Here is a 128,465-nt window from a genome sequence, read left to right as displayed (position 1 = left end):
CAATGAAACAAAACAAACAATGCAATGTTCAAGCAAATGTAGTGCCCAGACAGAGGTAATGTCCAAGTAAGTGTCAGCCCCCGTCCTACATGGCAAGGAAAAACACCTTGGGAGAAAAGAGAAACCTTGGGGAGAACCACAGAAGGAGAGATCCACTCCAATGGACGGACAGGCGAGACCCAGGGCTGATGGGAGTCCCTCTGCAGACAGGACCAAGAGCGTGGAAGACTGTCCAGTCCTCGTTGGTGCTTCAGTTGTTGTTGGATAGGGCTGAAGACTGTGATACTAATGTCCGGTCGTCTGATACAGAGGGAGAGGGACAAAGGGACACCATGTAGTGACAAACATAGACTACAGATAAAGGAAATATTGTATCATAATTAGAAGACAAAGTATATGAAGTAAGAAGAGCTAGAGGATACGGCTCAGTGCTCCTCCCACAGCAGTGTTCCTCCTATTTCAGCTTTACTTCAGTCTGTGGTTTAAAGCTTTACCTAACTGACATGATCATAAGCTATGTCAAAGAGGTACGTTTTGAGCCTAGTCTTAAATGTAGAGACTGTGTCTGCTTCTTAAACATATGCTAGGAGTTTATTCCATCAAACCAAAGCTCGGTAGCTAAAGGCTCTCCCTCCTACAGTGATATTGAAGAATCGAGAAATCACTTGTAACCCTTTGTTTTGAGAGAGGGGAGAGCTCTGGTTGGCCGATATCGTACAATAGCGTCTTGGAGATAGATCAGAGCCAAACCCTTTATGGCTTTAAACGTGAGGAGCAGGATTTTAAATGTAATTCTAGACTCAATAGGAAGGCAGTGGAGAGACTTTAGCACAGGAGTAATATGTTCTCTTCTCTTAGTCCGCCTAAACAATCCTGCAGCTGTATTTTGAACTAGTTGAACATTTTTCAAAGAACTTTGCGGACACGCTGCTTGCAGGCAGTTGTTCAACCTTGATGAAACAAGTGCATGAATATTTTTTCCAGTGTCACTCTTAGGTAAGAGGTTTTGTTTTTTGGCATTAATACACAAGTGAAATGGTTTATTAGTGCTTTAAAGAGAGGTCTTGGTTGAACAGAACTACAAGGTCCTCTTCCTCGCTCATGGTCTCGTCAAGTGAAGTGCATAGTGTGTTGGTTATGTTACTTATGTTGGTTTAAGAAATGAAAAGCAAAGGGATGTACAAGATCTGAGCTCACTGTTATGAGCCCATGTTCGATAATCCAACTTTATAACACATTCGATGATCAAGAGTTTACTGTGGGGCAAATAAAGGCATCTTATAAAATACATCAAAGATAATATTACACAAGAACAAGTAAAAGTGTGATAATAAGTGTGGTTACTTGCTCAATCTAAATATTGATATATCGATTAAAAATAAGACCCAAGTAAAAAAAAAAAGAAGGAAAAGTAAGACGTGATGCATACAACTTGTCACATCATAATTAAACTAACATTCTAACATTAAAACTAGATGTTATGTAAGCTGACAGTGAAAGCTACTTGTCCTCCATGAATCAGCTGTGGCCGTTGGGTGCCGTCATGCAATTTTGAAATCAATATATGCAGTGTTGTTTTGTCACAGCAGTTTTCAGAAAACTGGGGTGATTATTAGCCGAGTCCTCTGTGTAAATAATAAGGCAACACGCTGAAGACACAGACAGTTCACTCCTTTGCGTGAGTCATCAACAAATGACAAAGAAAAAAAAAAGATGTAACAGTACAATAAAGAGGCAAGTTTTCTTGACATTATATTGTGTCTGCCAGTGGTTTGATCCCAGCTCCGTGGGCGAGGCTCTTCATGCATGGCTTATTAATGCAAAATCCATCAACATTCCTATTGAAAAAATGAATCGAAATAATCTGTATTTGGATTATGATGAAAACTGTGATTACGAACAGTCATTATTGTGAAATCACCCTAGTAATCTGCTACAAATATAATCTGATGTCGTATTACAGGACTGCTAAATTAGTCCATAAACAATGAAACTCGAACATAATTGAGTTCTCTCCAAACACTTCTGTAGCGGGCATCGTTGGCCATGTCCTCAGCCAATTAGAAGGCTTATTACAATGAAAGGAACAATAAATCATCTTTAATTATGAAACGAGACTTGCAATTGTTTGACCTAAATAAATGTTTATCGTATTAACTGAGAAGATATAGGATACAAGTGCAAAATTAAGCAAAAGAAAATTCAGCGTCTTCAAGCTATAGAGAGACATTCATATAGGAACGCTCCAGTTTTGTGGGGAAAGTAATTGGATTAAGCCCTGATCATATGAGCACATGGAGACTCCCTTGTGGAATTGTTTACGGCCTGTTTTCCCTTTATAGAGAAAACCCTTTCACTTAATTCCACTAGTTTAGAGTTAATCACAAATCCATTTAATTTGATGTTATTGAAGTCCATGTAGCCAAGAAAACGTCCTCTCAAGGGTAACGATTGAATACAGAAATAATTAAAAAAAAAAAAAAAACAGACACAATCAGTGCTGCGCTGTGGGCTTATTGTTAAGCTAAATTATGTTCAGGCATTCAATTCAACCAAATCAATTGAGCCAGTCAGACTACTGCTGTTTTACATGGGGTTGGCGCCTATGCATTATTATTATTACCTTCATATTGAATGTGTTGTGGCGCATTTTAAACGTTGGAAGAACGCATGCTGGCTATGTGCAGGTGATTACTGTGAGAGAAAATAAGGTAACAGAGTATTGTAGATGTCCAGTCGGATATGCCAATCCATTTAATATAGGCAAAAAAATGAAAAGAACTTACAGTTTGGGTAATTTGATTAACACACAGCACACGCACGTTCAAAACCATTGGCCTCCATTACACCACACCTGGTGCTGGATTGGCGCACCCTTTAACCTTTTTGGGGTTAGAGCCTCCCAGAGCGCCCTCTACCTGAATTGGCTCCACCATACCGGCCCCTAATTATCTATGGCCTTGGCATAACAATTAAATAAAGTGGAGCCAAATTACATTACATTACATTACATTACATGGTAATAACAAAAAATACATATCCGACCAAGAATTTAAAGTTTTTTTTATATATATATATATATATATATAATTTCAATGACAATATTTTTCGTTGCTTTACTTTCTTCATGCAACATTTGCCCTTTTTACTTATATTTAAAAGGGAACAATAGAAATTATGGGTCATTCTCCAGCAACATGCATAGCTTTGTTACTGGTCTTTTGATGATACTTGCTTTTGTTTTGATTTCAACTGATCGAACCACTCCATACTTGTCTGGAAACACATTTATTATTTTTCCAATCATCCAAGAATTACGTGGAGCTGTAGAGTCTGCAATGACGACAATGTCTCCGACTTTTAGATTTCTTTTCAACCGATTCCATTTTTGTCTTTCTTGTAAGTTTGATAGATATTCTTTTGACCATCTCTTCCAAAAGAGATCTGAGATATATTGCGATTGTTTCCATCTTCGACGAGCATATACGTCTTGCTGGTCAAAGACACCGGGAGGAAGCGTTGGTTTGCGTTTTAGAGTGAGCAGATGATTAGGTGTCAATGGTTCCAGGTCATGAAGATCATCAGATACCTTCGTTATAGGTCTGTCGTTAAGAATGACTTCTGCTTCACATAACACCGTGAGTAAAGCCTCATCCGTGAGTGTTTGCTGATGTAAAACAGAACATAGCACTTTCCGAATCAGTCTGATCATACTCTCCCAAGCACCTCCATGGTGTGAAGCGTAAGGTGGATTAAATGTCCATTTAATGTCATCATACAAAAGTGTTTTTTCAATTTTGTCGTGGTTCACATCTGCAATCATTTTCTTTAGTTCCTTTTCAGCTGACGTGAAATTTGTGCCATTGTCTGAGCGAAAATGTGAGACCGGTCCTCTTCTGCACATGAAACGTCGTATTGCACTGATACATGAGTCTGTGTCCAACGAATGTGCCACCTCGATGTGGACTGCTCGGCTGACCATTAGGGTGCACCAAACCCCCCATGATTTTCAAAATTTTATCTGATCAACTCGACGACCTTTTTTTTGGTGGTGAGGTTCATTGAAAACAACACTTCTGTGAAATTTGGGCCTGATTACACACATTTTAGGTCTCCCACATGACATGTGCATATTGCGAAAATTCGTGTTATAATTTTAGAGGGTAGGGGAACTAGAAATCATTCAGAACTGAAAAAAACAATCCTTTCTTTTCATAATGAGTTAGCATGGTTTTCAAAAGCTTGAATGTATGAAAAAAAGAGCATAGTTGCTTGAAAATTGTGAAATATATAATATTTTAAGTCCTCAAGTCAGTGAATGCTGCATTTTTAGCGCATCCATCCATCTTTTTTTGCTTTTACGTTGTCGGGTTGCTTGCCTGGCCTGTCAAACTACCTGCTTTTTCATAGATATTTCAAAGACATTTAGTCCGGGAGTAAACATGATCTCAACGATTTCCCGGTGGGCGTGATTGACAGACGGCATCAACCAATCAGAGCAACGCTAGATACGTCGCAGCAACAAGCGGCAGGAAGCCTTTCTAAAAACGTCCTTATTTACGAGGAACGCTTCGAACGCTGTTTCTTGCTCCAGTTTCAGGGATTTTAATTTTTTTCAAAGGATTTAAAACTGACGAAAGAGCAGAAGAAAACAGTGTATGAGTCGGCGTGCCGCCATCTTTATTGTTTTGGAAGAGTGCGTGGTGGTGACAGGTGACGGCTTCCGTCTCTCGGTGCATGATTGGACCGATGTAGGTCAAATCGTGAAATGATTGGCTGCGAGCAGCTGCCCAGATGGTTCTTCTTTTGAACAGAACGGAGGAGTGTCTGGCAGGCCAGGCAAAGTCCAAGCTGCCCATATCACACTGCACCAGTCCCTTGTGGCGGCTCCTGCAGGTGGTGGGTCCACAGGAGGACGGCCCCATGGCGCTCGTTCATCTCTAGGTGACGTAACAGTCCTTGATGGGCTCTCATCATAAGGAGCTTCTGAACTGCATAATGCCCTCGACAACCAGACGCTTATTCTTCAGCATAGCCATGTCTTCAGGCCTAGTAGCCATCATGTTTGCCTTCACATTCTCAGGCACCGATGGACAGAAAAGGCTCAGTGGCACCGAGTCTTCTGTTCAGTACCACATATGATTTGCTAAGCTCTTCAGAGCAACTTGTACCGATGCTAGATCTCTCTTATAAGAAAGCAGAGAGTTGACAAGGAGAAGATCATTTCTTGGGGTGCTTGAAGGAATAGAGGAGGTAAGACACCATGGTGCATAGCAATAAAGAACAAACTGCATAAAGCGATGAAGCAGAGTACACTGATTTCCTCTAAACACAGAGTCCTTTTCTATCTTACTGCCAAGCAAGTCAATCTTCATTGAATACAGTAGTTTGGCCATTCAACGAGCTCGATGTAGAGCACAAGGTTGATGGAAGCTGTGATGGACTTGATCATCTGAATTGAGGTACAACTGGGTCAGAGAAACTAGTTCCCTGTAGTCTCCTCTGTCAAACCGTATGTTGGTGAAATCCTTACAGATTGCAATGATTTACCCTTGCTACTCTGTAATTCTGGTGGACACTGGAATGTCCAGGTCTGCCTTGTCACTGTATGTGAGAGCAGGAAACTTCTCCCTGAACCTGAGAAATAATTAAATCTCTGGACTGTGTGACACCTCAATCCTGAGGGCATTCCAGACATGCATCTGCAGTACTTCACCAACATGGTGGCGACAAGCAAACCATAACGCTAGCTTGCCAGCTAAACTCATTTGAGACCTACAAATTTCTACTTCTGAGAGTCTGAAGAGGCACCAATAGTCCCGACACACTTGGAGGCGTCACAAGAGGAGCTACAGAAAACAAAAAAGGGACAAACGAGGAGATGGTGAAAGACTGCTGTGGAACAGAGGTAGCTGCAGGAGGAAGAGGAAGGAGGTGAGCTGACCAGTGCAGGACACCATGCTCTGGGACAAACCCAGGAGGTGCTGCACCATTTCAGAATAAAGCTTACTTATTTATTTACAAAAGTGTTTGTATAAATATGCCAAAAATAAAAATAAAATATGATTATCTCTCATAACGCAATAGATTCTTGAGTTTTAAGCTTATTTTAGCACTAAAATGTCAATAACTTTTACATTTTTTGAGCAAATGAAATGACATTTTGCATACAATGTCTTGAAAGCATACAGTAACAAACTATATAACTTTTAAACAAAACAAAACCATACTTTTTATATTCTGAATTTTTTTCTCAACCTACCCCATTAAAATGCTGATAAACACATTTTGGTGTCAATGTGGGACCCTTAGATGAACTCTGATTGGCTTCAAATTTTGCAGAGCTGCTATTTAGCATGAACCTCACCCCAAAAAAAAGGTAGGTGGAATTGAAAGACCTAAGGGGATTTGATGCACCCTACTGACCATGCATGAGAATATTACTCCATATCGCTTTACATGAGAACGCCCATGCTTAACTTCAATGGGTCCAAAGTAATCGACTCCAACATTTGTAAATGGAGGCAAGTCCGGAGTTATTCTTTCTGTGGGAAGATCGGCCATTTTTTGTTGACACAGTTTTCCTTTAAACTTTTTGCAGAAAACACATTTGGACAAGATCTTTCTTGTTGTTGCATTTGCATGAGTTATCCAGAACTTCTCTCTCAATTTGGAGAGGACGTGATTTCTTCCTGTGCGTTTTAATTGTTCGTGAATATCTTTGATGATTAAACTTGAAACACGTTGATCTTTTGCCAAAATGATCGGGTGTTTACTTTCTTCAGGCATTGCTGTTTTTGACAATCGTCCGCCAACTCTTAGCAAACCATCCTGTAGAACTGGGTTCAGCTTGTAAATGTGACTGTTTCCTTTGATGCCTTTTCCGTTAAACAATGCATTTTTTTCATTTGGAAACCTTTGGTTTTGTGAAAAACTTAAAATTGCACTTTCTGCTTTGTTCAAGTCTTCAGTAGAGATCTTTGCAGTTTTCTTGCAACCTTTGACTTTTCGTAGTTCTTGTTCAACATACGCTGGAGTGTTGTTTTGTGAGAGGGTTTTTCTCATTTTACTCAGTTCACGCAGAGTTTCTTTAATCTTCAATATCCAAGCAACAGCCGTTTTCAGCCTGTTCCAATCTGAGAAGTGAGTGACGAGTTTGTCGATTGGATTATTATCCATTTGAGTTGTGAAAATTTCAGCTTTAATTTCAGGGTCATCCATTTCTAAATCTTCAAAGTTTATTTGATTCTTCTGCCAAGTTTGTTGCACATTCCACAAGAACTCGGGTCCAGTTAACCACGTCTTTGTATTCAATAGTTTGTGGATTGAAACACCTCAAGAAGTGATGTCGGCGGGGTTCTCCTTAGTTGGAATGTAGTGCCACTGGTCTGGGCTCGATGCTTTCCGGATGATCGAGATTCTATTTGCCACAAACGTTCGAAATCTTTTATTTTCATTATTAATGTATTTGAGAACAGTGCAACTGTCAGACCAAAAGGAGGACTCTTTACATGGAAGTTGCAACTCAACCTTGATCAGTTTGTCCACTTGTGTTGCTAGGACAGCCGCAGTCAGTTCTAGACAAGGAATTGTGACTGGTTTTAGTGGTGACACTCTGGCTTTACTAAGCAGGAAAGACACGTGTACTTGTCCTGTTTGATTTTCCAGTCGCAAATAGCTTACTGTGCCATAGCCATTGTTGCTGGCGTCTGCAAAATGGTGAATTTGAGCTTTGACAGGAAGGCCAAAATCAGGAGGTTTAATGCATCTGTCTGCTTCAAATGCGGATAGGTTTTCCAACTCTGATAGCCAGTTGATCCATTGTTGCTTTAACTGTTGTGGAATCTCTTCATCCCAGCCATGATTTCTACGACAGAGCTCTTGCAGAAGCAGTTTAGCTTGAAGTGTAGCTGGAGCCAAATAGCCGAGAGGATCATAGACCGAAGCAATCACAGAGAGCATTCCACGACGGGTAAGTTGTTTTATTTTCTCATCCATTGAGAAGATGAAGCGATCTTTTTCCAAGCACCACTGTAGCCCCAAGGCTCTTTCAGTTGGGAGTTTGTCTTTGTCCAAATCAAGCACTGTAACATGTTTTGAATGATCTTGCTCTGGTATTGCTTGAAGTAGTTTGATTATTGCTGATCCACTGTGTGAGATGGAATCCGCCTTTGTGACACAAATCACTGAGATCATGAGCGACTTGTATTGCTTCGCCAACTGAGGGCAAACTTTTCAAGCAGTCGTCAACATAGAAGTTTTTATTGACTGTTTGAACGACTTCACTTGCAAACTCCTCACAATGATCTTCTGCCGTTCTTCTCAAAGCATAACAGGAGCAACTCGGCGATGAAACTGCTCCAAACAGGTGCACAGTCATCCTGTATTCGGCAGGTTCCTTGTTCAAGTCTCCATCAGGCCGCCATAGAAATCTGAGGAAGTCCTTGTGTTCGTCAGCAACTTTGACCTGATAGAACATTGATTTGATGTCCGACATGAATGCAAGTGGTTCTTGTCTGAATCTTATTAACACTCCAATCAATGTACTTGTAAGATTTGGACCTTGAAGAAGCTCGTCGTTCAAAGAAGTTCCTTTAAACTTTGCTCCGCAATCAAAAACACCACGTAGTTTTCCTTTACGTGGGTGATACACACCATGATGAGGAATATAGTAGATATTGTTCTGAGATGGTTTTAGTTCACTTTCAGGGACTAGTTCTGCAAAACCATTGTGCAATACTTCTTCCATGAATGCTGTGTATTCCTTGTGAAATGATTCATTTCTTTCCATTTTTCTTTTTAGACCATTAAGGCGCTGTTGAGCAACACACCTGTTGTTCGGGAGCTCAATGCTTGGATTTTTAAATGGCAACTTTAGACTGTAGTGCCCATTTTCAAACTTCACAGATTCCTCCATAATCTGCAGAAACTTTTTGTCATCTTGAGAAAACTCATTATCATCTTTGTTGAAATCTTTGAAATCATGTTCATACCGTTTTTCCAAGAGACTTTCCAGAGTGAGTACTGAAGTGCGATTTACAGTAGAACAATGACTGTGTACATCAGACTTGTCACCACAGCTTTCACTAGAGCCACTTACAACCCATCCCAACAGGGTCCTCGTGGCGTAAGGTCCTTCACCTTGGCTATTCACAACCTCCCAGGGTTCGTGAAACTTCGAGGCATCTGTGCCTATCAGCAGATCCACTTCAGCATCGATCTCAGGTAAGTCAACTTGACACAGGTAAGTCCATTGCTTTATGTCTTCTTTTGTAATGACGTTGGCTGTGTTCACAGGCATTTGCTTTTGTGTGTAAACAGGTAAGTCATAAAACTCAGTTCCATCAAGACTTGTGATTTCCAAATCATTTAGAATGTATGTAGAAGTTGTTGTGGTTGGACTCATTGTTAGTAGACTGATCTTGGATTTCTTTCCCGTAAGATTCAGCTTTTTCATTAAACTCTCAGTGCAAAAGGTAGAAGTTGAACCGTTGTCCAAAAACGCATAAGTTTGAACAAGTTTGTTTCCCTTTTTAGACTTGACTGTAACAGGGAGTATTGAAAGTTTACCACAAATACCGGCCCCGGTATGGCTCACACATGACTGAGACGACACTGTGGTATTTGCAGTTGTACATGGCTGAATAACATTCGTGCTTACTGCTTTATCAACCTTTGTTACACTGTGTAGAGCAGTAGGATGGCTCAGCTTACATTTGTTGCAAGACATGGGTTTATGGCATTGTTTGACGAAATGACCCAGTCTCAGACATTTAAAACAAGCTCCCTTTTCTTTCAGAAAACTTATTTTGTCACGATGTTGCTTTTCATTGAACTGTTGACAGCTGTTGAGCATATGAGTTTGTGAACAAAACAAACATTTGAATGTATTTGCATTACTTTCTTTGCTTCTTTCACTTTTATCCTTGAATTGTGGGTTACTAGTTTGACACACATTGACTGCAAAGTTGTCATGTCTTGGCTTTGGTTTGAACAGTTCTGTTGTTTTAACAGGCTTAGTACGGTCCACATTTTGCGTTTGTATGTCTCCAAAAATTGGATCCGAAATTATCCTTAGTTGTCGTTCAACAAAGTTCACAATGTCATTAAAGTTTGGTCTGCGGTGGTAGGCTTCTTGAATATCACATGCCACGTTCCGGAATTGTTCTTTCATTTTATATGGGAGTTTTGAAATGACAGTTTTCATGTTTGACGACATGTTCAGTTCATTAAGGTTTGTGAGATCAGACATCGCATTGTTGCACCCACGAAGAAATAATACATAGTCTTGTAAGAGAGACACGTTTTCAACTTTGATGACTGGCCAGGTAAGTACTTTGTGCATGTATGCATTTGTGAGTCTTGTTTCATTCCCAAAATGTTCATTTAATAATATCTTTGCCTTTTCAAAGCCAACTTCAGGAGCCATGTGTAAACAAGACTGAATCAATTCCTTAGGACGCCCCCTTGTGTACCTTTCCAAAAAGTACAGACAGTCACCTTTGTTTGCACATTTATCTTCCACACAATGTTTAAACGCTTGGATGAATACTGTGAACTTGAGTGGATCTCCGTCAAAAATCGGGATGTCTCTGGCTGGAAGCTGTGCAGCATTTTGTTGCTGTATTAGCAGATCTGAAATGTCATTTTGCTTTTGGAAAAATTGAACCAGCAAACTATTATCTTGTTCTGGTGAGTTTGCAGGTACGTTTTGAGTCCCTTGAATGTTTGGCTGGACAGTAGGAGCAAAAGTTTTTGTTTGCAGACTTTTTGGTTTGGTTGCAGGAGTTATTTCAACTTGAACAGGTTTCGTTTCAGTGGTAGGAGTGGTGATGCTTTTCCTTGTTTTTGAAAGGTAGGAGTTCATGCCATCGCTGTATTTCTCCAGGACTGCAAGTTCGGCATCAGCAGCTTTAATTTCAGCCTCCAATTCCACCGTTTCAATTTTCTTCCTTATTTCCTCCTGTTGTGCTTCCCACTCCTGTTTTTCTTTTATTTCTTTAGCTTCACGCTCTTGTTTTTGCTGTATTGACATTTGTTGAAGTTTGTGTATTTCTTGTAATGCAGTTTCTTTGGCAATTAAGGCTGCCCTTTTTGCCTCTGCTTGGACCCTTAAAGTTAAGGGTCTGGTGGAGCGATTTGATTTTGAGGATTTGAAGCTCACATTAGATGCACTGTCCCCCGGTTTTATATCATCTGCACGTTTAAGTTCATGCTCAATTTGGCTGTATTCAGTATTCGTTGTACCCTTCAAATACTCTGTCACAGACTCAACACAGTCAGTAACACTTAGAAGTTTTGCTTTAAACCACACTTCATTTTTGTCTTTGTCAGAAGCAGGTAAAAACTCCAATAAACCTTCATGTGCATCTTTGGCATCATTAACAAGAATTTCATATTGAGAAAAGATACCTTTGACTTCATCACATGACCCATTATCAGACATCAACTTACATATTTGTTCTTTAACATTAGCAGCTTTATTCAGAGATTTCCTTCTTTTTTCCAGTTCAATTTTTGCAAGAAGTGCTTTTTTTGTTAATTTAATCACTCTTTTGCTTTCAACAACCCCAGTTTTTTCACATACGTCATTGCCACCGTCTAACAAAAGTGGCAACCCAATGTCACTCATTTTGCAATCAAAATTGAGTTACTTTATACAGTTCAAAACAAAAATGCAGGTATAGCTTTATAAACAAAATAGACCGACCCTTTAAATGTATACCTTTATAAATCAGTCTTTAATTTATTCTTCTTTGTTTTTAGTACAGTTCAGTCGTCTTCACCAATGCGCATTGGAATTACGTAAGCTTTTTTAATTTAGGCTTATTTAATTCATTGGTTTAGTTCGTGTGTACACATTTTATTCAATGGCCATTTATTTTATAACCGTAGCGCCTTTTGTACCTCAAATTTGAAGATATTCGCATAGGCTACTGCAGGCGGCAGGCCAGACGCGCCCGCAGAATCTCCTTAGCAAGAACGATTTGCCGACTTGGTTCGGCTCTCCACACGTCTACTTCTTAGCCGCCCTAGGCACGACCTTGCCGACTTGGTTCGGCACCGACCGTCCCTACCTCCGGCCCCGTTCACCGAGCTCCGTGGCCCACGAGATAGATGCGACCCCGTGGCTCCGCGATCCGTCTCCAGCGAAACCCAGCGCATCCGTGGCTCCGTTTCGCTCTCCGTCTCCAGCGAGATGGCTCCTCTTCACGCACCAGGTAGACCCAGTCTGTCCCGGCGGCTCCGCCGCTGCGCCAAGCCCACCTTGGTCAACACGCTCCGTGGCTCCGGTAAGACCCAGTCCCCCAGCGTTTCACCACGAGCTTCTGACACGCCACGCCCGGTAGTTTCCGGGTCGCGTAGGCTCTTTGCACCCAGTGCTTAGTCTGCCAGGTGGTCTTCAGCGTAGGCAGCGATAGGCGAGTGCCGTTTACTTCTCCAACATCACGATGAGAGTTGGTTTTGACATAATGTTGTGGCGCATTTTAAACGTTGGAAGAACGCGTGCTGGCTATGTGCAGGTGATTACTGTGAGAGAAAATAAGGTAACAGAGTATTGTAGATGTCCAGTCGGATATGCCAATCCATTTAATATAGGCAAAAAAATGAAAAGAACTTACAGTTTGGGTAATTTGATTAACACACAGCACACGCACGTTCAAAACCATTGGCCTCCATTACACCACACCTGGTGCTGGATTGGCGCACCCTTTAACCTTTTTGGGGTTAGAGCCTCCCAGAGCGCCCTCTACCTGAATTGGCTCCACCAGAATGTGTCTCAAACTTTTAACAATTAACATTGGCTTTGCATTTTAGAAAGGTGCTCGATTTGTTTGTCACTGAACTGTTGTTCAGATACAAAATCTAAAAAAAGGGAAACTAACTTCCTTGATATCGAGATTTGTTGATTTATTTTGATTGATGAAGAGGATCTTCTCACAAGGACACAAAAAATAAGCTTGTTTTTCTGTTACTCACCTCTCAGTGTCAGGTTTGGCTTTGATCACGACTAACCAAATCCAGAATGATAAAATGAATAAGAAATAATGGGTTAGGGTGAGTTGAGGTTGAATATTTTGAAAAGCTCAGGTGACACATTATGGATTTATTTCTGAACACCATCAAGGACACTCAAAAGTACATCCTACAAAGTAAACGTAAATGTGTGGGTGCCTTGAACACAGCTTTGTCAATGTGAGGTGGTTCATCCTTGACATTTATGACTCATGCAGCCTCAGCACTATAGGGGTTCTTTCAATATGTTTACTGACTTCTATCCCGATTCAGACTGTTATGTAGATTGTCACAGCGCGGGTCAAACTATCTGGAGGAGAGGATCTACATTAACAAACAAACATTACAAGAAGGATTGGAGCATAAATGCACGTGATTTGAGGGGGAAAAATATCTTTATGAGTTTAGATAATGATGCAATTAAGATTTGACTTGCCACGTACAAATATCTGCCATTGGAATTAGATTGAATTCTTATTTAAAGTGAAATGGGATTTGGTATTGGGCTTTTTGTAAGAACAAAAAGATGAATGTTGTTGTACTTTTTCCCCCTTTCATTATTTTTATGTTTTTTGCAGTGTGTTGGCCAGTCTATTACTTATGTTCTAAAAAGAGTAAGCCAAAGTAATTAGGATACATTTACCTGTGACCTGATGGGCCGAGAAATTACATTTGCCTCTTTGATTATAATATAAAGGTATAATAAGTTAGATTTAAGTGTTTCAAATAAGTCTATGTAACCTGTATGCAGTGAGAACCAGATGTTTACATACATTTCATAAAAAGACACATTTTTGCTTTTTTTTTTCTCACTGTCAGACATGAAACCAGAATTAACTTTTTTTTGGTTTATTTTTTTATAGGTCAAATAGAATTTAAAAAAAATATTTCTATTTGGTAAATGTCAGAAGAAATGTTTTTGTTACTTTTTACAAGGTCAGAAGTTTACATACACTAAGATCACTACGTTTAAACAATTTGAGAAAGCCCAGATGTCATGTCCTTGGAAGTACAAGTCTGGTTCATCCTTGGGTGTAGTTTCATGTGCAGGCAAGGTGTAAATTAGCAAATAGAAATATTTTCTAAAATTCTAACAGACCGAGAAAAAAAGTAAATCTTAATTCTGTTTTCATGTCAGACAATGAGAAAAAAAAAACAAAAACGTATATTTTATGTCTGCAAACATCTGGTTCTCACTGTATGTAGCCTTTGCACCTTGTAAAAGCGGATCCCATCAAGACCTCATTCAATCCAACTTTACTTTTGGTTTGGGTTATAGCTGGTGCGGATAAAAAGACCAACTTCATGGGGACTATAAGAAAACAATTCAGTGGGAATTGATCACATTAAAGAATAACGCACTGTTACGCCTATGAAATCATATTGGGATTTAAATTCTTCATTTTCATGCACGAATTTCACAAATAGAAAGGAGACAGTGCACCCCGATGAATTCGGTGACGCCATCACAAGTTAAATATTCCTAACTGTGTGGACGAGACTCTCTACTGCCATCTTCTGTACAAAATCAAACAAGGCTATGTTGTTTATTTGTGATAAAAAGTTGTATTAATAACAATAATAATAATAAAGTGTGGGGGGTTGGGCCATACTATAGTGATAACATCAACATGCCATAAATACATAAATGCCCGATTCTGAACTCATCAATGTGAGGGTCTGAACGTATTCTGTTGCATAAAATAAGATGTTAGCCAGATAGTTAACAAAGTATTCGTTCAGTATGAATAAATACATAAATAAATGAAACCCTGCTCTTCTTTTCACGAGCATGTAGGCCTAAAAAGAAGAAGCGAATTAAAGTCCTTTTGATTTGGGCGATGTCAGCCTCCCCTAATGTTCAGATAGTGAACTGCAGGCAACAAAGCAAAAGTACAAAACAAAACATGAAAACACATTTTATTTTCTATATATACATATTTATATAATTACAAAAATACACAACAAGTCAGGTTATATTTCTGTGTTCTATTTACAGCTGTACAGAAACGTCCGTGGACTGGCCATGATATTTTATCACTTGAGTTTCATTTGAAAGATTTCTTGGTCATTGGGCACATTGAGCGGTCTCCTGTTGCAGTACACAAACAAAGCCGGACAAAAACACACGCACACCAACAAACAAACAAACCCATTTCTTATCGCATCACCTCCCAGGTTATTGGCAGCTGGGCAAATATGGATAATTAACTTCTTTATATAAAAAAAGAAAATACAGACGTCAACAAGAGAACAGATGTTTTATCATGACAGAAATTGGTACAAAACAAACTTTTTAATTTCCTGTTGTTGTTTTTTTACCCTCTTACCCTCCTCCTTAATCGAGCGCATTTTCTCCAGTTCAGTTTTACCCAAATCTAAAGGCTTGGTCTTTTTCCTCGCATTGTTGCCACATTGTCGTCACTTTTTGGCTATTCTTTCATTGCTTTTTGTTGCGTTTTTGTCACATTTTTCGTCACTTTCCTATCACTTTTTGTTGGATTTTCATCCTCGGTTTTGTCTTTTTTTTGTTGGTATTCTGACACTTTTTTTTCAAGAAGCTTTTAGACTTGGGTAAAGCTAAACTCGGTTCAGGTGGTTAATGAAGCCATTTCTCACTATCATCATCAGTCTTGTCTCCCGTCAGCAGACAGACAGAGGCTGCAGCTGTGTCTCTCGTCTCTGGATCTTCTTTAACAGCTGAATGCGGTTGTGGCAGTAGAACTTGACCGCCCTCCAGTCGCGGTGGTTGTCGACGAGCAGCGGGCTGTTCTGCAGGCAGCGCTCACAGTCGGCTTTGGCAGGAACTCGAAGCTCAGTGATGTTTTGGTTCAGATGCTCCTCCACCGCCGCGCGCTCTGCTTCAGACCAGGGACGCTTCAGGACACCACGCTTCCCTGTGGCAGCAGAACATGCTTTGAGAAAATGAATTACAACTATTGTGCTAATTGTGCTCCACTACCATCATTTATAATGGCTCTACACGCCTGTCTGCGTGGTTTGAACTTGTCAGTCAAAACTAAACCTGAACTGAATAGGTTGGTGAGCATGGCACAAAATGTTACAGTAGAAAAGACCATCCATCATTATTTACAGCAGATATTTAACCCTTGTGCCATCCTCAAATTTTGCATTATTCGTGACTCTTGTGTACAAAAATGTACACTCCTAAAAAAGGTAATAAATCCCTGTACATTTTCTCCCTCTTTTTGCATAAATCTCCTAAACTACATCATGTCTTTTCCAAAATGCCAAATTCAGTAATTATAACCCTTTAAATGCCAGTTTTATTATGTAAACTTTTTTTTTTTAATGTCTTAACCAAAACACATTTGGTCGTGAGGATTTGTTTGCCTGTGTGTGTTTTATGAAATATACGTTCAGTATATTCTAAGAATCAGCAAGTGATTTATCAACAATGTTTTTTGTGAAGATTTTTACAGTCTAGATCAGTGGGGAACATCATAATGAGTCATTAATACTGATGGAGAAAATTCACTATTTTGATAATTAGACAGATGCTTGCAAACCAAAGGGGAACACGGAAGTAAATGTGTATTGAGCTGATTTTCAGCTGTAAATTACTATTGCACAAAAGTACACATCCAATAGTGTCCTTCATTTGGTCAAGGATCCTTTGCCTCAGAGCTGGTAACTTTTTTGTTCCACAACCCTGAGGATCAATTAAGACATTCCAAATGATTGTCTTATTGCATCTCACCTTGATGGGAGCTTATGCAGCTCAACAATCCGACCACGTTGAAATTATTATTGTTATTAGATTTGGTCTTTTAAAGGCATGTGGTCTTAAATTTTTGATCAGCTGCAACACAGCCCATTTCAGTTTAATGTTTGTTTTCAATAAAACACTTGCTCAACATTGTTTGTTGTTTCACTCCCTTTTCTTATTGTTGCTTATTGAAGTTCTACTTGGAACCTGGTTAAGATCCAATAATGCAAAATAAAGTAAATTTTTTGGCCATTTTTCAAGTGGTCTTAAAATTTTGATTGTGAGTGTTCATATACTTAAATCTTTGAAGGAATGTCAGGCCAATATAGTTAATTAAACCCATAATGGACATTTAAAGGGCATGATTCATAAAGTCTTCCAGCACCAGATGCCAAAGATTGCCTTTGGAATTAGGTAAACCTTGTTTGCATTTGTCCCTTCTCTGCATTTTCAAAATGTATTTTGTTACTCAATAAAAAATATCAAGACATTTAGTCATAGTTTTACTCAATAAATACAGACAAAACTAATTATGGACAACAAAATTCACACTGCTCTGAAATGGATAGAGGATTTAATTGACAAACTTCATATTGATGAACTGCACGTATAATAGCTGTACACATACCTGTGCCCCTTCGACTGGTAGGTGAAGGAAGGATTAGCAAAGGATCTGAAGGAACTTGTGTAATTTTGGGCTTTTTGCTGCGTTTGTTATTCTTGATCTTGACATTTGACAGAGCAGGAGCCGGGGTCTGTGAAAGGGTTGACTCTGAAGGCTCTGCTTTCTCTTTCACAGTTTCTCCATCGGACTCTCTCTCTGAATACGCGTCGCCCGAGTTCTCTGACATCACTGCGAAGAAGACATACAGGAAGGTTTCTATGTCAACACAGTGCTACCCAAGACACTTGTACATTTCTATTTCTGCCAGTAACTCTCTCAATAACCACTTTGATTTGGTGAGATCAATCATACCATCATATGATTTTATAAGACACACCTGTTTTTATAATGCACCTCCAGGATTTGCAACTGTTGGGTGAGTAATAATCCCTGTTGATAAATAGTTTTGAAAAGTTTTTGCATCATGATTGAGTGCTCGAATTAACAAAACTCTTTGAAAATACAGTAACGTTTGGTCTCGAATTTACTATAACAGGGACAATCTGCAAAGAGTCAACGAGGCTTGCAGCTTGACATGACAGGCGGGGGGTCCTGAAGCCGTACCAGTTGAAAACTACTGATCTATACATAATACCAGCGTTTTATTATATATATATATATATAAAAAAGGTAACATTTGAAAAAGTGGTCAGAGAACAAAATCTAAAGCCCTGAACTGAGCAGCCACTCCTAACTCACCATCCAGCTCCAGACAGATGTGGTTGAGACTCATGCCTCTGAAGAGTACCCCATCCCGCTCTCCGCACAGCACCACCCGGCCCACTCTGCCCATCAGTCCCGGGTCTTGGCCAATGTCGGTGCAGTTTTGAATCACATGGTACTCTCTCTCCAGAAAGCGCTCCAGCCTTTCCACAGCGATGGACTTGGGCTGCCCAGGCTCCTCCCCCTCTCCCAGGAGGAGGAGCTGGGAGAGGATTCCCACCTGCCTCCGCACTTTTGCCTGAGTCAGAGTGCGGGGGTTACGGATACCACTGGAGCGGGCCAAGCTACGGAGCAGTTCAATGCCTCGGAGCGGGGTGGCTGGGGAGTGGTATGGCCGCGCGAACATATAGGGATTAATGGGTTCCACACCGACGCCTTCGCGAGTCTGTAAGAGGAGCTCCAGACATGGCTCACAGTTAGGAGGGAGAATAAGCGGCTGAATCCGTCCACGTTTACCCTGAACACCCACTCTGGGCAGGTGGGTCAGTACCAGGCGCTCAAATGGGGAGAGAGAGGCCTCCAGGGGGGTAAGAGCGGGCGGGGCACCAGGTGGGACGGGGACAGGACACTGAGGAATGACGCGAGTGCGGTACTCGGAGATCAAGAGTTTGGAGACCTCACATTCACGGCGTCTGTTGTACAGTATGAGAAGTGACAGGCTGGAGTGGCACAAAAGTCTCCAGGCCTCGGCTGACTGCAGCTGCCGGGACAGAGACAGGAAGGCCGAGTGCTGCAGTCGTCGCAGGTAAAGAACTAGCGACGACAAGGAGGAGAGGAGAGGCAGCATGTGGGGACGTCCCGGAGAGCTGCAAGAGGAGACACAGACGGTTGAAATAAGAACATACAAGAATCCTCATGGGACTGCGGATGGAAATTGGCCTTGAGCTAAATCCGGCATATTTACAGCACTAGTTGTCTGTTCATTAATATGCACTGTCCCATTCAAATAAATTAATAAATGAAATGAATACAGGATTTACCGCTGAACACTATCAAAGCCCCATTCAGTGTGCAAATATCTAAAGTCATCTGTTCATGCAACTAACATACCTTTTCTCTATTTTTAAGTTGCTTCATAATTCAAGTACATTATTGATAGAACTGTCAGACGTGTGCGGTTTGGAAATTGTAAATGTATCAACTTTTATAATGCTTTTCCACCTACATCGGCACTCAAAGCCCTTTACAGCATGAAACCACTCACCCATTCACGCTCTCTCATTCATCCACCAGTGTATGCTGACACTGGAGAAGTGTCTTGCCCAAGGACACAACAGTTAGGAGGCGCATTGAGTTGCCTTGTGTACGAAATGCGCGGAATAAATAAAGTTGCCTTGCCTTGCCTTAGGAGGGAGAACAAGCGGCCCGCTCTACAAACTGTGCCACTGTTGCCCCGACAACAACACAGCGGATTCATCTCATGGTGGTCACATCTAATTTGACATTTGCTACTCTTTTTTTTTGCATTTTGGAAGAAACATGTACATTTTGGTAACCAGACAGTGCAAATACTTAGAGTTAGACTTAAAGGAATAGGCCACCGTTTTTAAATACTGAGATATGTTCTTACCTTAGCTTAGACGAGTTGAGCATAGCTGTCTGGTCTTTACGAGTGCGCTCAGTCACGTAAACAGAGCACAGAAGGTGTTAGCATGTAGCCTCTCTTCTCATCTATGGATCCAAAACGGAGGTGAAGCTAGAAGCGACCAAGTTCTTCCACGTTTTCCCTATTCAAATATGGTTATATGAGCCTGTACACAATCCAAGTATAGTCACACAAAATTAAACATGTCGATTTTCTAAGCAGATTAGCAGATACTACGCCTTGCAATATAGTAGTAGTATAGTTCCCCGTTTAATTCGCTTAGAAAATCGACTATACTTGGATCGTGTACAGGCTCATGTAGCTGTATTAAAATAGGGAAAATGTGGAAGAGCTTGGTCGCTTCTAACTTCACCTCTGTTTGGATCCATAGATGCGAAGAGGAGAGACTAAATGCTAACGTTGTCTGTGCTCTGTTTACGTGACTGAGCGCACGCATAAAGACCAGACAGCTACGCATCAACTCGTCTAAGCAAAGGTAAGAACATATCTCAGCATTTAAAAAACGGTCCCCAATTCCTTTAAAGGCCCTTTTGTTTACACTGAGAGCAAGTAAATTCAATTGTCTGTTGTGGTCCAAAGTAATTCCTAAACATGTCTAACATCTCAATTCTTAACAGTAATGAGTTTATAATGGTTTTATATAAGCACATTTTACAACTGGCACGGTCACTTTTCAAGGTCACTGACACAGAAATGCTATGGCCTCCAAGTTTATGATACAAACGCTTTATAATTAAATGCACAGTATTTTTTTCCACAATTATCTCCTTTTATAATAATTTGAAGAAGGACAAAATTAACTTTGTTCCACTAGTTGAATAAAATCTGGTATAGGGCCTTTAATTAACAACAGCAAAAAGACTTCAGTACCTTAATGGCGTTTCTGTTTCTTCAGTCCCACTGTCATACTCAGCATCATATTCTATGTCATCTGCCTCCATTTTAGTGGATGGACTCTGAGCAGAAGCAGTCTCCCCTTTTGTTCCTTTCGGTCCGGAATCCGCTCCCTCCTCGTCCTCCATGTCTGTCTTTGACCTCTTCTTCCCCCCTTTCCTCGGAGGGGTCCGAGCTGCAGAAGTTGGGCTTCTCTTCATGACCGGACCGGCCATCGCGCTTAGTGTTGAAGGAGTGGTGAGTGGACACATGGCGGGCGAAGGATGAGCTTCTGTTACCGTGGGTGGATTTGGTGACTGGTCCTGAGCATCTGCCTCCCCTGACGGCTTTGCTTGCAGTGGGAAATGGGAGCGTGTAACATCAGAAAGGGTGCTCTGGGCCTGTAAGTGAGGCATCTTTGTGTATCTCTCCACCAGGGCTGAGCACACCTCTGGCTGATGGGCGTGATGCTTGTCCAAGTGACGGCCCAGGGAACGGAAATGGCGCCCGCAAAACTCACAGGTCTGGGTCCGGTGAGGACCTTTAAACTTTGCTGAAGATGAGGAGGAGGGTGAAGAAAGCAGCGGCAGTGGAAGAGATTCCGACATAGGACTGTTTTGGTCGTGAGGAACATGGCTGACTGTGGTCTGCTGAGCACGGCCGGGCGATGTCCGATGGGGGGTCCTTTTCTTTGAGAGAGTGCTTCTGTGCTTCTTCCGGCGCTGGGGTGTTCGTCCTTGTGGACTGGTGTCTTCTTCCTCCCGCTCTGAGCCACTGCCATCAGACATCAGAGAGGCTGACGGAGAAAGGGGCCATGAGGATGTAACCGGCTCTTGGTGTGGGACAGTCAGCGGGAGAGGCTCGTCCTCCTGCAAGAACAATGCCACGTGCAATAATGAATGGAAAAACTAAATTAAAGTTAATAACACTTTTAATTGTTGGTTGTTATCGCTAAAACGTTTACCTTTTTGACTTTGCCGTTTTCTGCTTCAAAGTTAGATTCCATTTGTGTTGGGGACAAACTTCCTCGGAATCCCTATATGAAAAAGAGAGGACAAATTAAATTAAAACATTCAAAAATAAGTTTTGATTCTGAATAGCAATAGCAAAACCATATTTATCCATATTGTTGTGATTCTCCTTTTAATGAGTGGGAAAAGGATGAAACCTATAATCATGGTTACTGTTGCTACTCTGCCATATGTACAAAATGAACTATAGTGCTAAGCCATTGCCATAGTAACTCCACTGTAGAATGTATACCTTGCGAATAGGGATTGTGTTGTCATACTGAATTAATAACTCAGTTTGTGTAATTAAAAACAAATCAAAATTTAGCATTCCCTTTAAAGCATTTTGACACTATTCACGAGTAGTTAACTGTTCCACCACCCTTTCCTGAACTTTTATGGTTTGGTTGGTATAAATCTATGGACGATGCGAGTGTAATAATGACATAACACTGACCAGGCTTTCTCCCCACTCAATCAGACTATAGTCCACGGTGATCTCCTCTCCTTTTGCGATGTCTTGGATGGCGATAACCACAAGACGAACTTGATTTCCACAGTGGACCTCCCGGATGCGACAGTTGGGTGCAGGAGGAGAACTAAAGGTGTGTCCTGGGACAGAGGGGGTGGCCTGTGGGGGTGATGCAGAGCTGACAGGAGGAGGAGTCTGAGCAGAGATTGCTGCTGTAGGGAGTGGAGAAGAGGCAGGTGTAGCTGGTGTGGAGAAAGAACTGCTCTTGAAACCAAAGGGGACTTTAGGACTGAAAGAAATGAACAGTAAACACCTGTCAATGTCAATTATTTTAATATGTGCATGTTTACATTTGTTTCTGAGGTTTCTGCAGTTATGTTTAGTGTTACAAAGTTTGATCAAAGTAGCTGGTGCTGTTGGCTTCATCAAATCAGGACCTACACCGTCTACTAGGGCAATTTTCTGCAGTGAAGTGACAGGGATGAATATCAGCACCCCCAAATCCGAGGCTATGGTTTTCCACTGGCCGGAAAATGGTGGCTTTCCGTCTCCAGTTCAGTGGGGAGTCCTTGCCTCAAGTGGAGGACTTCATGTATCTCAAGGACTTGTTCTCCATCCCATTCCAAGAAGGAGCTAAGATGAGACAGGGGCAAAGCTCTCGATTTGTGTTGGTTGATCTGCGTTCCTACCCTCACCTATGCTCATGAGATCTGGGTAATGACCGAAACGACAAGATTGCCGATACAAGCGGTCAAAATGAGTTGCCTTTGCAGGGTGGCTGGGAGCTGCCTTAGAGATACAGTGAGGAGCTCAGTCATCCGGGAGGAGCTCCTGGTCGCCTTCCTGGGGAGCCGTTCCAGGCCTCTCCCAGTTTGAGGAGGCCCTGGAAAGACCCAGGACAAACTGGAGGGACCATGTCTCTGAGCTGGCCTGGGATCACCTCGGGACCAGAAGAGCAGGAGAGTCAGGGCATCTCTGCCTCTCTCTTACAGCTATAATGTAATTGCAAATCTAAATGCCTTCCTTTTTTATGTATGGTGATGATAAAGCACACCAGACACATTTTATGCTCCAGGTGGCATAAAATATAATTCACCCACTTTAAATGCTTTGAGTATTTACCATAAAAAATGGGGCAAGAAAGACAGATTCTCATAAATTATAAAACTACCAAAATGACAACATAACATTGACACAGGATTAGCACTGGATAATTGTTTTTGAAATTATATTTCTAGATAACAGAAACTTACAGTTTGTGAGGAGACACGGTCTTATTTTTATTCACTGCAGCTCCTTTACCTACAGAACAACAGGAAAAGTCACTATATTGAAGATTTGGTAATAAACAACATCCAAACTTGTAAACAACATTGATCCACTTAAACAACTTTTAGGTTCAAAGAAGACTCGCACATTATAACAGGCCATGGATCCTTCAGGCTGGGGTCAAAAACTGATTTTTAAACACACCACACACCTTGTACAGCGCCTTCTCTGGAGTCACGCACAAACACTTTGACAGGGGTCCCCTTTCGTTTCCTCCCACATCCACGCCTGAACAGACACAAGTTGGTGGATTAGTTGTGAATTATTAGTTAGTTGGTTAGTTAGTTAGCACAATATACTTTCGTCATCGATCACATCACTCATTATTCTATTTCACTTGAGTCATGAAACTAAAACATGCATAGTTTACCCGCTAGGTCCTAACTGAGGTGCCGACTGAAGATCTGCTCACCTTTTATGACAGGTGAATTATTACTTATTTGATTTATGCTTTAGCTTGGTGTCTTTTTTTGGTGAACACCCTGTTATAATATAGGTGTATTTCAGACCCGGTTTAGTCCTGATTTGTTTAGGCCCGCTGGTACTCGGTGTGAGAGGTTTGAGAACCACTGCCCTGAGGTCATGATTGAAGGATGCGTCAAATGAAAAGGACAACATTTCTCTGTGGGGACAGTGAAGTCTACCAATACAAATGCAGTACAAAGACTATTTTTAGCAGCTTTTTTATGTTAGAAAGTAATACGTAAAATGGGGATATCAAAACATGTACAGCAAAATAAATGGAAAAGAGCTTAGATGCTGGCTATAGTATATTGATCTACCTAGCTAGATATGGTCTGCATTGCTTCTTAGATGTAACAACAACTAACAACAACATTTTTCCTAATCAAGTGTTTGTGTGTGTGTGTGTGTGTGTGTGTGTGTGTGTGTGTGTGTGTGTGTGTGTGTGTGTGTGTGTGTGTGTGTGTGTGTGTGTGTGTGTGTGTGTGTGTGTGTGTGTGTGTGTGTGTGTGTGTGTGTGTGTGTGTAAAATGTGAGCTAAACTGGACCTGGACCTACAAACATTACCTGACTGTTTTCCTGGAAAAACGTCTACACTGTTTTTGCATGTGCCCGCTCCTGATACTAGAGTGTTTCGGGATCTTTGACACCAGCCAAATACCGCCTTCTACACCACAGCCTTTACAACCATCTCTGCTGACTCTCTTGTTTCTCCTCTTTCTGTACCTTCTTCACTTGTACTAATGCAGCCACTGAACACACACAAAAACACACAAACAAACGCACACTCTGCACAGTCCACATGTGCATGCACACACAGCCCCGACACCCTCCCCCCTCTCTGGCCCAGACACACACAGAAGGCACGCAAACAGGCTCTCAGTCACACACCCCTCCCCATCAGTCAGACACACTCACACACTCACACACACACACACACACACACACACACACATGCAAACACACACACACACACACTCACACACACACACACACACGCCCACACCCACACACACACACACACACTGCGCACAAATATCTTCTCCCTCTCTCCTCCCTCACCCAGCTCACACACTCCCTCCCCCTATTAACACTGTACACACACACGCACGCACGCACACACACACACACACACACACACACACACACACACACACACACACACACACACACACACACACACACACACACACACACACACACATGCATGCACACACACTTCTCTCAAATATCCAAGCCACAATATCACGTTCCAGCTTGGAAACACACACTTTTCTCCACAAAGAAAAGCATTCTCACACTTGCTAAACAGTAACAACACATCAGAGCGCATTCTATACAGAGACCCAAGTGCGCACGCAGAGGACACACATGACATACAAGGCAGCCAGCCATTGTCACGCAACATTGTCACTCCCATATATGTTTGGATTAGATTCAGATGCACTTACACAGGAGGGGAGATTACGGAGATTCTGTGATATTGGTCATGGAGTCCTACAATGGCTGTATGAATCTGACAAACAGTATTTGAAAATGTCAGGTCTTTGGAGTGAAGGGTGAGAACAAGAGTTCAGGGCAGCTATAGATGCTAAGGGACAGTTCCTCAGACAATTACTGTAAGTTGACCTGGTGCACTGCAGTCAAAAAGTATGTGCATTTTTATATATTTAGGAATTCAATCAGTTCAATGGCTGCCCAAAGTGTGGAAAGCAACCATAACTTTACAAGTATGTGCAACAGAAGAAGTTGAACTGAATTGACTTGTCAGATTTTTAGTCTATACCATACAGTATAATTCAAAAGTCACTTTTTTTAAATGGACAAGTGCCAAATAAAGATAGCTTTCATTTGATGTTGTGGTGCCAGTTCTTACACATTATTTAAAATGAAATTGTGCAAAAACTGTACTTTTAAAATTTGGGGCTAAAATTGAAAACACAAAGGTCTATTTGGGATTAGTGTGTCCACTTTTCTCATGCACACAAATGTCCCACCTGCTTTTCTGCACACAGGAAAAGAACATGCACTAACCGAACCACCAGCTTCACATGCACACACAATCACACACCAAGAAGCCTCACAACTAAACCCGATAGGCCAACACACGCCCTCCACATACATAGAGGCCAGTCCACCATACCACCCTCTTGCTATATTGCACATGCCCACGCACACACATTGCCTGTACACACACAAAAAAGTCCTTCCCTCTTTCATAAACAAAGTAGATGCATAAACACACACAGCAGTAGCACACACTGCGCTTGTCTGGGATCTACACACACCTCCCTTCCTGACTGACTGCAGAAAACACACACTGCCACTGCACAAACACACAAACTGCACACACACACGCACACGCACACACACACGCTCACACGCACACACACACACACACACACGCACACACACACACACACACACACACACACACACACACACACACACACACACACACACACACACACACACACACACACACACACAGCATATGCACCAGCTACCAAGCCTTATTTTTCTGTTTCCAAGCCACTCTCTCTCACACACACTCCCCCCTCCCTCTCTGCTCCTGTGCTGACACACACACTCGTATGGACCCACACACACACACATACACACACACACACACACACACATACACACACACACACACACACACACACACACGTGCAAGCGCGCACACACACACACACGGCCACTGTCACATCCCCTCCCTTCTCCACTCTCCGACTCACTCTATGCACAACACACACCTCCTCATGCTGCACGCAACAGCTCATCTCTCTCTCTCTCTCTCTCTCTCTCTCTCTGTCTCTCTAAGCCACACACACACACACACACACACACACGCACACACACACACACACACCGACCAACATGTCTGCTTTCCTTAAAGATAGAGACACACAGTTTCCTTTGGCACCTCATAGTTTACAAATTAGCCCAAATATATAAGAACAGCAACCCAATAACCCACATGTGTCTATTGGCAACTAAATGACCCAGTATACATCTCTAAAGTAGCTAAAGTTGAAGCACTAAAGCAATAGTCTTCCCTCTGCTGAATGTTTCCCAAATGTGGATTGGGGTGATTTGTGAATAGCAACTTTTAAAAATCAGGCTAAAAACAGACTTTGATTGTAGGACTTGACCAGTCATGAGCCGGGACAGGGACACGGGGACACAGGGACACACACACGCACGCACGCACACACACGCACGCACGCACACACACGCACGCACGCACGCACGCACACACGCACGCACACACGCACACACACACACACACACACACACGCGCACGCACGCACACACGCACGCACGCACGCACGCACACACGCACGCACGCACGCACGCACGTACGCACGCACACACGCACGCACGCACGCACGCACACACGCACACACGTACGCACGCACACGCACACACACACACACACACACACACACGCACGCACACACGCACGCACGCACGCACACACGTACGCACGCACACGCACACACACACACACACACACACACACACACACACACACACACACACACACACACACACACACACACACACACACACAACATGATTCCCTCCCCCACTCTCTTCACGCACACATAGGCTACACTCACACACACGCCCTTCATAGCCTCTCCATCTTCTCTCTGTGCACAGTAAACAGACCTCTACACACCAGCCAGTCGTGACAGATGTATGTGGATGCATGTTTAGATAGTATTTTCATTCATTTCATTTGACAGCCAACTTCCACATCAGTATTAGCAGTTCCCAAGGGATTACCTGTCATGTAACAACAACAGGACATGCTAATAGGCTCTGTAGATAGAAACCACCAGTTTGAAAGAGGCTGATGGACTGAGTGCTGCAGTTGCTCATTCCTCCATCTACGTCTATATCATACAGACAGACAGTACAAGCTTTAAGGCAGCACTTCCTGGGTCTTCTGGTGACCTGTAGAGCATTGAAAAACAGTATAGGCTGACCATTTGAAATCAGTGAAAACAAGAACATGCTGTAAAACAGTTTCACACTAATACTACCTTCTCAGCATGCACTGGCTTACTGCGCACTCTTTTAGCCACAACACACACATGCACACACACACACACACACACACACACACACACACACACACACACACACACACACACACACGCACGGCTCCACCTCCCATTGCACTCTCACACACATTACTCCTGCCACTGCTGTAACACTGCACAGATGCACGTACACACACGTGAACCCCCGCCCTCTCTCTCTCTCTCTCTCTCTCTCTCTCTCTCTCTCTCTCTCTCTCTCTCTCTCTCTCTCTCTCTCTCTCTCTTTCCTCCTCCACACACACTTCCACACTGTCTCTGTCACGCACACACTCCGCTCCCCCCCTTCCATGCATCTCTCACTCACACACAACACAACACACCGCTGCTCCTTTCTCTCCCACGCCCCCCTCCCATGTGCGCGCGCGTCTTTCTCTAATACACACACACACACACACACACACACACACACACACACACACACACACACACACACACACACACACACACACACACACACACACACACACACACACACACACACACTGCATACAAGGCTCACACAGTATCCATGGAGTGTGTGACTAAGCTTTGATAATTCGCAATTGTAAGGATCTGCATCCTTGATGACTTTCAACAGGTGAAAACTCAATATTAATAAATAAAAAGGCTTAAATCTTGAGCGTCAAAATGTGCGAACTAAAAAAAGACAAACACAGGTCATTGTGATGCTGTTGTGTAACTGTAATTTTATATAGCCTAATTAATGGCCGTCGAATCACCCCTAAAAATACAAGCTACATTCAGGGAAGTCAGTGTGAAACGTGCGCGCACTTGGGCAGGCGCAGACTGTGGCACGCGCGTACACACCTCTCCGCTGCTTTGTGAGGGAGGGATCAACCTGAGAGTAAAACCGTATTAAGAGTCAAAGTCTGTCTGTTATTATTGTAAAACTGTGCTAAAAGTGACCACAATGCGAATCCTTATGAAACAACTCAAAAAGAATAGCTAGAAAGAAACAGCATGCGATGCGCGCACCCCTACCAAGTCACCCGGTAGTGTGTCAGTGCGTTTCGATGAATAAGTTTGACTGAAGCACTCACCCTCGCAACGACAGAGTTGTTTTAAGCCCGTCTCCTTCACCTTGTACCCGGTGTTCAAATAGCGAGTGCACAGTCTCGTCCATCTCCACAGCTCCGCTGCACCGAGCTGCTCACTCCACATGAGCCGCTCAACTCGCTCAAACCTCGGTTGTCCCGGCCAGTACCACTGCGCAAGAGCGAGGGGAGAGCGCAACTGAACAATTGAACTAAGCAGCCTGTTTACAGTGTGGAAGCATTCGCATCAGTCTTAATCTGTGAAATAGTGGCACGTTTATAAAGATATGTTACATAAAAGTCACAAAAGCTATTACTGCTTTACAAACAGCCTATTATTAAAAAAAAATAAAAATAAAATAGTTGGCCAAATAGGACATGGGCGCAGTCACCCAGCCGAGGGAAAAACAAACGGTCTGCACGATTGCCTAGTCCTACTGTATCGTTAGTTATAGTTGTATAATTAGCAAACATGCATTAACATTAGGCTGTATGACCCTGACATACCTACAGTAATGTTGTTCATTAATAGCAAATAGCCTATTAAGAAAATTATCAATAAAACTCCCACAGCCTGTTTAGAGCATTTTTAAAAGAATCGTTCCCATAACAACTAAACTGAGCTCATTTAATTTATGCTTTGGTATTTTAACCCTTCTTGGAAACACTTTACATTACGGGCCGGTAAATCCGTGGTACTTACAGTGATAATTACTAGTAATGACAGTGGTACTTTTTGTGGTACTAAAAGTGTTAATTACCAATAATTAGGGTTAGGATTAGGGTCAGGGAGACACAGAGTTACCACTGCATCTCTAACTCTTAGTAATGAAGGTTGTACTTCTAATTACTTTGGTACTTTAATTGATAGTTTCTAGTACTTACAGTGGTACTTATTGGTAATTCAAGGATACTACAGCATCAATTCATAGGTAGTAAATGTGGATTGTGTGACTATAAAACAATATAAAGCAGCATTAGGGAAAACAAGAAGTACAACCTTCATTACTAAGAGTTACCACTGTATCTAGAAGTATCGCAGTACATACCTTTTAAGTACCACAATAAGTACCTAGAATTACCATTGCAAGTACCACTGTAAGTACAACTGTAATTACCACTGTAAGTACCACTGTAAGTACCACTGCGATTACCATTGTAAGTACCATTGTAATTACCATTGTAAGTACCACTGTAAGTACAACTGTAATTACCACTGTAAGTACCACTGTAAGTACCACTGCGATTACCATTGTAAGTACCATTGTAATTACCATTGTAAGTACCACTGTAAGTACAACTGTAATTACCACTGTAAGTACCACTGTAAGTACAACTGTAAGTACCACTGTAAGTACAACTGTAATTACCACTGTAAGTACAACTGTAATTACCACTGTAATTACCATTGTAATTACCACTGTAAGTACCACTGTAAGTACCACTGTAAGTACAACTGTAAGTACCACTGTAAGTACCACTGTAATTACCACTGTAAGTACAACTGTAATTACCACTGTAATTACCATTGTAATTACCACTGTAAGTACCACTGTAAGTACAACTGTAAGTACCACTGTAAGTACAACTGTAATTACCACTGTAAGTACAACTGTAATTACCACTGTAATTACCATTGTAATTACCACTGTAAGTACCACTGTAATTACCACTGTAAGTACAACTGTAATTACCACTGTAATTACCATTGTAATTACCACTGTAAGTACCACTGTAAGTACCACTGTAAGTACAACTGTAAGTACCACTGTAAGTACCACTGTAATTACCACTGTAAGTACAACTGTAATTACCACTGTAATTACCATTGTAATTACCACTGTAAGTACCACTGTAAGTACCACTGTAAGTACAACTGTAATTACCACTGTAATTACCATTGTAATTACCACTGTAAGTACCACTGTAAGTACAACTGTAAGTACCACTGTAAGTACCACTGTAATTACCACTGTAAGTACCACTGTAAGTACCACTGTAAGTACCATGCACTTACCGGCCCGTAATGTAAAGTTTTTTTATTGTACCTGATTTGACATATGTGGTACTTCAAAGATCCAATAGTTTACGAGGTGGAGGCTGTTTGTGAAAAGAATGGGAACCAGCAGATTTCTTTCTGTACCAGTGACAACATAGATTATAAAGTCACATTTTGTGTGTTGTTTCATTGTTTTTGTTATAATGGCTGAAGACAGTTTCTTAATAAAATGTTTACGATCACTGCATTTGAGTATTATATACAGTAGATCATAACCTACTTACAAGGGACACAATAAAAGAGAGAGAGAGAGAAGATATTGTGTTTTTCCAGATGAAAGCAATTATTTGACGGAAGATAAGATAGAACTTTATTGACCTCACAATGGAGAAATTCACTTGTTATCAGCTCTAAAAGATAGATACGTAGATTATTGATCCGGAAAGAAATTGTGCAAAGGGGCTGCAAATAGTCAGGAAAAGGTGCAATCACAGAACAGGATAATGAGCAAATAAGTAAACAGGTGTATCTTATGTACAGAGGTGGGTGTTCAGTTACATCTTTTTTGAAGAAACTATTATTAGAGTAGTTATATCATTCAGTACTTAATTCTACTTTAGTAGTATTGTAATAACCCCTAACCCTGTTGTAAAGTATCTTTAGTCTTACTTTAGGTGGAAAAAAACGTACGTGTGACACTGCGAGTACATTTTAAAGTTAAAGTTAAAGTTTCATGCCCCTGTTCTTCAGAAATACATGTTTTTCATACTCCTTTTTTGCATTTTCTTTGGAAATATTATAATTGTCACATTACATGTATTGTTTCTCATAATGTATGTTACAACATAAATCTGAATTTTACCCTCAAACAGTTACTCAGTACTCACAGTACTCAAGCTGATCATTTTCTCCAAGTACTTTATATCATACCGCCTATGCTCTGCCCAATCCCGTCAGACCTTGGAAGCTAAGCAGGGAAGGGCCTGGTCGGTACTTGGATGGGAGACCGTTTGGTAACACCAGGAAGCCTAGCGAATGTAATGCGTGAGTGAGTGGTGGTGGTCGGAGGGGCCGATGGCGCAGACTGGTTGCCTCGCTTCCGTCAGTCTACCCCAGGGCAGCTGTGGCTACAATAGTAGCTTACCACCACCGAGTATGGCGTGAATGAATAATGCAATGTAAAGCGTCTTTGAGTGTCCAGAAAAGCGCTATATAAAACCAATGCATTATTATCTATTTATTTATTTATGTTGCTTTTACTTGAGTTTTAATTTTGGTCACAATTTTTTTACTTGTACTTGATTAAAATTATATCAAAGAACCGTTACTATTACTGGAGTGAATATTTTTGCTACTATCCTCCTTTGCCTATATATGTACAATGAATAATAAAAACTTGCTGCTCAGCTCCTCTACAGTCCCGTGCAGTGTTGGACATTTATCTTGACACTACATTTGCCTGAATCGATGACGGTAGATGTTAGCGTTCTCTACTCCGATGTTGGACCAGCAAACTGCAGCAAACCAGCTGGAGCTCAGCACAGAGTGGAGGTGAGTGAGGATGCACCACTCCATGGTCTTCATGAGGTGAGAGGCTTAGGCACAGGAGGGCCTCCTTAAAAGGTGAAAAGGTGAAAAGGTCAGGCCTCTTTACCAATATGAGATGAAAATATTGTCGGCATAGTAACGCAGCGGTTAGTGCTCGTGCTTCACAGCTAGAAAGTCCCGGGTTCGATTCCCACCTGGATGGGGCCTTTCTGTGTGGAGTTTGCATGTTCTCCTCGTGTCTGCCTTGGTTTCCTCTGGATACTCCAGTTTCCCCTACCACTTAAAACATGTGCAATAGGTGAATCCTTCAGCCAGGTGACTCTGACCATCAGCCTGGCTCAAATTCTGGAGATGAGTCCCTAGGTGCACCACTGCAGGTCGTCCCAGCGGCGTCAAAGAATGGTTCAAATGCTCACTCACTCACTCACTCACGCTACTATCAAATAGGCAAAGCAGGTGACAGTCTGCACCTAAGAGCCAAATGTTTCTTGTAAGATTAGTTTGGTGGATCTCAAGGGGTGGACTTTAATTCTAATTCGGTTGTTTGTGTGAGTGCACCGTATATTCCAGCTCCATGGTATAGTTATATTTAAAACAGAACACAAACTCATTGCTCTTAGAATAAACAACACTACAGTGTACACACATACAGCCCTCACACTCTAGTGCTTATAGACAGACTCTAGCACACAGAGGACACATGCACACACACACGCACACACACGCACACACACACACACACACACACACACACACACACACACACACACACATAGACAGACAGACACACACGCACACACACACACACACACATAGACAGACACACACACGCACACACACACCGCATTCATTTCCCTTTCATTCAGCAGTGCACATATTGTACTGCAGCAACACACACCCTTCCCCCTAGATCTCTGTCAGACTCACACACAACTACACACACACATTCCCTCCTACGCAGCACACACTCTCACACACTCTCACACACTCTCACACACACTCCAGCACCCCTCCCCACTCTATCCATGTCTTTCTATCTTTGCAAGGACACTACATTGACATTATGCATTCCTCATCCTGTGTTACCTATAACCCCAATAATTCCGCCGTAGTAGTGTGTGCTTTACCCAACTGCCGCCCCGAGAGTGATTCTAATTATGAAGTTCAGTGAACATTGGAGGACCAGTGAATCAGTACAAGAGATAAACTGTGGAGTAAAACAAACGTTGCCTAAAGTAATTATATGTGGTATAGGCTATAGTAAATGCAAGATGATTTGAAAACATTGACGCTGCAACACAACGTTGAGGCTCCACACTGCTCCCTCCTCTGTCTCTCCCCTGCCTGTCTCACTGTCTCTCACAAGCACTCACTCCTCCTGCCCCTTTTCCCCTTCTTTTTTTCATCTCTCTCTCCTTCTCTCTGTCTCTCTCTCTCTCTCACACACACACACACACGCACACACACACACACACACACACACACACACACACACACACACACACACACACACACACACACACACACACACACACACACACACACACACACACACACACACACACACACACACACACACACACACACACACACACACACACACACACACACACACACACACACACACACACACGCCATCATCTCCTCTTCCACTACACCCTAACAACCACAGGCTGTGTGTCTCTGTAAATAAGGAAGCAAGCCGTAGCAATCTGCAAAATAGCAAATGACTTTGTGGTCCAGTGGCATCTATATCCTATATAACATATAGGATGTTGATCCTATATAAGCATACATGATTGCATAGGCTATTAATTGAAATCCATTAATTGACCAAATTAATTGCAATTAGGTGGCCGATATCCATCTTCAACAATCAAACAAACAAACATGGCCTTTTAGTTGATGGAGTAGCCTAATGTGAAAGTGTTCAACCAGTTCAATGTTGACAATTCTGTGACACACCAAAACAAATAGACCATAGGCTATATACATTCAATATTATAGCCTATACTTTTTTTTGTTATGACCAAGAAGAAGAAGAAGAAGGAGACGAAAACAGGGAGAGAAAGTGTTTTAATCTTGCTCGAATACGGTATGTAGTTTATAAGAATCATCATCACCAGAAGAGGTCGCCAAAGAAGCACGAACAGAGGCACGGAGTAACAGAGCGCCTTGGACAGAGTAAGGGTTTGTTGCCAGTAGGGGGCAGTGTCAGCGAAAATCCATCGGAAAGAACCGGAAGAAGAGACTTTGGCAGTAATCAGGAACATCTTTCATCGGGCCGGTAATTTACAATTGCATTATTGTAAATCACAGAGACATACCCAAGATGTCCAAACGACATCGCCTCGATTTGGGGGATGAGTATTTCTCCAACAAGAAGCGGTCCGAAGGGTAAGTCTCTTCTCTTTAGTGATTGTGTCTGCCATGACGTTAGAGGCTAATGCTAGCCGACTGTGTTAGCTTGTGCTGGTTTACTTGGCTAACAACCACCACAGACAAACTGCTTCTAGCTACAAGAATATCATCTATGCGCACAGTTACAACATTGCTAAAATATCTATCTGCGGGACCACCTGCTGTGATTGTATGTATCACGAATTATGCAAGTGTGTCTAAAGGCGGCATTAGCAAAATAGCGTAGCTAGCGTCAGCGTATCCTCAGCGTTGTGGCACGTGTGGGTGCTATAGGCTGTGCATTGTGCAGTGCTGAAACTCACAGCTTTATGCACTCAAACGTTTGAAACTATTGCAGATATATTGGACAAAGTGGTACCAAACAATGTCTTAAATGTTACGGCACCTTTTGTCTGTCTCATGTGCTGTTCACGGGATTGTGTCGGCAAAACCACAACGATTTCTGGTTTACTTGTCCATTTCAAAATATAATAACATAATAATAATAACTAATGTAGATTTTAAAATGTAAAATCTGGAGTTATTGTTCACATAGAGGCATTTTGACATGTGTATGAGGGGTTGATGCACAGGTATTTTCTATGCATTTAATTTTTCAATTGCTATTTAGCTTTGTGTGTTTTCTATGGAGAATATTGCTTACTGTCTTACATGGCATCTTTCTATGGTGACGTTCAATTTTTAACACAAATGCCAAACTTACAAATGTATTTATATGTAATTGATATGAAAATTCAAAAACTTGTGTTAATCCCCCCCCCTCCCTGTCCACAGCAGAGACCGGGACCGTGATCGGGACCGTGAAGATCGCTCTAGGGACAGGGACCGGGACAGAGACCGAGATAGGGAGCGAGATCGGGACAGAGACTCTAAGCCCCCCAGTGTCTCTCCCAACATCACAGGCTCCAGTCTTCCCGTCCTCAAACAAATGGCTGTGAATCAGCAGATCAACCCTTTCACCAACCTGCCTCACACACCGCGCTACTACGAAATCCTGAAGAAGAGGCTACAGCTGCCCGTGTGGGAATACAAAGAGAGCTTCAATGACATCATCACACGGCATCAGAGTTTTGTCCTCGTGGGAGAAACTGGATCAGGAAAAACAACACAGGTTATCATGAATCGATCAAAAACAGTCCTTTCTCTTAACCAAATATATAGAATATATTGCACATTATATTATATATATATATTATTAACTATTGTATGAATATGTAGATTCCTCAGTGGTGTGTGGATATGGTTAGAGGACAGGCTGGTCCTAAGAGAGCAGTTGCTTGTACCCAGCCCAGAAGAGTGGCAGCCATGAGTGTGGCTCAAAGGGTGGCTGACGAAATGGATGTGATGCTTGGACAGGAAGTTGGCTATTCTATTAGATTTGAAGATTGCAGCTCGGCTAAAACTATTTTGAAGTAAGCATTTTCCCCCATTGCATTGGAATGCATTTTACTTATGAGAATTCCCATTTTCTAGATTTGACATTTTGCATTATTTTTCCTCAGGTACATGACCGATGGTATGCTGCTTAGGGAAGCTATGAATGATCCTCTATTGGAGCGTTATGGAGTTATAATTTTGGACGAGGCTCATGAGCGAACACTTGCAACAGACATTCTGATGGGCGTCCTCAAGGAGGTGGTGCGTCAGAGGCAAGATCTAAAGGTATATTTCAACTGAATGATAATGTTTGCTATAAAACATGTGTTAGATGATCTTTTCATAAAGAAATGTTCTCCCGTTGTGTAGGTTATTGTCATGAGTGCCACACTAGATGCCGGCAAGTTCCAGGTCTACTTTGACAACTGTCCTCTGCTGACTATTCCTGGACGTACACATCCTGTAGAGATCTTCTACACACCCGAGCCAGAGAGAGACTACCTCGAGGCAGCTATACGCACTGTCATCCAGATTCATATGTGTGAGGAAGATGAGGGAGATTGTCTTCTGTTTCTCACTGGTCAAGAGGTAAAGTAATTATTTGCAACTGCACTAATATCTGCTTTTTTTCCATGTAATTTACCATCTACTGTTTGTTTTACAGGAAATAGATGAGGCATGCAAACGGATCAAGCGTGAGGTCGATGATCTAGGACCTGAAGTTGGAGACATTAAAATCATTCCTCTGTATTCCACTTTACCACCACAGCAGCAACAACGGATCTTTGAGCCACCTCCACCAAGAAAACCTAATGGCGCAATTGGAAGAAAAGTAGGTCAATAACACATATAATATAAAAAGTAAAAAATAAATTGGATATATTTGTATTGCATGTTTCTTTTCCTTTACAGGTTGTGGTATCGACTAACATTGCAGAAACATCTCTGACAATTGATGGTGTTGTATTTGTGATAGACCCAGGTTTTGCCAAACAAAAGGTAGATGGCAATTCATACTAGGATTGATTTATTTTTAATATATTTTTTACATTCTAAATATTCGTTTGGTCCATGCAGGTGTACAATCCTCGCATCAGAGTGGAATCTTTGTTGGTCACAGCCATCAGTAAAGCCTCTGCACAGCAGAGGGCAGGAAGAGCCGGTAGAACCCGGCCAGGGAAATGTTTCCGACTCTATACTGAAAAAGCCTACAAAACCGAGATGCAGGTATGGCACGATTTGATAACTGGGCCTGTATAAACAACAAATAGATTGTCATGCCATGTAACCTCATACCTCAGGACAACACATACCCTGAGATTCTTCGCTCCAACCTGGGTTCAGTTGTGCTGCAGCTGAAAAAGTTGGGTATTGATGATCTGGTTCACTTCGACTTCATGGATCCACCAGGTGAGTATTTTGTTTTATGGATGTTTGTAAATATCATTGTAATTTTAAATCATCTGTTCTTCAGCCCCTGAGACACTGATGAGGGCTCTCGAACTGCTGAATTATCTTGCTGCTCTTAATGATGATGGTGACCTGACGGAGCTGGGATCCATGATGGCAGAGTTTCCATTAGACCCTCAACTGGCAAAGATGGTCATTGCAAGCTGCGAGTTCAACTGCTCCAATGAGATTCTGTCCATCACTGCTATGCTGTCAGGTAATGCCCGCGGCTGGGCTGACAATCTCTTGGCTACACTAGGCCACATCCATTCCCAGCACAGGAAGAAGAATTGGAAATATATTAGAAATATGAAATTTAAATTTTGTAGCATTTTGTTCTTTAAAACTAAACCTTTAGCTTATGCTTTCATTAAGCTGATATTTAATGATTCAATCAGAGTTCACATCTAATATTTTCCTTTTTTTTTTGCCAATTACTAAAGAAAAGGGGGAAAAAACTTAAATTGGACTGCACAGGTTTATACATGGTTAATTGAGCCCATGTACAAAATATCTGTAGCAGGTGATTGCCCTTGAGAAAATTAAACATTGCCTTTGCTAGAGCCCTGTCCCAACAGTGTGCCCAGTGCCCTAGCATTATAGGCTTTTCTGTGTTTTTATATGAATGTTTGACTCATCACTATGGGCGGCTTTGTTGGGGCCCATACCAACCTTGTTTAGTCCCACAGTGTTTTGTGCGCCCCACGGAGGCTAAGAAGGCTGCAGATGAGTCCAAGATGAGGTTTGCTCACATCGATGGAGACCACCTGACTCTGCTCAACGTTTATCACGCCTTCAAACAAAGTAAGCATACGCTCTATAGTGTGATTACTGTAATGTTCGGACTATTCAGAGCACTTGAATATAAACCACACAAACTAAAAAAATATATATATATATACAATTATTTTTACATATATAGGCTGCACCTGTCTATAAGCCGCAAGGTGTCCATGTTGTAACATGAGACATTTGCATATACAGATGGAACAGCAGTAAAATGGTAGTAACACACTTGGTTGAAGAGAAAAAAAAACACTTCCAGGAAAGTCATTGAGTTTGTGGGCATGATGCACAAAAAGACTGTTCGAAACACAATCAAATTAGAGTCTTCCATCATCTCTTCCACCTGTCTGTCTTACTCTTGTGCTTCCTGCTAGAGCACCACTAGAGGGCGTTATGCCCGTAAAAATGTATAAAATGACTGTGGACACTGGTCTATTATAGGTCTACTGTATTATTTTTAATGTATTTATTGCGCATGTTGATTGTGTTGTATGTCTATGGATGTATTGTTTTTTTATTGGGCCCGTACTGGCACCTCTGCAAGTGAAATGGATAAATAAAGTGATTTTGAATTTGAATTTTTAAATAAATAAGCAGAATCGTTCAGGGTTCAAAACGTGTTAAAAAAGAAGTGGCCTGTAGTCCGGAAATTACGGTATATGTTTGTGACTTTTGTACCATGTTTGGATAAATGCATTGGTTGTTTTCTTTAGATCATGAGGCTAACCAGTGGTGCTATGACAACTTTGTAAATTACCGGTCGCTGATGTCGGCGGACAATGTAAGGCAGCAGCTCTCCCGGATTATGGACAGATTTAACCTGCCCCGTCGAAGCACAGAGTTTACAAGCAGAGATTATTACATCAATATCCGCCGAGCTCTGTGCACTGGATTCTTCATGCAGGTCAGCGCACACAGTCTGATCTTCTCACATTATAAAACCAGAGTTTATTCACATCAAATCTTTTTTACAGGTTGCTCATTTGGAGCGTACTGGCCATTACCTCACTGTTAAAGACAACCAAGTGGTTCAGCTGCACCCCTCAACAGTTCTGGACCACAAGCCTGAGTGGGTGCTCTATAACGAGTTTGTCCTGACCACCAAGAACTACATCCGCACTTGCACAGATATTAAACCAGAATGGTACGTTTGTTCAGCTTTATTCTTCTGGAAATATTCCTGCTATAATAATAATGACAATAGCAATAATAATGTAGTTGTGATTTATTTGAGTAACTAATAAGTATTCATAACTTTATCTCTGCAGGTTGGTTAAAATTGCCCCACAGTACTATGAAATGGGTAACTTTCCTCAGTGTGAAGCTAAACGACAGCTGGAGAGAATCATTGCCAAACTTGAGTGCAAAGAGTATTCTCAGTACTGAATAGACATGATGTTCTGGAAAAATGGCATACCATAGTTTTAGACCTTTTGTCTCATTGTATCATTGTATTGTTCATGTCCTCTTTTTGATATTTTATTTTTTCTGTATCCCATAAACAATAGCTCTGTAATTGTAAATAATACCGGATCAAACTAAACGGCAATGGCCCGAATGGATATGAAAAAAGAATTGTGATAATGAGGAATATCAAAACCATAAAAATGTGTTTCCTTTTTAGACAATGCGCTCAGTCATTGTTTTGTGCTTGTTTCTTTAATAAAGGAGCTTTGGCAAAGCGTGAAATGCGCTTTATTTGATAAAATAGCTGCCTTGCACTGTATATTGCCTGATCAAACCATTATTGCGGTTGACTTTAAAGTTTTGGATATGTAAAAATATCTGGGAAAGTGACTGAATTTCACTAATAAAGTACATAAAATGGCAATGCGCCTCCATTTAATTTCTTACATTTAAATAATTACCTAGAGCAAAGTTTGTTGAGAAATATTTGCAGGGTTTTTTTTGGATGGGGAGGACAACTGAACAAGAAAATTTCAGCAGTTTAAAGAGAAAATGATTCAGTAGGGAAGATTTCCTTTTAATGCTCAGAATCAAGAGTATGCAATAAAGTACATACGTCAAAATTGACCAATCTTTAAACTTGAAAGAAAAACAAATAGCAAGTTATTGTGCGCGCAGACATTTGTGAAAGAAAATAAATGTACATGCTACCAGTGCTTTTCGATGTCCTCTATGGTCTCTGGGAGGAACCTGTTGCGTGTCTCAGAAAGTGTTCGTGCTACAATTGCTCCCAGGGCTGCCATACAGCACAGGACAACCTGAGGCAACTCCTGCCACACGTCGTCCAATAACAACACCAATGGAGCCAGGGCCACTCCTAACCGAGCCATGAAGGAGTTGTAGCCCATGCCATTCTGCCTAATAAACACAATTGAGCCATGAATTAGCACTGTTGATACTGTATGACTAGGGCAAGGGTACCGTGAGACGATACCAAAATGGTATTGAAAAAAATACCAGTAGGTTTAGGTACAACTGGTATCGAAAAAATAAAAGTATCGAAAGCAGGTACAGAGCCCACAACAAGTTTATGTTTTCTTACCTTAGCACAGTTGGATAAAGCTCAGAGCTGTACAACACCAATGTGCCAAAAGCAGCAGAAGAACATCCCTTTCCAATGATGGCGACAACTGTTCTGATTACAGCCATATCTGAAAAAATATTTGTACTCAAGTCTTTATCAACAATGCAATTAGTTTCAAACAATTGAAAGATACCTCTTGGGATAAAAATGTTGACAGCAAGACACAATGCAACAAAAAATTGTGCAAAAACTTGAACTGGGCGCCTCCCAATCCTGTCCCACAGGAAGTATGCACACAGTTTAGCTGGGAATTCAATCGTTGCATAAGTCATTTGTGTCAGATATATGTTGAGGCCAAATCCTGTGATGTTAAAACTGATCCCATAAAATGCAATTGCCACACAAAACCTGAAAATAGCATTGATTAGTAAACAGTATAAGAAACCATGAAAAAGCAAGACATAGGCAGTACCCACCATAGTAAACCTGTGCGACATGCCAAGTTCCTCAGCTTGGGTATTTGTATGAGATCTAAGTAGGAGTATGTACGATCCCTTTTCTTCGTCTCAACTATACATGTTAGTGCCTAAAACCAAACAAATTGTAACATTGTGCAATATGCTGAATAATGACAGAATTACCCACCTCTGGCTTGACCATGTGTATCGATTCTTTCCGGTTGTTCATTTGGGCACATTTTTTCAAATACTTCTGGGCTCTTTTTAACTTCCCATTAGCGATAAGCCATCTTGCGGATTCTGGCATCCACCTAAATTCAAGGACATTTTGTAGGCACACTGGCTGGGAGTCTGGGACAGTTACGAATCACGATACAATAGGCATCAATATCGTATTGGGATTTCAGTATAATGCCATAGTTAATATCGCAATACTTTACAGTGAATACAATGAAAAAGAAAGTGCAAGCCGAGTTTAGAAAAAAAAACCTTAAAGTTGAATCTGCAATAACGTGAGAGCGCTCTCGTTTATAGTGTTGATATTAATAGAAGTATTGCAGTTGGAACTGGTTGTGACAAAACATCACAAACAATGTCTTGTCCCAGTCCTTGTATTTAAGTGTAAAATACATTTTTAAGATGAATCATTTAGACCGAATTTTGGGAATGGGACAATGGTACAGGGTATTTAAAAAGTTGAATAAAACTATAATGAGGTTAACACTAGGCAAAAGACTTACCTCCACGTGATGATACCCAGGACCACAGGTAACGTCACACTTATTGTCAACCATCTCCAATCAGTTACAAAGTAAGCAATTAGTGCAAAGCATGAATTCCCAAATGACCACGAGAGGCTGTCAATCACTCCAACCAATTTCCTGTGCTCAATGTCGACCCACTCCACACCTGGATGCATATAGTCTATGTTTTTAAGTATGTAAAAAACAAGCAAACAAACATGTGAACATAAGTATTGAGTAAGTACTAAGGACAGCTGAAACAATGACTATCCCAGTGATGCAAAATCCGGTGAAGAATCGGAGCACTGCAAACATGATGTAGGTTGTGGAAAAGGCACTGGCGACAGCAAATAGCATCCCAGACACATAGGACAGCAGCAGCGTGATCCGACGACCAAACCTGAAACATGCATCACATAATCATTAGCTGTTTTCCTGCAGACCTCAACTTCAGTCATAGCACGTTATACCTGTCACTTAAAAGGCCAAAAGTAATTGCACCAAACATCACCCCAACAAAGAAGATTGTAGCTGTTGCCTTATTCTTTCCTCTTTTGTCACACACAAGGTCCCACTAAAAGACAAGTAAAATGTTATTTGAGTTAAGTGCAACCCGTCAAACCACAACATGCTGTATATTAAACATTTTGCTTAATGGTTTACCTAGTTTTTCTCTGGAGTTATTTTGTTATCATGTTTTTGGTTTGTTTTTTCTTGGGCACAGGAGGAGGCATAAGTTCCATGACTGTTTCCATGCCACCATACTGTATCAATGGGCCATGGACGTCAAAGTTTATTGGAAATGTCCCTATTCCATCGTTCTAAAATTAACTTTTCAACTCTCTTCATGACACTTCACTGATGTAAAGCTGTGTTAAAAACTTTCCACATGTATTATCCCATTTAACTAAATAATTACTAACAATATGAAAACCTGTCATATGCACTGTAACTTTGAAACCTAATATCTTACATTGTAATTGCAACAATGAACAATGATATCACATAATGAATGAAAATGGTACGATCTTTACCTGTGAAGTCAGAGTAGACTTAAAGGTAGTGTTGTCATAAATCCATCCTTTTGGGCACGGCACAGTGGAGATACCAGAGTAACTAATATTTGTATTCAGCAGCAGATGATACTGGGGCTCTTCAAACATGTTACAAGAACTTGGATTTCCATCTTTGTCCATTGGAATGCTAACAACTACTTTCTCTGCAGGAGTTAAATTGTTAAAGCGGTCATTGTCGTCCAAAACGCTGTAGTCGCAGTGGTGAGCAGGGACGGCTGCAATGAAGTTATTCAGCATGAAGTGGCAGGGCATAGTGAAGCGACCAATGAAGCTAATAATAATAATCATAACCTGGAATTTCCCAAAGCCATTTATGTCAGCGAGAAGGTCCTCAAACTTCACCATGATGCCCTAGTGCTCAATCCCTTCTCCAAAATAATTATACAGTTGTCAAACTAAGAGCGCAAGTATTACGGTTAAAATGGTCTTGTCCTACCTGTTAATAAGTAACATTGGTTGTGAAAGGGTGAAATTGTAAATTTGTTATGTATTGATGACTCTGGAGGCATGGCAGGTGTCTTGGGCCAAGGACAAACTAGCAGGATGTGGTTGTGCTGGGATCAAACGGTCAGGTTTCTGTTAATGGGTGTATATGCATTACCACTGAGCCACAGCTTCTGTCAAATGTTAATGAATCTGAAGTTGTGCACATACATAAATCACAAACCTATCCGACACTACAATACTATTGCAATCAAAATTAGTTAATTTTTTTCCCCCGAAACAAAACCTTGTAAGACAGGACCATCATGTGATGCTTTTGCCTCACAGGAACAAATGGAACCATGTAACACTGGTTAAAAGAAAAGGAAAACACTCCAGACTCATATGAACACACTCTGCCAAAAATTGTACTTAATACTTTTTTTCACAGGGTGAATTAAACAACACAATATCAATGTTCAAGTAATATTCAATTTATTCCTTGAATAGGGCCCACCCCTTCTCTCCTATTAGTTTACATAGGACTGGAGAAGTCAAGAAAAAAATAATAATCAGTTACTACACAGATATATGTAGTAACTGATTACTACCCGCTCCCCACAGAGCGGCGGCTGGGGCTGAATAGGTAATCATCTATCTGTGTGACTGACACTTACACATGGTTTAATCCTGTCTAACCACGTGTTAATGATGGCTTTTTATTAGTAGTTAGTTTTGCATACCTTTTCCACATCCAAGAGGCACTGCAGCTTACTGACAATTTTGATTACAGACTGTCCAGAGACTCGGAAAACAGTAAGACAAGAAAGACACTCAAGATAAGTAATTAATGTATAAGATTCCATTTTATTGATATATATTCTCAAATGTTGTTTATCTTAATACAAAGATTTTAATATGAGTCAGTCTTGGCCATAGTACAAAAAAGAAAAGTAAAAAAACTTCATGTGGATAAATTGCCATCTGAAGTGCAAATTGACCTTTTCCTAGAATCAGAAAAGATGTACATTAGCAGCTTTTAAATACTCTATTGAGGGTGTTTTCACATGTTCGTTTCATTCTATATAGAACATTCGACATTGCAAATCGACCAAACAAAGCATAACAATGCAGACTTGTTTTTGCTGTTGCTGTAATAAAACATTATCTGCCACGCCTACTAATTTGTATATATCACACGCATACATAACATTAACCTCTTAGAGAAAATGTGCTTGGTTAAAGTGGGGGTTAACAATACCTGGTTTGTTCCACATCTTCAATAGTTTCTGGTAGGCGTGCATTTCTGGTCTCTGGAAGAAAAGCAGCCAAAGTCCCTGCAACAAAAGCTAGGACGCAGAAGACAGTGCTGGGCAAATGGACCCAGAACTCCTCCACCAGTAGGATCATAGGTGCCACAGATACACCAGTACGGGCCAGGAAGGAACAGTAGCCCAGTCCGTTCTGCCTGTGACACAAGAACAAATGCACGAAAATGAAATTCTTAAGCCTAAATGATGAAATATGATGGATGATTAAGAAGAAATCCAATTACAATGAAAAATATCACTTACCTTAGTACAGTGGGGTAAAGTTCTGTTGTGAACAAAAACACACAGGTGAATGCCCCTTCAGAGAACATCTTTCCTAGAGCCCCCAGAGCAGTGCGCGCTACTCCTTTATCTGAAATAATTTGTTAATTTACTTTCTGCATTTATGACTTTAGTCCTAACACAGAATAAGCAGTTTACCTTTGGGTATGAGCATGCTGATGAATAAACACAGTCCTGTTAAACTAAGCGCTCCTGATTGACAGAACCTTCGGCCCACTCTTTCCACAGCGACCAAGACCATCAGTTTAGACGGGATTTCTATCACACCGTAGATAAATTGGGTGAGATGAATGTTTACGCCAAACCCTCCAATATTGAGGCTGATTCCATAGTAGCTACAAGCCAGTCCAAACCTAAAAACAAGACAGATTTAGAAAACTGCTTTCAAAGATTTTACAACTTCTTTAAATGTATGTACACACCAAACAATGCCAGTAAACAGTGTCAGTCTCCTGAGTTTGGGCGTCCTGACAAGGTCCACATAGGAGTATTTTCTGTCTGCATCTTCCACAAGGACAACTTTGGTCAGAACCTTGAAACAAAAGCAAATAGATATAAATTACTTATTTTACTACTTATTTTTCCACAAACAAAGACGTAACATGTTACCTCTGGTTTTATGTCAGCCATAACTTCCTCTCTGTGGTTCACTTTTGCGCATATACTCAAATAATAGTGAGCACTGTGCACCTTCCCATTGCTGATGAGCCACCGAGCTGATTCAGGAACCCACCTAAGACCACGTGTCCACTTTATGACATTGCATTCACAGACAGACAGACGCTGATGGGCAGTTTTAGAGCAATGGCTTCTCTTGCCAGTAATAGTGATAGTGATGGTGAATTGTTTATTGTTAATAAGGATGTTTGCTGAGTCTTACCACCAACAGATCATTGCCACAAACAGAGGGCTTGTTGTTGCAGCAATGAGGCCCCTCCAGTCGGTCACAAAGTGTCCAATAAGTGGTAATATAATCATACCAAAACTCCAGTCGAAACTCATCAAAACGCTCATCAAAGTTCGATGTTTAATGTCCACCCATTCAACACCTGGAAAAGGTATTAGTGCACAAATGTCATTGTATAAGCATTGTTTTTTTTATGTTTAATAACAGATGACAAAGAACTCACAGAGAACTATGCTGATAATGCTGATTCCTGCCAGTCCACATCCAGTGAAGAATCTCATGACAGCAAATGCCGCAAAATGGTTGGAGTAGGCGCTTGCAAATCCAAAGATGGTAGTAACCATGTAAGATAATAGAAGCATTTTCTTCCTCCCAAGCCTATAATTCAGATGACACATTTTACAAGACGACATCCTATACTGAAATCACAAAAGGTTTCATAAAGGTAAAAGTCTGATTCATAAAGGTAAAAGTCTGATTCATAAAGGTAAAAGTCTGATTCTCAAAATTATCTTTATATTTTTAGAGCCCGTACCTTTCTCATCAGGGCCACATAATTCAATTTATCACAGACCTTGTTTCTATATGCCTTTCTTCCCACTAAGTCTTTTAAAGTGTCAATAAATGTTTTTGTGTGTTTTATTTTTTGTAGGCTTATTACCAAATATGATTTTAGACTTAAACAGCAAAATACAGCTTTTTCTCAATTAATAAGAACAACTGATTGACCTCATTTGTCAAAAACAAGTCTGTTTACAGAAGACTGGACACAATTTTGTTCATTTGTACATACCTTCTCACTCACATGATTCAGAAAGTGTGCACTATGAACAGAATTAGGACACTACTTCAACAAATGAATTTATGAAGCCACTTCTCAAGACATGAATCTTAAAATGCATCAAATAAACTGAAATACATGAACTTTTTGAATGTTATATGTATTGTAATTGATAAAATACAATAAGTCCACAAATGAGTCCACTCTTTTCAGTACTCATTGATCCAGGCCTATCCATGTTTTTACTGTCCACATATTTATTACCTAAAAGTACAGTGCTTCTAGAATTGAGTCCTATAAAGAAAAGATTGTGCAATGTTTAGGGAAATATATGTTTCAGAAAGTGTCGTATCAAATGAGTAAAAACCCACAGAACCAGAATTGACTTGTATCACATGTTCTATACCTGTCACTGAGATATCCAAACACTACTGAGCCAGTCATCGCTCCAATGAAGAAGATAGTGACGATGGCTTTGTTAAGTCTGATGTCGTCACAAACAAGATCCCACTGTTTATATAAAACACACATAAGCATTCACTGAATAGTAATCATATTAGGTCTGTCTCAAATACCGTTACCTCAGTGGCCAGAGTTGACTGAAAAGTGGACTTGTCATACACCCATCCATTGGGACACGGCACCGTGGCTGAATTACTCACGTTTGTAAAGTTCAACAGAAAATTGTATTGGACCTCTGCAAACATTTCACATGAGCTCGGATGTCCATCTTCACGGGCAGGAATAGTGGCCTTGAGTTTCTGAGCAACAGATAAATTTGTAAAAGCTGCATTCCTGTCATCCAAGGCGCTGATATCACAGTGGTGTTCTGGGATGGCCGCAATGAAATTATTCAACAGGAAATGAAAAGGCAAAGTCACTCGAGCGATCACCAGCAGGAACAAAGTCCTGATCTGAAATCTGCCAAATCCATTCACCTCGGCCAGAATATTCTCAAACTTCATGTTTAAAAGACACCGTGGGCGGCATAGACTACAGTAAAAGGATGTTGTGACAAGTGCCTGAAGTGACTGAGGGACAGTTGTCCTGTTGCATGTTCATTACTCTCATTTACAGGTTACAGCAGCCTGTAACACATTTCAGAGACAAAATAAATGATTTGTTTTTGGATGTATGCAGTTTGAACTGGAAACTGTTAACTCAGTTAAGGGGAGACACTACAAACCTAAATTTTTTCAGGTTTTGGGTCATATTAGTCTCTGAACATATAAGCTTTCACCTGGAAACATATAACAAAATATACCTAATCATCACAGTAACATGTTTAAGTATTGCACTGATTCAATGTTTCTCCATGGATATACAGTATATGGGAAATTGTCATTTCAAGGGCCATTTTCTCACAATGCATTTTTCTCACATTGCGGGCGACATTATCTCCACGTCAGTAGCTCCTTTTCCAGTACGGCTTTACACAAATCTAAGATTCTTGACTGAAGTTACAGTTCAGAGTAGGGCCAACAAAACTGATCTAAATGGGTCTTTATCCTCGAGCTGTTGCCGTGTTGTTTTCACTTTTGAGGTTTTTTTATCGCTTTTTTGGTCACTTTTTTGATGCTCTTTTGTTGAGTTTTTATCAGATTTTTGCCTTTTTTTTTTTGCATTTTGTGCCTTTTTTTTTGGTTCAGTTTCCATTGCTGTTTTGCCCCTTTTTTGTTGCTCTTTTGTTGTTTTTATTGTCACTTTGTCAAGCTGTTTTTTTTTCCCAAGACACTTTTATATTTGAGTATACATTTGAATCTGGCTCAATCCATTTTTCAGATTTTGTCGCCAAAAAGATGAGGAAATTTTGGGCATTTTTTAGGCATAAAACACCTCAGCATAAAACGTGCAATGCATTTTTTTGGTCATATTTATGCCATTAATCTACAGCAAAAAGTTTCTAATTGATATCTCTGAACTTGAAAAAAATCCCTATTCACCTGCAGTGTTTCGCCTTAACAGGAAATGATGAAGTCACTCAGATTTGAGAAAAATAGTCAAGGGCGTCTTTTTTTTATTATTTTATTACGCCTTATAAGGTTGTCAGACCCCTTTTGTATCATATCATAACATTGAATACCCAACAATGGTACCATACTAATTATTTTAAACCTTTTTAAAATAAAGATGGACAACTCCTGTATGACTGAGAATACACAGACTTTTTGAAATAAGAAAACATGTTTTCATAGCTGCAGACCAATTTGTTTGCGCTCCACAAGTGCAGAAAGGTACAGCTTCTTCTATAATAATAATAATAATAATAATAATAATAATAATAATAATAATAATAATAATAATAATAACAATAACAATAACAATAATAATAATTTGAGCATTTGCAGAATGAAACTACAATATAACAACACAAATAGTGAACCCATTGTACATTACAGCATTCCAAAAAAAAGAAAAACACACACACATTTTGATCCCTTATTTTATTGCTGGTTGAGCCTTTGCACTCGCTCTTCAGTTTTTCGTGGATTTACTTCTCTTCTGTGGACTGCTCCCTGGAAAGTGTAGTTTAATTTAAAACCAATGTTTAAAAAAAAGCTAAGAGTGGCTAATTGTTTACAGCCTGTCTTTTTTTTTTTTTTTTTACCTTGGTTTATCAATGTCTTCAATAAACTCAGGCAGCCTGCGGTTTAATGTTTCAGGCAGCAGGAAGGCCATTAAACCAGAGCTGACCGCCACTGCACAGTATATGACTGATGGGAGGAGATGCCACACATCCTCCAATAGGACGATGAGAGGAGAGATGGACACGCCCAGCCGAGCCATGAAGGCTGTGTAGCCTAAACCATTCTGCCTGAAAATGCAAGACGGTTGGTCTCTATTAAGCAAATCACTAAGTTCACAGTTTTACTAAAATGTGCAACTCAGTCCTAAGAGTGCATTGCTTTATGTGTGTTTAGGGAAATGTGTGCTGTGTGTCAAGAACAGCGTGGTAACAATAGAGAAACCCTGTAATCAAACTTGTGGTAAGGAAAGCAGACAGGTGGAAAAGTCCACCTACACAACTGTTGCATTACATACTCACCTGACGACTGTGGGATAGAGCTCAGTAGTATAAAGAAAGGCAATAGTGAATGACGCTTCAGACATGGCCTTCCCAAGTACTGCCACAACAGTCCGAGCAAGCCATTTATCTGAAAAGGGACCAGGCTTAAAAATCACAAATGCGCTAAGCAATAAAAATCTGTCACTATACCTTGTGGGACGAATATGTTAATAAAGAGACAGAGCCCAGTTGTGAGCAGCGTTGCTATCTCTCCAGGTTTACGACCAATTTTCTCCAAGAAGAAATAAACACCGACCTTCATGGGCAACTCGATTGAAGCAAAGATAAACTGAGTGAGGTAGGGATTTAGTCCAAATCCAGTAATATTCAGACTTATCCCATAGTATGTAAAAGCAAGTCCAAACCTGGGACATTTACAGACATTTTATACAGTAATATGGTTTGATTCAGAGATCACTGTGTTAAAACAAACATACCACATTATTCCAGAAGAAATGGCAAGTTTTCTAATGTCTGGGGTTTTGAAAAGGTCGATGATGGTATACTTCTTGTCTCTGGGTTCGTTATCTGTAACCTCTAGTAGTGTCTGCCAAACATTCATAAAATCACACAGAATTGAATATGCTTTTTGGCTGGAAATGGCACAAAACTATTCTCTACCGTTGGTGTAATTGTAGACAAACACTTGGCTCTGTTGTTCATCTCAGCGCATTTTTTGATATAATGATGTGCCTCGTCAGTCTTCCCATTGGCCATCAGCCATCTAGCAGACTCAGGAAGCCACCTGAGATCAAAACGACTTTTAACATCTGTTAGAAACCGACTGACTTAACCTGTGACAGAATTACCTCCATGCAAATATCGCCAGAACAAGAGGTGAAGTGACCACCAAAATCAGCATCCTCCACTCGTTGATGAGGTAGGCCAGCAATGCCAGGAACCAGTTTCCAATGGTCCAATCCAGGCTTATGATGATACCTGAAAATGTCCTGTGTTCAATACTGAACCACTCCACGTCTGAAATAAAGAGATGGACCCCACTCTATTAGCATACCCATAACAAAACATCACCATCTACCCAAATCCAACTCACTGAGAACAATAGAAATGATACTGATTCCAGCCAGGGACATTCCAGTAAAGAACCTCATGACGGAAAACATTACATAGGACGAGGAGAAGGCACTTAGAATTGCAAATGTCAGTGAGCACAGGTAGGACACGAGTAGAAGTCGGCGTCGACCAAATCTGTACACAAAAAAAGAGTAAAATAATCCACTCAGTCTTTGTGATTTGTCAATAAAATAAAATAGAATCACGACGTAAATGGCCATACCTGTCACTCAGATATCCAAATATAGGCGCTCCGAACATGACTCCAATGAAGAAGATTGTAGCTGTTGATTTGTTCATTCCCTTCCTGCTGCACACCAGGTCCCACTACAAGAAAAGCACTGTCACCTTCACTCAATGGTAGGTCTATATCAGGAGTCAGGACTGCACTATCGGCCAAATGGCAAATTATTGTATCTCATCAATATCACACGAAGGAACTAAATCCCAAAACCATTAATATATAAAAAGAGTTACACATTTTCTCCTAACTCATTCTCAGACCCCTGGTTACTAAAACATGTTCAAAAGTTTTATTTATGATTTTTCTAATTCTTTTACATTTTAGCCTTACTTAGTTCCAATTTTATTATTTTTAAGTCCTGTTTTGATACAATTTGAAGAAAAATTTGGTCCAAATTTAATGCGACTACTGTGTTGAAGTGGTGGAAGACTCTTACCTCTGTGGCTATAGTAGATTTAAAGGTGCTGTTGTCAAAGACCCATCCGTTCAGACATTCAACAGCAGATGTTTTATTGGTGCCGTTGAATCCGGACAAATACTGATACTGAGGTTTTGAATACATCATGCAGGAGCTGGGAGACCCACCAGAGGTGAGGGGAACGCTGACAGTGAGTTGTTGATCCAAAGTAAGGTTCCTGAAGAGGTCTCCATCGTCCAGAGCGCTTATGTTGCAATGATGAGACGGTACCGCCGCCATAAAATTATTCAGCAGGAAGTGACATGGCACTGTGATTCGAGAAAGGACCTGAAGCAAAACTAATTTAATTTGAAATTTCCCAAAGCCATTTATGTCTGAAAGTATATTGTCAAATTTCATCTTGTTGCTTTTCCAGAAGACAGGAGGCAAACTGATTTCGTTCCATAAGATGAAAGATGACTGTGTTTTGATCACACATTTACAGAGATGTTAATAGTTTATCTACAAAACGAACACTGGAAAATACAGTTTTTCAGAATGTACTCATTAAAATGCCTGTGCTGCTGTCTACTGTCTGCTCGCTCCCCCCTGAGCAGAGAAGTCTATAGCAGGACATGGAGATGATTGATTTGTAAGTAAGTAAGTAAGTTTATTTATAAAGAGCTTTTCTTAACCCTCATAAAAATGACGTAGATGGAAGACAACATTTAGTGGCTTAGCTGTCAGTGCTTAAAGCTGGGGTACCTGACTTTTTGTTGTTGAGTAAATTTATTTTTGCCACCTGTTGTCAAGGCGAGACACTGCAGGCGAATAGGGAAAAAAATTTATATTTACAGATATCAATTTGAAACTTGTGCTGTAGATCACTGGCATAAATGTGAGAAAAAAATACATTGCAAATGTTCTGTCATTTTATCTTTTCATATAAGAATAAAGTGTTTTATGCCTAAAAATGATCAAAATTTCCCATCTTTTTGGCTACGAAATCTGAATAATGAATAGAGCTACACTCAAATGTATGGTTTCATTTTATTGATGAATGAGTTGCCAAGACTTTTTTAGAGGGGATTTAGGATTTCTTGTTTAGTTTTAAAATAAGCTGTTTTTTAGTGTAAAAATGTGTAAAAATGTATTTTTCGCCTTATTTTTTGACATTCAAAACTCAATAAATGGGGCCAGGGATTAGATAATAAAAAATCCCTCTGAAAAAATCTTCCAAATATTGTTCAGTCCAAGGCTGGAAAATGTGAAGTCTTTAGGTCCGACTGACGTGGACAGTGTCGCCACAATGACAGAAAAATGTGTTTTGAGAAAAAGGCCCTTGAAATTGCATTCTCCCATATAAGTCTATGGGGGAACATTGAATCAGCGCAATATTTAAACATGTTATTGTGAAGATTAGGCATATTTTCTGTTTCCGGGTGAAAGCTGATATGTTCAGAGACCAATATGGCCCAAAACCTGAAAACTGAAAAAATGGAGTTTTGCCTGTAGTGTCTCCCCTTAAAACAGCACAAAAACGAAAAAAAAAAAAAAAACAGAACGAGTTGCATTGCATCTAAATTAGTGCTGCAGCTTTAAGTGATGTCTAGGACCAAAGAGAGTCTTTCTCCCATTGTTCTGTCAAGCATGATGTGACCATGGGGGTTGGATCAGTAGCACCGCTCTCATCTTCAATACCAGATACTAGTAGCTCCATCACACCGCCCACTGTTCATACCAACAAGCTTTTCTGGATTCTGTGGTAAACCTTCTTCTGAGAATAAATGTGACATTCAGTTCATTGCAACTCTGTCTCCAAAGGTAAGATTTTTTTTTAAATTTAATTTGCACAATATGCTGTAGGCTACTTGGTGCTGTAATATCATCAATGTGCCATGTAGCGTCACTCGTCACTGTGGACAAGATCTTAAAAGAAAAAGATATAGAAAATTCATAATCACTAATAAAAATAAATGTTTATTTTTATACAATGTATCACTTTATATATAATACACATTTGTAGCAGCAACAAATTTTAGATCAGATATTTACAGTTTAACCCCTTAACCCCCGCCTTAACCAAGTGCATTTTCTCCAGTTCGGCTTTACCCAAATCTAAAAGCTTCTCAACTGGAGAGCAACAGTGTAACGCCTCATTTGAAAGCTAAGACCTAAAAAACTGATCCAAACGTTTCTGTCATGTTGTCGCCGCATTTGTGTTACATTTGTGATGCGTTTTTGTCGCTTTTTTTTCAAATGTTTTTTTTTTTGTCATGGTTTCGCTGCGTTTTTGGAACCTGTTTGTCACTCTTTTGTTGTATCATTCTTGCTTTTCTGGCACATTTTTGTTGCGTTTTCATTCTCCTCTTCGTGGCTTTTTTGACACTTTTTTCAAGACGCTTTAAGATTTGGGTAAAGCCGAGCTAGAGAAAATGTGCTCGGTTCAGGTGGGGGTTAAGAGGATAAGACACATACATATAAAAAGTGCTGTATTGTACCTTTACCTTTGTATGTGTTTTTTACTAAACATTGTGTGTTTGTTTGTGTGCAATAACTGTGCACTTTGGGTTAGACCTGGATGATCTAAGAGCTGGTCTAATGATGTCATGGCAAAAGTCCTCACAGGGGTTGCCCCGAGAGGTGGAGGTCACTCATCTGTCAAAGCAGATCTGTTTCCATAGAAACACAGCAAAAGCAGGTGCTTTTAGCCTTACATGGAAACAAAACTGTCCTGAGACCAAAGTTAGGCCTGACAGTGACCACTGTGCACAATGAAGCGGAACCAAGTGTCCAAGTTCCACTGGTGCTTCTCTAAAAAATGCTAATGTCTGAACTTAATGAACTGTATATTACACGTTTATATTACTCAACTTTATGGATCGAACATCTTCACAAAGGTGAAGCAGGCCTAGACTTGGTCAGACTCCTTATAGGTATTAGTTCCGTGTAAAGATCCTGCCAAAGGAAAACACAGTTAGCTACACCTTTTATTTAGTTAAATAGTATATTTGATTAATCAAACTGGAATTACGCTCAAAGCATGTAGGGGAGACCAGGTATGGTTGTAACATGGGGAGAGTTGTAACACCACCAATTCCACCACTCAGGGATAAGATGAGTCAAATGAACTTATCAGTGTTTACCCACTCCCTCCCTGATCCCACATGGTGGTTGTCAGGGTTGTGAACAGGTGCATGCAGATTCTATACAGAAACGATTTTTGAGGTAAGAAAGTAATTTTTTAAATTGTAGTTTCAAAATGGCAGCATGTGATGCACATTTCCCCTGCTAATTTCAAACCATTATGCTAATACAGCTCGCCAAACAATGGGACAGGGGTTCGGTGGGTTGTAACACAACCATCCCCACAGCTAATGACACTTTCTTGATTTTAATACCTTTACAGAAAGCCTAGGCAGTGGAAAAGAAAGACTGACAGAGGTGTGCCTTCAAATGTTTTAAAAAAAAGCATCTGATGAGGTCACAAAGAAGGGCTAGTCAGTCAGATCAGTGGCAAAGGCACATGAGATCTGCCATATATAACACTGAGCAGATACTGCAACACACAGCAGAAGCTGAGAGAACAGGGGTCCAGTGATCTTCCCAGTGTAGGTTATTGGAGCATAACCAAATCATCAAGTTTTCTCTGAGGTGCAGGAGGAAGTGTTGGCCGACTATTTGACTCAGGCAGCAGACCTGTATTATGGACCGACTCCACCTGAGGTGAGCATATGACAGGTTAGAGAGAGAGAGAGACATTGTTCTACATTGTTCTTATATTTCAATAAGCCTCTTTCCGAATGCCGTGGCTCCTGTTTTTGCTTCTTTTAAGTGTTACAACTTACCCCATCATGTAACATGTTGTAACAAAGGACCACCATGTATTTGACATCAACTCACGAGGTCTGTGATATTCTTGCAGAGGTTTGGTGCCATCTGTGGTAAACAAATGTAGGTACTTTGTATGAAAGTTTGAAAATTCTAGCTAAAAAATTCTGTGAGTTACAGGTGCTGAAGCAAAAAGTGTTACAACCATACCCGGTCTCCCCTACAGGCACTAAAGCATCACAATAGGTTAACACACAAGCAAAAACAAGCAAACAAAAAGGTTTGTATCATCATACGGTTGAACTCCTATTACATCACTTGGCAGCGACATCTACTGGATGCATTTTCACAATAACAACATAAGCTATAGTCATAAACCAGGGGCCAAACCTTTTTTCATCTTTGAAGAGTATAGTTTGCGTGGAGGGCCAATTCTACTGGATTATTTTGATAGATGTTTATTTAGACTTGGAACATAAATGCCAGCTCTGTTTCATGCTAAAATGTCAGTCATTGAGCAAAAGTATGATGCACTTTATTATCACTTTTGAATAAATTGTTATCTCGTAAATTTTGACTTAGTGTTAATTTATTTTACATTCTTTTGCTATTGAGTGTAATGAAAAGGCAAGTGGGAACAAGAGCTTGCCAGAAAACTGTCACCCAATTGTTTTGCTTATGCTCTCTGAAGAGAACGCTGTTTCCCCATGACATACCATTCCATTTACAGTATTGGCAGCTCTGAGAAAAATGCCAACGTCAATCTATTCTTCCTATTGAGGAAAAGGTCTCCTTAATGAACACAGTTGTATGCTCATTCTTACAGTCATAATTATCAAATAACCTAAATAACCTTGTTTACATTGTGAAACTCTCACTTCAGGTCTCTGAGAGCAAGGACTTTGTAAAACATCACTTCAGATGGATCCACATTCAGAAAACCAGGGCAACACTGAGAACAGGGACACATGTTCCGAGTTCGACAGTTCTCATGATGTTAGTGCTTCTGATTGGAACCCAAAATCAAGGAAAACAGATGAAGGTGCTGAAGATTTCCCTGTGGACTCACATCCTGCTGGCATCTCCAAGTCTGACATTGAATGCACAGCATGCTGGGAAACTGAGTCTGAGGAGCACTTGAGTGAAGAGGATGTTTCCTATAGGGAGCAAGAAGATGACAGAATTACATTAAATGAGGCACACAGGCCAACATCATTGTCGCCTATGACCCACCCACATTCTCTGCCTCTTTCCCGCGGCCCGTCGCCTAGTTCTGCCCCTGACGTGACCCCGGCCTTGACCATTCACCCGGGGGAAAGGGAACCGCGGGGAACAGCCAGCAATAGGCCGAGCGGCGGGACAGAAAGCCCAAGGGTGGAATCCTCAGAAGAAGGAGGGAGCAGTGACGCACCTCCTGCCTGCGTCTCCTTCAGAATCTCAGAAGAGGGTGCTGAGCAGGCACAGAGGTGGGACTCGGGGTCTGACACAGATCTGTGCAGACCGAACTGGCTCAGGGCAAGGCACACACGTAAGTACCTGTCTAACTCTTACATATGTGTCACAGAGCATATATGAAGTTAGGGAGCACTGCGGTCAACATTTTTTTATTTACAAAATGTAATGTATATATATATGTTTTTGCATTATTTATTATTGAGTATGATATTCTGCTACATAATATTTAAAGCAAGTGTAGGCATGCATTGTAGGCACAGAAAATTAATTACTCTTATTAGAAAAATAAACACTCTAGGGCTGCATGTTATTTTCATGCTGCAATACATGTTCTATTTAGGGTGGGCTATGAGGAAGAATTCCCACTGCTGTAATAGTCAGAGCAGGACCAGAATAAAATATGACCATATGATGAGGGTGGCAGAAACTATTTTGACAGACACCAGCATGTGTCCCTCTTGGCCTGTCACTTGATCCCTTTTCCAATCATAAGAGACCCATGGAAAAGTGAGCTCCTCACCTAAGTTAGCTGTGAGCAAATACGATGCTTTTATTAGTGAACTTGCATGAGAAGGAAAACCTTTTGCTTGTTTTTAAATAAAGACATTTGTAGGCATTCGCAAAATAGCAAAACAAAGTAATGCAATTTCCTATACAGTAAGATAAAATACCTTCCAACTTAGGCATGTGTTGTACAACCATAAATCATTTAAAAATAACCAGCGTAGCCCCTGATTCACTTCATCACCTCTGACTTCCTCTCTGCTTCTTGTCTTGTTTTGTCTCCCAGGTCTCAGCCAATCGGAGAGACATGTCAAGGAAACCAAGTCCAAATGTAAGCGCATTGCTCGCCTTCTAACCAATGCACCCAACCCTCACAATAAAGGAGCCTTGCTGTTCAAGAAACGCCGCCAACGGGTGGAGAACTACACCTTCATCAGCTACGGAACCAGCGAGAACGCTGACAGTGGAGACCAAATAGAGGAAGAAGCTGAAGATCTGTCTGAGTGCAACTTTGTGGAAGCTAGTGATTCCGAGTCAGAAGGAGAGTATTCTGTCTACCGCCAGCATTGTCAACATAGTCTGAATTGGAGAAGTCTACACAAAATGGAAGTTCTGCCAGCAAATCAAGGAAAGGGTGCTTTGATGTTTGCTCAACGTCGAAAACGCATGGATGAAATTGTGTCAGAGCATGAAGAACTGAGGAGTAAAGGTTTACCAGTTGAAGGCGTACCAGAACCAGAAACTGCAGCACCTACAGATCATTTAGACAGCAACGAAACGTATGTGTACAGCGAACAGGCCAACTACACAGATGTCAAACACCAAGTCGACAACCAGGAGAGCACATCCAATGCTCCAAAGCCCCTGGTGCCCAACAGAACAGCAAAGCCATTCCTAGGGTTTGAGGTGAACATACTCCCGTCTGCCCAGCACAGTGTGGTCAAGCCAGTTACGCCTGTGAAGAAGAAGCCCGAAGCTAAATTCAAAGTTCCTGTGCCAGTACCACGCATTACAAGCCCTCATGTCTGGTCCCCAACCTCAGACATCATCGCTTCAAGAGATGAAAGAATTTCTGTGCCTGCTATCAAGACCGGCATACTACCTGAGGCAAAAAGAAAAGGTTCTAGCAAGCAGTCTCCTCCAGAGCAAAAAGCAAGTCTTCAAAACAAAGGTGATCGGAGATCTTTTATTGAGTGTGAGGAAGACTGCTTTAGTCTGGGTGCTGAGGCATGTAACTTTATGCAACCTAAAACCATCAAACTCAAGAATCCACCTCCAGTGGCACCGAAGCCTTCCATCAATCCAGCGTGCCCACCTTGGATGGTAAGCGGTGTTCTGGATGATCCCAATGCTTCTCTGAGAAGTCCCCAACCTTCTTCTGCTGCCAAACCCCATCAGATGTCCAATCACTGGGCACAAGATCAAGCGTCGGCTACACTTAAAACACTCACCAACATGTCTTCTCAGCTTCATCCCCAGCCAACTGCAAATAGCTGGAGTCTTCAACAGTCCCGATCTCCCGTGAGTATGCAGGCGCACAGTCCTACCTACAGCCCACAGCCCCCACCCTCTGCATCCAGGAATACGATAGCCAGAGTCCCAAATTCTGTTGTATCTTGCCCCCATCAGACCGAGACGACTTGCAGAGGTCAAGCGGGCACCATGGCTGGAAAAGGTGCCACGATGTTTTCCAAAAGACAGTCCCGAATGGAGAAGTTTGTAGTTGATGCCGAATCGAAGCAAGTTAGCAAACCTAGAGCTCAATCTCCCACCTCTTCTCTCCCAAATTCATGGAGGTATTCATCTAATATTCGAGCCCCACCACCTTTGGCATACAATCCCCTTCTTGCACCTTTCTATCCTCCGGCTGCAGCAAAGCAACCCCCTTCGACAAGCCCTAAAATTAAACCTAAGCAGACCAAACAGAAACCCAAGACAGCCGCAAAGCACCTTAATGCCTTAGATATTATGAAACATCAACCTTATCAATTGGACTCATCCCTTTTCAAATATGAAGCAGTCACTGAGACCAAAACACCGAGCCCCAAACCCCAACCCAAATCTCCCACCCCCACTAAGTCTGTGCCAAAAAGATTCAAACATAAGCCAGCACCTCCACGATCTCCCCGAAATGTCTCTGATAGTGAAAACGCTAAATCTTCTGCACTGGTAAGTTCTCCAGTCCCTGCTGCTCACAAAAGCACAGCTGAAGCTCTTACAGTCAACAAGCATCTGGATGAGAACCTGGCTGTATCACCTATTTTGAACAACATAAACGACAAACAAGTGGCCAGTTACCGCCCCGCCAGCACGACCTCCCAGCACTCATCTCTCTCCTCTATCAGTGACAGTATAACTGCCTTCTCCCCTGCGTCTCTCATTGCTCGAGGCGTGCGTCAAATGGCTCCTCGGCCAAGGTTTTCGGCCAAGAAGCCGGTAGCAGCAGGCAAACAGTGGAAGCCTGTTGCTATGCAGTAGTAGTCTGGCTGCTGTATATGGTCATGTTTGGGATTCAGTCAGGAATAGGATGATTGGTTTGTGGTGCAGCCATTCTATTTAATTATAAAATAGCTCTGCTTAAAATCCAGTCTGACTAGATTTACTGTACTCTATTTAAATAAACACTGAGACATTAAAAGTGTACCTAGCTAGCAAACAAAAAGATAGTGTCAGCTGGGTTAATCCAGAAAGGTGAATTAGAGCCTCAAATTGAAATGTAGGATTTATGGTTAATGATGCTCAGGAAAATGATGTGCAATAATGTCTGATGTGAATGTGTAGAGCTAGTCTTTACTTTGGTGTCTCTGTGATGGAATACAATTATATGCATAACATAACATTTATAGATGCAAAGCAGTCAGCTCTTTAGCCCCAATCAACAAGTGTATCGTCATTTATTTTAAATATGTTCTATGTAATCTATCATATAAAATTGTATAGATTTAGCAACTGTAAATGCACTTCTTCTAAAATGCATGCAATTTGCATTTGCTTCAGTCTCATTCCAGTTCACAAAAGCTCGAAGAAATCACAGCAGCTGTGATTTAGAACCCTAGTGACTAAATGTGTGTGCCAAATTTTGGTCAATAAGGACATTTTCTGCTATTATTGCTAAAAAGCATCTCAAGTAATGTGAATTTCTCTTAATGTTTCTGTCCATTGCACTTCTTGTTCTCAGCAATATTAAAGCACCATTAAATTTCCGCTCCGGTCTTTTCTCTACCTTTATGCTGTCCTTTACACTTTTGCATGAAGTAGACTGTCACTACACACATTCATGCATGTTTCCTTTCTTCTGCAGCACCACAACATTTTATTATGTTTTTTATTATGATTATGATTGTTAGTATGATTATGATGATTATTGTGTTATCATCATCATCATCATCATCATCATCATCCTTATTATTATTGTTATTATTTATTATTATTATTATTATTATTATTATTATTATTATTATTATTATTATTATTATTATTATTATTATTATTATTATTATTATTAGCTTCAGTCATTTTCTCCATTGCACAATTATGCCCGTATAGGTCATTATGTTATAAGGCTTCAGTGAGATAACAGGTCTTTAGTAAAAGTATTGCTAAATTGAAAGGCAAGGCTGAAAACAAACAGCTCATCATGATTATGTCTAGGTTATCATTTGAGACCACTAGATGGCGATCATAACTTTAGCTGCATCATTTTTGATGCTAGATTTAACTATACATAGTCTACATGTGTCAGCCTAAAGCAACATACTATAGATAGCATTATACTAAACAGTGAATAGACCAAAAGATGAAAAAAAAAGAAAGGTCAGCAGCTAATCAAACAAGGGGAGTCCATATAGGCACCAGTGTTAATTTTGACAACATATTTTAATTTAGTTTTAGTCTTAGTCTTTTGACTAAAATGTAATGTAATTTTAGTCGAGATTTAGTCAAAAAAATCTTTTCAATTTTAGTCTAGTTTTAGTCGACTAAAATTGCATGTCAATTTAGTCGACTAAATTTAAGACTAATTTAGTCGATTTTGCATTTATAATATTCATTATAATCATAATAAATCTTGTTCCTCTGCTTCATGGAGCTGCTCATGAATAAAGCACAGAGCTGCTCCTCTGGCAGTGAATTCAAATGATCTGAGGCTCTTTCAGATTGTCAATAGAAGTTTGGTTTTAGTCTCTCCTTTTCATTTTTATTTAGTCTTATTTCAGTCGACTAAAATATCTGGACATTTTAGTCATAGTTTTAGTCTCATGAAAAATTTTTTATTTAGTTTTAGTCCAATTTTAGTCGTCAAAAATATCACTTTGACTAAAATTAAGACTAAATATTTTAGTCGACGAAATTTACACTGATAGGCACGCAACAGACATTAAGACTTGACAATATCTTAGGCTATGAATATAAATGTTTAAATGTGCAGGTTAACATTTCATAAAATTAAACATTAAAGGCCCTATACCTGATTTTTTTTTAAATGTATTATTATTATTACAAATATTGAAAGAGGAAGCTACTAAATTTTGTTTGTTGGGCCCAAACTTATTCCTAACTACAAATTTGTAGCATCCCAGTTCCTCTCAGGGACGAGTTTGAGACACATTCCACAACTTGCTAGGTCACTTTCACATAAATGCGAGAAAACTATCCTGCAAGTTCGTGAAATTGATACAAATGTTTTATAATTCGATGCACAAAGTTTTCCCCACAAATGTTTACAAGAAGAAAAAAATCTGGTATAGTGCCTTTAATAGACCTAATCATATGGGGCATCCAACCTTATTTTTGTTTTCATTTCCGACACAAGGATAGAAGGAAATATCTGCTAACACTGTCTTGTTTTTAGGTGTTTGGTCGGAGTCGCTCCATGAGTTTGCCCTGGCAGCTGAGTGCCATGTCCTCTACCGGTCCCCCGTTTCCAACGAGCGGCCCGGGGCCCTCAGCCGTACCACGGAGGCAGATGTCCGTCCAGGAAAAGCACTTCAAACCTCCAACGCCGTGGGAGGCCGCGTCCAGAAGCCCCATTGGCTCGGTGGATGAAGCGTTTATGTTTCCGAGCGGCCCGTCATCCATTGTGTCCTGTGTGAAAGCTGCTGGGCACCGCAAGTCTCTGCCAGAACCCCCGGAAGAATGGAAGCGCAGGGTCTCTCTTGATCCCGCACCTGTCACTAGGAGTCATTATCAAGTCGCTCCAGCTTTCCCGGCACCATCCGTAAGCAGGGCATTTCTGCCTGAGAAAAGGGCTTTCTGTGTGCCTCACTTCAGACCCGCTCAGCCTCCCAGAGATAACATCTTTTCATACTCTGCCCTTTATGGTCTAATAAACAGAAAACAATACTGCTAGGGCTAAGATTTAAAGGCACTATACCTGATTCGTATAGTAGTGGAACATTTTTTCCCTCCAACAATATTGTAAACTCGGATAATTGTAGAAAATGACGCATCTTACTATAAAGCATTTGTATACATTTTACGAGCGTGCAGGCTAGTTTTCTATATTATTTCTGTGATATGACCCTGAAAAGTGACCCTGCAAGTTGTGAAATGTGCCCATAAACTCATCCCTGTAAAACATGTGGATGTTAGAAATGTGTTGGAAAAGTTAGGGTTGAATTTGAATCAAAACTGAACATTTAAATTACTTGCTTCCGCTTTTATTGTTTGTAAACAATGAAACAATCAGGTATAGGTCCTTTAAGTGAGAAGTTCACCAGTCAGGCTTAACTACTAGTTCACTGGTTGCTTGTTGACACCCAGTATAGGTCTAGTTATTATTTCACTAATATCACTAGGCTTTTAGTGAGCTATTAATATTATACAGGCCTACTATGACATACAGTAATTCAGCTGTGATGTATTTTGTTGATTTGTTGTGGTGTCCGAAAACAAGAATTTGCAGCACCAAATACACGTTATGAAAGGTCATCTTCTCTCACCATTTAACAAGTGTGTAACTAGTGCGAGTAGTCTTTTTTTTTCTTTTATGTCTGGTGTTTTGATTCAATACTTATAAAATGCAATGTTTGGACCGTACACGCTAGTACAGTGGTTCCCAAAGTGGGGTCCGGATAGGGGGAAATAAGGAGGGTCTGCTCTGCAATGTCCCAGACTTTAGGAATGGCTGAGCTAATATATATAAAACCGATTTTTTATTTCAGTGTCCAACCCAAGACTGAAATAAATACAGTGTGCATTAAAGCCAGAGATTAAGCTGTCAGGCAACGTGTATTAGGATACCTTCATAAAAATATTTTGGTGACGAATTATTTTTGAGTCAAAGCCATGCATTGTTTATCAGTCCTTGTACCCTGTGCATGTGTTAGCAAATAAAGGTCTAGACCTCACATGTTGCTGTGTCTTTGAGATCATAAAGAGAGCTTCTATTTCACATTTTGTACCACGTAACTGGCCACATCTCCCGAGGGGTGATCCTTATCCCAAAGACATCCCTGACCATTTGCAACATGCCATCATCCCGCCTGCCTCCCCTCCTCTGTCTCCCCTTGGCCCATGGTGTTCGAGAGTGCTTTTGAGTGTTTGGCAGGTTAAATTTAGCCTATTGATGTAAGCTACATTCCATTCACAACAGACAGAGAGAAACACTGTCACTGAGTTTGGCTTTAGTGTGCAGGAGTGTGAAGATCAGGGAAGATCAGAGGAGCGGCTGAAGGTTTGACCCCTGAACCTGCTTCTACTGCCCCACCAGGAGACAGGTAGCACCGGGACGGCAGCACAGGTAAGGGCGCACCTCAAGGCTCAGCAAATAGGAGACTTTCCAAGGGAGTTCTACGGTAAAACGACAACCGCCTCTTGCCTAAAGCTATTCACTTTTCTGATTCAACTTTGATCACTTTCACACACAAAACGTATTCTCCCATTTACAGAGATTATTCCACACAATTAACTTGTATACGCAGTATCAGTTGTGGATTGTATTGTAGTTGAAGTACAGGTTACTTTCCATTTTGCTGGACAATTGCCAAGAGGGTGAACAATTTTATGTATGGTTTGGAGTGAAATAGCTTTTAGTGGTTATGCAATTTGCTATGTAGACCATTCATTGTAACCACCCGAGATATCATTACAACCCAGGCGAACAGTGGGTTATGTAACCTGGGACTGGGACTATAGTATTCAGTTAGAAAATGGACGTGAATTCATTTGCTGTGTTCCAACTGTTCAACATTTTCAACCAGTGCCATCACTGAACACATTGACCTTATATGTTTTTGATTTGCCAAATCCATCTTTCTTTTTGTGACTTGTGAAAACCCCTGTTTTGCATTTTCAGACCTAACAATGTCACAATTCTGCACGATGTCAACCGGTGAGAGGAAAAAGCGGGCTGCTGCCATTTGCCGAGAGGTCCATGGATCCAATGGTACGATCCACACAATATTCATTCTGATGTGGGGTTCAAAATGTCGTGGCTACACTCCAGCTCCAGCCATAAATAAGCTAATGGGGTGATTTGCTACCTCTGCTGGCTAATCCTTTGTGCCTGTGCCTTTTCCAAAGTCTATTTCAGTGTGGGTCGGAGGGTGAGGGAGGGAGGTGCGGGAGGTACCACAAAGCCAACTGTTTGGACAAGGTGAAGGCCCGTGACAGCTGGGGTACATTCGTCTGTTGGTAAAAACGAGGGAGCATTGGGCTCAAACTCTGGAGGACAATATTTTTAACAAATGGGTGAATCAGTGTGTAGCACATGTTGTTTTCGGGCAGTGTATCACTTACGGAACCTATGTGATCTTTGTGGAGTCTGTGTCCAGTATGACGAGTTTTCATAACTGTTAAGTGATTTATTTTTTAATTTTATTTCCTCCAAATGTTTTTTCCTATGCTTCCATTTGCCAAAGATGTAATTGGGTTATTTGGTCAACTGAACGCTGGTTATAGTTTTTACGAAAGGCAAAGTAGTGGCACAGGTAGTAGAGTTTCTCTGTGTCATAATCATATAGTTTTAAGTTCAAATCTTGCTCTCCCATTGGCAGAATCCCATTTATCTGTGCCATAGTGTTTAGTAGGATGTTTATTAAGATGATTGTGAGAGTCTAGTAAAGCCCTGTATACAGAAATAATGTGTCATTAGAGCCATGAAGCTATCACAGACAAAATGGTCAAGCTCCCCGTTTATTTTTAAAACATAAAACCCACAGATCCCACAAGGATCTCAGTGCGAAAATAACTGTGATCACGACACCCAAATGAACATGTAAGCACTATGTGCACTGTGTGATTGCTTACAAACTACTTTTCTTTTCAAGAACCATGGCATATGTTCTTCTGCTGTTGCAGGAGACACAATAGACTTGGGAAAGAAGCTCAGCACGCCCAAAGACATCATGCTGGAGGAATTGTCTTTGCTCACCAACAGAGGCTCGCGGCTTTTTAAAATGCGACAGAGAAGATCTGATAAATACACATTTGAAAGTATCCAGAATGAAGCAAATTCACTCCTCAGTGTAAGTCTTCTTTCAACTCGACGATATGGCAGCTTGTGTTGTCTGTGTGATGAGGAGCTGTGTCCACTCACTGAGCATATGTTGCAGAAATATGCTGTTGGATAAAGTGTACCAACACACTAGTGATAAGAGAGACATGTGCCTCGTGCTGTGCGCATCCTCCAGCCAATTCTTGTAAAGGCTTGCTGCCACTTCACTGAGGACCAGCTCTAGTTTATCAGTGTGTGCTGATGTGTGTGTATGGGTGAGTGTGTGTATGTGCTCAACTGTACAAGGACACGTGAAGCACAGAGTATTTACATTCAGCAATGATAAGCACCTGTTTCCATGTGATTTGCAGAATGACATAGATATGAACACCCATACAGTGGAAATCAACATAGACGGACCCGATCAGCACAGTACAGCAAATCCTGAAATCACTCTCTCAGGTAATGACACATAACAGAGCTTAAACTGAATATTGCAGGTATAATCTGTTATGATATCTCTGCTGTCCATTTGACCAGAAACAATATCTACATCCATATAATATGAACTTCACAGTGTGCGAAAACAGAGACAGATAGAAGATAGAAGACAAAGATAGACAGCGTTTGTATTAAACATAATAGCTTATTGTCTTTTTATTAGTTTTTGTTAGTTGCTTCCATTTCCCTGAGATAAGCGGTGCTCTTAGTGTGAATGCTCCTGTGGGTGTCATCTCCTGTCGACATATTATATGATGAGTGCACTCTTGAAGTATGTGCTATTTAAGGCCTCTGAATGTAATGACGGACAACTCAGTGAGTCTGTGTTAAGTGTTCCCCAAGTCCCTATTCACAATCCCATCTGCAGAATATGCCCTCAGATTTGAGCTCTAATAACTGAATAAACTTTACCCCCAAAAGTAAAATGGCCATGGCAGAGTTGTTATCACAAAGCTGTGATGTAGACTTGATCTGAACTTTATACTGTCTTTTAAAATGATTTGGTTTCATGTGTTTGGCAGACACAGCAGAGAACCTGAATGTATCCGCTTTGCACAAGTCGTACCACTCTCCCTGGGAAGAAGCCATCCTGAGAGACCCTGACCTGGCAGAGAGTCTCAAAGTGGGAATGTCTGGCCCTGACCCCAGGCAGGAGCTGCCCGAGTACAAGTGCTTCAACCGGTCAGTGAACTATTTACACTGTTGACAGGTGGTACACAACACAGCTTTAAGCAGCATTTGAAATACTGCCTTTTGCTAAAGCTAACACTTCTTGATTTAGTTCCTACAATAAAGCACAATTTAAAAATAATGAACCAATGGCACAAATGGCATGAAAACAAATAGATAGATTTTAAGATATCTCATGCATGGTTTGATAAAAGGAATCATATTTCCACTCCCAAGTCAGCTCACGGTCCTGTCGTTCTGTCCATCATGTAACCTTAAGATTATATACAGAGTGTTTTCTTTAATGCTCACGGATCTGGGAGTTTGGTATCGATAGTTAATTATGTACAGTATTCAACTTGACAGATTTATTCCCCTTGCAGAGTGGCTATGCCGTACGGTGGTTTTGAGAAGGCTCCCAGAGGAATCACATTCAAACTCCCACAGCTGGACCTGAACCCGCCCCGGTATCCGGAGCTGCAGGAGGTGGGGGTGAAGCGGCCTTCCTTCAATAGGATGGCCCAAGGATGGATATCTGATGGCACCCATATAATTGTTCCCACCATCACTCTGCAGCCACCTACAGTCCCTGAGTCTGATGACCTGTAATAACGTCAATGTGATAACATACAAGGTACCAGAAGGTTTAGCCCAAATCATGATCAGAAAACATAAATGCCTTTGCAGTTTTGTTAGTTGTCTTACAATAAACATAAGTTGAAAGCGTGTTTACTAAATATTTATGTACATAGCAAATTAAAACAAGTTGTGTAATACAGAACATTGTAAATTATAAGATGAGAGTATGGAATGTAAATAAAAGTACAAATGAAAAGCACTGAAACCTGGAATATTTCATTTTTAACGTGAAATGCAGTACAAGTACAGGGTGAGACAGGGCCTCATGTCTCATTTTGTTTTATCTCGGGAAGTTGCATAATCTCCAGAGTTATTACAGGAGACGTTTGTTAAATACTGTCTGTTTGCTTGAGTTATTGAAGCTGTTTTTAGAGACCTGGCTGGCGCACACACATCCAGGGGTGATATGAGAGAATCTAAAATAAAAATCCCAAAATAGCTCAAAAGTGGATCTGAACTGTGGAGAAAAAAAATGGTCTGGAAGTCTTTTTATAAACACAAGAAAGACGTCTGCATGTGTGTCTCAAGGGGATGCAGCTCAGTGCAAGAAAATGCACTTGTGCTGCATCAAGAACCTGCCACATGCTGGGTTTAATTCATTATTTTCAGCAGAGAATAAATGTCTTGCCGAGGGAAAGCATTCACGCATTACACCACAGAAAAGGATATTATTCTCCTTTCATCATATTCTTATTTTATGATGCTTCAACACGCTTTCTTGCTGGGAAATTCCCAAGCCGAACACCAAGGCAAGTCAATGTTTTTTGTAAAATCTGAAGGTTATGGTATGGTCACTTAGATAATAATAAAAAATAAAAAAATGTACTATTCCTTGACTGTCATTGATTATGCATGAAATCCTATGTTAGTGTCATCAAGCAGCAGCCACCACATCATTAAAGTACAAGAACCATCTGATAAATAATGAACAGACTTCCTCCCAAGCCTTGGAATCCCTAGTAGCACTATACTTTACAGCACAGTAATAGCATGATAATAGAATGGAAATTGCATAGTAAATAAAAGTGTAATGACATGGCAATTGCTCATAAAAACACACTCTCTTTGTCTCATGGTAATGTGACTAATACACACACACACTAACCCAGTACATTCTAGTATACTGTGTTAGTGCTGTAAAGAAAATACCCTACCCACCTTATTTAGAACAGACTCACAATGTAAACAAGCTACTCTCCAAGACAATATGGACTAGACAAGAGTTGGGAAGTGTGAATTTTGCTGACTAGCGCTTGCTCATGTGTGTGTGCACTTAAAAGCTGCTGGGCTCCGCAGGCGTTCCCCTGCCAGGCCTTCCATCTGCCCCCATTTTGTGACTCCATGTCCTGTTTACTGCAGCACTATAGCCACATAAGTAACATTTGATTCATACAAGTCAGTTCAGCGTTAAATATTCTAAGATGAGTGATTTCTATATTGGAAAAAAAACTATAACAGATCGTACACTGCGTTCTTCTTCTTTTTTTTCCTTCTTTTTTTTTTAATACATATATAGGCTATATGTAAATGCAGTAGAGGGGGTAAGCTTGGTGCCCACGGTGCTGCATGATTATGAAACAACTGAAGTCATGTGATGTCTTCTCTCATCATCATCATGACAAGTTGGAAGTCTGACCTTCCGCCAGCGCGCACTTCACCATGCACAGTCTGAAGATTGCTGTGGAGCGGCAATGTACTTGAGGCTACACTAGGGGCGGAGTTTGACCTCACCAAGTCTCAAAACATCACTAATCCGCGTCGGACATTCTGGCACAGGCCACCAACACTGGCCCGTTTGTGCGCAAATAAGGGACATTTTGCACCGAACAGCTGCAGCCTATTTGGTGTGTGTTTTTGCAGCGGCACTGTGATGTTGAAGCTGCTGTGCATGCACATGTCGGATGGACCGTGAGTGGTGCACTATGACAGATAGTGTGTTACATGCGTCTGGACATCTGCAGTGAGCCCTCGCCAGCCCCTGACTCGCTGGGATTCAGAAGTGCTGGGTGTTTTTTTCTCTCGCGTTGACAGCTGGAGCTCTCCGCTTCCTCTGACACCTGCCTTTATTATTGTGAGGTGAGTGCGCTTGTTTTGTTCCAACCATGTTTTGTCCAAACCGTTGCGGCAAATGTAGCTTCGCTAACGTACATAGTCAAGTCAGGAAACGTGCCCGCGACTGTTCTGCGCTGTGACGGAGCGACCGAACCACGCACTAATCGTTTATAACAAGGATTTATGTCCTCCTTATGAACCCAGCCCAACAGGAAAATGGTGCTTATATCATACAGTAGCCTATAGCCTTGTAAGCCTATAATGGCATCACATGGTGAGTCCGAACCAGGATGGCAAACAAACGCATGTGGACATATCAATAGCCTTTAGGTTTAAGACGTTATGTGGCCCAGACAATGTATTGAAGCTATAGACGATAGAGACTGTGTTTTAATAGGTTGCGTTTACGTTATTGAATTTGATGATGTCATAAAATCAGATGGATGGCAGGTCCCAAAATACTCTATGAAGGTGGGACAAAATCGAAGTCTCAAAATACACAAACTTGACCCTGATTTGGTGACTGGATCCACAAATCTGCCATGTTGAATCGTATGGCTCAGAGTCTTAGAAATTGGCCAATATCAAGCACATGTTCATGTATATTGTCATCACTCTGAGATAATAATTCTCCCCCCGTTCATTTGTGCTGACAGAGAAAACATTTAACTTTGTTTGATGTGAATTGGCATTAGCTGTAACTGAGTTGAAACATCACTTTGATGATGGTTTCCATAGTTACCATAGACTTCATAGCTGTCTACCACCTCAGCTTTAAACCATATACTCTTTACAATGTTGGGATGTCACGTGAATATCACCTGTTATAGTCCCCGGATTATTTGCTCCCCAAGCAGAATTGATCAGTTACCTCTTTATCCAGCCACATTAGTCCCTTTGCAAAAAAAAAAAAATGAAGCGCTTCTTTTTGTAAGCCCATTTTGATTGTCCTTCTTCCAGATTGTGTCCACATTTCACTCGATGTCCAGTGTTTCTGGTTTGGGGCTGCCCTGTGGCTGAATGATGCTGTGCACTAACCGCTGTGTGGGTGCCTGGGGCTGAGATGGACACATGGCCAGACCTCCACACCAGCTGCCAGCTCCCAGTATGTCCAACAAGTCTTCCTCCAACTCCGGAGAAGGTATCCCATCCCAGTCGTGTCTTGGCATGCTGACAATAAATAGACAAAAAGATAAAATAAATAATAACAATAATTTTAAAAAGCCCTATGTTCCTAGACGTTATTTGACACTATAGAAACATTGCAATCATAAAGACTGTGTGCTTGTCATTGCAACATCTCATTGATGTTTTATCGGCAGGTTCTAACACCAAGGCATGGGCAAAAATGTTAAAAAAATCCGGGGGAGGCCTGAAGAAATCGTACCAGCCCGGCAGCATGCTGTCTCTGGCTCTCACCAAAGGCCTTATCAACGAGCCCGGGCAAAACAGCTGTTTCCTGAACAGTGCTGTCCAGGTACAACATCTGGATCACAGCAGAAAATGCTTTACAAATTGTGCCATAGTTGAAAGTGTTTTGATAACTTTCTGTAGTCGTTATATTAGTGCTTACACTGGGATCACAGGCAACATTTCTGGTGACCTCCTTTATTTGATGCGTACACAGGTGCTGTGGCAGCTGGACATCTTCAGGAGAAGTCTGAGGCAGCTCTCGGGTCACTTCTGTCTTGGTGATGCCTGTATCTTCTGTGCATTGAAGGTTGATTGCTTTGTACATTCCATTAGTCAATGAAAAATTAGTCATTTTACACACAAAAAAAAAAGATAAACAATGGCCATGCCTGCTTGTCATGCCATTTCTTCGCAGAGTATCTTCAGCCAGTTCCAACAGAGCAGGGAGCGTGTCCTGCCCTCAGACAGCCTGCGTAATGCCTTAGCTGAAACCTTTAAAGATGAGCAGCGCTTCCAGCTGGGCTTGATGGATGACGCAGCTGAATGCTTTGTACGTAAACAAGAGTGGATTTTAATTTGCTGAAGGTGGAGTGTTATTGTGGAGTAGATGATCTTTCTTCTCCATTGACATTGAAGCATTTTTGAAAAAAATGTTTTGTTTATTTTCTCTCGAGATGAGGCACCTCCTGCATTATGTGATGTTTTAGATTTGCTCTAATTTTAGGAGAACATCTTGGAGAAAATCCATTTGCACATCGAGTCTGATACAGCAACTGACTCTTGCACCTCCAAATCCTGCATTACACATCAGAAGTTTGCCATGATGCTTTATGAGCAGGTAATTACACAGACGGAGATGCTTTTCAGCTGGAGTTCCCTATTTAAAATGCTGGTATGTTTGCAGTTTGTGTGCCGCTGCTGCGGGGCATCCTCTGACCCTCACCCTTTCACTGAGTTTGTTCATTACGTCTCCACCACTGCGTTATGGTGAGTGCTTGGTTTGGTGCCACAGCTCTAAAACCAGGATATTAAAATCAGGTCAAACTACTAATCCTGGTTTGAATATAAAAAAGTATTAAACAAGGTCTCAGCTATTTGATTGCATTTTACAGCTTTCCAAACTTGCCTCTCTGCCTGATATATTTGCGATCATTGTCGATAAGGGGGGAAGGAAAACCTGTTTTATAATTGTCAGTTTTATATATGCGCTGCTGGTATTTAAACATGAGGTTTAGGTTCTCTTCCAAATGCTTTATTTTGATAACCCACAGCAGAAATAGCACAGTCAGTATCTAGCTGATTATTCGTAGCCTGTTTGGTATCACTTCTATGTTTAAATATATTTTATTGCAAGTTGTCATTCCACTTACTTAGTGCATAGTAGACTGTAGATAAAATCTGTATTATAAAGTCATGTATGAAATGCTTTCTAAAGACTTTTTGCATGTTTTTCTTTGCGTTTGCTCAGTCAACAGGTGGATCGCATGCTGGGCAAGACCGAGCGCCTGAGGTCTGACATGTTTGGAGAATTGCTGCAGGCAACAAACAACACTGGCGATCTCCGCAGCTGCCCGGTATGGACAACTCTTAAACCATCTTTTAGACATTTTTTTTTGACAGGATGATTGGACTGACAGTATTAAAATGTAAACGACGTGGAAGCAGACAGTGGCAGCTAGTACTGAGTTATAAATAGCAGCAAAAGCTTATCCAGTATGTTTCTCTCATCTGCAATTTGCTGCTGCTCTCTCATTTTTGCAATGCATCAAATTAGCAAATGATATTCTTTTTCTCTAAATCGTTGTAAAAACTGCTGATACTTTACTGATACAGAGTTTTAATGGTCTTGTTTATGTGTCACTTAAAATTGAGTAAACATGCCTTTCAGTCATGTGACTTGTGTTGTTATATTGGCCATTTTGATTACCAAAGTAGAATTATGCAGTACTACAACATGTAACAATATCTCTACTCTGGATATAATGAAAGACAACTGATTGACAGTGGCATTTTTATGTAATTGTAATCATTGCTCAAGAAGATAAGACTAAAAACACGGCTTCAGAGACCGCACGTTTATGTGAAGAAACCAGTGAGTTAGCTGCTCAAGACGTTAGAATGCTACAGGTTAGCATTTAGCTTCAACACAATAAGCCTCTCCAAGAGAAAGCCCTGCACCACACGCCAAACATCTAGCCTCGGATACAACATGTGACAGTTGACGGAATCAACTGTCAATGGTTGACAGTTGCTAACCAGTAGCATGCTAACGTCTTCAGCAGCATAAACACTGACTCAGACTGAAACTCTGTTGACAAAACAAACTGTACAAGGTTTTCAGTTTCCTCTTTGATGTGCTAATGTAGTCTGAGAAGTGAAGCAGATCTTTTGTAAATCCTGCTGTAGCTCAACAGACAGAGCTGCTACGTCTGAGCCACATTTGCTGGTTATATCACATAAACGTGCGTCTCTGGGGCTGTGTTTTAACTGTTGCGCAATGATTACGAGTACATAAAAATACCTCTGTTGTCTTTCATTTTTATCCTGAGTAGAGATATTGTTACATGTTGTAGTACTGCATAATTCTACTTTGGCATTCAAAATGATTGATTGATAAACTTTATTGTCCTCAATGAGTAGTAGTTTTCAAACTGAGATATCTTGAGCTTCTTCAGGTGGTACACAGGGTCATCTGCAGTTTTAGACTTTATCCATAGTTATTATTATTATTATTATTATTATTATTATTATTATTTTATTTTATTTTATTTTATTTTAGATACTTAAGAGGTCAAATATTGTATAAACATTATTTTATGTGGCGAGAAGCACTGAGCTAGGGTATACGCATTATTATTTCTGTCATCTTATTTTTACTTTCTCCTAACTTGATCCAAACAGGACAACTGAAAAACTAGACCAAAGGAATGTCACACTTCATAGGTCTAAAAATTACTCTATTCCACACTGACAAACATGTCGGGTTTCTGTTTGAAAATAAGGAAGTCATTTTCTCTTCAGAACTGTTGTTAGAAGACTTTTGGCCCAGCTGCCTTTTTCTGAAGTGCCAGAAATAGGGAAAAAAGCAATATGCTAGTGGCTTGTTCAAACATTGACTTTTATCACTCGGCATTTATTTTTAATTTAGTTCATAAGATTCCAATAACACGAGACGGTACTGTACATGTTTTAGAGTGACTGTGGCCAGAGCATTAAGATCCGCCGTGTGCTCATGAACTGTCCTGAGATCGTCACTATTGGGTTTGTGTGGGACGCCGAGCAGTCGGACCTGACAGACGACGTCATCAGGGCAATCGGGCCTCGACTCAACCTGACCGGGGTAAGGCAAAAAAACATCCTTAAAATCAGCATTTCTTTTCACCATTTAACATGTGACTGCTGTAAGAAGTAGCAAAGTAAAAGTACTAAATCTAGTAGTGATTTTTTTTCTCCACAACGTTTAAAAAAAAAAACACATTTATTTTTAGAATTACCTTTTTTTGTCGACACACAATTCTCCACTAAAATAGCATTTCACTCTTTGGTCTTTAGTTGACAAACCTGCTGTGAAAGTAAAGTTGCAAGTGGGTAATTAAATACTTTTTGGAATTTACGTAAAATGCATCAAGTTCTTGAACCTTTAATTTAAAAATAAGTTGTTGTTTTTTTTCAAATCAATTCTAAACAATGGTGATGATTTGATTGAATAATTACATATATAACATTTTTCAACACCAGTTGGTTCTATCACGTATTCAATGCAAATGTATCAGTAGCTTTGCCCCGTGTCCATAAGAAAACATATTTTAGTCAAACAAATTTACATTACATCTACATTCTCCTTAAAGTGGTGAGCTGTTCTATGCTGTGAATGAGCTGTATCTGGACATGAAACTTGTCTCAATTTTCTCTGCTTCAGCTGTTCAACCGTGTGACGGATGAAAATGCCAAACGCAGTGAACTACATCTGGTGGGGATGATCTGTTTTTCGAGTAAACATTACTCAGCCTTTGCCTATCACACCAAATCTTCCAAATGGATGTTTTTTGATGATGCTACTGTAAAGGAGGTTAGAATCCCTCATATTAATCTTCTCTATCCCTATTCACATACTGTCTGCTGATCTGCACTACCTGCCAGGGCCACTCTCACACTGTATTCTCTGTTCTTCAGATTGGATCTAAGTGGAAAGACGTTGCGTCCAAATGTGTCAGGGGACATTTTCAGCCACTCCTCCTGTTTTACACCAATCCTGAGGGAACGGCAGTGTCAAATGAAGACGCCCCTCGACAAACCACTATGTGCCCACGCTACAAAACTCAAGTCAACGGGGATGTCACAGGTATGGAAATGATTTTAGGTGTTTTGAAAATCCCTGTGTCTGGTAAATGTATAGTTGTTAGTGTTACAGTGTGCCACTGAAAGCACTAAAAAGAGCTCTTGATGTGAGTGCCAGTTGTAGTGTGTTTTGGGATTGGGGTGGTGCTGTGCTAGCGCCAGCTCAAGGATTGTCCTGCCCTGTGCTGGCTTGAACTTGACATGAGGATGATGCCTCTGTTGCACGCAGATTACCACCCACGCCTCCTCCCTAATCCCTGTTCCTGTGTCCCTCCCATACTTCACTCTTCCTCTGCACATTCGCATGGATTCACTTATCCGGATGGGTTTTTGGGAATGCCAAGCAGCTTGTTTTGATGTTTGGGCCTGAGTGTAGCATGTTGTCCTGTTATGTTAACTAATATGGGACTGGAAAGTAAGAGTAAGTAATGTATTATTATTATTATTATTATTATTATCATTATTTTTTTTTATTTTTTTTTATTTTTTTTAAAGTTTTATAGCATGTATTTATTTAAGTTGTGGTTATGCCTGGTCTTGGTCCGACACTCTTTGCTTTCTCTATTTCAGTATTAGTATCTTATTTAACATTAGCCACAGTAATTCATCTCTTATCGAAGTAATTAAACTGTACCCCTTCGTTGCTGCTTATTGTAACAACTGATTGTTTGCAGGGAATAATGTTTGTGTCAATTACTGTAACAAACATTAACTGATAATAGTTTAAGGACTTTTTTCTTTGGCTTTTGATTAGGTGCATGAATTTCGATTCAATTTTCTGTCCTGTAAGAAATCCCTTTAAAAAGAGCATTTAAAGTACAAAAGTAGCAACTATTAATGGTAATGCTTTTGCAAAAGATGAGGTGAAGACAGTTGTTCACCCTTCACACAGTATATCTGTGCCTGACTTATTTATAAATTTTACATTTTACAATTATGCAAAACCATAAACAGACAAAGTATAACTTCAACAGTAATTGCAACACTTTGGGGGTGTGGAGGTTATTTGTCAAGGCAGGTGCTAAATAGCAAGTGCAAGATGAACATTAAAATGTGCTATTTTGTGGCTATGTTGCACCTAATTTACCATTTGAATTTGCCTACATGACAGATTTGATATGTAAATGTGAAAATGTACGTGGTATTAATTTTGAGCAAATGCTTGGTAAATGTTACTATCACTGTTACTTTTTTCAGTGAAACACCCCCAGGGCAGTCCCAAAAAATATCAAGATCCTTTCATGGAGAGGGTATGTGACGCATCCCGGAAGGATAAAGGGCATCGGAAAACTGACTCTTTGCAACATAAAGGTAAAGATGATGTACACATATACAGTACAAGTGTCAAGAAAATGACAGATTTTTTTCTCTTTAGGCGCGGCTTATGGTCAATCTTCTTCTCCACCAGAAAACGGACCTCGGCTTCCTCCAGATCACAGGCCGAAAACATATCCACGCCCTGAAAAGTCCAACCGCTCCAGTCGAGCAGCTCAGGACTCACGCAGCACACAGGGGGCTGCACACATCCGCAAAAACAACCTCTCTCCATGTCGTTCTCAGGATCAGGACAGCAGTCAGGAACACTGGGAAAAAGGGAACCGTAATAAGACCAAGTCCACTTGGAGACCCATCCGAGAGGTTCTGAACGTGGACACTGTTCTGAATGAGCTTGAACAACGCCGTCAGCAACAGCACGACAGTCCGCGGCGCAGTAAGCCTCTGTCTCAGGACAGAGTGCACTCTGAACAAAAAGAACGTGAGCGGGACTCTGCACACAGAGATGAGCGTAAGCAGAAGAGTTTAATGACAATTTATGAAGACGAGCACCGCCACGAGACAGAGAGCTACAGCTCTGTTGACTCAGAGAGGGTACAGCAGAGAGGAAGCCGACTGAAGGGGGGTCCCAAGACGCTGCTGCGCAGTGAGACGTGGACCATCCAAAGAACAGAGTCTGGCTATGAGAGTAGTGACCGGCTGAGCAGTGGCTCCACAAACCCAGACTCCCCGGGTGTCGATGGCTTTGTGTTAAAAGACCCCAGAGCAGCAGAGGCACAGTCTAAAAGGTGAGATGTGCGTTGAGAGAAGACTTATACTTTATGTAACTACTTTTCTTACATAAGATAAAGAAAGTTCACGTTCTTGCTTAACAGCAAAGACATTGTACTGTATATACCCTTGGATGACCACCATTGTCTCCATATTAGTGAATCTTAGTAAATGTAAAGTTTCACCAACATTTTGTGTCACACCTCACAGACTGACCCTTCTGTGTCTTTTTCAGTCAGCTGCACCAAAAGGGGGTTGAGTCAAAGCCAAATCTCTCTTCACCATCTCACAGTGGTAAGATCACATGCAGCAGTTTATGTTCTTCTTAATCTGTTAATTTAGGATAAATGATTCCATTTGTGATGGGATTGAAACATGCAAAAGGAAGGTGTGGGCTGCCAGTATATTTATTTAGCAGATATAGTGCTAAAGATTGATTAATTTCTGAGTGATCTCTAAGCTTGGACTGGCTTCTTTAACCTCCTCACCCAGTCAGCCCTGCGCAGGCAGTAATCTTCTGATAATCCCACAAAGCTTGTTCCGATAGCACAGCTGGACTCTTCCTCTGGCATTGTTATAATATGTGCTGATGCTCTTCCGTGAATGTACCTTGGAGACTTCACGGAGGTTGTGTGTCTACAGCCAATGTTCCCCTACACCAACTTCCACATCTAACTGAGCACAGACCTCTCCAGGGCAACAGCTAAGAAAAAATAACCCATCTATTTTTAAGGGACAGGAATTCAGTGCTGTGGTGCCTCTTGCTGTACACACACGGCTTCCTCCAGCTGTGAGGGGCCAGAGATTAGGGCCACACTGCTGCCACCTGCTGGACTCTAGTGCTCTATATTGTGTTCTGAACTCAGATTCAATAATGTTTACTATGCACTGTATGTGGGTTTACACCCTCAGAGTTAGATTAGGATGGATTACAGCACAGATCCAAGAAAAATGACTTGGAATGGATCAGCACATCTTTAACCCATGAGAAATACAAAGGAAACATCTTGTCAGTTGTATAATATATTAATCCTTTGCTTGTTGAGGTCTGTGTTCGCAAACATGGCTACTATATTGTGTAGATTGTTGATTTTTATACAATCGACTAATTTTACTTGTGTTTTGTATTTTGCATTCATACATCAAGCCAAATCTCAGGGAAAGAGCCATGACCAGGGACCTCATCCACATCTTAAGAACAGTCCAAGTTTAAAGTAAGTGTCCATCTTACACATTAAGTACTTGCTTATTCTAGATGTTTTGATATTACTATTATATTTCTGCAGACGGAAGTCCAAGTACCCCTCTGGCTCGTGCAGGAAAGTGCCACAGGACAGAGACTGCAGCAGCTCTGAACAGCAGGAGGCGCCGCACTGTCGGGGGCATAGTGCAGACAGCACAGTCCTAAGACACATGGCCAAAACCAGCAGCTCAGAGTGGAACAGCTCTGATGATCTGCCGCTGTCGGAGCCTGAGGACAGAGACAGTGCCTATCGCTCCCACAGCGAGCCTGTCACTTCTGATTCCCCATGTCCCCATATAACCCTGGCCTTTCCTCTCAGCAGTGCGAGCTCAGAGTCTCATAGCGCGAGTTCAGAGAGCCAACTGAACAACCACAGCACAGGCCCAGCTCACGGCCGGCCTGGCGCACGGGCCGCCCCACACCAGGGGGAGACCAGTCACAATGCATTTCGTCCCAGAATGCTCCAAGAACCTTTCTCCTCTCCCCATCTCTCCACCTCATCCTACTCAAGTCCTCACCGGAAAAGTGACATCTCAGGTCACCGAACCTTCTCAGATGCGAGCTCTAAGTCGGGCTCGGATATCGAGAGGAGCACCCCATCGTCCTGTGACAGCGAGGAGAGGCTCAGTGGCCCCCGAGCAGAGCAGGGTCCTGCACAGGAGGTGTCTCTGACCACATATTTCAATGTAGATAACTGCATGACGGAGACATACCGTTTGAAGTACCACAACCAGAGGCCCCTAGTCCTCTCAGCCTCTGTGCCCCGGACTGCTGTCCCGAGTGAGCGCAGAGATAACACTGACACACATTCACAAGACGTGCCAAAAGCCAGACCTGATACAAGTAAGTCTCCTGCCACAACTCTCACTCCATAAACTGCTTCTGAGTTTCTAACTGAAACATCTGTCTAGACTGGGTTTAAAGGTTCATACACTTTATAATCCATAAGAATAAAAAAAAATCAGACTATTACAAAATCATTGCTTGTTAGACTCCCAACAATATTTTTTCGCAATAATACAGAGGTAACTTGTACCGGTAATTTACCCCAATAAACCTATGCTATTTCAGATTAACATACATATGGTTACTCTTTAATCAATGCAGCTAAATTATCTTGCACTGTATTCATTACACAAGGTTTGAGTTCATTTTACTTATCAAAATATACATTTGTTACCACAAATATTTTTGTTTGAAATGGCAGTACTACAGAACTCTTCTGTGAACATTTTGTACACATTTTTTATAACAAAGTTACATATTTTTTCAAAAATATGATTTATTTTATTTTTCTTTTTTCTTAACAGGCCATAATAGCAATAAACCCACAGCAAAATGGAACCCAGTGTCAGCCAAAGGACTGGACGAACGAGGTTTTTTATGAGGGCATTGATAAGCAGTGTTTACAGAGGTGGTCAGTAAAGTACTAACTGGATGCCAAAGAGTTTACAGACCGATCATGTTACTAACCCCGATAGAAGGAATATATTTATGCAAGAAGTCTGTTAAATTAGTGTTAAACAAATAGAGCCTATACTGTCTTCCATTGTCCTGCTGCGGGATTTAGTTTGCACCAAAACATTTATGTTTGCACAAAACAACACATTGCTATTATTGTGCAATATTCTTTGAGATGTGCTGCTGAAATGAGAATGTACCTGAATGTAGAGATGACGTTCTGTATGCATTAATGAACAGAATGAAGGAATGTGAAAAACAAATATTAATTTATTCGGAATTGTTGTTGAGAACATACTTTATATCGAAGGCTTGGAAAGATTTTGGCAGCTCACTATCTTTGTATGCATTGAGTGTCTGAGGTTAATTATTCATCACTTGTCAGTGTTTTTACAGCCATAAGTGGTCAATGAATGACTATGGGCTAATCCTATTGGTTACATATACAATATGTAAAATCACATGAGAAAGGTCATGTGATTGAGCATCAAATTAATAATTTAAAGACAAATGCTCATCTGATACAGCCTAGAGCTCATTCATCAAGTCATTTTTACAGCCCTGTGTTTGTCCATGTTTCTTGCACAGATTGGCCAGACATTATATCTACGACACTATATCCACGATGAACAGGCCTAAGACACTCTTTATGTTCTCAATCCTGCATGTGGCCTTCACAAGATCCTTTTAGCATGAGCATGAGCATATAAGATTCTTGAGCAACGAAACATTATACTGGACTTTAACCAAGTATATTGAAATTTAATGATTAACTTGTATTTGTAATTGCAATTGTTATTCTGCATCGTTTGTATAAAGAGAAACACTATTGATACACAGTAAGATGAGTTAACCTGAAATCCTACATATTTTCACTTTTTCCAAATCACTACAATTATTTGTACGTTTTGCACTGTTACTTTTGTCACCAAGTCTTTCTTTGTTGCTTCTTCAGAACCCCCCAAAACTGCACTGTTTTTATGAAAATTACACATAACGTATCAAACATGTCACCTGGTACTACACACAACATACAGATGCCTTTAAAGTGGATTGTGCTTCAGTGTTTGTAAATACCGGTGTTCTTTTTTCTATTACTACGAAACGGTTTCAAATAGCAAATTCAACTGTCACTCATCCATGCTTAAGATGCCTCACTTGCCAAGACTTGAGTATGTTTCTCATCTGTGTAGACTCATCTTGTGTCCTTTTTGTCATTTTCCACTTGACACGCTGCATTGTTGTTGTTTTTTAGGTGTGTCAAAAGTGCCTTGTCATTTTGAATAATTTCTGTTGTTATTTTTGAGACCTGGAGTATGCAAATCCTTTTTAAATATGCAATGCCAATAGCGACATCTGGTGGCATTTGTGTCAGCTGACCCTGTCCATGAGAGGACTTAAGTCGATATGAAAAAGTATATTTAAAATCCTAGTATACATGAATTCCAATGTGCTTCCCTTAAAGCTTTATTTACATATTACGGTGGCCTGAGTTCAGTCCCTGAAAGTCACGGTTGGCAATTGCATTCATTTTTGCTGTTGTCATTTAGACTATTCATCATCTGGCACAGAATCTAATCTTCAATACAAAAACAATTGCAACTCCGTACTCCTCCTCACTGCTATTATGTGACTTGATGTACCCCAAACACTAAATCCTACATTCATACCTCTGAGTGTGTACATTTGGTTCTCAGTACTATGCTTCAGTGACAAACTAAATCAAAAAGGAACATGCAAATTGTCAACACCTTATATTTTTGTAGATAATATATATTTATTTTTATTCATTGTTAATAAATACAATTTCAAGAACTGTATCAATAAGATGTGGTTTGTGTTTTTTTTACTGAAAAGTAAAATATTTCTTCCTGACTTCTCTGAACTTATCTAAAGTAGTCACCTGCACTAGGTCAGAAAAGGTTTTGATGTGACGTTACGTTTTAAAGAATGGTAGCATGTGCCTTTTAACTGTCAAAAATGCAGATGTTTTGACCTGGTTTATGGTAAATATGACTAATTGCTGTGCCTGTCGCTTCATTAATAAAAACTTGGTCAAGTTTACAGTCCTCTGTCAGCAAAAACTAAGGTGAAATATTTATTCTCACTATAGTTTATAAGGAGGGGAAATGAATTAGTTGTGCAATAGGCATTACTGAATCATGCAGGACCAATTGTTGACAGTTGACAGGACTTTAAGCCGATCAATATGACTAACAATTACAAAGTTCAACAGTGTAATTCCCCAAACTGTGAAACCCTCAGGGTTATATCGGCACCTGCCCTCCATCTGAAATTATAACATCAAAACGTGAAGAAACACCTTGTCTACTTTTTGGAAACTTTTGCTATTATGGAAAACACCTGAGCAACTGAAGGATAACACACAGACAGTATTACTTACTGTGAAGTTTATTATTTCAAGTATCAAAACCAGGGGAAAAATAATAAATGTGTGTCAGAGCCACTCCCATGTTGGTGCAAGAAGTGGGCGAGTGAGTGCAATTATGAGAAAGGGAATCTTGTTGTGCCGACCAGTTTTCTCTTAACCTCTCTTGAAAATCCTTTTGGCATCAACGCCTTCGTAATTGTAGGTCTGTCGACAAAAAACAGAAATGATTACTGCAATTTCTAGAAGCTGTATGATGTTGTTGGTTAAATATGCTCTTACCTGTACAAGTTCGTCTCCAACAATAACTCTTGTGGTGGTGAGTTGTTTGCCGTTGTCCTTTCTGTTGAAAATTCCCTTCAGCAAGTCTCCTTCCATGGTCCATGAGCCCTATAAATCATGTGATGTGAGGCCTTATCTCTAGGTTTACAGTCAACATTAAGGCAGTTGGCTTTTATATTTCTTAGATGTGGCCTTGCTTTTAAATATAGCATTGTTTAACAGCCTATAATATATTGCTTTTAGAATGTTATTAAATGCACCCTCTCTAAATTGCCATGGTCTTATGTTTGCATGCTCAAACTCACTGATAGTTCTGTCCCATCTGCGAGGCTGTACTCGAAGGTGACTCCCAAGGTAAAGTCCAGCTCCAAGGTTCTAAAGTTACTGCTCTCCTTCACGTGAAACTTGTCTCCGGTCTGTTCCAAGATGATTTTGAGGTTGTCGTGAGACGCCAGCTTCCTCTTCGCCATGTTAATGCCTGTGTCAGTCCCACCACAAACAAACACACGGGTTAAGGCATGCAACTGTGTCACCTGTCCACATGACGGTGCTTCAGAAAATGCTGTAGTAGTTGGTGGAAGTAGGAGTGTTTCAAGGGAGAGCTACTATGTTGTTCACTCACCCATTTGTTCCATAAACTTCTCATAGTTCTCATTGCGGTCGATCTTCCAGGTGCCGTTGAAGGTCATGGTGGTGGCTGGCAGGCTGATGGTGAGCAGTGCAGGACTCGGTAGTGACAGGGAGTGCAACTAGTGCCACAGACCCGCCTTTTAAACCTGGCCATGCCTTATCACTTCCTTTATCTCGAGGGTGATGTGGCTGTTTAAAGCTCATACTCGCCCTGAGGCAATATACTGTATCCACAATACTCTTTCACTCAATTACTCAATAGTCAATGGTTCCAAAGGCATGCGTATTGCGTACTTGAAGCATCTTTGCACGCTTAGATAGTAATTCCCAGGTGGAAATAGGTGGGTTAATGAGATTTTCAGTAAATGAGTAGTTTTATACTTCATATTTCATCCATTATGGGGCCAGTTGCCTTTTTCACAGGCGAGATCATAGACTACTCATAAAAGTGCACATTAAAAAGTGAAGTTTATTATAAACTAGAAATGCAATGGCTGTGCCATTGCGATTGACTGCGGAATTGCGGGAAGCGAATGCAGAAATTGCATAAACTGTTCAAAGTGCATACATTGCTTAATTTGCATAATCTAATTTGCATAAACTGGTAAAATGCATAAAATGTCATGTTGCATGAACTGTATAAACTGCATAAAGTGGTAAAATGCATGAATGGGTTAATTTGCATAAATTATGTAAATTGCATAAACTCCTATAAAGTCCTAAATGGCATAAACTCTTAAGTTGCATAAACGCTTTAAAATGCATTAACTGGTTAAATCCCATAAAGTGGTTACTTTGCATAAATTATTAATATTGCATCAACTTTTATATTCCATAAACTGGTCAAACTGTTGAAATGGCCTCAGTGCTTGATTGGCAGAAGCTGCACAAATGGCTGAAAGGCCTGGAGTCTCCCCATTGGCTGGATTCCCCCATACGCACCAATGCAAAAATTTCAAACTCTCGTATAAAAAAACTGGAAAACTGCAGAAGCCAATTTTTTCTCAAAACCCACAAGTTGCAGAAGCTGAACATGCACAAAGTGCAGAAATTGCATAAAATGCAGAAAAAAGTGCAGAAAAGCATGGATTTGCGGCAGCCCCATTATAAGTCAATGGGAAAAATCGCCGACATTTTGGCCGATTGCGGAAAAACCGTAAGTTGCAGAAGTCCCAAAAGTAATAGCACCCTTCTCCTCAACATGCGGAACGTTTTGATGCATAACTTGCATAAATTGCACAAAGCATGAAGGTGCTGAAAGCTCTAGAAAATCGGGAAAAAGATGGAAGAGGAATAATAATAAAGAACATGAAAACCAACAATTAAGCTTTTACTTAAATGTGTAGCGCTCAGAAGCATCACCAAATGTGTAGGGGAAATAACAGTTCCAGGTAATAGCTCCACAAGTGCTTCCTATTTAGATAATGGGTGTCACTTTTCTGTGAAATGTTGCATTTTTTGAAAACTCAAGGTTACTAAACAAGCTGAGGAAAAGTACACCCAACACACACTGTTTTTTGTGAATCAGCTCAGCCACTGGTGGACTGTTGTAGCCCTTGTAGCTGGGCTTCCACCTGAGCCGTCACACCCTTGGAAGGACCCTTGCAGCTGGAGTTTTTTTAGCATGCTACTTCTGCTGTGTCTTGAGGGTTTTGTGACTATGATCTGACGTGTTTAAAAATGTTAAAATTAAGTATTTTCCTCCCCCTACACGTTCCAGCCGTGCCCTAATGTGTAGAATGCGCCCAGACCTGTTCACCACAACTGCCTCTAAAATCCTGCACTGTCACTCTTAATTCGGGTCCGAAGTGCTGTCATGCACGAGCTTAATATAGGGACTGCAGTTACGCATAAGACCTGAGGTAGCAGTAGTGAGCTTAAAATGACCAACTTGCATCTAGTCTCTTTAAAATCCTTTTCAAATAAGTTCTAACTTTAGTTTTATAATTTAACTTTTTTTTGTTACTTCTCCTTATCCTAGCAGAGCTGGGGAGTAACGCTGCTACCCATTCTCAAAGTGTAGTCCTATCCTGACTGGTGTTGGGTCATCAGAAACGCCAGTATCAGCTCTGATCTTTATCAGCACAGTTCTGATATAACAAATGTCTTATCAAGAGTTAATATTAAACAGTACATTTAGTTCTAATTTAGCTTCTACTCGTGCATCTCTTCAACACTCCACCACAGATACAGCTATCTAACTTACTAAGTTATCACTACGAACTACAGTGTCCTTGCCTTAACGCCAGTTAACTGAATTATGCTTCTTACTCACCTTACGGTGCACTGTGCACAAGACCTTTGTATGACCTTGCTCTCAGAACAGATCTCTCTTATCTTAGGGAGACCTTTGACTATCAGTTGAAATCACCAGACAAGGGCGGAAACAAATGCTACACCATATTGCATCAACAAATATCTAATTTATTATTGCAACCGATTTGTTTTTCTTGAGATTTTCTGGCATAACAGCACATTTTCAATGTAAATGAGAGGTCATGCACAATCTGTGAGAAAAGATGGAATTATTTTAGAACAAAAACACAGATCTAACAAGTTGGATATTTTCTGTTGCATTTATTTAAGATTTATCAACATGATATTGAGTGTTCATATGATTATGGCTATATCAGAAGTACGTGGCATACTTGACTTGTATTTTTTAACAGCACACTGGGCACCTGGTGGGTTGGACAGAATTTAAGTTATTTGAAAGTTGACAATAAACTCAAACAATGGAGAGCTAAAACATCCAGGTGTATTGATCATAGGCCCATTAAGTCAAATCATCTAGTGTAGTTAGTTTAACTGGACTTGTATTTAGACTTGACTAGTAACATGTACTGGAGTAAATGTACCTGGGTAACTTTTTGGATTATCCTAATTCTCCTTCTTGGGAGTAGTTTTATCATATGGTACTTTTTACCTCTGAGTAATACTATAATGAAATATCTGTCCCCTCCTGGAACCGCCACCTTAACGTGGTGGAGGGGTTTGAGCGCCCGAATGATCCTGGGAGCTCTGTTGTCGGGGCTTCCTGCCCCTGGTAGAGTCTCCCATGGCAAACTGGTCCGAGGTGACGGGTCAGACAAAGAGCTGTTCAGAAGTTCCTTATGAGAGACCGTTAGGCCCGGGTAGAACCATGAGGCCGTCCTTCTGTGGACCCACCACCTGCAGGAGGAACCATTAGGGGCTGGTGCAATGTGATTTGGGCAGCTCAACAGCTGCCCCCACGACCCGGAAACGGAAAAGTGGAAGAAAATGGATGGATGGATGAAATATCTGTATTCTTATTTGAGTAAAAAAATACAGTGAATACATCTTTAAGTCACAAAAGCTTCATCACATTTTTTTTGCATTTTAATGTTGTTTGTATATCTGAATGAACCATGTTATTTCAAAAGGTTGTACCATTGATTACTCTCACGTATTTAGGTGTGTCTGACTCCTCACGCTCACTGGTGGATGAGTCGACCTATCAATATAATTATATTATAGGAGTGGCACACTCATTTGAAATGTGACCCGAGGAAGATCCATTTGGATCGAAGCGTTGTCTCAATAAATGCAGTCTTTTTCGAGTAAGTGTGCAGCGTCACTGTAGTAGCCTTGCACCTGGTGATGTGCGTATATTTTTGCTGTTTGCTTCATGTGACACAAAAAATAGATAAAGTTTGTGTTTCATGTACTTTATTCTTCAGAAAAAATATTTTTGTATATTTATGTCACTACTGAATCAGACTTTTACGCTCAAAGCAGCACTCGGAATATTCAAGTAGCATTTTCCACAGGTACTTTTAACTTTCTACGAGTAACTATTTTGGTCACTACTTTTTAATCTACCCTTACTTGAGTAAATACTTTAGCTTCTCTACCCACCACTGCTTATATTAATTGCTGCCAATTTGGTCAGTAATCATAAATCTGTGGCATTAGTTCCTTTATGCAGAACACAAGCAGGGAGTGCATCGTGCTCCGCCTGTAGGGGGCGCTCTTTGACAGCATGACCTCTTCATTGCTACATGTCATTTATCACTGACTATCCCTGCCACTGGCAGGTGTTAGAATGAAATAATGCGTTTTATTTCTTAGTTATAAAGGTGTTAAACCATAACTCAGGCCTACTTTTTTAATTGATCTGTTTTCTATTTGATTTTGTTTAATTCTGTGTGAGCCCATGACCAGACAACTGTAGAGGTGCTTTTAAATTTCTTTGTGCAATTGTACAATGACAATATATGCATCTAATTTACAACATAGGCTGAGCTTTCCATTAAAAATGTTTATATTGCATAATGCACAAATTAATTTCACTCAGATTAGCGTCTAACTAAATGCTAAAGTTAAGTATAAGTTTGTGCAAGCATATATATTGGTTAAATTACCGGCTGATTGTTGCAGTGTGAACATCAACATTAACCGCTTGCTGTTTTGTATGAGATTTCAAATGTTTGTCCAGGCTTGGTTTACGCACAAAATCTTTTTTACAAACTGTACAGTTGTATGGCCTTTCTCCAGTATGAACCGTTAAGTGACGAAGGAAATTCTCTTTTCGATTAAATTTTGCGTGGCACTCTGTACAGCTGAAGGGTTTCTCTCCTGTGTGGGTTCTCATGTGCAGCTTTAGCGTACTGTTCCTTGTAAATCCTTTGTTACAGTCTGGGCACTTGAAAGGTTTTTCTCCACTATGTACAGTCATGTGGCGCTCTAAACTTTGCTTTAGATTAAATTTGGCATCACATTCAGGACAGTCAAATTGCTTGTCTCCAGTGTGGGTGCTCAGATGTGAGGACAGATGATCTTTACGTGTAAAACCTTTGCTACAGAATGGACAACTGAAAGGCTTTTCCCCACTGAGAGCCGACGCCTGACCATTTACACTCTGTGTGTGTTCACATGTGTTATGTGAACAGCTGCATGGCTTTTCTCCGAGGTGAAGACTCATGTGCCGACTAAGATGACACTTCTGTGTGAAACCTTTCTTACAAATGTGACAGCTGAAAGACTTTTCTCCACTATGACTCGTCATGTGACGATGTAGGTTTTGCTTCAGACTAAAAGTTGCATCACACATTGGACAATTAAAAGGTTTCTCTCCTGTGTGACATCTCATGTGTTTCCTTAGATGAGCGTTCTGTGTAAAACTTTTCTTACAAACAGAACAAGTGAATGGTCTTCGTCCTGTATGCCTTATCATGTGTCTCTTCAAGTACAGCTTATCAGTAAAAGTCTTTCCGCACTCGGAACATCTGCGTTCTTCATCACTTGAGTGTTTATTGAGTTGGCTGCTATTAATATGAACTGGATAGCAAACATCCTTGTTTACTTTCCATTTTTGAATCCAGTCTTCTGGGTTGTCAGTGGATTCATCACTGTGTAAATCATAGTCAGTGCTACCATAACCATCTGTCTCTAGTTCTTCACAGCTTTCAATTTTGTCATCCAGCTCTTGCTCTAACCTTTCACGAGGCACGGGAAGTGTGTCTTCACCGTCGTCAGTTTTGACAGATATAATGGTCATGGGTGATTCTGAAGGCTCTTCCTCCTGTTTGAGGTGCAGCTCCTCTTCACTGTGGGCTTCATGGGTTGGCCTGTTATCAATGTCTGTAAGGAAGAGAAGAAATAAACATTCATCAATCATTCATTAAATGTGATATTAGGGCAAACGGAGAATAAGACTACAGAACCACAGTACAAAATAAGAAGCCACTTTGGTGAATAGTCTTACCCATAAGCACTTCACTCTTCATGACTGGCAGCAGTTTTCGCTGTTGGCCTGAGCCCTGTATCCGACTACAACAAAGAAAACAGTGACACATCTGGCATTACTCCCCTGGGACCACAGATGTAGTACAGCCAGTCTCTCGGCGCAGAGACACAACGAAAACAATGAAGGCTACATGTCACTGAAAATGTGACCAGTGTCTGTTCTGGCGTTTACTTGAGACTGAATAAAATGACAGTTCACGAACTTTTTCGGCCACTTTATTTGCTACAGTTCTGCGTAGCTCTTCCCTCACCTGTAGCCGGACTTCGCGGGGCCCCACATGTCTCCCTCCTTCTTCACTTTCAGCCCGGCCATACATTTATTTCAAAGAGTTAACTTTCACAGCCTCGACCGACGGTCATTTTTCAGACGCGCCGTCAGCTGATCGTTTCCATTTCCTTCTTCTTCTGCCCCTGACGCGCAGAGTAAACGTGTGGTGGAGGGTTGCTGCCCTCTACAGTTTGCCAGCAGTATTATCTTGTGTCACGTCCAACAATAAGTACGTGTTAGGTTCAAATGAGCCGCTAAACTCACCACCAGAATACATGAATTGTAGCCTATGTAGGAAATTCATCCGTGTGTATAAAGATCTAACTTTTTTGTTGGTTCTATTAGATATTAACAAATACGCCTGTTTGTGTAATAGTTGTAGCTGCTACTGCATGTAGGAATATTTGGCTTGTAAACCATAGATGAATAAAGTGATGAATAAATATGATGTCAAATCAGTTAATAATTATATCATTCTTTGTTAAACTTTACATTTGTTATGTTGTTTGATGTTTTTTCGTGTTGCTTTCAAAGCAGCTTCTATTTGATTTTAATTAATTTAATAGATTTGATATATACCTTAAATAAACTAATGTTGGTACTAAAAGGAAATGTGAGAATCGGCGAGAAATACAATTTCTTTGCCCCTCTTGGATACCACTAGATGGAGCTTTTCACACAAACTCGACCAGCCCTCAAAGAAATTGAGTGGAACAATGAGCTATTCTTCACAATGAAAAACAAACTTTATTATAAATTAAAAGAGAATAAACAAAAATATTTTTGATATATTAAGTGAGATAATTGTTGCACATAAGAAACACGTACCATTCGGTAATTTAAGTCGTACAATACTTACAGTACTTCAATTAGTTCTTCTAAGAATATATTTTGTGAAAAATAAATACCATATAGAATGTTAACAATAAATATTTTTAAACATCTTAAGATAAGATTTCAGATAGAAGAAAATGTAAATGTGGAAGGGTTTCTAAAAACAATAAAATAAAATACTAAGAGTGTCAAAATGGTTTTAGTCTGTCAGGTCATGTATGTGTCTCCTAGTGACAGTGGTGTCCATAAAGCAGCTACATAATGCTATGTAAACTCTTTTTTCTTCTACTTTTAAATATAGTAGGTAATAAAACTAATATTCTTTAGCAAAATTTCTCTAAAATATTTAGTATATCTAAGACATCACAGTACACCCTGTAACATTTCTTAAGCTGTTTTTTACTAATAATAAAATTTAATACAGAAATAAAACAATCTGTCTTTTTTCATACAACATTATAACTCTTACTATTCCAACGTGTAAGTAATTAATGACGCCAAGAAAATCATTGTGTACGGTGTAGGACAGAACCAAAAAGTAAAAGTATCAGAAATTGATTTTAAATGTTGGCAAAAAGTATAGCTCATAGATACAATATGTAATTTTACTAGGTCACTCGCACAAATTAGAAATGGTTAAAAACAAGGTCATGAGTAATATTTTAGTGAATCAAGCTTTAGCCTCTGTGTCTGTGGGCTTCCTGGACAGAAACCACACCTTCATCGGCTCGCTCTTTCCTTTCATGGAGACAGGGCCTCGATACTCCAGCTGAAACTGAGGGTCGGCATTTTCCGCAGACTGCAAACACCTGAAATACAGCACCAATGGATTCACAAATCACACATAAAACGCAGCTCACAAGATTTGTGTCTTAAGTTTATTAAATCTTACTGAGACTATGACAGGAGCTAATATTTAACACAAGATAAGATTATGCTTTTGCTCTCTCTCTTTGCCTGCCAGAAAACAGCTACGGAGCATTTTCTTTTACTGTGCTCTGAAATGAATACTATTATGTTTTAAGGCTTAACATGAAATGTGTCGCCTGACTTACCTGTAAGTATATTCTGAGACATTAATTTTTCCTTTTTCTCCAGTGGTTTCTGTGCGACTTGTGAGATTCACTGTGTTTCCAAAAAGGCAGTACCTCGGCATCCTTTGGCCAATCACTCCAGTTACAACTTCTCCTGTATGAATACCGATAGTGATCTGGAACAAAAACACATGGGAGTACATGTGAGCTCTTTGTACCATTAGTTTACTTTACTTATACACAAGATAGAGATAAGCTCTGAAACAAACTGTGCTACTTTCTTTGAATAAGTCTTAATTTGGTGTGCCTTACTCGCAGATTATCATCTTATAGAGCAAAACTCTTGATGGAGAAAGTAACAGTAGATATGAAAAAAATTAAATATTTTTAGATTCGATGTTGAAGGTAAAAAAAAAAGATACGTTTATCACCAAATCCTTATTTACTTTGAAAGTTATTCGCACTTCATGCTTGTTGTCTTGGAAGCATAAACGCGCTGAGAGCGTCTGAGACAAATGAGAATCTATTTTTAGCTGCAGGATCGTGAGATGATTTGAGTCTTGTTTCTGCTACAAACGTGGACTCCTCTTCAACCAGGGCTATATCCCAAAATAAACAAGGTTTTGTTTGCCAGACATGATTTTCCTACGTTAAGTCTCAACAGTCATTGATACAATAACAATCCCCAACCATCCATTAAACAGAACATTTCACTGTGTGTTACTTCAGTGTGAAGGTATGTCCAGATGTGCAAATATAATTATTCAGAAATCAATCACTGATACTGGTCTGCAACTGCTAGTGGTATAAGGCACATTCGGATTGTGTAGAAATATGCAACAACATTAGACTCCATCAGAAGATTGTGTCATTGGGACATTCCCATTGGCTTGCCCACGCACTAGCTAATTACATACGAATACAACTTTCATTCTTCAGCATTTGTTTCATTTATGTCACACTCGTTAACACAAGGTAAACTGTCAATGCTTCACCAGACAGGACAACCCAGGGTGAAAGGGGGTGAAGAGCGGGGAGGGACCACCAGCTGTGCTATCAAATTAACATTCTTTAGTATGCCCTTGCTGTGTGTGTAAAATTTGAGTCACACCTGGACTGGTGCATCGTCCACCTTGACCTGCTCTGCGATCTCCATCATATCCAGCGCGAGGTGGCAGATGGATTTGGCGTGGTGTGTGCACGGCTCTGGCAGGCCACTCACAGTCATGTATTTATCACCCACAGTCTCCACCTGTAAAACAAAAACTTTTCTGTTATTGTTCTTCACCAACACACCGTGACATCATCATCAGTTTCCCTACACTTCACTGAAATCTGATCTACTATTCAACAAAGGTTTTTGAACATATACATTGTATCCAGAAGTAAACTGAAACACCCTGAGATAAACACTTAAACACTTACATCACCCTGAAGACATTCAGGGCCTCTTTAAGCCTCACTGAAACCTAGGACCACCAAGCCATTCAGCGTCTAGAGTAAATATTGCTTCATTTGGCGACCCAGTGCCTAACACTGATCTTCTGGATGTGCACAGATCTGTTTGACTTCTCAAAGAGCATTCTTGTCTGAAAGCCTAGAGTGTAAATCTGCTGCACTTTCCAATAAAATCCTCCGAGCCCTCAGACTATTGTAAAACTACCCACTATTGGGACTAGTACCACTCTTTTACTGCAAGTCCATCGATATAAAAGTCCCATTTCAAGGAGATAAGAAAGCCTTTTTCTAGACTGGATAAAATGTGGTTTTCTGTTTTGTATTTTTCAATTAAAGTTCCCAATTCCTGGGGTCAAAGTTTTTACTGACAAGCACCACGTAAAGAAAAGGTGAAGAGAGTATGGATTTACAATCAGGGTATCCAGGTAACAGCGGTTAAATGTGCCCTATATCACCTGAATACCTACCCAAAACCCACAGACATATGGCTTTCATATCCTTTGCATTTTATTAGTTTTTAGAGACTCTGTGCTCCTCCGATGACCTGGACCCACCTCATTCTCTCTCACAACTCTGATGGCCTTAGGTTTGAGGCTTTTTCATTCAAAATACAGTCATATTTGGGATGTAAGTAACTCACCTGTTTTTTTTTTGTTCAATCCACAAATAATATGTTATGATATATACATAAATTTGAATGCGGTTGATCATGTTACATGTTCAGCTACACACCTTGTACACATAAGGGTTCTTCCTCGAGTCTGTCAGAATGTCAAAGCGTGTGTAGACATCATTGAGCAGGTTGACAATCTTTATGGCTCCTTCAGCTGAGGCATGCTTGCTACAGAAGGTATTGAAGCCGACAATACCGCTGAAGAGAATGGTGACATTGTCGTAACGCTTGGCTGGGACGGGCCTCTTGTGACGTAGCTCATTGGCAACAGATGGTGGCAACACAGAGTACAGCAATCTGCAGAGGCAAAAATAAACAAACGTTATGTGCACGTAGTATAGCAGGGTGCAATCCGACAGGATGTGGGGACAGCCAAAATCAAGTCTTTGGATCAGTGGTTTATTTGCGCACCCACCACCTTTTGGTCAATGCTCTCACCAAGCTGCTCTAAAACGGGAGGGTGGTGTTTCTATGGTAACTGGCTAGATCATGGCTGCCTGTTAAAAGCAAAATACCCTCCGTGATGGGAGATAATTTGAGGACACACCACACAAGAGGTACACGGACGTCTATACATCCAATGCACTATCAATAATTTGTGTGGTTCAGCCAGGGACACAGTACTTCATGTATCCATGGGTATCAGGTGAAACAAGTTGTTCCAATAAACATTTATTAACATCACTATTTTATATTTTTGAAGGTAAAATCACAAATCTATAATAAAGATTTGTTTTTATGTCAATGTAGGATAAATGCATGTGTCTGAAACCCATGGACAGTTCAGATTTTCTTAACATTCTCTGGACACCCATACAGTCTATGGTGAGAATACTAACATATAGTGGGCACAGAGCACCACGGTAAAAGTCTTAAGGGAGATGATTGCGTAGTCACAGAATTCCTAATTAAGGCATCATTTCCCTCTCCAGCTGTCACTGACTGCTGTGCCAAACACCAAAATCTTCTCAAACTATATTCTTACAAAAAGGTCTTGAGAACAACAGTTTATCAACGTTTAACAAATGACCCGAGAAAACAAACAAAAAACTCTCTAGCTCATCGCATCTGACTAAATGATCCACAATCTTCAGGAGGTTATGGGGCATTGCACATTAAAACAGAGATTGATTAGTTTTACAAAATAGGGCAACTAGATTTAGCCATGAAACAGTTAAATATTTAAGGGGCTTATGAAAAGTGTTACATAATAATACATGGTTGAAAGTCTGAAATGGTAACAACACAGCGGTTTAGTTTGAATAAAAGGAAAATGTTGCGTGGGGAAAAATATAAAAGTGAACACAAAATCAAACTGCATAACACTGGACGCCGTGAAAGGCAGAAAGAGAACACAATCTCTTCTGATGACATGCTGCGATACATTGTTCCTTATAAACTGCAAATGTAATCATAACACCTGTAAGAAAAAAATTCAATCTTTTAGCCCTTCTAAATGTACTGCAGTGTTTCTTAATTGTTGGTTCAGGACCTAAAGTCAACGCATGAATCAACTCAACTCTGTGAGGAACTCAGTTTTTAATATTCTATTTTATTTGTATGCATTTATTTTTGTACAACTTTTAACATTCTTATTTGGGTCTGGCGTGGTTAATGGTGGGTCGTTTACAGTAGTGGCCCTGTAAACGAAAATATTTGTGAGTGTACACACAAATACACCTGTTCTGTTTAAAGTAGAGCTAAGTAAGTCATGCCCCTAGAGGCCATAAGCGCCGCTGTAAGTGTCGTAGCCTGTTGCGGTTTATTTTTTACTCATTAATTGTCCGTTAGAGTAAATACTACGCTGACAGAAAAGACAAAGGGAGAGAGGGATATTGTACATCCAATTACACAATGGAGATACATTTTTTTTCACTCAAACTTGGCTGTAAATACTGCTGGCGCTGGCCCACATTTAGCTTTGCCTGTTAGCCTGTTAGCTTCTTCTTCGTGATTACATTAGTGTGTATTGGGGCCTCCAACCCGGTGCAGGGAAAGTTGCAAGCGTGGTTTTCTGGCCAGAGACACCAGAGAGAGATAAAAGACCCCCCAATCATCCCATCAACACTAGTATTTCCCCCATAGGGACTTATTAAGGATTAAGGATTTATTAAGGTAAACACGTTACTTAGTACTGCTTTAAATACTGACCCAACAGTGGTTTGGGCCAATCACATGGCGGTGTGATTGGCCCAAACCACTGTTAGCAGTGGCTCTCAGTTTACTGAGAGCCACTGCTAAAATAACGAACTAATCGAAAACAGCACTACTGCATTAGCACCTGTCAGTTTTCTTCTTCTCATCTTCTAAAGCTCTCAGGGTGTGCTGGAGTCGGTCGGTGAGGATCTCCAGCTCCTGGGTGAGTTTGTACTCCTCACGAAACTGCTCCCCCAACAGCACCAGGTCACGGGTGGCGTCATGGAGCGGGATGTCACTCAGGTAGAGCCCCCTTCGTGTCAGATCATCCAGGTTCATAACACTAAAAATGGAAGAGCAACAAAAACATCTCACAACTCAAGCAAAACTGTTCAGAGTAGTTATAGGCTGCAGTAAATTTGGAAGGCCTGAAGGCTAAATAAGTCTCTGGAGTGGGAGGATAGTGTTCTTACTCATGCCGTTAAAAGGTGTAAATTAAACAAGAAAGAGTGTTTGAAGAGAGACGTTAGTACATTTATGTTTTTTTACTGCTTTCAAATAAAACACTGTTTGTTTGAGGCTGTAAAGTACAACTACAAGATTAAAATTAGCTACAATCAAATCAAAATGGCTATTTTTTGTTGTTGTTGCCTAAATAAGCATTAGGAGAAGCTGCAATTAATTGTGTGCATAATCCTCTGCACTGAGATAGGTATCCTTTAGTCCTCGACAAACATGTTCTGAAATTTATAGGATTCTTGTAATAACTGTTCATATTTCAGTCTTTTTTCAAATGGTAATGCTCCTGGGCGTCACTGAAACGTTCACTGTGAGCTGCGTTTTGCCTTCAAAACATACACCACAAACCAAATCGCAGTCGCAAACTTCTTGGAAAAATCGGAATGAAAAAGTGAATTAAGTCACGCTGTAAATAGTTCATTTATTACTTATTTGTTGTGCACCCACGTCCATGTGCACTAATCACGCTGGATGTGTAAACCTTTAAGCCAGCATTCAGCTATGAGAAACTTAGAGATGGGGGTCAATAATTGCAATTTCATTTTCATTGCGTAAAAAACTCTTTTTGATTTGCTTTTATAAGCACCGACAAAAAAGACCCCAACTAAGATTAGACACAGATTTAATTATGAGCTACAGACAGGGCTGTTTTTCAATACATGACCCAGTTTTCTTAATCAAAGCGTGTGGATTATTCGAAGTAGCATTTTGGTGATTTTGTTTTGGGAGTGTGTCAAAACCCCAGACGTTAGCTTACCTGGGAGAGCAAAGAAAGAGGATGTTCTCTGCCTCGGGGAGGTAAATCATCTGTCCTTTCAATCGCAGACAGCTGATCTCCACCCCCGTCAGCTCGTCCTCATTCTCCATCGTCTCCACGTTCAGAAGGCCCTCCTGTCAGCATTACATCACACTAATGAATATTTTACTTTGCACCACTCCATATCGGGCCAAAAAAACTCTGACATTTCAGATAAGTTTTCACTTATAATTTACAGTTTGGGGAGCCTTGCTTAGTATAAACGATTAGTCAAAAGGAAAAAAAAACACTCAACGAAGTAGGGCTACACAATATATTCTCAATGATTGTTATTGAGAATAACAATAACATATTAGGTATATTAGGTAATTGACTTATAATGTATAAATTAATGCATAAAAGCAACGTTTTTTCCCCCACATTTTCTGCAAACTGTGTGTGTTCAGCTTCCACAACTTCAGAAAATTCTGAGTTTTCTAAAAAATAATTCCACGGGTATGGAGAATCTGGCCCATTCATTTGTAAGGGGAATCTGGCCCATTCATTTGTAAGGGGAATCTGGCCCATTCATTTATATGGCGTAGTCTCCCCATTAATATAATCTTTTAGCATTTTCAGTGATTTCAACTGCTTCAGCAATTCTCCAATTACAGCATTATAATGAAACAAAATAGGGATTTTTCACAGTAAAAGCAGTATATTATAACCAAATGGGGATTTTCCCCATAAAAACACAATTTTACAATTAAATTGAATTAAATTTTAATTTTTCTGAACATTTTTGAACATCAGCTCTGTTCTCCAGTCAAAAGTCAAAAGTTTCTAGTTGCTTATGATTTTTGTCTCAAACGTACTGTGTTGAAATGGTATAAATAAAATATTGCAATAGTGTAATTATTGTAAAATTCAAGACGAAGTTATCAAATGTAATTCTCATATGGTGCAGCCCTAATGCAAAGCGATGAGAAGAATGATAGATACCTTGCTCCTCAGGACAAAGACCGTGTTGATGTGGGAAAGGATGCCATGATAACTGAAGTCAATGTGTGGACGAACCAAAGAGAATACAGAGGGAAGGATGCAGGTCCCAGGCTGAAGCTGCAGATAATAATAGGAATATTATATAGATTTTCTGAATAGCATAATAAAAACAGTAATGGCATGCTGTTTATATATCAGAGAGAGAGAGAGAAAGAGAGAGAGAGAGACGTTTAATCTGGGTAATAATCCAGACCTGAGGAAGAACGCGGTAAATTGCGTTCCCGCATTGAGTAAGCATCAGGTCCTTGTCGAACATGAGGTGGAACGGGAAGGCCTTACAGAAGGTGTAAGGGCTGATGCGAGTCTCCTGTGTGCCGTTCTCCTCAAACCCATCCAGATCTTCATAGAGCGCCTCCTCCTCAGACTCCTTCTCCTCTATGAGGAACTTAATGTGGTCACACTCCTCATTTTTAGGCTGGATCATCTGAGTCAAATAAAACAGCATCATCAGGCCAATACATTTGAACTTAAAGGACATCTGATAATTAGGAAGGCAATTAATGCATTTCAATTAAAATCCTTTTTGCTCTTAATTTATTATCTTATGAATCCCGGGTTCATTATGGGATTAAGACAATGCAAAACCACATTATTCATCGGGCTTATGAGCATAAGGCATGCTGACGTCAAACTGCTCTTTCAGCACCCTGTTGCCACAGCAACAGTAGCTAATATTCCCAGAAATTGGGTGTCACATTTGGAGCGTCTACCAGTTTCTGCTCTTTTATTACACACACAATTGATGAAAAATATTCTCCCGTCTGTACAGTGCCATTAGGTTTGAGAGAAAATGTCACTTATGAAATGAAAAGCTTACTACTCCAGACAGAGTGGGGTAAATATGTGAGCGGAATAACATGTCACAGTAATGAGTACAAGCTACAGGCTCAACAGAAAAAACACTGATAGATTGTTTGTTAAGCCCCGCTGTAAGAAACACTTATCAGTTTATAAAATGTTGGATTTATAAGGTGCAAGTAAAACATGTCACCTCTCAGGGGAAATAGTCAGCATTCAATTTAAATTCAGCACACGTTTGAAAAGTAAAAATAAAACTCGTATGAGAAAAATATCTTGAAAGATTCTTCAGAGTTCAAGACTCAGACTTGGATCTAAAAATATCCCCTGACTCACAAACTATAGCCAAAAACTAAGCTGAAATATTGCCGTCAATGCTCTATCCCCTGATCCCATTTAGGAAATCCTTGCATTATAACCGTTTCAATAAAACTGCAAGACCAACACAAAGCCTATACAAAAATAAAAGGAATTGAAGTGTAAAAGAAACAGCAGGAGGAATTGACGGCAGCAGCAAAACTGAACAGTAAGAAAACATGTAATTTGAGCTAAGTACAGCAGAAGAGGCAACAACCTTCATCTCAATCTCTGTTCCATGGATCTGTTGAGCCACTGTTTTTATTATGCCGATGACAATGTCCTGCAGGCCTTCCCTCTCGGAGTAGTAGTGAAGAATCAGGTTGTTTCCCTTCTCTGCGTCAGTGCAGCGGAATGAAGGAGCCCGCATTCCGGGGTAAATGGTGCCAAGGTGATCGTGAAGAGCGTCTAGGTTCTGAAAACAAAAGGGTTGCCGCATATGAGCATCGCATTGTTTTCTTTGTTGCCAGATTTGACAAACAGTGAAAGACTACCTGAAGGAATTCTCGGACGTTGGAACCTAGCACTCGGAGGATAGTGTCATAGCCTGATTCTTGGCAAAACTCGAAAAACATTTTACCAAAAGTCTGCAAGATGGCTCCTGCATCAATTTCTGAAAAAGTGTTCAGAAGCATAGTTTAGTACAATGATTGAGGAGCATGTTACTGGAAAATTGCGAGCTAAAATAATACTTTAACATCTTACTTAAAACTTTACTTGCAGCAGCAACAAGGTCATAGGTTTTGGCATCATCATAAATTATTCTAACGAGGAACTGTCCCTCGATGTCAAGCTGAGCCTCGCGTCTGAAAAGCACAAAAGTTCACCACATAACCAAAATAGGAACAGAGCTCAAAGAATGAGATGTTGTAGGAATTTGCAGAGTATCGTTGCCAGGGTCTGCAAGAACAACTGCAAAACTGAAATTGCAATTTGTATGGTTGCAATTAACAAAATATCCATGGAGTTTTACGCAAAAAATAGGATTAATTATAATTAATAACAAATATAATGTACCTGGATGTGCTCATAATGTGTTCTGAATCTTAAATGTAAAAGTGTAATCACCTATCTAATTGCAGTTATGCTTTGCCAGATGTGGGCCACAGAAGTCCAATACCTGAATGCAGTGCAACCTGAAATAATCAACCCTAAACTCATTGTGAGTTTTCGTAGAAAAACAGAGATGTTTCGCCAGTTGGTTCAGCAAGACAGCTGAGAAAACATACCAGGCTTTGTACATGTTTTAGAATAACAGGAGAGACTGAACATTGTAGTACATCAAGATGTCAAAAAATGACCAAACACGATAGATTGTGCATTAAATAATAATGAGCTGCTTTTGCAGGAATAACTAAAATAAAAAGTTGCACTCTAGGGCAGAGCTTTGGTCCATCTAACATTAACAAAAAGCAGCTGCTCTTCCTCCTCTTTCTTGCGGAGGGAAGGGTCAAGTCCAGGGCAAACCACAGATAATAATATTGTACACACACTGTGAGGGGCTTTTACAACATTACAGAAGTAATCTGTAATCTCACTTTCTGATTGATGATGCGTGATTAAACTAAATTTTGCGTGTGCGAGACAGAAACTGCATTAGTTTGTGGTTAATGATTACAGTGTCCCTGACGCATCATGGCCATGAGCGAGCGCGCATGTGCTGTACCGTGTTGTTTGTCCGGGTGCCCTGTTGGTGACCACCTCAACTGAAAATACAGTAAATGTATCACTCACTTGATGTCTTCCCAAACTTCTGGGCCATAATTCCTTAAAACGAGGAGCTCCAAGGCGTGATTCACGAACCCATACTGTGGATAGCAGGAAATATGCATTTTCATTAGGCTATGGTAACTGGGCAACCAAATCTACAAATGTGATATCCTCCCTTGCGCAAACTGAAACAGTTATTTATCTGAAGGCCTGCCTGACGACAGATACAGGCAATGCAATAGCAGCCTCATGTAATAATTCACCTGTTAGTGGATTTAGCTCAATACAGTAGCATAGGAATATCGAGGAAATTATTGAAGGAACCTTATCGGCAAAGGCGCCACAATCGGCAAAGGGCAATCACAGTCTCTGCGTCATATTGCAAAACATAAATCAATGCTCTTACCATGGTGACCGCTGGACTTTCTTTATGTGTTTTTAAGCAAAATCCGCCGTGTCTGACATAACCTTCATCGCTTGCACTGATGCTTGGAGCCTGTGCGTACTGCGCTGCACGCAGCCAAAATGACACTGCGTTTGCCCAATGGGATCTCAAAGCAACTCTTACGTAAGTTACCATTGACCAACCAGAGATAATCTATGCTGCTGATGCTGACTGGATTCAGCCCAGGGGAAAGTTACACTAAGGAAGGTTTGGGCTTTTCTGGGTCAAAGCTTGTTTAATAATAATGATAATAACACTAATACTAATAATAATAATAATAATAATAATTAATTATATATATATATATATATATATATATATATATATATTTTTATTTATTTATTTATATACTAAATAAAAAAAAGTTAGCCATTATAGTAATACTGCAATTTATTTATTTTTCATATAATGATGAAAATACATAATTTGGTATAAGGACATAAAACTTCTGTTGTTATTTTCTTGCAAAATGTTCAAAGTCGTACGGAAATACAGCGCCTTACTAGACCTGCATACAAATGGGGAAATACGGTAATAAATCACCCATTACACTTTTACATATAGGGAACCACCATTCAAAAAGCAACACAGGGTGACTGAAGACTATGCAGAAGGCTATCTATAGGCCCAATTAAAAAAAAAAAAAAACCCATAAATAACCAACTATATTATATAATGTTTCGAAACTAATATTTGCTTCTACTTTTATAAGGCACCTAATATGCATCCCACATCATTTGGTGAGATACATAAATCTCCACATCAAAGGTGAACTGAATACAATGTGCTTTGTCAGTGTGCTATTATCAGGTCAAGGTGCAGAATCACATATTTACAGAAAACACTATTCATGAAAATGACACATAGAAACATCAAAATTGGCTACAGTTCTTCATCAACTTCAAAAGATTTGTATCAACAATTCATCTTTAAAAAATCTTAACACATGACAGTAGCTTACAGTAATTGCTTCAGACTTGTCAACAACAATGTTTCCAAAGTTAATGTGCTGAACAGTCTAAAACTCCATGTAAGGATAAGGATAATCCAATGGAAAAACAGGGGAAATATTTTTTACCACTGTACAGATGTATAGTCCAGAACACAATATCTGACAGAAAAAATATTTTATGTAACTCCATGAATTCGTCTCTAACACAGTGTCACCGAGATCTCAATAAAACTAACCGGAAAGTTGCACGGTTTGCACTAAACACGACGTTTGGCACGTTTAAACCCTGGGAAACAACAATGACTTGAACTCTATGCGAGCGGCAGACTGGAAGTTTTCGAGGAGGCCTCCAAAAAGTAACAAACACCAGGGATGTCATGTGGGAAGTTGGCCGGAAGCTCTTGTCTTGTCCTGGGAATGAAGACAAACTCTGGGCGATCCTTCAGCAAACTGGGACAAAGAGCACACAAATAAAACATGAATTTAAACAAAAAGCAGCAAATGGTGTGACACTAGAGGAAGCACAGGGCCTCTGTGAAGGCCTGAAGTTTCCTGTCCTGGAGCATTTTGGGTGTCGGCTACAATCAATCTTAAAACAAATTGCAAATGTAGAAATCAATGAGTTAACTTATGGCTGTTGATTTATATAGCCCCCTGTCTTAGTTTTAAGTATAAGGCTAAGTAAATAGTGCTAAATGGTGTTAAATCTTCTCAAGGAACACAAACCAATATGAAGATAGTTTTTCAAGGACATAACAACTTTGTGCATCAGCGCAAACAGAAATGATTTTAGACTAGATTTTGTTGTAGTGCGAGAGGTTGGAACCCATCACAGCAACTTTGAGACTAGGAATTTAAACATCACTTGCAAAATCTATCTCATAATTCAGTATCATTGGTCTCTTAAATGAGTAGCGACCTTTTCTGGCGCTGATGAAACATGTTGACTCAGATGAAGCCTCGTCATGAAGCCTTACTTGTAAGTTGTTGGACTGATGTTGATTTTTCTGGGTTGACTGCCAGATTCAAACTTGTTTGCCAGCGTGACATTGTTTCCAAAAAGGCAGTAGCGCGGCATCATGACACCCACTACACCAGCCAGGATCGAACCGCTATGAAGACCTATTCGCATCTGGGGGGAAAAACACACACACACACTATTTAGGTATCCTAACTTGGCAAGGCAAGGCATGTTTATTTATACCGCAAGGCAACACAATGTGCCTTGTTGTATTTTATGGTCATAGTTGGATGATATTCAGTTAGTTGAATGTAACAAAACATTTGCTTTGTAACTTTTAGTGGCTTGCAGCACTTGATAAAGAAGAATGCTTATTCTTTTACATGTTATATGGTCATTACCAATGCATTTGTTCTTGCAGGATAGTGTACACATGTAATCAGTGATTTGGAATCACAAATGGCATTTGTGCCAGAAAAAAATCCTAGGTAGATATAGAAAACCAAAATCAAAACCAAAAAAAAAAAACAAAACCAAATCAGGGCTGGACAAAGTAAACAAAGAACCAGTGTATGTGGGCCACTCTACAAATAACTATTATACAGTAGTTACAGTTACCTGTATTGCATCCCCTGTTGGGGTCATGACCTCATCCGACAGCTCCATCATCTTTAGGGCCATGAGAGCAATCTGCACAGCATGTGTTTCACTCTCCTTGTGCAAGCCACCAGCCACACAATAGGCATCACCAATAGTCTCCACCTGAGGACAGAAAAAAGATTCATAAAAAGTTCAACAACTAACCACCAAAAAAGAAGATTACAGCTCTGATTAAGAGTCTGTCTTCAAGATTACTCCTTAATCTTGATGGTCCAATTTAATGTGATGTGAGGATAATTGAAAAATCTAATATCGCTTGCTCAAATCTGTGTTAGCACCAGATATAATGAGGGCTACAATGTTCCAACAGTACGTTACATCAGGCTAAATCAAGTGTTTCCTTTGGTTTTCTTCTCATCAAACCACGATCTTAGTACGCTCCACAGCTTGCCATGGACAAAGTGATCCTATTTTTAGAGCCATACGTGGAGGAGAAACAGGGTCTAGAAGGAACCCCTGACTTCCTAGCGTTTTACGAGATATTTGTCAAACAGGCTGCAGTGTTTGTTATGGTTCAGTGACACTTTGATTACATTATCCGACTTCCCAGTGGAACAGCAGTCTTCAGCTGACACTAAGACAGTTAGTAGCACCAGCTATTCTTCTTCCTCGTGTAGTACTTGAAACGCAATGCATGCATCATTTCAGTGAAGGTATTTGGGAAAAGGATGAAATAGGTGTCTTGCTACTGTCGCACTGAGTGATGTGCTGCTATAAACCTGGATTTAAATGTTGAACGATTGATAACACTATATAAAATCAGCGTGACTGCATCATTTGAATGTGATTTATTGTTCATCTTCTATAAAAGTGCGGGTGGGGCTTATTACAGCAATTATGGGCCAAATGAAGTGTTAAAATGACATATAGAGATGTATGAGGTGCAGCTTTTCCTTAAATGGAGGCACAAGGTATTTCAGCTATGCAACCGTTTCTTCAAATTAACATCTTCAGTGTCATATTTTGGATCATGATAATATTTCAATAACAGACAACTTATAGTGTAAAACTTGTAATATTGTAATATTATCACGAAATTGCCATGATGTAAACAGATATCTTACCTTGTACACGTCCAGCTCTCCACAGTGATGGTCAAACCTGGTGTACAGCTCATTTAACATGGTGATCACCTGCATTGGGGTGCAGATGGAGCAGACCGCGGTGAAGCCCACAATGTCGGAGAAAAGCATCGTGACTCGGTCGAACTTTTTGGCCTGGACAGTTTGGCCCTGCCACAGCTGCTGTGCCACGGTGCGAGGAAAGATGGTGACCAGGAGGTCAACTGTCTTCTTCTTCTCTTCCTCTAAAGCCTGGTGAGCGTGCTCCAAAGCGGCCTTGGCCTTCCCGAGTCTCTTCTTGAGCCCGTCCTGAGCCTTGGCCTGCTCCCCGACCAGCACCACGTCACGGAGGGCATTGTGAATTGGGATGTCGGAGAGGTACAGCCCGCGGCCCGTCAGCTCCTCCAGCTTGTCCACGCACGGAGAGCCCAGGAACAGTATCACGTTGGACTCGGATACATAGATCATCTGGCCCTTGAGGTCCATTAGCTGAAAATGTGGTAATGGCAAACAGAAATTACAGTGAATTTGATATCAGCTTTTAGCATTTCACTCAGTTATTTATCCATTCGCTTTTGTTTACATCTCTTGTCATGAAACTTGATTTATTCGGAATGGATGCTTTCCAATTGATGGAATTGAATATAGATAAATTAATAAAAAGGTAACCTAACAATTTTGTATGAGAGCCTACTACCTTGTTCAAGCACTGTTAACCTCCCACAAAAACAGTATGCTAACAATAGACATTTCCATACACCCCGAATCATTTAAACACAACAGACCTATTGTGATGTCACCTGAAACCTCACAATAATGCAAGCATAAAACTCTCTGGGAGTCTAGGCAACACTGAGTACAAATGCATTACATAAACAATTTGCAGTCGGAGGTCAGAAATACTCAACAAAGCACCAAGCTAGCTCACTGTCAACCCTGTTATGGCAATAAAGTTAAAATAAAGCTACAAACTTGAGCTTAACAGATGGGCGGTTTGCATATCTGTTGACATTTCCCTCATGTTTTTTCTACGTTTGCCACTTGCCAGCTAACTCATTAAATGTCTATAAAAGTGCCCATATTTATATCTATTCCTAAACAGAAAGGGGAATGCACACATGGTCGGCCCCTCTCACTGTGTCGATAGCCTTTAAAGGCAATGCCAATAGATAGTGTTAACCTAAATATCATTAGTCATTTGCAGCTCTGCCGTGTTTTCTCATAGACCCTCTCGACTCCTCGTCAACGCAACCAATTGCTGTACACTCTTCTATAAACAGCATGGGCATGGCCGTGTGCCTTTGATGGATAAAATGGTTTGACATTTGCTTGTGATCTCCGCTGGGGGTAGAATACTGATACCTCAGGTCAAAAGAGCTCATAAGAGTTGCTCCTAATAACCACAGAAAGGAATGGTTTTATCTATTACAAGCATGACAGAAACATCTCTCAAAAATCTCTCTTGGTGTAAAGTGTGTGTTCAACTGTGTTTAGTTGATTTTACGGTAGTGCCAAAGTCCCAGGCTTATTCCCAGACTCATTTTGCCTATACTCTTTATTTAGCCCCCATAGACAGTGTTTTTTTTTTTTTGGTCTGGTTGGTATGGATCAGTCTGAGTTCAGTTTTCCATTAGTTCTGCTGTAGGTTATGCCAATCATGCCATTGATTTATGGCTGTTTTAGCTCTGGACTACTGTGATTTTGGTTCAGACTTGATATATATATTGTCGGCCCTGATTCAGTTAAAGTTACATTGTATTCTTTTCCAGAGTAGCGATAGTTTAGAGTAGGCTAACAGTTACAGACTTTGGTTTAGTCCTGAACTGATTCTTTTAGTATCATGTTAGCCCTGTAGGTAAGTTGCAGACTCAAACTCACATTAGCCATTTATTTGCAACGTACCTTCCCTGTGCTGTCAGTGTTGGCATGGTTGATCCGAATGATAAACTGTGTGTTGAGCATTGTGAGGATGTCCTGGAAGGTGCATTTAATCTGAGGGGAGACAATGAGGAAGTGTTCTTGAAAGGTGGCAGATCTTTTCAAAGGTCCATCCTTTCGGGTGAGTCTTTTTCGGAGCGCGTGGCCGATTTGCATCAGCACCAAGTTCTGGTCTAGGATGAGATGGAAGGGGAAGATGGTGGAGAACAGAGAGGTAGGGAGTGTCCCGGCAGATGTGGCCCGAAGTGGACTAGGGCTCAGGCTCTTGGCATCCTTAACTATGACTGTATACAGGAGACTGGGTTGAGGGCTAGCTTGAAGGATGCTGTCTTTGGCAGATGGGGCATCAAGAAGCACGTCTACGATTGTTTGATAGAGGATGCCGGCAGCTGCTTTGATGACCCCGGGGAAGAAGAGCTCAGTGGTGGGGCGGGGGTTGAAGAAGTGGACCGTGAGCAAGCCCGGGTCCCTGTCCAAGCACAGCACGGACGGCTCGTCGGCACAGTCGTATCCTTTGTCATGATTGCTCTGTTTCAGCAAGACATTGAAGCTGTTGAGGAAGTCGTGAAGCGCTCCCCCCACCACACGTAGAACATGCCCATCCTCCTCGTAACACATGTCAAAGAGCTGCTGGCCAAGAGCTACACGTACGGCATCTGGGGGTATTGCTGATAGAAATAAAAACAAACGTGAATCCCACCTTGAAATCTTTATGATTCTTCTATGCTGTCTTACCTGTTTTAGTAGAATACATGTCCATCATCTCCACTAAATGCTCGACCTCCTCTCTGCAGTTTCCAAAGCAGCAGATTGGACTATGAAGACAAATATACAAATGTTGAATTTGTAAGAAATGTGTCAGTGTGTGTCTGGAGATGTGTCAGTGATTTGCAGATACAGCAGGCTGGCTCGGTGTAACACCTTTTTGTTGTTGTTGTTGTTGTTATTATCACTAATATCATTACTGCCAGCTATGCCAGCAGGGGACTGGGGGTGAGGCTAAACAGGCAGTAGAAATAGCAAGAGAAGACGATACCCTTTATCAGATTCATGTAGGTTTAAAAGCACGTTACCTTTCAGCATCCGTGCTCTGGTCTGACGGCCTCATCAGTCTGAGGAGGGCAGCGTGCAGCCTTTGAAACTGTGTGATAAAGTGTTCATCAAGTTAGAGGTCGCAGTCTGGTCAGACTTAAAAGCCTAATTAAATAGCAGCAGCGCGATAAGGTCTCGTTTGTAAATCATCTTAAACTGTACTCATGGTGACATAGTGTGTGTTTTTGCAGACGCCACGCCACCAGCCACAGTGCAAACGGGATTTATACCGTGCGTAAATCCAGGTAAAATACCAGAGTTGCATAAGTGAAGAATAGCACGCTCTTATTTTAGACTCACCTCGGGGCACGCCAATTTGCGGATACTATCCCCAAGTGTGTGGAGATTAACTTTGGCTCTGATGCTCTTCTGACGACTCACATCTTCACCTTTTATCCCGTGCACATCTTTAGAGATAGGCTGCGCGTCCGCGGAGTCAGTGGTGCGCTCCTCCAAGTCTCCCAGCGCGTTATTTTTTTTGCCACTGGAGAACGGACAATCTCCAGATATCTGGAGCTCCTTCAGCTTCGTGCAAAACATGTTGTAGTCTGGGGTCGTTGTCGCCTTTTCTATCTAATTTCGTAGAAAGACAGTGTCGTATGTGCAGCGGTGGGGTACAGCAGGAATTCCATCATCTGCTGCCTCGTCCGGAGACTCGCTCCTCTCGAGCCGCTCATTCAAATGAGCAGCACCAGTAGTCCGAGAGCATATACAATATTCATTGAAAACTGCACAGCAAATGATGGCAGAGGACTATCATTACAAAAGGCCAATGGGAAACTGGAGGGAACTTAGCTGTAGACCAATCCAAGCCCAGTCTAGCCCAACAACCTATCAGCAGCAAGAAATTATTTCCAGGCGACCCTTCTCATGCAATGCACTTTTATTTAGATCCCCATGAGTGGACCAGCAAAAACTGGTTTTAACACTGGCTGTGCTATTTTGCTTGCTTAGTTGAGAGAGACAACTAGCTTATGCAATAATGCAATAATAACAGACAGTAACAAACTGTGCACTATTGGAGACAATTAATTTTACCCCCATGAATAGAATACATCCATTACCATTTCAAACAACACACATCTTACTTCCCGTCACGTTGAGAATACATTTTTTGCATATCAGTAAAGCCAAAGGCATCATGAATAGATGAATAGGATCCAAACGATATGCTGCTGAGTTAATTTTGCAATCAAAAGACTTCATCAGGTATTGGGTCACCATGGTTTGGCTTGTATTAGACTAATTTTCCCATGTAACATAAATGATGCAATATTTGTCTTAATTAAAATGCAACACCAGTCTTCATTATGTTTGTAACCCATATGAAAACTAGTTATGCTGATGCAAAATGTCTTTCTGTCCTCTGACTTTAGTGTTACAGGCCAATATAGTAATGAGCGTGATTACATCTCTGGGTAAATCCTCAGGTCTTAGCACCCATCTGCCTGTACAGAGGTGGCAGCTGGTCCCACAGCCCCCACCTGCAACGGAGACAAGGCCAGCTAAATGGCCCCACCAAACCTCTTTGTCATCATCATCATGATACAAGGTGCACATTCTGATATGAGTATTAGAGGTGGGAGAAAGACACAACATTTAACAACCTTAGATGGCAGTTTTCCATTTTTCAGATGATAATCAACTGGTGGGCTATTTGGATTATTTGTACAGGGAGGACAATTGATTCAAGACTACAGTGGGATGTAAAAATATAATAATCAAGTTGAATTATCTTTTATGCTTTCATAATAACATAAAAGGAAGAAAAGCTTCAGCAAAGGTTTGGGCACTCTTCTGGGGGGCCAAAAACTTTAAATTCTAGTTTGAGGGATTTTTTGCCTAAGTTTCTACCTTACAAATGTCTTCCAGAACTAGAGATTTCTGGGCTGTCTGTCATGCACTGCTCTTTGGAGGTTTATCCACAGATCTTCAGTAGGTTAGGAGACTGTGAAGGCCATGGCAAAACCTTCTGACTGCACCTCTTGAGGTCATCTATTGTAGATTTTGAGGTTTGTTTCAGTACCCATTTGGAGAAGCCATCTGTTTTTAACTTCAGAATTAGTTGAACTAGTAGAACTTATTGGAAATGTATTTAATCCGTTCTTTGTTCTACCCATGAAATGCTTTCTATGTATTGGCTGCAATATATTACCAAAGCATGATTGATCCGCCAATGCTTAACATTTAGACAAATGTTTTTACATGAGGTTTGTCCAGATGTTATACCTAAACCTTTGTATGCCACAGCAGAACTTTTGGGTTGGATGAGAGAAAAGAGCAGTTTGTGTAAAGAAGAATGAGGAAAAATCTCTTAGACATGGATCTAAAGACTCTTGGTGGCTAATTTTGAAAATTTAAGTTAAAAAAAATGCATTTGGGAGATCATTTCATCTTCGCCTTGCTTCATTGTTCATATTAATAGAAATGTTACTCCCAATTGTGTAACAGTAAATAGCAACAAGACAAATGCCATTACCTGCAAGACATATGTTATGTCATATGAAAAAAGGATTTCCCTATTGATTTTTGGCAGGATGGTCTCAGGTTATTTTGAAGAACTTTTCCAATAAATCTCTACAAATCTCTCCAAAAATCTAACAATGCTCCTGAACATGCTCAAAAAGGACTTACCTTAACCTTAACCTTAATGTCTGACAACTGGTCACATGGCACGGCAACTGTAGCCAAATGAAGAATGTTAAAAAAAAGGTTCTTCATCTATCAGAGAAATATTTATTTGAAGTGATTCATTGTAATCCTAATCTTATTCATTGATTCTATGAGTTTCTGTGGCAAGTGTTGCTTTTAATTGAAGCCCTGGATAAAGTTGTAGGCTAATATCCGAATAAATTGTTGTTGTATGGTGTATCTATAATCTTGACGCTCACATAAAAAATACATGATATATATACACAGTACATACGACCAATACGATAATTGATTTATTTACAGGTAAACACTAATTGCATCCCATATCTCTAATTGTGATTATTTCATTCAGGCCCACATCTGATGCGTCATAATACATTGTAAATGTTTTGCCTTTATAAATTCAAGAATTGCAAACAAAAGAAATATGATTTTCCTGTACATGTAGCCTGCAGAATGTTGCATAATGACAAGGCACTGATGCTTAAATGATTAGCCTTGAAACAGCCAAATAGGCTTCTCATCTATCAGTGTCAGCTACTCAAGGACTGAGACCGATTGAATAAAAGTAGAGGCACAAGATGAGGCACATTTCACTGAAGAATCGCTTACTTATACACATGTCACAAATGTAGGCCAAGTTAAGCAAAGATGAAGAAGGCAGGGCAGTTAAATTACTGGTGACCATGAACGCACCATTGTGGGGCGGAGTCAGCATGAACCAATCACAGGCTTCGCAGAGAGACACGTTGAACAACAGTCATGTCAGCCTCCGGTGCACAGAGTTAGCTCAGTGTCACTATCTGCTCTATTTTAACAACAACAAGAAGAAATACTTGTGTTTTCAATTTGCTTCGTGTGCTCCTGAAGATGGTGCGTTTAGCTTTGAATCTTGTTGACAATTAGATACAAGCTATTTTTTTAAATGATATTAAATTGGCGGTGGTGCTACCCCGTGGCATAATCTATGTACTAACATGAGTTTACAAAATGTGACTTCTTCAACCATATGATTTCAGGTTGTGCATACACATCCCTCAAACTCAAGCATCCTCCTGCGTGTCAAGGGGCCGCTAGAGTTCAAATGCCTCCTTGAAAAAACAGATGGTATGCTAATGCACCTTTAGTAGCCTAGTATTGTTGTTGGCTCACAGGAACAAGCCTCCTCTAGTAGCCCAATAGTAATAATCATGTTTGTGTTTCATGCAGGACTTCATATCCAGAATGTAATCTCTAAAACGTTTGAGGCCCTCTGCTCTGATGTTCAGTCAGAGTCCTGTGTGTTTACCCTCTGCAATGGGCCTGTTGTCATATGGCCACATATAAATGTCCACATATCACCAGAAGACGTCCTTCCCAACACTCCATGTGAAGAGTTGTCTCAGTGGATATTGTAAGCTTCACCAACTCAAATCTTGCTTAGTTTTACACTCTTCCCTGTGGCACTATGCAGCGGTTTACTGTATACTTTGTATTCAAATGTCAAGTTTTTTCACAGGACAAGTGAACAGGAAAGTACTGGCAAGAGATCAACAAAAAAGAAGAGCAAAAAAAGCTATGTTGGGGTAAGAAAAAATAGCACTTTCTTTTCTAGTGTCTAATCTTGTTCTTGTGTTTAATTTTCTACTGCATGTTAACAATAAAATGTTTCTCTTTGTGTGCCACAGACAGTGATAAACCTTCGCCTGGTGATGGAGGCGACCAAAGCAGCCGGCCTCCACACCCCTTCACTGCCTGTGTTAGCTAGAACAGTTCAGACATCACACTTTGTGTCCACAACTCTTTTAATGGACTGTGTTGTCTGTGTAAGCGTTAGTGACACAATACAAGAGTGAGTATTTACATGAGTAATTTTATTTGAGATATACTGTACATCGTTAATGGTACATGTATGACGTTTTTTTGTTTTGTTTTTATCCAGTGCATGTCTATGTTTGGTGGAGCAGCTAACAAATCAGCTGAATGAGATGAAGAGAGTGATTTTGCTGAACTTACAGGGCACATCAATGCCAGTCCCTGAACCACTGCACTTCCTGCTCCCACAGCCTCATGGGCTGGTCACTGTTGTTTATCCTGCAGGTGTATCTGACACACAACTACAAACAACTAGACAGGTTAGACCCTCAAAGTATAAATATTCCCATTAACTACAGATTATTTACATGGTAATCACCGCTTTTATCATATCTATTTCTATTAGATTTTACATCAAAAGTATGATCTACCGGATGACACACCCTATTTTAGAAGAGCAAATGCCTACCACTTTCCAACAGAACCCTATAAAGATGGATATCTTCGAAACCCTCATGTCTCCCTTACTCATCCTAATCTAGACAATGGAAAGGTGGAGGTTCCCTTTGTGTGTTTTTCATATTTATTGTGTTATGCAAATATTAAAATGTATATCAATTGTATTTTGTATGTGTTTTTAAGGTTTACTTGGTACAGGGGATTTATAGCTACCATCACTACATGCAGGACCGGATGGATGACAATGGCTGGGGTTGTGCTTATCGTTCCCTGCAAACCATCTGCTCCTGGTTTCAGCAGCAAGGATATGTAGACCGTTCTGTGCCTTCTCATAAAGAGATTCAGCAGGTACAATAGTCCAATATGATAACATGTATCTTCAAGGGTGACTTTTGATCACGTAGGAGCACTTGATGGTACGCTTTGAACAGAATCAAATGAGTACAATATACAGTACAAACAGTAGAGACAAATTAACTGACCATAAAGAAAGAAATATCTTGTTTTGTGGTTTTACAGGCTCTGGTTGATGTCGGGGATAAACAGGCATCTTTTGTGGGATCCTGTAAGTGGATTGGATCTATTGAGGTTCAGGTTGTCCTCAATGAATTGCTTGGAGTTACTTCTAAAATAATGTTTGTCAGGTTTGTTGAAAACTTGCTTTGCTAAGATCACTAATAATAAATAAAGTATTCAAGAAGATGTTTTGTTGATTTACGTATCTGTTCTTCAGTCAAGGCTCTGAGTTGGGAAGCAAAGGGAGAGAACTGGCCAACCACTTCACAACAGAGGGAACCCCAGTAATGATTGGTAATACTACACATTTATGCCTTACAACTGCATGTTTGTATGTTCTTTGTATTTAGTTTTGAAATGTATCTCCTTTTACGACTTCTCGTATTGTAATTAGTAGGTGATTCTATATATTCGACAGTGTTATAAATTTGAGTATATGCATATATATTTCATAAAGGATCTACACTTTGCTGGATTTTGCAGGAGGGGGAGTTTTGGCTCACACTATTCTTGGTGTGGTTTGGAGTGAGACTACTGGAGAAATTAGGTACCTAATTCTCGATCCCCATTACACTGGAGCTGAGGATTTGCAAACCATTACAGAAAAGGTAATCCAACTTTCAAATCGATATCACAAAGTACAGTCTACTTAGACCGTATTCATAATTATCTATATTGATTTCTAGTTTATAATGCCGCATGCCAATTATTTGAACCGAAGCTCTCGTAAAGATGTATATACCTTTTCAAATGTGTTGAAAGTAAACCAGATTTTTTTTTTTCTCCAATGGTTCAAAAAACAATTAATAGCAATGCAATGGGTCTGTGATAGTCGTTTACAGTCTAAATTGTTATAGCAAAGTTTTTAATTCATTGTAGTTGGCAATCAGTGTAGAATTTTGTAATCAATAAAATACTTTGTGACAAATGGGTAGTGTCGGCTTGCTAAAGAATGGAGGAGAAATAATGAAAAGAAGTGTGAATACTTTCTGAACCCACTGCACATTTCTACAAAGTGACAACCTTGTGTGGTTCTTTTTCAGGGTTGGTGTGGCTGGAAAGGACCAGAGTTTTGGGATCACACTGCCTATTATAATCTTTGTCTGCCTCAGAGGCCAAAGGTCATCTAAGTTTCCACAGCTCTTCAGTTGTCACCGTCACACACGCAAAGTCTGTAATAAAAGTCTAAACTTTGGTCAGATGGTCTATGCTGGTCCAAAACTGTGTCTGGCAGGGGTCACCAGCCCTATGCCTGTGGGCCCCAGGTAGCCAGTAGCCCCTGAGTCTGTTCCTAAAAAATATAACGGTTCAAATTCTTGCATATTGAAGTCAAAAATACAGTTCTTTGTGTCCCATAATATGCTTAAAAGTCTATAATTAAACCGTTAAGTTTTTGGGTTATTATTTTTAACTGGTAGCCCTGGCAAGTTGCCCTCTGCTCTAAAAAGGTTGGTAACCCCTAGTTTATGCAGTTTAATAAATGGTAGTAATCATATTGTTACAGCTTATTGCTTGGACCATTTTCCAATTAAATAAAAAGTTAGCTCAATGAACAAAGGAACTTGTAATTACCAGACCCCCATGAACATGCTGAACGCCCAAAGGCAAACAGCTCTGACTGACTGCACTGATTAGAACGGATCAGTCTGACACTGACCATTATTGGAATACAATCCCTCCAGTGAACGACCTTTCTCTAGCACGAATAAGGTCAAATACAATTGTCCTCCCATCAAAGTGCATACACAGGATTTTGATTTATTTACCATCAGAATCTTATCATTTTTAATTGAAAAAAATCTCTCAAGGTTCAGGCCTCATTGCTGCTCATCATGCATTCTTATGTAAATTCTACCACAGTCACCAGACACAGGTTATATACAATTATGGCGTAAGTGTTATACCAGGACATCAACCTGTCATTACTGTGTGTCACTTCACTACTAAGGTTTAAAAAAGAAAACTGTGACAAATTGTAATTTCATGGGACGCGCTTTGAGATAATCTCTTGTCTTGATGGGCTTGCTCTTGTGGGAATTACCGGTACTATATGCTACAACAATAAAAAAACGACATCACTACCAATAAACAAGAAAAAACACGCTTTAGGCCTATTTCTTCATATTTTGTTGTTTTGTGATCTTTTTGTCTATGAAATCTATACGTTTTAAGTTTTTCTCTCACGTTTTGATTGTAAAAAAAAAAAAAAATGTTAATAGCTGCAGCACTCACATCATAGTTATATTAAACAGACCTAGGGTTTGTTTATGACCCAGATTACTAGTCATTTTCCACACTACAGAGAAGCAACCGTTGCCAGGAAGTGACGTTGCGTAGTTACATGGCGTCTCGCTTGCAGCCTTAATCTCCCTTCTTGTTATTGTTGATTTTCCACATGTCTTGTGTATGTATCTATATCAAGATGCGTACGGAGTGTGCCGGAGCAATGAGAACTGTTTCATAAATCCCTTTGCAGGTAAAACTCTTCTCAGTATTGTTGATTTAGCAAGCTTTAGCCCAGATACTGCATGATGTTAGCCAGCTAGCTTAGGGCTAACGCTTTACCAAAACAAGGATCTTTTTCCCTAAACAAGAATCAGAAGATGATCTATTTTATGCAGTGGCCTGTGTAAATATCATTAGTTGGTTTATTATTGTTATTGTTACATAACACATGCATTGTTTATTTGATTCCCACTATACTATACTATACTATACTATACTATACTATACTATACTATACTATACTATACTATACTATACTTTTCAGTTGCAGATTTGATAACTTCGAAGCAAAAGCCATGTTCAATCCGAGTGAACTAGAAGGTGAAGTGGATCACGCCTTTTTTGATAGTGACTGTGAAGATGGGAGCAGAGAGGGTGAAATGAAAATTGACAGCAAGTTGCATGATGATAAAATGCAGTCAAAGCCAGCAGATAAACATGTCATGGCCTTATTGGCTGAAGCCAAGACAGTTGACGAAGATGATTCTGAGGAAAGCGGCAAATATTTAAGCTCACAAAATGAGAATGTCTGGAGTAAGAAGAAACCAATAAATAGTTGGCATTCTTCTCCTGTCTCAGCTGAGGCGCACAGAGACACAACCTCAGAAAGCTGCTCTAGTGACAATAGCTGTCATCCAAAGCCCATCAAGACTTCCTTATCTGGAAACAGGGAAAGCAGAGTGGGCTCATCAGCGAGTGGAGAAGCTCATTGTGGCAGTCCAGATGAGTCAGACAACACAGTAACAGACGTCAGCCCCCTGTCCTCTCCTGCCAGCAGTCGCCTACAATCACTAGATCTGAACCATTCTGAAACTGACGATGATGATGATGTGAAGGAGCAGCAACAGAGTGCGCCCTCCAGTGGCTTTAGTACTGCACAGCCAGAGGAGAGTTGCAGTCTGTTGGAGCCAGATGACTGTGAGTCAACTTGTTACTGTCTTTATATTATTGTATGTTCACGTTTCATATTTAATGTTTGTCTGTGGTACTTCTGTTTAGACTCCTTAAGTTCACAGAGTCGGCTGGAAGTTATGCAGTTTCCTGGTTCAAGGCATCGCAAGAACTTCTCTTTCACTAATGATGAAGTCCAACGCATAGATCTAGAAAACCAGCGTCTTCTTCGGCAACTGTCTCGGTTCTCTTCGGGCTCAAGACCTGGAAGTGCATCAGGACAGAGGCATCGCATCACATCCAGTACACCACTAAATCGCCCTCCTCACAGTGCAGTCAACAGACAGCGTGAACAACAGCGGATTGAAAGAGAGAACCTTGTGAGTATAATGCTCGGTTTCTTTTCTGGTATCATTGTTTATAGTTCTCTATGTGTTACCCACATTACTATCTGGGTCAAGAGGACTCTAACAGTAGGGAACAAAGTGTTAACTTTTTATACAACTTTCCATTTACTCTGCTTAAGATAATAAGGATTTTTTTTAACACCGTGTGTGAATTAATTACTACTAACTACAAATGGTACCAAGTTAATATAGATAAGAGGATGGTGCGCAGGAGTTGCAGAGAGAGGCATGATATTAATTGCATGGAAAATATAGTGCATAAAGACAAAATACCAGCAGAGCCAACTGTAGCATGTTGGACAAAGTGGCGATATAACTGAAAGCAGTCTAAAGAGCTTGTCACTGTTAAGAAAATGAGCCACTGCTTTGAAATACATTTTATCAAATTACAATGAGCTTTGAATTGAATGTAATAATCATTCACTCCTACTTTTATTTTGATTCTATGATGTATTTTGCAAAGCCATACACTCTATAGTGCAATTACTAGTTACGGTAAGTTAGTCTCAGTCTTTGAGAGACACCCTTGAAAAAAAAACACAGATCGCATTGGACAGACTGCAGCAGGTGGCAGACGAGCTGCAGTTCCATGCACTGACATTATATGAAACGCCAGCCTCTGCAGTGCTGGCCACTCACCCCATATTTCACCTCTGGTTGACCAGTGACCCATAGTTATTCCCTGCCACATAGTTTAAAAAGCAGCTGTCTATCTTTGTGTATATTCTTAATTAATACAAATGATTGAAAGTATTTAGGATATATATTGGTTTATTGATTGATTTTTTGAAATTAATTAATTAATTTAGCCTAAAAGTTAAAAGGTATAGGAAGTATGCCCTCTCGTCTGCAGAACACCCTGTTCTTGCTCTGTATATCGTCACAAGTGCTTTTCGCCTTCTCTATTCTTAGAGGGAAGTAATTGAATATGCTGTCTGATGAGCTTTTCCACTCCACCCTTTACATGTGTAACACAGCTACTTTGCTGTGCACAAGTAGAACCAACTCATTTCACTTCACTTTGGGCATTTGCTTTTCTATTTTAGCCTTATTTTGGTACTAGTTTTGTTGTTGTTGTTGTTTTCTTTTTTTACAATGTGGATTTTTGCATTTACAGTTAATGGTTAAATGTAATGCAGAGTAGCTGCATTACAGTTAACTGTTGTTATATCTTTTGACATATTCATTTGCCATTGCAACATTTAGTTTAATCACTCTTTTAGTTTCTCACAGCTGCTCCCCATAGGTGTATTTTCTTGGTAAATATACTTGTGCCTGTATGTTTTGATGTGTAATTTGTTTTAGGCGTTATTAAGAAGACTCGAGTCTGTGAAGCCAACACGAGGTATGAAGCGCTCTGAGCAACTGTCTGAATACCAACGTCAAGTTGGTTACCTGGGAATATGTTCAGTTTATCAGTCCACCAGTCGAGTGTCTTCAGGTTAGTGTTGGTCTTAAATATAACTGCCATTATTACATTTAACTTCATTGACTCTTACTATTAACCATCAAAAAATGCAAAGATTATTGAGATGTACATGTATATGCCTTACTCCAGCAGGTAAAGCCACCCACCACAGTGCCAGAGCAGCTTCCCCTGCCACAACGCTCAGTAGTACATCTGTGCCCAGGTTAAGAAAAACCAAGGCAGCACAACCAGCCTGGAGCTGACCATGCAACTATGATAAAATAAACCACTGAATGTACCCCCTCTTATCCATTTTTGTTGTCAATAAACTAGTGGTTTGTGTCAAAGCTGTACTTTTATAACACTTGTGGTGTGACCAGCTTTGTTCTTACAGATTCTCGTCCTTCATTAATGTTTTTAGTGCACTTTACATCTTTGTGGAGAAATTCTGGAAAGCTGTTGTGCCATTATTCCATGCAGTGGATTGGAACAAGAAATTAATTTGTTTTTGAATGTATTAAACATGTAAAAAAACTTTCACTTTAGATAACTGGCTTGAATATGAGTTTAAATAAAAAGAAATCCTCATCTAGCTACCTTGTGTATTTGTTTATTGTTTACATATCTTTCCCTTAATGTGTATTTGTTTACACACACACATATATAACAACCAAACATTAGACTAATAATTATTTAATAAAACAATGTAAGAGCATTGTGTACAAGACCACATTACAACAAAACATTGCGTTATGTGGAGCAGAAAGTGGGACTGTCCAGTATTCTGGCACGGCAGCAACGGACCACCAGCTTGAGTATATGTTCAACCTGTGCCGTTTGATTCATTGTAAACGGGATATTTACACATTTCTGAGGAGGCATTCTAATGCAGGTGCCATCCCTTGATTGGAATTCTTTCCCATGTTGTTATCAATCTATCACATTTAAGACTTTTAAGAAACAAGTTAAAGGTTTTCCTTGGGGACTGGGAGATAAGAAAGTTTATTAGGTGAACTTCTTGATCTCATCGTACAGCACCAACACAAAGGCACCGCCCATGCCTCTGATCACATTGGACCAGGCGCCCTTGAAGAAGGCCCGTCCTCCCTCATCCTTCATAATCTTTTTCCAGCAATCGATAGTTCCTGTGTACATGATGTCAGCTGTGGAGACAAAAGACCATTACTCAACAATGTTGAGGTGAGTGTTATTGACGGATAGCGACTATAGACCATTCTCACCTCCTTTGCGTCCAGACTGCATCATCATGCGACGTCTGACGGTGTCAAAGGGATAGGAGACCAGACCAGAAACAGCTGTGACAGTCTGAGCGATCATCCAAGTGACCACAATGTGTGTGTTCTTGGGGTCTGGCAGCATACCTGCAACAAAGAGGGAGATGTAACTATGTCACAGATGTAAACTAATGTACAAGGCGTGATGTCTTAGTTTGCTCACCTTTAGCAGTGTCAAAGCAACCGAAGTAGGCTGCTCTGTAGATGATGATTCCCTGGACAGACACATTGAAACCCAGGTAGAGACCCTTCAGACCGTCGGCTTTGAAGATCTTAGAAATACAGTGGCCTAGACCTGAAAATTCTCTCTCAGCCGTGCCTTTTCCAATATCTGCAGCCAGCCTGGTTCTGGCAAAGTCAAGAGGATAGACGAAGCAAAGGGAGGTTGCACCAGCAGCACCACCAGATGCTAGATTACCAGCAAAGTAGCGCCAGAACTGTGTTTTCTGGTCTACTCCACCCAAGAAAACCTTCTTGTACTTGTCTTTGAAGGCAAAGTTGAGGGCTTGAGTGGGAAAGTAGCGGATCACGTTTGCCAGGTTCCCTCTCCAGAAAGACACGAAGCCCTGCTCTTTGGGGATTCTGACCACGCAGTCCATGATTCCTTTGTACTGCATCTCTGCAGTGATTTGCTTGCTGGCATGTTGAACCTGCAAACCAAGATGAAGGTAATTCAGAGTTTGTAAGATTTAAATGAAATGATATAACACTTAACTTAAATTATGTAACACCTGAATACAAATTAAGATCCATTTTATGTCGGCTTATTACTACTACTTTGTTGCAACTTATATTTCAAGGCCTAGCTGTGGCCCGGCACATGCGTGTCACTTGAGCCAAGTCTATATCAAGTTGCATAGTTCAAGTTAAATTTAGAAATATACTTTCACTTGTTGTTATTATTTTCTATTTTATAGTGTTGCACTGCGTAGTACTTGTCTTGAAATTTGAATGAAAAGCTTTTGGAGATTCTTTATATCATCCAGCCTCGAGCAGGTCTATGCGTAAAACTTGACTCGACGCCACACGTGCGCATCGGCATTACGCACGAGATTTAATTGAACAATTCCGACTGTAAATTATCATAACGTACTTTCTCATTCTCTGTTCATTACTACACTAAGGGTTTTATATATTACACATGCTTAAAGCGAGAGGGTTATTTCATTTACCTGTAGCAAGAGCTTGACTCTTTCAATTGGAGCGACAGCTGTTTTGGAGATGGCCGCAGCAACGCCACCGGCCAAAAAATCTTTCATAAAACTTATCACCGCGTCCGACATTGTGGAGGCTTTGGTGCAGCTGTGAGAGCCTCGACTTTTCAAACCTCTCAGAGATCCACAAGGAAACCCAACGCCCCTCCAAGTGGACGCAGCCCCTCCATCTGCCCAAATATATGACTTCCATTTCTCGCGAGAAATTAAAGTGATGGATTTGCGTTTCAACAAACAGGTTCAAGAGATAGAATAAATATCCTGGGTTAAAGTTCAATCTGCAGTCAACGCCATGTTTGACGGTATAAGCCAGCCAAACCGGGGACATTTGAAGGAGACTGTTTTAATGGATAAGTTACTCACCTGCACACAAAAGTCTGGGACAAACTTTTTCAAATAACAGTGGCACTGAATGTTGTTTTGTTTTTTTGCAAGCCTATGGATTTGTTAATGTTATTTTGCGGGTGAGATGCAAAACTAGTCCAAGATTACGTTTAAAATAATGTTTTACTCTAGTTCACTCCAGGAAGACTGAGAGTTTACAATAAACAGGAGAGGTTTTTTTTAATATATATATTATTCCTTGAATGGAAAGTGGGGGGAAAAGACACTCTACATTCTTTCATTAGATCTTTCTCCCAAACAACGTAGAACACCTTCACCTGCACTTGTAACAATTATGTACCAAAAGCATTTTGATATTTGATCATGCGTCCTTTATTATTCCTTTATGAATAATAGGACAGCAATAATTGTCTATCAACAACAGTCCTCTCGTTTTGTGTGCTCATTAACATCCATCACAGCCGCACAGAGGCTCCACATTTTAAACCAAATTAAATCTTGCCCAACATCTACAACATTATATTCTAATCTTAATAGCTTATTCCCAGCCTATGCGGGCGTTTCTGAGAAAGTTCACACTTGTCTCGCGCGGTGTCTGTGGGTTTCCTCTGAGTGGCCCCATGCGCCCCTCCCCATCAACCAGCAGCACGCATGCAGTATTGAAATTAGTCAAAAGGTGGCGGTGGAGCACAGTTTATACCAACACAACAGGTGCTTTCTGTCAAGCACCGCCCGCTAAACAACGCGCCTCTTTTATTTTTACTTTACCGCTGCCAGTGGAAAACCATCCATGGAAAAAAATCTACTCGCACAATGAAGTCAAGGTTTACTTTCAAATCAGGACAGTCAGGACACAGAACGATTTCAGGCCACAGTTTTCTCGCTTGCACCTGCCTGCAGCTGGTCAGTGCGAGTTTTTCCTCTTGGTCAGTAATTATAATGTCTGAAATGTCTTTAGGAATTAAGTGCTTTCTATGTACTAAGAACCAATTCTGTGCGTTGCCCGCGCAAAAACACAACGCAACATCCATTTAACTAGTGTTTATGTAGTGGCTCGAAAGCTCCCACTCTGTCTGTCTTGTATTAAAATTTAAATCTGATAAAGATCTGTATCGTTGCTGAGTAACCTCAGATGTGAGGCTGAGGGAGGGGGCCAGGGCCTGGATTTGCATTTTGAATCCGCTGAGCTGCAGGTGTCAGACCGTTTGACCCCCCCCCCTTCACATCACAACCATATACTCAGATCTGTAACACAGGCCCAGACCTATACAGTGACTGATTTTGATCTCTCGTCACTGTGACAAATATCTTTTTACACGCTTGATTCCCCACTGTCTTATCAGGGATCTGCAGAGATTGCCCACATAATGGAGATTATAAATGTCAGACAGGGTCAAAAACTCACCAGCATGTGGCCACTGGTTGCTTGTGTCTGACTAGAGCAATCATGGTTTTGAAGTCCCATAATCAAATCATATATTTAAATAAGAAGCAACCATATATATCCATATTATATAGGGCTAGATGATTGTAAAAAAAAACACAACAAAAATCATTTATTGCAAAAAGTCTATACCTTTACTTGACACACTACAATATAAATTCACCATTGGCCATCTCTTTCCTGGCTGAGCTTTATCCAAAGTCAAAGTGCTTATACAGATCCAGCCGACTGCGCTGCACACCGGGCCCAGTGCTGCAGACAACAGGCTCCAAAAGCTCAGGGGAAGCAGATTACCTCACTCTTTATTGGCTGTTAGTCCGTCTTCACAAATGCCAAAGACTCTGACTGGAGACAATACAAGTCAAAGTGTAGAGAATGAGTCCCGGGCAGCTGACGTCTATCACCCACAGCCAGGACTGTGCCCATAGGGCGACGGGCGCAGGGCTGACCAATCCCCATGACCAATCAGGAAACACGCGGCCCATTGGAGTGTGAGGGCAGAGCGCGGTGATAGAGTCTGTCATTATCACGATCAAGGAAATTATCTACTGAAATAGCATGAGATTATAGCCTGAGAGTTTGCATTATATTGTGAAGAATTATGAAACCACGGAACAAAAAGACATGGACCGTAAACAATATAATACCTTAGAGAACTCTACCCAATGTCATTTCCAATGTTTATTTTGAACCAGCTGTACAGAGTGATACCTTCAGATTTATATATTCTGTAATCTGGCAAAAGTTTCAATTGCTTTGTTATCTAGTTCGCTCCTCACCACCACTGAAAAGTAGAGTAATGTTCTCATTTGGCACAGGTTACGATAACCTTGCTCCCTGGACAGCACAAAAAGCTTTGAAGTCTAAACTTGTTTTCCACCAAACTATGTATTGGGGTGGGCCATATCGTATCGTTATCGCAATTGCATTTTTTTATATCGTAATTTTTAATATCGCAATGTATACGATATCATTTATGTTACGCTCAGCTCCATCAGAGCAGCAAAAACACTGCATAAACATGAAAGGAAATTAGTATGGCGCTAAAAAAAAGAATAAAATAAATTTGCATTAATCTTCTTAATAGGCGTAAGGCTGGGATTTTGAAGTAATTTGTCCGTTGTAGATTATATCGTCAAATATTGTTATCATGATATTTCTTTTATATCGTGATATAGATTTTAGGCCATGTCGCCCTGCCCTTCTGCGTATTGCTACATTAAGCTAATGCTGGACACTTTTCTGTGCATAATCCACAGGTGGTGGAGTGTGGTGTGTTCCTGAGTCTGGAGTTGCTTCTCTTATTTAAACCTAAAAGCGGTTCTTAACTTTATCCAATTAGAGCTTCACAATTGACACTAAGTGGCAGACTACCAGACAAAGTTCTCCAAATTGGATGAAACCAAAGTAAGCGTTAAAGTATTTACACAGGGTTATGCAAAGGACATTAAATAGACCTTATATATTTGTCTGATCAATTTGAGTGATTTGGCTCACTTTTAGTTGTTTGCACATTGAATTATCAACCTATTGCGATCTTTATGCGGCAAGTTTCATGTTAATGCTATAAGTGTCATTCATATAAAAGTGAAGGTGCAGGATTTTGTAACACCGCTCACAAATGTGGAACAAAACGTATTACTTTCTAGTGTCATTTTGGTTCTCTTTCCCTTTGGCCCAACTCATTCATGAAGAAAGAACTCCTCTCATACCTATGGTCACTAAAGAATCATTTCACAAGAGTAGTGCTCGTAGGACGTTCAAGAACATGGTGCCCCGTTGAGTGAGTGGGTTGCATTCAAGTATAGCCCACTCTCTAAACTTCAAGATTCTTTTGGTTCAATGCAGAATTTCATTATCTAGGCTTAATCCCAAATTAGTGGTCATCTCAACTGCTGAATAATGTCATTTTGAGGTGAATTCATTTTGTTAAAATGTTGGGCCTGTAGTGGTTCTATTGTGCACAATTGTGTATGTGTTTTGTCATGCGTTTTTTTGTGTGGTTGAGAGGATCTTCACCTAACTTGCCCCTGCTCTTACGTGCTTGTGCTTTCACAGAGAAAGGGGAAGAAAAAGAAGTGACACATCACCCACTTGCACTGAAGGACGAAGAGGTGATATTTTAGCGAACTGCTGAGTAAATCAGCCATGTCGAAAACATCTTAAACTAATGAGTTAGATCGATAAACGTTTCTTATCTATACATTTAATAAACACTGTATCATGATAGAAAATAGTCATAGAAATATAGCATAATCTTATAATGAATGGTTTATTACAGCTTATGAGTGTACGAGTGATTCAAAAGAGTGTTCATTTTAAGGGTTCTCATGCCCACTGAAATAACACACAAACATTCGTGTAAAAGACAAACAGTAGTACTAGACATGCAGCGGGTATTGGGTAAAATAAGTATACTGTATTTACTTTGTTATATGGAATAATGTGAAATGGTAAATATATATCGATCTTTTGCAAGGTAGAAAAAAGACATACTGAAGCATTAGTATAATAGTTTTTGTTCACCATACCTTTAATAAATGTAGAATATTTTTCATATTCTGCTTTACGCGTCACATGAGTTTAGTGTCACGTCTTTATGAGTCTTTTGGAGACTGTTGAAATATGACTTATCCGGAGATTAGCCTTAAAGCTGTACATGTTTGATAAATCAATTTGTTCTGATGTGTGTCTATTAGTGTTCCTGACACCGCATCGCTGACCCTTTGATGGCGGGATAAGTCTCGGGTGTTGTGTCCATCTTGATTTGAGGCCGAAGAGGGGCCACATCGACCTTTGACCCGCGAGGCCGAGCAGCTCCTGTCGGAGGGTTAATGGGCGACGCCTGCTCCGGTCAGGGCCAGGATGTGTCCAGATGACCGGCCTCTGGTTGACCCTCGGCCTCCTTCAGCTGATCTCTCTTTTACACAAGCCCAGGTTTGTCCAGCTGCTCCAAAGCTTTAAGCAATCGACCCTCTGTCGCAGGATGCAGCAGTTTGTGGCAGAGGGAATACAATAATCTGGATGATGGCAATTCAGTTCATCCGATAACTGGCAGCGTATCATTTAGCACCTTTTATAATATTTAAGGAATTTACCACAACAAACAAATATACTCTTTATGATAGTCCCAAGCTTAAACAACAACGAACATCCAACTTAAACATATACACAGAAAATATATGGGTTTTCATTTTACCGGACTAGTGACGCCAAAGAAGAATACGTTTATCAGATTATAAATTAAGGATTTCATTTTAAGGGAAAAAACAGACACCAAAAGATATAAAGAATGAACATGTTTGCTTTGAAATAGATGTGACAGTTGCAGTGGCCCATTGTATTATGTTGTGACTCACAAGTCCTGTACCAATTTAGATATTATCTTAAATTAAGGCTAAATAAAAAGAAAATGTATTTTATTTTGACATGTTACTTATTGGCTTCTTCATCACTCAGACCCCCCACCTCCCTATGGCTTAACAGTGCCTCACTACTGCTTCATGAACGCCTGCAGAAACCAGCTGAAAACCATCCCATCCCAGTTTGTTAAAGCTAACAGGGTAATGAATTTAAAGTGCTATAGTAGCAGCTCTCTGACATGCGGTTTTAGTGGGTGGGATATGGTTGCATGAATGTAGGGCTGGGGGGCAGGGAGTCAGCCTCTGTGTACGTATGTGTTGAGGATAAAGACCTAGCAAACCAGCCTGGCTTAGTTGACAGGTGACAAGGGTTGTTTTCAATAGGGATTTTGTAATACCAACAGTGAGGAAAAAGCTGGCCTACCAAGGGACTAGTGAAAGGAGTGGAAAAAAAGGACTTTTCTTCTGGCAGTGAAGGAAAAGAGAATGGCTCGGAGGGTCTTAAGGATCTCGCTAATCAAACTGCTCCACCGTCTAGCGCACTCATTTTTATTCAAAACGTCCAAATGCTAAATCATGCCAATCGGATTGATCCCGATGTCAGTGCCTGTGTGGTATTCTCATTCTCCTCTCTCTGCTGAGTCCTAAACTTTGACATATCAGTCAAGAAAGGACAGGTCTGTTACAAAGCACACGGATCTAGAGCCAGCCTAATGGTGAAGGAGTGACTTTTCAAATGCTGTTGGTAAATTTGAAGGATTTGACAAGACTTGATTCTCAGCCACTTTGAATCGGCACCCTTTGTTTTAATCAGTGCATTTAAAAAAGAAAAGATTCTTGTTTCCCTTATTACAAAATAAATGTGTTCTTTGTTTAATTCTGTTCTTTTCTGTAGAAGCAGTAAAGTAAATTACATTTACTCTATGTATCTGGCCGGAGTATGTGTGTGGTATTAGGGAGGCATAGCATTAGCATGAATAATGTCCATAGAGCAACCTCACACATCACTGATCTAATCATAACTTAAATTAAACTAGAGTTGATGCTATTCTTGAAGTATGTGAAGTTAAAATGTATGATTGTATTCTGTATCATGGTATGTCTGTAGAAGGGAATTATAACTGGAAAAAAGTTACTTGTCCATGACATTAAATCTCCAAAGAAATCCACTTCTACCTCACTGTGAAAATTAGATTTTCTCAACAAGCCAATTTAAAAAAGAAAATGAAGTACTAAATTCAACAAAGTCAGTTGTTGTTGGCAAATATATCCGAGTTAACCCTTTTTTTTATTTTATTGCCAGTCTGTCTATTATCATGCCACGTTTGGCTTGGTTAGACTTTGACTTGCTATGAAGTGTCCAGCAGAGAATATTTAGTGGACTAATAGGTGCGTTGAGTTGCTTCTTCACACAGCTCTGAAAGATTAAACTGAGCCCAGTCTGTGTGGTCCTGCTGCAGACTGAAGATGGACCCGGACACAGCTCACGTCAGCGTGTGGGAAATCCTCTCCTGATCCTGTCCAAGACATTCTGTTGTCTTTGCTCTGCTCCCTCACTGTCGCCCCATCCATCTATGGGTTTTCATTTTTATTCATAGGGCGACTGGGTGAAGGGAAGGGTGTCAACAGAGCATGGGGCAGTTTCTGGGATTGTTGGTTGACTCATGTCAGTGGAAGTGAGTGCAGGCCTCAGACCAGGCCTGGCAACAATAGTCTCAGTGTTGTTTGGCTAGTAGCGTCCAGGACTTTTGGACATTCTTCCCATGTCAGTATAATCACTACTGGGAGGTAGCTCCATTAGGGATTACCATATCATTAATAGTATCCATGACTTTTGTTCAAAGGCTACTTGTGTAATGTTGCCTTGTGGATGACGGCTAATCCGCTGAGCTGCAGCTGTAGATCCCAGCGTCAGTCTCTCCTCACAAACATAT

The 128,465-nt window shown here is 40.4% G+C and overlaps 13 protein-coding genes across 13 annotated transcripts; 5 read left to right on the top strand and 8 right to left on the bottom strand.

The window, feature by feature from the left end:
* Window positions 1-15,608: 15,608 nt before the first annotated feature.
* Window positions 15,609-29,196, bottom strand: LOC306961317 (uncharacterized protein). The gene is made up of 9 exons (XM_079554011.1): window positions 29,042-29,196; window positions 23,576-23,652; window positions 23,349-23,397; window positions 22,081-22,384; window positions 21,578-21,649; window positions 20,611-21,482; window positions 18,111-18,940; window positions 17,376-17,600; window positions 15,609-15,914 (listed from the first exon to the last, which is right to left on the bottom strand). The coding sequence occupies exons 1-9, from the start codon at window positions 29,122-29,124 to the stop codon at window positions 15,661-15,663; spliced, it is 2,766 nt and encodes a 921-aa protein (XP_079410137.1). The 5' UTR covers window positions 29,125-29,196; the 3' UTR covers window positions 15,609-15,660.
* A 5,620-nt stretch (window positions 29,197-34,816) lies between these two features.
* On the top strand, window positions 34,817-40,370 carry dhx15 (DEAH (Asp-Glu-Ala-His) box helicase 15). Its single transcript, XM_079554443.1, has 14 exons — window positions 34,817-34,979; window positions 35,778-36,114; window positions 36,222-36,415; window positions 36,506-36,665; window positions 36,750-36,968; window positions 37,045-37,212; window positions 37,293-37,379; window positions 37,458-37,607; window positions 37,682-37,790; window positions 37,855-38,046; window positions 38,511-38,633; window positions 39,329-39,519; window positions 39,590-39,759; window positions 39,884-40,370. The coding sequence occupies exons 1-14, from the start codon at window positions 34,915-34,917 to the stop codon at window positions 39,999-40,001; spliced, it is 2,283 nt and encodes a 760-aa protein (XP_079410569.1). The 5' UTR covers window positions 34,817-34,914; the 3' UTR covers window positions 40,002-40,370.
* Window positions 40,371-40,729: 359 nt separating this feature from the next.
* Window positions 40,730-48,072, bottom strand: LOC306961039 (solute carrier family 22 member 12-like; the record flags this gene model as incomplete). Its single annotated transcript, XM_079553647.1, has 19 exons — window positions 40,730-40,940; window positions 41,125-41,233; window positions 41,300-41,514; window positions 41,583-41,692; window positions 41,752-41,875; window positions 42,305-42,473; window positions 42,553-42,707; window positions 42,778-42,881; window positions 43,342-43,734; window positions 44,550-44,580; window positions 45,068-45,274; window positions 45,381-45,489; window positions 45,558-45,772; window positions 45,842-45,951; window positions 46,029-46,152; window positions 46,300-46,468; window positions 46,550-46,704; window positions 47,514-47,617; window positions 47,689-48,072. The coding sequence occupies 19 exons, from the start codon at window positions 48,070-48,072 to the stop codon at window positions 40,730-40,732; spliced, it is 3,198 nt and encodes a 1,065-aa protein (XP_079409773.1).
* A 1,639-nt stretch (window positions 48,073-49,711) lies between these two features.
* On the bottom strand, window positions 49,712-52,309 carry LOC306961324 (solute carrier family 22 member 7-like; the record flags this gene model as incomplete). The annotated part of the gene is made up of 9 exons (XM_079554018.1): window positions 49,712-49,922; window positions 50,154-50,262; window positions 50,325-50,539; window positions 50,612-50,721; window positions 50,796-50,919; window positions 50,984-51,152; window positions 51,229-51,383; window positions 51,472-51,575; window positions 51,929-52,309. The coding sequence occupies 9 exons, from the start codon at window positions 52,307-52,309 to the stop codon at window positions 49,712-49,714; spliced, it is 1,578 nt and encodes a 525-aa protein (XP_079410144.1).
* A 4,635-nt stretch (window positions 52,310-56,944) lies between these two features.
* On the top strand, window positions 56,945-60,876 carry synpo2b (synaptopodin 2b; the record flags this gene model as incomplete). Its single annotated transcript, XM_079553646.1, has 2 exons — window positions 56,945-57,248; window positions 57,966-60,876. 2 exons carry the CDS (start codon window positions 56,945-56,947, stop codon window positions 60,155-60,157), a joined length of 2,496 nt encoding a protein of 831 aa, XP_079409772.1. The 3' UTR covers window positions 60,158-60,876.
* A 4,105-nt stretch (window positions 60,877-64,981) lies between these two features.
* On the top strand, window positions 64,982-68,005 carry myoz2b (myozenin 2b; the record flags this gene model as incomplete). Its single annotated transcript, XM_079554459.1, has 5 exons — window positions 64,982-65,063; window positions 65,978-66,144; window positions 66,485-66,575; window positions 67,136-67,295; window positions 67,667-68,005. The coding sequence occupies 5 exons, from the start codon at window positions 64,982-64,984 to the stop codon at window positions 67,890-67,892; spliced, it is 726 nt and encodes a 241-aa protein (XP_079410585.1). The 3' UTR covers window positions 67,893-68,005.
* Window positions 68,006-69,529: 1,524 nt separating this feature from the next.
* Window positions 69,530-82,264, top strand: usp53b (ubiquitin specific peptidase 53b). Its single transcript, XM_079553917.1, has 17 exons — window positions 69,530-69,998; window positions 70,935-71,115; window positions 71,297-71,451; window positions 71,602-71,694; window positions 71,803-71,937; window positions 72,112-72,225; window positions 72,292-72,374; window positions 72,856-72,961; window positions 74,581-74,727; window positions 75,307-75,456; window positions 75,561-75,729; window positions 76,923-77,036; window positions 77,101-77,788; window positions 78,007-78,065; window positions 78,919-78,985; window positions 79,058-79,857; window positions 80,325-82,264. Exons 2-17 carry the CDS (start codon window positions 71,046-71,048, stop codon window positions 80,399-80,401), a joined length of 3,027 nt encoding a protein of 1,008 aa, XP_079410043.1. The 5' UTR covers window positions 69,530-69,998; window positions 70,935-71,045; the 3' UTR covers window positions 80,402-82,264.
* Window positions 82,265-82,841: 577 nt separating this feature from the next.
* fabp2 (fatty acid binding protein 2, intestinal) lies at window positions 82,842-84,203 on the bottom strand. The gene is made up of 4 exons (XM_079553799.1): window positions 83,769-84,203; window positions 83,452-83,624; window positions 83,147-83,254; window positions 82,842-83,071 (listed from the first exon to the last, which is right to left on the bottom strand). Exons 1-4 carry the CDS (start codon window positions 83,833-83,835, stop codon window positions 83,021-83,023), a joined length of 399 nt encoding a protein of 132 aa, XP_079409925.1. The 5' UTR covers window positions 83,836-84,203; the 3' UTR covers window positions 82,842-83,020.
* A 3,630-nt stretch (window positions 84,204-87,833) lies between these two features.
* Window positions 87,834-89,916, bottom strand: LOC306960340 (uncharacterized protein). The gene is made up of 3 exons (XM_079552767.1): window positions 89,797-89,916; window positions 89,505-89,559; window positions 87,834-89,380 (listed from the first exon to the last, which is right to left on the bottom strand). The coding sequence occupies exons 1-3, from the start codon at window positions 89,860-89,862 to the stop codon at window positions 88,158-88,160; spliced, it is 1,344 nt and encodes a 447-aa protein (XP_079408893.1). The 5' UTR covers window positions 89,863-89,916; the 3' UTR covers window positions 87,834-88,157.
* A 725-nt stretch (window positions 89,917-90,641) lies between these two features.
* On the bottom strand, window positions 90,642-101,662 carry gucy1b1 (guanylate cyclase 1 soluble subunit beta 1). Its single transcript, XM_079552821.1, has 13 exons — window positions 101,537-101,662; window positions 101,155-101,228; window positions 100,126-100,226; window positions 99,915-100,033; window positions 99,638-99,835; window positions 98,459-98,689; window positions 98,206-98,322; window positions 97,225-97,358; window positions 96,094-96,291; window positions 93,872-94,109; window positions 92,793-92,933; window positions 91,703-91,857; window positions 90,642-91,456 (listed from the first exon to the last, which is right to left on the bottom strand). Exons 1-13 carry the CDS (start codon window positions 101,537-101,539, stop codon window positions 91,318-91,320), a joined length of 1,848 nt encoding a protein of 615 aa, XP_079408947.1. The 5' UTR covers window positions 101,540-101,662; the 3' UTR covers window positions 90,642-91,317.
* A 343-nt stretch (window positions 101,663-102,005) lies between these two features.
* Window positions 102,006-108,960, bottom strand: gucy1a1 (guanylate cyclase 1 soluble subunit alpha 1). The gene is made up of 8 exons (XM_079552764.1): window positions 108,540-108,960; window positions 108,221-108,288; window positions 107,883-107,962; window positions 107,112-107,815; window positions 105,213-105,698; window positions 104,107-104,250; window positions 103,505-103,659; window positions 102,006-102,977 (listed from the first exon to the last, which is right to left on the bottom strand). Exons 1-8 carry the CDS (start codon window positions 108,777-108,779, stop codon window positions 102,839-102,841), a joined length of 2,016 nt encoding a protein of 671 aa, XP_079408890.1. The 5' UTR covers window positions 108,780-108,960; the 3' UTR covers window positions 102,006-102,838.
* A 2,944-nt stretch (window positions 108,961-111,904) lies between these two features.
* On the top strand, window positions 111,905-114,908 carry ufsp2 (ufm1-specific peptidase 2; the record flags this gene model as incomplete). Its single annotated transcript, XM_079554017.1, has 11 exons — window positions 111,905-111,998; window positions 112,101-112,284; window positions 112,390-112,456; window positions 112,559-112,722; window positions 112,813-113,005; window positions 113,092-113,238; window positions 113,328-113,492; window positions 113,664-113,788; window positions 113,878-113,954; window positions 114,144-114,268; window positions 114,704-114,908. Coding segments are annotated over 11 exons (1,428 nt in total), but the record flags the coding sequence as incomplete, so codon positions are not given.
* A 4,646-nt stretch (window positions 114,909-119,554) lies between these two features.
* Window positions 119,555-121,518, bottom strand: slc25a4 (solute carrier family 25 member 4). The gene is made up of 4 exons (XM_079554038.1): window positions 121,339-121,518; window positions 120,330-120,816; window positions 120,113-120,253; window positions 119,555-120,034 (listed from the first exon to the last, which is right to left on the bottom strand). Exons 1-4 carry the CDS (start codon window positions 121,447-121,449, stop codon window positions 119,877-119,879), a joined length of 897 nt encoding a protein of 298 aa, XP_079410164.1. The 5' UTR covers window positions 121,450-121,518; the 3' UTR covers window positions 119,555-119,876.
* Window positions 121,519-128,465: the final 6,947 nt, after the last annotated feature.

Source organism: Gobius niger (genome assembly GCF_951799975.1).
Source record: "Gobius niger genome assembly, chromosome: 3".
NCBI lineage: Eukaryota > Metazoa > Chordata > Actinopteri > Gobiiformes > Gobiidae > Gobius > Gobius niger.
The sequence above is the reverse complement of the archived record's forward strand: the minus strand, read 5'-3'. Positions and strand labels throughout refer to the sequence as shown.

Coding starts and splice junctions, on each gene's coding strand:
- slc25a4 (XM_079554038.1), bottom strand. CDS start 121,449: ATGTCGGACGCGGTGATAAGTTTTATGAAAGATTTTTTGGCCGGTGGC. Junction 120,254..120,329: donor TTGCTTTGACACTGCTAAAG/GTGAGCAAACTA, acceptor TCTTTGTTGCAG/GTATGCTGCCAGACCCCAAG. Junction 120,035..120,112: donor GCAGTCTGGACGCAAAGGAG/GTGAGAATGGTC, acceptor TTGTCTCCACAG/CTGACATCATGTACACAGGA.
- gucy1b1 (XM_079552821.1), bottom strand. Junction 98,690..99,637: donor GAACAGAGATTGAGATGAAG/GTTGTTGCCTCT, acceptor TATTTGACTCAG/ATGATCCAGCCTAAAAATGA. Junction 97,359..98,205: donor TCTTTGTCCTGAGGAGCAAG/GTATCTATCATT, acceptor TAATGCTGACAG/GAGGGCCTTCTGAACGTGGA.
- LOC306960340 (XM_079552767.1), bottom strand. CDS start 89,862: ATGTATGGCCGGGCTGAAAGTGAAGAAGGAGGGAGACATGTGGGGCCC. Junction 89,560..89,796: donor CCCGCGAAGTCCGGCTACAG/GTGAGGGAAGAG, acceptor AGTCGGATACAG/GGCTCAGGCCAACAGCGAAA. Junction 89,381..89,504: donor GAAGAGTGAAGTGCTTATGG/GTAAGACTATTC, acceptor TCTTCCTTACAG/ACATTGATAACAGGCCAACC.
- usp53b (XM_079553917.1), top strand. CDS start 71,046: ATGGCCAGACCTCCACACCAGCTGCCAGCTCCCAGTATGTCCAACAAG. Junction 77,037..77,100: donor TGACTCTTTGCAACATAAAG/GTAAAGATGATG, acceptor TTTTCTCTTTAG/GCGCGGCTTATGGTCAATCT. Junction 77,789..78,006: donor GCAGAGGCACAGTCTAAAAG/GTGAGATGTGCG, acceptor TGTCTTTTTCAG/TCAGCTGCACCAAAAGGGGG.
- gucy1a1 (XM_079552764.1), bottom strand. CDS start 108,779: ATGTTTTGCACGAAGCTGAAGGAGCTCCAGATATCTGGAGATTGTCCG. Junction 107,963..108,220: donor CAGAGCACGGATGCTGAAAG/GTAACGTGCTTT, acceptor TTGTCTTCATAG/TCCAATCTGCTGCTTTGGAA. Junction 104,251..105,212: donor GAGAGCTGGACGTGTACAAG/GTAAGATATCTG, acceptor TTCTGTCCTCAG/GTGGAGACTATTGGTGATGC.
- dhx15 (XM_079554443.1), top strand. CDS start 34,915: ATGTCCAAACGACATCGCCTCGATTTGGGGGATGAGTATTTCTCCAAC. Junction 34,980..35,777: donor AACAAGAAGCGGTCCGAAGG/GTAAGTCTCTTC, acceptor CCCTGTCCACAG/CAGAGACCGGGACCGTGATC. Junction 36,416..36,505: donor TCGGCTAAAACTATTTTGAA/GTAAGCATTTTC, acceptor ATTTTTCCTCAG/GTACATGACCGATGGTATGC.
- fabp2 (XM_079553799.1), bottom strand. CDS start 83,835: ATGACCTTCAACGGCACCTGGAAGATCGACCGCAATGAGAACTATGAG. Junction 83,625..83,768: donor GAAGTTTATGGAACAAATGG/GTGAGTGAACAA, acceptor GGACTGACACAG/GCATTAACATGGCGAAGAGG. Junction 83,255..83,451: donor CAGATGGGACAGAACTATCA/GTGAGTTTGAGC, acceptor CATGATTTATAG/GGCTCATGGACCATGGAAGG.
- LOC306961317 (XM_079554011.1), bottom strand. CDS start 29,124: ATGGACGAGACTGTGCACTCGCTATTTGAACACCGGGTACAAGGTGAA. Junction 23,398..23,575: donor CAGAGAAGGCGCTGTACAAG/GTGTGTGGTGTG, acceptor GTTGTTCTGTAG/GTAAAGGAGCTGCAGTGAAT. Junction 17,601..18,110: donor CATCTGTCTGGAGCTGGATG/GTGAGTTAGGAG, acceptor TCTTCTTCGCAG/TGATGTCAGAGAACTCGGGC.